The sequence below is a fragment of the Callorhinus ursinus genome, unplaced genomic scaffold (assembly GCF_003265705.2).
Source record: "Callorhinus ursinus isolate GAN/ISIS: 27379988/994484 unplaced genomic scaffold, GSC_fseal_2.0 scaffold13, whole genome shotgun sequence".
Classification (NCBI taxonomy): domain Eukaryota; kingdom Metazoa; phylum Chordata; class Mammalia; order Carnivora; family Otariidae; genus Callorhinus; species Callorhinus ursinus.
Genome location: NW_027397075.1, coordinates 15,160,479 through 15,301,258, shown reverse-complemented (window position 1 = coordinate 15,301,258; position 140,780 = coordinate 15,160,479). Strand labels below are relative to the sequence as shown.

The following is a 140,780-nucleotide window of genomic DNA, read 5'->3' as shown; positions in this document are numbered from 1 at the left end:
CCTTGAACAGTTCCTTGTACACCTGGGTTCATAGTAGGTCTATTCACAGTAGCCAAAAGGTAGAAACAACCGAAGTGTCTGTAGATGGATGGATAAGCAAAATGTGGTCTGTCCACACAGTGGAATTTCATTTGCCCATAAAAAGGAATGAAGCTCCAAGATGTGCTACAACATGGATGAACCCTGAGAACATTACGCTCAGTGAGATAATCCAAACTCAAAGGGCCGCATATTGTATGAGTCCACTTACAGGAGATGCTCGGAACAGGCAAATCCATGGAGAGAAAAGAAGATCAGTGGCTGCCAGGGTCTGGGGAGGGGGTCAGGGAGAGCCCACTGAAAGGCATGGGGTTTCATTTTGGGATGATGGGAAAGTCTGACGCTAGGTAGGGCGATGGTTGCACAGTGGGAAAGAGTAAAACTCATTGCCCTGACTGAGTAGGGGCGGGGAGGGGGACAGCATCAACGGGGGTGGGAGGGAGGATGTGGCTTTGAGAGGTGCAGCTGGGCACCTGCCTTTCTCCATTCCGCCCTTCTCGTGAGTTCTTACAGGCCAAAAGCTGCCAGCTGGAGGCTTGGAGGAGACACCCCGTCTCCCCAGGACAGGAGGAGGCTGGGAGGCGTAAACACGAGCCCATCTTTGTGTTCAGGGACACAGTGGTCCAGGAGCCACGTTACGGCCCAAAGCCTTCGCACGTGGCCTTTCTTAGGGCGGGTTGTGCTGGAGGGAGCTTCATGCAGCTGTTAGACCCCATCCCCGCAGAATCCCTGGAGAATTCCAAATTTCAGTCACACTACATTTTTATTAAGAGCTTTCACCCAGAGAAAATGATGGAATAGATTTTATTGTTGGAAAGAAGCCAGATAAAATTAGATGCCTCTTGTCGCCCCAACACCCACCCCTCACCCCTCTGTTCTTTTCTGAAACCTTTACTTTTATCTCTTGGTTCCTGGCCGGTAGGTACCCAGGAGTGTATATTCACGAAAATACAGATGCACTGTCGCTTCCGTGAGCCTCCCTGCTTTAATTTCAAGGGTGATTTTGCTTTAGCTCCAGCGGACTTCTGTTCTGGAACAGCTTTGGGCCTTGGGCTCTGTGTTGGGTGTGCGTGTGGTTTCTTTTTTCTTTTCAGTAAAGCTTGTAGGAATTTTATAGCTGCAAACTGGTAGAATATTTTGCCTCACAGAAGAAGTTGATCTGATTTCTCAGATCTTCTCTCCAAGTTCTTGTTCTTGGCAAAGCTAACCTGCTGTCTCATCCTCCTAAATAGAATTGGGTTTGCCTCCCAACAGCCACTTTTGAGCAAAACCAGGTTCTGATAGTCTGCTATCTTCTGTTACCAGTGCGTGGATAGTGAATTTTAAGAATAGCTGTTATTTCTTACCAGTGTAGGAAAGGAAAGAGTGTCCTGCGTGAAAACTAGGGCTTCCATCCGTCCAGGGGAGCTGATAGGTCATTACTGGAAAATGTCCAGGGACAGACCGCTGAGCTGGGCACGGGTTGCAGAGGGAGCCACGGGGATTGGTGCCATTCATGTGGGTGGTGATTTCTTTAAATTTAATTCTGTGTGGAATTCAGCAGAGACCTTGAGCAGATTTTGCGTGGCCTCAGCCTACACCTCCCAGATCTGCCGTGGACGGTGTGGGAGAAGGCATTACAGAGTGGGAGGCGCCGGTGGCGGCAGGTGCCTTCTCTGGGCACGCCTGGTGCCGATAGTCCCCTTGAGCGTGGAAAGAGCCTATGGTTGGGGGCACACCGGCGTCCGAGGGGCTGGTCACACACAAACTGGCTTTCACAGGATGAAAACCTCCTCTGTCTCTCTGGGCCTTTTCTTTCTGTGGTGCCAATCTCGGCATTACAGACACACGGACACCCCCTGGAAGGGTTTTCCTTCCACTCCTCCCCTGAGTTTTAGTGTTGTCCCACAGGTGCTCCCCGGGCAGTTTAAGCAGTTTAAGACAGTTTTAATGGTTTCTTGATGGCATCTCAAGGTGACTTTACCCAAATCCCTTGGAACACTTTTGGGACTGTGGATTCAGGGGACATTAGTGAAGAGCTAGAGGCGGAGGGGCCTGGACCACAGAACTCGGCAAGTGAGGTGTGATCCTCCGGCTGCCCCGTGGGCTTTGGACCAGACCTCAGAGCTAACGTCTGGTCACGGTGGCCATTGTAAGAGCCATTCTGTTGCCCACTGGGCCAGTGGTGGCTGTGGGTGGTTTTGTTCCGTTGTCTGTCACTTGCCATCTGCACTGGGTGCGGTTAGGAGCTGGGCTGCCCATCATGGTGCTGCTGGACACCGTAGCCACTGCGGCCCGGGCGAGTGGCTGGCCCGGAGTGAGGTGCTTCAAGTATGAAACACACCCAATGGGAAGACTTAGCACAGATGACAAGACGGCAGATTAATAACTTGCTATATGCAAAAAAAAAAAAAATAGCTTGCTATATGCATGACGTGGTGAAATGGCAGTGTTTTAGATAGACCTGTTTAAATAATTAATTTTATGTTTCCTTTTACCTTTCAAATATGGGCAGCTACTAGAAAACTTAAAAGTTGAAGGGTGCCCAGCCGGCTCAGTTGGAGGAGCTTGCGGTTCTTGATCTTGGGGTTGTGAGTTCCAGCCCCATGTTGGGCATAGAGATTACTTAAAAATAAAATCTTAAAAAAGAAAGTTGAATCTGTAGCTCACAGGGTAATTCTTCTGGATGGAGCCCTGCCACAGCCCACCTTCTTGGCACACACGTGCACACACACACCATCACACGGACTACACGTGCAGACACACACACACACGAGCACTCTGTCACCCACAAACACATGCACGTGTGTGTGCCTGCAGATACAAATGGAACACAGTGCACAGTTCATGAATGCACACGAGCGTGCACACACCTGTGCATCCCTCTCAGGACAGGATGGTTTCCAGCGGACACCTGGGCAGTGGGGGCCTCAAGGCTGCTGGATGGGCAGGGGAGTGACAGACTCGTGGTCACAACGGGGAGAATGGGGCTGTCCCCTGTCCTAAGAATGCTGTCCGGCATGGCGTTAAACGTGTGGGAGCTTCGGATAGTGACTGCCCAACGGACGTCAGACATACCAGGCCCTCTCCACCCCCAACTCTCCCTGCTTCCACTTCTCCAGGATTCAAAACGAATTGATTTTTTTTTTACAGTTCCTTTTCTTTTTTTTTTAAATGAGATGAAATGCACATAAAATTAACCACTTAAAATTCAACGATTCAGTGGCATTTAGCACATCCGCAGTGTTGTGCACCCACCACCTCCATCTAGTTCCAGAACATTCCCGTCACCCACCCCACAACCAACTCTGTACGCAGTAGTGGCCATTCCCTGTTCCCTGTGCTCTCTGTCTGTGGATTTGTCTGCTCTGGATGTTTCACGTGAGTGGAGTCCCACGTGTGGGTGGTGTACTTTATTCATCCGTCCATCTGTGGATGGATGTGTGGGTTGCCACCGCCTTTTCTGCTGTGCTGCTTCTGTGATGTGGGGCCGAGTCTGAGCACCTGCCTCCACTTTTGCAGGCTCTCTGCCCAGGGGTGGGGTGGGGCCACCCTTCGGGAAGGGCTCTGGCTCTTCTCCCATGGCCCCTTCAGTCCCTTGGAGGAATCCTTATGTGGCTGCCAGACCTGAAAGCACTGCATCCCGCCTGAGGCCTTTGCGGGCCCCACGAATGTCCAGTGGAGTGGCTGGTTGTGTTCATTGTGCTGAAATCCACACGTCAGGTCTCAGGGAACGGAGGCTGACCATTCATTTAAGCCTCTGCCGAAAGAGGCCTTTATATAGGTGCATCTAAACGCCATGATTTTTATGATAAAATGGGTCCAGAGTTCATTTCTCAGGCCCTTGGCTGAGAGTGGGGGTGGGGGCTTGTGGGGGCCTTGGGCCCTGAGGCCTGTGTTTCCACCTAAAGTGGCTGGTGTTCCATGTCCCAGGAGAAGGGCCTGGCCTGGCCTCCCAGGCTCACCTGAGGCAGGTGTAAGTGGGGGCCTGGTGGGCACATCTGCATTGGTCCGCCTGGGGCTCATCCTCTTGGCTTCTTCCGTGCATGGTGTCATGTTGGGGTGTGCTGTGGGGGAGCCCGAGGAAAGGAGGGACACCACAGGGCGGTGCCCAGCAATCTGAGATGAGGAAGGGCAGGAGTGCTTCAAGCAATCAGGTGAAGGAGTGCAGGTGCAGAACACTACCCGTCTGGTCGGATGGGGCCCAGTCCCCTGGGGGACAGGGGCTGCTCACCCTCAAGGCTTCTTTATCGAGGTAACATTCACACCCAAAATAACCATTTGAAGGTGAACAACTTCGTGGCATTTAGGGCATTCACAGGGTTGTGTGACGTCACCTCTAAGCCCCGAACATGTCGCCAGCCCCAAAGAAACCCCGTATGAGTTGGAACTCCCTCCCGCGCCTCTGGCGCCCACCGTCCACTTCCTGTGCCTGTGGATTTGACTCCTCCAGGGACCTCCCAACAGAAGCTACAGCATTTTCCCGTGGGGGCTACTTTCCCCAAGCATGACGTCCTCAGGGAGCATCCATGTTGGAGCACATGTCAGAATTCCTTTCGGAGGCTGGATGGTATTCTGTCCTGTGTTTGGGCCACGTCTTGTTCACCCCTCCTCTGTGGGTGGACATTTGTGCACAAGTTCTCATGTGGACCGGAGTGGACGCTGTGCGTGGGTGCCCTCCCGGGGGTGGGACTGCTGGCCACGGGGCGCTTTTGCCGTTAACTCTGTGAGGGCTGGTTGGGTGTGGGTGGTGCCCAGAGTCTCCTCCTGGGGCCCCTCTGGGATGGGGGTGGTCTGCCCTGCAGCATGCCAAGAGGCTGCAGGGAGCCTGCCCCCACTTTCCCTGAGCTGACGGCAGGGAGGGCCACAGGCTTTCAAATCAGCTGCAGGGTGTTTGTCAGAAGATGTTGTCCATGGGATAGTAAAAAATGAATATTTAGTCTTTGTCCCCAGATGCTGGGGGCGCTCCCGGGCAGGGCCTGGAAGCTCTGTGCCCCTTCCCCACCCCTCGCCCTGTGGGTCTCTTCCATCTGCTGTTCCTGAGTCGTATCCTTTGTTAAGAACCCCCCAAACTTTGCAGCCGGTTCGAGCACAAGTGTGGGTAGCCTGCAGACCTCGTACTATGGTGCCCGAAGTGGAGGGTGTCTCGAGGGTCCCCACAGCCTGTGGATCTTCACTAGCACCAATGGTGAGTGTCGGAACGGAGTTCAGCTGCAGGACCCGTGGTGGGCATCCAGAGAGCTGGAGAGTCGGTTGATGTCAGGAAAAAACCGCACGTGCAGCATTGGATGGATGTGCGGTGAGTAAAAGCAGCTCAGTGGCGCGGTGGCCTCCTTTCTGACGTGGGAGGTTCTGGGGTGGGAAGAGGTGGAGGTTCGGAGCCTCTTGGGGAACTGGCCAGTCCCAAGTCCGTGGCCCCACCACCCCTTACCTGCCTCCCACCCCTGAGTCGCCAGGGCCAGGGGCCAGACAGTGATGGACAGCCCTGTGCCCCAGCCTGCCCGAATCTCAAGCCTGTGGCCTGGTCGCCCCCAAGTCAGGCTCCTGCCCAGACCACGCTGGTGCTTCCTGTGCCCTGTGTGCGTGGCCCTATCTCTTTGCCCGTGGGTGTAATCAACTGTCTTCTCCCCGAGCCTCCCCTCTGTCGGCGTGAATATTTGGGGGTTGTTGCTGTTCAGCACACACTCCGTTGATGGTGTGCAGGCCTCAGCGAAATTCCCCTCGAACAGGAAGCTACTCGCGTACGTGCGTGCACCTGCGTGAGGCCAGCAGGTCTGGCTGTGCCCACTGCCCTTGGTGCACGCCAGGGCCCGGCGACGGTCACCTGCAGGCCTGGCCCCTGCCCCAAGGCTGAGGGCCCCCCACCGGGAGCCTCCGCCTGGGCTCTGAGGCGCTGCTGACTCTGCATATCAGATAAGCAGGAAGTTCCTGAGAGGAAAACCACAAGCTTTATGTTTATTTAATTCCAGCCATTCTGTGGTTTTTGGAGATGGCCTTTAAAGATTTGTTTTTGATTTTTATCTCAAAGAGAATGCAGAAAAGCCCATGGGTCGGGCTCCAGAGAAAATACACACAAGGAAGAGAAGTGAGTTTGGATCTCACCAGGCAGCTTTGGGGTGAGCAGCAGGATGGGGCTGGGCTGTGTCCCCTCTGAGCAGCAGGCTGCTTTGGCCTGCACACGTGGGCCACAGAGCCACGTTCCCTGGAATCCACATGGGACAACAGTTCAGGCCCACGGCAGCCTGTGCTGGAGGTCGGGCTGTGGGGCGGCCTCCCTTCATGGTCGCTGGTTCTTTGTCCACCCTTCTGGCCACAGGGAGGGGCCAGGCCTCAGGGGCCCTGTCCAGCACCCCCGGAACCAGTGGAGTATGAAGTGGCTCCTGGAAACACTGTGATAGGGGCCCGCACTGGCTGGGGGAGTGGGAGGGTGTGCTCCGGGCGAGGGAGAGTGTCCCGTTGGCCCAGAACCCCACCACGTGCCTGCCTCGGTCCCTCGCGGTCGTGTGTGCCCTGGGAGAGGTGGCCCCGCACAGGGTGACCCACCTGCTGATGCTCCACAGGCAGATCTGAGGGCAAGGCTGTTGCCTGGAGCAAGAAAGTCACTGGGGGGCCTTTCCTCTGGTGGGTCAGGACCCCCACCTGGAATCTCAGGTCGTTCTCTGTGTCAAAGGAGGGTCACTAAATTCTTAGGAAAACTCCAAAGCAGAGTCAACATAAAAGTTAATCTGTGCTGTAGGGTCCTTTTGGGAAGGGGATTAGCTAAGGAACACCCACGAGCCATGTGGGGACCCCGTGCGAACTGGGGTGCATGCATGGGGTGGGCTCTGGGGGAACAGGTGAACGTGTGTGCATCTCCTTGACAGCCTGGTGGGCCCCCCAGTTTGAGTCTGCATGACAGTGCCTCGCTGTAGGTGGCAGGTGTGTGTGGGTGTAGGTTCGGCATCTGACCCATCCCCTGAGCACGGCCTGCTTCCCCTGTGTGGCTCTGTCAGCAAGGAGTCTGCCAGGCCCCTTCCCCCCTCGCGGCCTGGGAACTGCCCTATTTCCCATCAAACTCTCTTCATTGACTCATGTGATTGCCTCTTATTTTCATGCTCCCGCTGCTAGGGCTGTGGCCGGTGGAAGCCTGTCTTGGGGGGCCCTTGCTTGGTGGCCTTCCTTGCTCTCTGGGACACATGGGCTGAGATCCTCTGCCCTTCCCCTCCACCCTGGTGCCCCTGGCAGACACAGGGTTGAGAAACTCCGGGTGCACACACTTACGCGGGCACCTCCATCCACAGCACTCACATCAGAGCCCTGAGTTTGCCGATGCCCCGGTTCCACTGTGTCCAAGCCTGCGGCCGCCATCTCCACACCACAAATCCACCCCGTGCTGCTGGGAGCACTGCTGCCCCAAGACCTGTGAGGTGCCAGTCCCTGGGGAGGAGCCAGTCTTGTCCCGTCCCTCCGTGGCTTTAGGGCTGCTCATTCTGGGAAGGGCAGAGGGGCTGTCCTGGCCTCCGCTCAGGGCCGGCAGGGAGGTGAAAGGGACCCAGCTCTGCCACCAGCTCTAGGTATGGTTGCATCCACCCCATGTCCCCTCACGGTGGCGGCTGATGATGTGGACTGTCCTGTTGGAGAGAGGTCACGGATGTGAAGACGCAGTGGTGCCTGGTGAGCCCTCGAGGCTGGGGTGCGCGTGTGCACGTGGGTGTGGCCTGTGCTCATGTCTAGGACGGCTGCCTGAGCACCTGCTCCTGCACCTGCAGCTGAGTGGTACCCACCCTCAGGCCACTCGCCTGTGCACCTGCGGGAAGCTCAGGCTCACACAGCTACTCCTGTTCCCCTGGGCTGGCAGCCACTGCGGCCACTGGAATGCCTGCCAGTGTGCTTGCCCTGTCCTCTCTGCTCTGTGGCCACTGGCCACCGGCCCCCGCCCTCGGTGCTGCTGCAGGTGGCAGACCCCCGTCTGTAGTGCCTCTGAGCTTTCCGGTACCTCCTGCGTGTTCTGATTAGCATTGGAAGGAATCCACACGTGCACCGAACGAGCCAGAGGTGGTTTCTAGCTACAGCAGGTGGGACCCATTCCACATCCTGTGACAGGGACGAAGACGGAAGACGGAGGAGGAGGCGTCCGTGGCCAGCGGAGTGTTCGTGGCTGCCGTGCCCACCTCGGACTCAGGTACTTCTGTGTGTTTTCAGGGTCTTACTACTTTCCTGAGGCTGCCCTAACAGCCACAAACTCAGGGCTCAAACTGCCCACACCCCTCTCAGGCTGCAGGCTGCAAGCCCCAAACTGAGGTGTCAAGGGGCCATGCTGCCTCTGGGGGGCACGTCCTGCCTCTTCTAGTCTCTGGTGATGCCGGCGATCCTTGGCGTCTCTTGGTTGGTAGATGCCTCCCCCATCTCTGCCTCCGGGGTCACATGGCATCTCTGGCTAAGGACACTGTCTTCTTGGGGTGGGACTCGCCGACTCCAGGTGACCGACCCCCTCTTTCTGATCACACCTGCAATGGCCCTATTTCCAGATAAGGCCCCATTTTGAGATCCTGGGGGTCAGGACCAAGGCCTGTCATTTTGTGGGACAGTTCAACCTATGGCAGGGTCCCAGCTATAGCCTCTTGTATTTGACAGTATTGAAAACCATTTACATTTTAAAAATTAATTTTTAGGGCGCCTGGGTGGCTCAGTCAGTTAAGCGACTGCCTTCGGCTCAGGTCATGATCCTGGAGTCCCGAGATCGAGTCCCACATCGGGCTCCCTGCTCAGCGGGGAGTCTGCTTCTCCCTCTGACCCTCTTCCCTCTCATGTCCTCTCTCTCATTCTCACTCTCTCAAAATAAATAAATCTTTAAAAAAAATAAAAATTAATTTTTAGAGAAATGCACAGAAACATGGCTTTTCCCAGCCTCAGGGCTGCCAGTTCCCGCCGAAAGGTGGCTGGTCGCGAGGCCGGGCATCCCGGGGACAGTGTGTGTGTGCAGAGGCCTGCGCACACAGGCGTGCTCTGTGTGTGCACCATCCGCTCTCCTCCCTCACCCCCATGATGTGTTGGGGATCGCTCAGCATTAGTGTGTCTGGAGTTGCCCGGTTCTTCTAGTGGGCGTGTGAGAAGCAGTCAGGAAGACTTTCAGGAGGTAATCGCCAAGGCCAGAATGAGCAGAGCTTAGCCTCACAGAAGCCGCACTCACAGACCAAGCGTGACGTGAGTTCCTGCCAGGGAAGCACCTGGTCCCAGAACGTGGGCTTTTGTAATGAAATTCTCTATTTTGAAATAACCTCACGTTTAGAGAAAAGTTGCAAAAATGGTATAACGAATCCCTGTGTTCCTTTCTGCTGGGTTGCCCAAACGTGAGCATTTTACCGTGTTTGCTTTTCTCTTCTCAGACCTGAAGCCGCAGAGTGGAGTATTTCAGGGCGCATTCCCTAAAACCAGGCTCTTGTGCTTCACCTGCGGGGGGTTAGTGCCGACACCGTGACGTATAGTCTCTCCTCTGCAGTCTGTAATCACGGTCCTTGACCTGTCCCAGCAACGGCGTTTGCACACCTCTAGCTAGGATCATTTCCACGTACTTTACTGTCTCAGTTTCCATTGTTGATGGAGCTCCTCTACCATTCCATCCTCCCACTGGTGATTTTGTGCGGATATGAAGGCTTTTGGTTTCAGTGTGTTAGTTTTAGCCTTACTGAGTTTATTATTTGAAAAGTCTGTTCTCTCTGTTGATGGTCTGGTGCTGTGTTTGCTGTGGGGTCGGGAGTCACGGGCGGCTAAGTTCGTGTGTACAGAAGATGAAATGGGACCAAACGCTTGCTATTCAACCACATGAGCCCCATTTCCATGCTTAATGGCCGCATGTGCTTGGCTGGTTGTGGATGCTGAGGACGTGGAATATCCCATCATCACGAAGAGTCTACTTGGACATTATTCAGGGTTTCCAGGTACATCAGTGTAGACTCTGTGAACCGAGAGAGCCCCCATGGGCTCCATTCTCATGGCCCTGAGGCACTCCCCTGTCAGACCGCAGTGGCTGAGGCCTCGGGTGCCCAGGCTCACAGGCAGTGGACGCAGCAGCACGGCCCTCATCTTGTCCCTAACTACGCCTGCATCTGCTTCTTCAGTGAGGTGATGGGTTTACAAAAAGGCTTATCTATGTCACTGTGATAAAGCAGCAATTGCTTCCTATTGTCCTTACTCATTCCATTTTCATCAGGAATGGGCCTTACATTCTGCCCAAGGCTTTTTCTGCACCTCTGGGGAGAAGCCTGTGATCTTTCTCCTTGGAACTGTCACTATAGTGACTTTCGCAACTGGATTTCCCCGGGCCAAGTAGCCGTGGTGTCTGGGAGCCGGTCTGCCGGGTCACGGTGTTGTCTTCCCACCACGGGTGGGGCTCTGCCGGGGGCCTCCTGGGGGCGGGACTGGGGGTCAGCACCCCCCCACTCCGCCTGGGGGCATCCCGGCACTGGGACTGGGGTTCAGCACCCCCACCCACCCCAATCTGGGGCATCCTGGCAGCGGGACTGGGGCTCAGCACCACCACCGCCCCCCCACTCCGCCTGGGGCATCCTATTAGTGGGACTGGGGGGGGTTCAGCATCACCCCCCCACTCCGCCCGGGGGATCCCGGGAGCGGGACTGGGGGTCAGCACCGCCTCGGGACTTGCCTGGGGCCTCCCGGGAGGGGGTCAGCGCCCCCTGCCCTGCACAGAGTCTGTTGTGTCCCCCGGCTTCAGTCCTGCGGAGTAGTTCGTACAGCTTTGCGACTATCTGGCCCTGAGGATGTGCAGTTTGCGAGATCATCAGGGCCTGTTGCTCCTGTTGGGGGACGCGGTTCCCGGGCAGCCTCCTTCCGTGGAACCCGTCCGTTCAGCCATCTCGTCTGGACGTTCACGTTTATGTCATTCGGGATGTGGCGGGGCCAGCGGGCAGCTGGATGCGCCGGGGCGGGGGAGGGACTATTTGGGGGGCTCACGCGGCTCAGTGAGGCCCTGGCTGGTGGTGTCTGGATCTGGCCGAGCGCGGGGTCCCTCTGTTGTGGAGCTCGGGGGACGTAATCCAGAGAGTAGCTGCTACGGGCATCTGCAGCAGTGGGACGGGGCGGTGGCTTGGCTCAGTCAGCCGAGGAGCCCCAGGTGGAGCACGGGCGGGTCCCCGCCGGGATGCCTGCAGAGTCCCACACTCCCTTCCTGAGCACCCCAAGGGAGCCTGCGTCTGCCCCTTCCCAGTGGAGGCCGCACATCGGTTGTTGGGCCGCTACCGGTCACCTTCCCATTTTGGAGCGGTCTTGACGGGACACAGACCCCGGGGGGTTCGGGTCTCTGTTGCCATGAGTGACGTGCTGGCACCGGGGGAGGGGAGGCTCTGCAAAGTCCTCGCTGCATGCATCCCCCTCCCACGGCGGGGTAGGGAGCGGCCTCAGGGGAGAAGATGTCTGGGTCACCATTGGAAAAGAGCCAAGAACCGGGACTGGTTCCTTCTCTCCATGGTGAGCCCCCCAGGAGATGCATTAGGAAGACTTACATCTATGTGATTTCGGTTGTTTTTGCTTTTTGTCTTTTCTCAGTGTTAGAAGCTAAGAGGCGCCTTGAAAATGCAGTTATACCGGGCACAAAAGGCAGGGCTGTCCCCACCCAGAACCCTGTGGTTCCAACCTGAGGACCAGGGCTGCTCTGGCCCAGTGATGATGTGGACTGGCCCCACAAACTGGAGGAGATGTCGGTGGATTTGGGTTCAGAGTCAGATGCAGTTCCTCTGCGTTCCCTGGGCTTCCCAAAATTCTTGTCCTAGCACGGACTGCCTTGATAATTAAAACAAAAAACCACGCCAAAAAACCCCAAACCAAACAAGCCTACTAGAAATAAGGAAATGAATAAATGTATTCAAAGGAAGGCCTGGGGAGATGGCTTAGAGTTTGCAGGTTTAAAGCACGTGGCTGCCTTTTTTGAAGCGACAGCCCCAAGGGGAGATGCCACCCCTGTGGTGTGCACCCTGGTATTTGAGCCCATGTCTGGAGGATTTCTGACAAGATGCTAACAGCTGTCGCTGCTGGCTCTGGTTGCATGACCCGGCCCTGGACACGACAGGTTACTTTCAGGGCAGAGGTGGGGATGTCTGTGGGGACTTGAATACACTCTTCCGAGACGCTGAACAGGTAGAGCAAAAGTAAGCAAAGGTATGGAAAATTAGAATACTGTTATTGATAAAGTGAATTTTACTTGTGTTTATAAATATTTATGATGTAGAAATAGGCATTTATAAGCATGTGTATCATTATTAGGTTGTTTTTTTTGGGATTCAGTAATGTAATTTCATATCCGAAAATTGATCAGTTGAGTTTATGAGTTAATGCTGGAAAAGTATTTAAATTTCAACACCAGTTTATGATAAAAAAACATGAGAAAATTAGGAACGGCACATAATTTCTTTAACTCGAAAGAGAGTATGCAGCAGAAATGCTCATCTAACGTGTGGAGGAGGACATCCTGATCGTTTGGCTGTAAGGTTAGGAATGAGGCCCGGCTGCCAGCTCTCATGGTTCCTGTGGGTCCCGGAGGCTGCTGGCCTTAAGTCACTGTTGATTTGGAGAAGGTCACAAGAGATATAGTTAAAGCCATATACGAACATGTTAATAGATAAAATGTATAAATTCCTAGAAAGACGTAAACTACCAAAACTGCTTGAAGAGAAGTAGACAATCTGAATAGATTTGTACAAAATAGAGAGATTAAATTTCATAATTTAAAAATTCCCACAGGGCAAAGCCCAAGCCCAGGTGGCTCCACTGTGATCCTACGAAGTGTTTAAGATTGTCAGCAGTGAGCTGGGAGCAGCCTGGGGACGCAACCCTGGGCCCAGTTGTGATCTCTGTGCTGCCTGCAGGCCTGGGTGCCAGTCCCTGGTGAGGCCAGGCCTGCAGCCTAGCAGTCCTATGAGGGAGAGGCAAAGCCTGGTAAATTCTCGCTTTTCTCAGAGCCCAGAATCACCACAAAGCAGCAGAGTGAATGGACTCGTGGGGAGGCAGCCTGGCCCAGACCCCTTCAGTCATAAATCAGCAAGGCAAGCAACAACCTCCCGCCTCCAACTGTCACTGATGGCAGTCCTCCCAAGTCATGCTGATGTGGGGTCATCCTTCGGGGGCCCCTCAAGCTGAGAGTTGCCAGGAGGACAGTGGACCAGGGCATTATCAAACCTGGGGTGGGGAGGCCCACCAGGGGATCTATGAGTACAGAGACAGATCAGAAGTCAGAGGCCCTTCCCCTCTAAGCATGTGTGAGCACCCACATGGGCTGTCACAGAAGGCTGTGATGGGGGAGCAGGATTGCCAGGGACTGGCCTGGGAGCTGCATCCCAGGCTATGTGAATGGGCTGAGACTGGTAGTGCCTCACTGCGGTAGGCTGGGTTCATAGTCCCCCAAAGATGTGTCCTTAGGACCTCTGAACATGACCTAGTTTGGAGATAGGGTCTTCGCGGATGTCATTAAGTTATGAGTGAGGGGCTGGGCTGTGGTGTGGGGATCCTCGGGGGCTTAGAGGTACCTGGGCCATGACTTATGTACTGATCAGGAGACTGAGGCCCACAGACACGCTGAGGTCCCCTACTCTTCTGTTTGTGAAACAAATTGTGATTGCTGGTCACGAAATGCACACATCTTGTTATAATTTGTGGGTTCTGACAAAGGGCCCATCAGTAACCCGTGCCCCACCCCACCGCCCTGCAAGCTCCTCATGCTCTTGCCAGTCTGTCCATCCACAGGGGACCCCACCTGTCCTGAAACTGCACATGAGTGGAATCAGCCTCATTGGTCTGGTTTCTTTGACTCACTGTAATGCCTCCTTTATCTTTTCCTTTATCTGCATGATGCTGAGGGGCAGCGGCAGAGGGGCGTCCTTGTCTTGTGCCTGACCTGCTAGGAGGCACCATCTCTCCCCACTGTGCGCTGGTAGGGCTCCTTCTCCTAATATGCTGAGAGTTAAAAAAAAATTTTAGCATGAATAGATACTGAATTTTGTCTAGTGTTTTTTTGCATGTATTGATAAGGTCATGTATTTTTTCTTACTTAGTCTTTTAATTGATCTTCCAATTTCAGACCAGCCTGGCATTTCTGTGGTGAACCCAACTTGGTCACAGTGTGTGATTCTTTTTTAAAAAATATTAATTTATTTGAGAGAATGAGTACATGCATGAAGGCAGGGGTGGGGAGGGGCAAGGAGGGGGAGAGAATCTCAAGCAGATTCCCTGCTGAGTGTGGAGCCCGACGCGGGGCTCAGTATCACAACCCAGAGATCAGACCTGAGCTGAAACCGAAAGTTGGGAGCTTAACTGACTGCCCCACCTGGGCGCCCCACAGTGTGTGATCCTGTGTATATGTGTATACAGCTGGTGCATTTGCTAGCATGTTGTTAAGGATTTTTCTATGTTCACGAGGGATGTTGGTCTGTAGTTTTCTTGTGTTGTCTTTCCTGGTTTTGGTCTCAGGGTAATGCTGGCCTGATAAAATGAATTGGGAAGTGTTCGCTCCTTTTGTGCTTTTTTTTGTTTTTGTTTTTTAGAAGAGATTGGGTAGATTTGGTGTTACTACTACTTTAAATGTTTGGCAGAATTCACCAGTTAAGCCACCTGGGCCTGGACATTTCTCCTTTATATTTCAGTTGCAAGTTGAATGCCTTTAATAGTTACAGGACTGTTCAATATCCATTAACATTTTGGGTGAGTTTGGTGTTTTGTGGATTTAAGGAATTGGTCTATTTCATCTAAGTTATCAAAGGGGAGGCATTTCTGCTTCTTAATTTGGGTGTGTCCGGTGTAGCCTGAGGTCAGGGGTGAGTCCTGATGAGGCTGAGGGGCAGCTGTACCCCCAGGGCTGACCAAAGAAGTCAGGAGAAGTGTGAGGTGATGGGGCTGCCCCTGTTACACCCACAACACCCACATCATGTCTGGGATGGTGGCTCTGTTATTATCCTGTGGCTGTTGTAACAATTTGCCACAAACTGAGTATCTGAAAACAATGGAAACTTAATTTCCCACAGTTCTGGAGGCCAAAAGTCTGAGATGAAGATGCTAGTGGGGCTGTGCTCTTCCCAGAGGCTCCAAGGGAGGCTCCTTTCTGCCTCTGGAGGCTCTGGGAGTCCCTTGGGTTGTGGCCACTTTCCTCCAATCTCTGTCTCCATCTTTTTGTGGCTTCTCTGTGTCTCTTACAAGGACATTTGTCATTGGAAAGCCAGGATGGCCTCATCTTGAGACCTTTCATTTCATTACAACAGCAAATATCTTTTTTCCAAGTAAGGTCACATCCCTAGGTTCTGGGGCTTAGGACGTGGATACATCGTTTTGGAGTCCACTACTCAGCCTACCGTGGTGAGTCCCCGGCCGTGTGGGCTGCTCCCTGGCACAGCCCCAGGTGTGGGGGCATGCTTGAGTGATGTCGGGGCAGGGGTGCATCCCCTCCCTGGCCCTGATCTGGACCCATGGACCCTGAGAAGGTGGAATGGGCAGTCCTCCAAGCCCACAGAGTGACCCACCAGTCCTTGGTTCAGAATCCGAGGCTGTGAGATCATCGAGGCAGGATTGTCATTCCGGTCTTCTCGGCTTCCGCCCGGACCTGTGCGGGTGTGGGTCCCTGCCCTGCAGGCAAGTGAGGACCACGGTGTGTGCCTGTGTGCATCAGCCTATCTCACATCTTCAGGGTTCTTTCCTCAGTTTTGTGGAGTGGCAGGGGCTATGCATGGCTCTCGGTGGTGGGGTCCCCAGGAATGTCTCAGGAAGAGACCCAGGCTCAGTGCTCCCACCTTGTGTGGGGACCTGTGGGCATCCTGGTGCCTGGGCCTGGGCTGGATGCTGTCCTGGGGGCCCAGCTTTGTGTCCTGCCAGAAGCCACAGAGCAGGTGTGGGCACTTTGTTCTCTGGGATCAGAGTCCAGCCTTGTGCGGTCAGCCCAGCGGGGGAACCTGTGCTCCGACAGGCAGCAGACTAGCTGTCCCCACCCCTGGGATGGGGTATCACTCCTCTATGTGGGGTTTGCCCCTCGCCCCCTGGGGCCGCGCTCACGCTGCACCTAGTGGAGTGGCAGCTGTGTGCTGGCTTTCTTCATTTCCTGCTTCTCTGCCAAACTGTTCCTGGGAGACCATTCCCATTTAAATCTTATTCCTGAGAGGAGCTGCTCTTGGAACCTGAGCCACGGACCCTAGCCCTAGAAGGGTGGGCCCCACTGAGTCCAGGATCCTGGCATCTTCCTGTGTTCCACATGGCTTCCCTCCTGCACTGGCAGTGCTCTTGCCCTGGGCCTTAGGGCATGGCTGGGTTGGGGGAGAGCCAATGCTGGGAAGTGTCCTCCACTGGTCCTGGGGACATGGGAAGGAAATACTACAGTGTGGTGTCTCTGTGGAGTCAGCACGCAGAGCTGCCTGGAGGCTTCCAGAGCTGCTGCCTCCACCTGGAGGCCCTCCGTGCTTTGCTGCTGTTCCCCACCCCCAGCACTCAGGGACGATAGGGGGTGTCCCCCTTGGTAACTGTATCCTCGCCAGCCAAGAATCCTGTGACCCCAGTGAATGTGGAATGAGCCAGTGGGCTGTGTGCAGTCGGGGTGATGGGCTCCTGTCTGGGCTCCTGGCTCACAGCTGCCCTGGCTGGGGCTGGTCAGGGAAGCTGCAGATTGGGCAGGGGGCCGGTGGCCCTGGACAGTCACTGTCCTCCTAGCACCTCCCGGGCTGCTGAGAGGCCATGACCACCACACTGCTGGGCATCCTGAGGGGGCACAGGGATGGGTCAGCAAGACAGTGGGTGTGGGCACCAGCTGGCCATGGATACCACCACCCCTGGGATGTTGGACCTTCCCTTAGAAGGGGCATCTGAACCCAGAGAGTTCCTCCCTCGACATTCTGAAGCTTGTGGGGAGCTTATTTCCTCCCTATAGGGGGAGAGGGCCGCCTCTGGCATGTGGTTCCAGCTTAGAGGCTGTCCCTTGGGGCACATACCCTCGGCCAGGGCGCTCTGTGAAGGCTGGGGCGTGGCCACCCCCATGCGGGCCCACAGGGCAGAAGGTCAGTCTGGGTGGGCATTCTAGCACCAGACTATTTAGCCATTCACACAGTTTATGAAACTGTGATGTTAGCATGCACAGTCCTGTGTGCTACTGCATACTTGTGGGTGTGTGCTTCCATGTACATGTCAGTATGTGCATGACTGTGCACGTGTGTGCACCTGGGCCCTCATCAGACCCCACCACCCTGATCTGCAGTTCCAAATCCCACACTTGGAAACCAGAGGCTTTCTCAGAGGTTTGGCAAGAATCTGCCGCCGGTCTTCCCTGTCCTTTGTGTGTCCCCTGTGAAAACCCCAAGTGCGGGTGACAGGCCGCCTCTAAACCCCCAAACTCACCTGGCCCCCAGTGGCAGGGAAGGGACCAGGTGAGTTGAACTCTTTTGCCCCTTGCAGGTTGGCCTTGCCTAACACCCTGGGTTGGGGGTAACAGATGGAAGCTGCAGAGTTTCAGAAAGTCAGGGACCCTGTGGGAATCAAGGGGTAGGAACGGTGTTGCAGGCGGGGTGGGCAGGTCCCCTCCCAGGCAGGTCAGTGTGCAGAGCCAGACTTGGGGCATGTTTCCCCTCTGACCAGGGCAGAGCCGGTCCTTGTGGTGTTCCATCTGGAGAAGGGGCATGTTACGTCAGTCTGACAATCCCAGTATCTCTTAGCCTGGACCCACCATGAAGGAGGGTGGGTGCTGCCTGTGACCATCTTTGTGCCAGGTGGGCAGGTCTGGGGGACCTAGCCATGCTGTCTGGGGAGGAATTTGAGGAAGAACTCTGAGGAAGAGTGACTTTCTCTAGACCTGCCCTTGGGTGGGGGGTGGGGAAAGCAGAATCCCACCAGTGTGACCGTAGGGCCTGGGACCCTCCCCCTCCCCAGGCCTCCACAGAGTGTCCCCCATGAACGCCCAGCTGAGGCCCCCAGGAAGTCAGTGATCCAGGCATTCGTGTGTATTGAGGGTGGTATGCCCTGCGTGGGGGTGAAGGGTCTCAGGTGGTTCCTGGCTGGGTGTGCAGGGCTTGGAGGGGGTCCAGGACTCACAGGGGCAGGTGGGGTCAAGGGGCCAGACGGGACTTGGGAGGGCAGTCCCCAGACAACCGTTGGCCCCACTTCCCTTCACCCCAACCTTGGTGGGGCTGCTGTCCCAGGAGGCAACTGGCCCCTGCCCCCCAGGTTGGAAACGAGGGGGGCTGTGAGGGGCCATCCTGGGTATGTGGGGTTCTTTTGGGCCCAGAGTCACTGACTCCACTTCTGTGGAGTGTGTAGATCTCTGGGGTCTGAGGGTCTGGGGTCACATGGTCTTGTCCCTGTGCCTCTGAAGTTCCTCTTACTACCAGGACACCAGACGTTGGATTCAGGGCCTACCCTCCTCCAGCATGACCTCCCCTCCTCCAGCATGACCTCCTCTTAGCTAATTACATCTGCAAAGACCCTTTTTCCAGAGGCAGTCATGTTCTGAGGTTCTGAGTGGACATGTGTTTTTAGGGGACACTATTCAAATCACTGCAACTGACACCTGCCCAGAGACCCCCAGTGGAGGCCTCTGAGGCAGACTTGTGAGCCAAGACCCTGCTCAGGGCGGTGGCTGGCATGGGGAGGACTCTCTGCCCTGGTGGCTGGGCAGGTGTCGGGGGACTGCAGTGGAGCCTGTGGCCCCCTGGGCTGGGCAGGGGTGCTGGCTGGCTCGACCCCCAGGGCAGTGCATGAGCTCTGAACATGCTGTCCACTTCCGTTCGACGGGGTAGTGACAGGCCATGCTGGACACGGTGCCCGGTGACAGCGGACAGACAGAGGGACAGAGCCCAGCCTGGCAGCTTGCTCCGCGCCAGCCCTGCAGCTGCACGATGGCCACAATGGACTGAGGGGCATTGATGGAGACACAGTCGGTCCCTGATAACTCGCTAATGGCGCTTCATATTTTTTCATGGAGAAGAATCGTGTGAGTGTGAAGACCCAGTGGGGAGATGAAGGCCACTTGATGAAGAGCCTTGAGCCCACCCCTTAAAGGAACAAGGCGTTTTTTTCCCCCCCCCTTTTCCATGTGGCACAGACAGCTGGCTCCTTAAATATTAATCAGGGGTTATTGAGATGCAAATGTGTGCCCACCACAGAAAGGCCTGCAGCTGCAGGGCTGGCGCCGAGTGCCCTCCATGGCCCAGGTGCAGCGCCCGCCAGAGCCAGCACACGGAGGAGGTGACTGGCCGGCGACCCTCCGTGAGGACAAAGGCATCGTTTGCCCCTCAACAGGGGGCATCATCTTGTCTCATTGGCTTTGCATGTAAGGTGTCCTCGCAGGTAGATGCAGGTGGGAGTGGGGTGGCCTGCCAGTCTTCTCTCTCGTGCAAAGCTTTGTTACGTTTGTACGTGTCCCTCTGGTTTCAGGCTGACTGGTGGCTGTTTGTGCTCCCAGGAGAACCAAGCCGTCAGCCTGGTGCCCTGCGTGGAGAGAGGGGGCATGCGAGGCTTCCCCGGGCCTTGCCTGGGCTGGAACTGGTCCCATGGCAGCTTAAAAAGAGGACAGAAAACACTTCGAAAGAGTGGAAGATGGGGGGTGGAGGGGGATGGCAACAAGCCAAGGAAAAGCACAGTCAAGACATGCGAGAAGGTGGGGACGTAAGTCCATCAGGACTCACGGTCGGCGCCGACTCTGCTTACGCTTTCTTACATGTGTTTGTGAAAAGACAAGCAGCTTAGTGCTCATCGTGATAAACATGCCGGAAACAAAGTAGGCTCTCATGCTTGGCCATGAAAACGTAGATTTTCCCATTTAAAATATTTTAATTGTGAACTGGAACTCATACAAAAAAGTCCACAAAATGTGTGCTCTCAAAAAACTTTACAAACTGGGCATCAGTGTAACAAGCATCAGGCCAAGAACTAGAGCACTGCCAGACCCCTCGTGGCCCCTGGTGTCCATCCCGAGCATAAGCCTGGCCCCGTGCAGTCCCAGTGTTGTCCCGCACATCTGTGAGAGTTAGCCACGCAGCCTGCGCCCTGGTGCGTCGGGCCCCTCTTGATCAGCAGCACACCTGTGACATTCACCCCATCTGCCTTGTGTTGTAGATTGTCAGTTCTCTTTGCCGCAAAGTCTCCCACAAACACTCATTGGTCCATTCTACTCTTGATGATGAATTGTTGGCAGTTTTTGTCTCTCGTGAACGGTGCTGCTGTGACCCTTAGCATAGGCCTCCTAGAGAGTGCATGTCCACGCATTTGTTGTGTACACACTGAGGGAGGGAGCTGCTGGGTCCAAAATGCATTTCGATTGCTCTGTGCCTTCGTCAACACATGGCATTGTCAATATTTTTTATTTTAGCCCGGTGTAGGGGATATTTCAGGGTTTCTTTATCTTTTGTTTTCACGATCAACTTGATCGAGGTCCAAGTGGTAGCATGCAGGTGCTGGCTTACACTACCCTGTAAGAGCTGACCGCGCATATCCTTTCTCAGCTCTGTGCTGAGTGATGACATGTTGGTCACTTGAAATCAGATGCAGTGGGTGTATTTAGATTGTGGAAGTTAAAAACACTACAAATCAGCTTGATTTGGAGACTCTGTTGCAGTTTACAGAAAATGCACCTACTTTAAGCATACAGCTTGATGGTTTTTGAGAATGTGTACACCATGTTACCTATGTGCAATTGAGACAGTGTTTCCAGCCCCCCAAATATTCCCTTGTTCTACTTCCCAGTCAGCCCCTCCCCAACATGGCCCTAGGTAACCACTGACCTGTTTTCTGTCACTGCAGTTGAGACTTTTTTCCTCCTTAGAGTTCCGTATAAATGGAATAATTTGGTGTACATTCTTTTGTCTCTGGATTCATTATTAGCTCAGCATGTTTTTGAGGTTCAAATGTGTTATGTGTATCAGTGATATCTATCTATTGCTAGTGGATACAACACAATAGATTCATCCACTCTTCTGCTGACGGACCCTTGGGCTATTTCCTAGTTTTTGGCTAATCTGAATAAATCTGCTAAAAGCATTCCTCACAGGTCTGTTTCTCTTGGTAGATACTTAGAATGGTATGGTAGAATATGTTTAGTATTTTCAGAAATGCCAGACTTTTCCTGAGCAGTTGCACTTTTTTATATTCTGACCAGCAGTGTTTGAGTGTTTGTATAGGATATTTCTCCATTAAATGTTGGGCTAGAACACACCAGTCAAGTCATCTCAGCCTGAAATTTTCTGTGAGGTTTTATTTCATGAATTCAATTCCTTTCATTGTTATGGGGCTACTTGGGTTTTCTCTTTCTTTGTAAGTCAGTTTTAGTAACTTACATCTTTAGGGAATTGTTTTCACTTCATCTAGTATGCCAAATCCATTAGAATAAAGTTGATAATATTCTCCTATTTCCCTTTCAGTGTCTGTAGCACCTGTAGTGATAACTCTGCTTTCCTTCTTGATATTGATAATCTGTATTTTCTCTCCTTTTCCCTTGATCACTGTAGCTAAAGGTTTATCCATTTCACTGGCATCTTCAAAGAACCAGACTGGGTTTCACTGGTTTTGTTCTCAAATGTTTTGGCCCTGAGAGAGTTCTGGTTTTATGCAAAAGTTTTGGTTTTATGCAAAGGCCTTTTTGGGAGTCCCCATGTCATCAGGACAAGGTGCCTCTTCCCTGCAGCCTGCTGCCCACCCAGGCAGGTCACTCCCAATGGAGCAAGGTGGCCACACACCTTGGAGAGATGGGGTGGAACTCCATCTTTGCTAGGTGTTGAGCTGATTCCAGGTAAGGGCAGGGCACGCAGTCTTGGCAGAAAGCCATCTAGATGGCAAAAGTTTTATGCATTGTGTAACCATGGCTGCCATTTATTTACTCAAAATGTCCATGGCCAATTGGTAGCTGCCGTAAGAGGGAGTTCATGTATGGTCATATGCTGGCTCTGGACACCCACTTTCTATCCCCCTGGCTAAGCACCACCTTATGTATTGGCCTTAAGAGAATCTAGCCCTATGCACTTAACACAAAAGGGATGAGTACTTTATCTGCTTGGCTCCCCCTGCATTCCCACTAGATCTTGGCAATGTGAGGTCTCCTGGCCTCTGAGACAGGGAGGTCCACGGTCTTGGGACACTTAGGAGGTTTCTCTTGGTTTTTGTTTGATATTTAAAAATTGAGGTTAAACTGACATTACCACAGAGTTAAGTGTTTTAAAGGGAACAGCTGGTGGCATTTAGTGTATCACCGTGTTGTGTAACCACCACCTCTATCTAGTTCTGAACTTTTCCATCCCCTCAGAAGGAACCCTCTATCCATTATTGTCACTCTTCATTCTCCCCTCACCCCAGCCTCTAGCAATCACCAATCTTTCTGGCTCTACAGACTTATCTGTTCAAGATATTTCATATAATTAGAACCATATAATAGGTGATCTTTTGTGTCTGGCTGATTTCACTGAGCATAATATTTTGAACGTTTATCTACATTTTAGTAGGTGTCAATACTGAAAACTATTCCATTGTATGGAGAGACCACATTTTGTTTGTGTATTCCTCTGTTGCTGGACATTTGGGTTGTTTTCGCCTTTTGGCTGTTGTGAATTGTGCTGCCATGAACATTCATGCACAAGTATCTGCCTGAGTCCCTGTTTTCAGTTCTCTTGGATATGTATACCCAGAAGTGGAATTGCTGGATCTTGTGGTTGTTCATCCATGTTTAACTTTTTGAGGAGCTGTCAGACTGTTTCCACAGCAGCTGCACCATTTACATTCCCACCTGCAATGTACAGAGTTTCCAATTTCTCCACATCCTTGCCAACGCTTGTTATTGTTTATTAAAAAAAATCACAGCCACCCAAGTGGGTGTGAAGTAGTATCTCATTGTGGTTTTCACATGACTAAAGATGTTGAGTATCTTTTTCTGTGCTTTTGGCCACGTCTTCTTTGGAGAAAGGGCTGATCAAGTCCTTTTGAATTGGGGTTTGTCTTTTTTGATGCTCAGCTGTACAAGGTCTCTATATATCCTGGATACTAGACTCTTATCAGTTATATAACTTGCAAGTATTTTCTCCCACTCTGTGGGTTGTCTTTCCCTTTCCTGATAATGTCCTCAGATGCATAAAAGTTTTAAATTTTGATATTGTCTAATCTATCTGGTTTTCCTTTTGTTGCTGCTGCTGGTGGTGTCCTAAGTATCCATTGTTAAATCCATGTTTTCTCTTGGGACTTTTAATAATTTCAGCTCTTTCATCCATTCTGAGTTAATTTTTTTTAAGAACTTTTTTTTTTTTAAGATTTTATTTATTTGACAGAGACACAGTAAGAGAGGGAACACAAGCAGGGGGAGTGGGAGAGGGAGAAGCAGGCTTCCTATGGAGCAGGGAGCCCGATGCGGGGCTCAATCCCAGGACCCTGGGATCATGACCTGAGCCAAAGGCAGACGCTTAATGATTAAGCCACCCGGGCGCTCCCTGAGTTAATTTTTGAATACAGTGTGAGGTAAGGACCCAACTTCATTCTTTAGTGCTTTTAAGGCCTGCTTTCCCAGCACCAACTGCCCTTTCCCTGTCTTGGCATCTTTGTCAAAAATAATTTGACCATATGTGTGAGGGTTTATTAGGTTTCCATTCTATTCCTCTTGTCCACGTGTCTCTTGTTATGCCAAGACCACACTGTTTTGATGACAACAACTTTGTAGTAAGTTTTCAAATTAGGAAATGTGAATCCTCCAATTCTTTCTAAAGATTGTTTTTGTTATTTGGGGCCCTTTGCAATTCCATGTGAATTTGAGCATTGGCTTTTCCATTTATATGAAAAAAAAAGCCATTGGAATTTCGGTAGAGATTTCATTGGCTCTGTAGACTGCTTTGGGTAGTACTGTCATCTTAATACTATTTGTCACGTGTTTACAGATGTGGGTGTCTCCACTGATTTAGGTCTTCTTTAGCATTTTTTTTCAGCAGTGTTACGTAGTTTTTGAGTGTACAAGTCTTTGGTCCTCCTTGGTTGTTTTTTGGTAGGTATTTTTTTGGATGCAATTGTAAATGAAATTGTTTCCTTAGTTTCTGTTTTAGATTGCTCATTGCTGGTGTATAGAAGCACATCTGATTTGTTGGTGTTGATTCTTTTCCCTGTAACTTTGCTGAGTTAGTTTATTAGCTCTAGTGTTAATTTCTTTTGGTGTTTTCTCTTTTGGTGGATCATTGGAATTTTCTATCTATAGGATCACGTCATCTGTGAATAGAGGTGGTTTTACTTCTTTCTTTTTAAAGCTTTTTGTTTTTTTGACTAATTGCTCTGGCTGGAACTTACGGTGTTAAGTGGCACTGACGACAATGGGCATTCTTGTCTCAGTTTGGATCTTCGGGGGAAAAGTTTTTACTCTTTCACTATTGGCTCTGGGTTTTTGCTAACTACCGTTTACTATGTTGAAGTTTCCTGAGAGGCTTTTCTCATGAAAGGGTATTGGATTTTGTCAAATGCTTTTCCTGCATCAGTTGAGAAGACCATGTACTGTCCCTCTCTGCCCCCCGCATTCTGTTGATGTGATGTACGGCAGTGATTGATTTTCTTAAGCAATGCCATTTGGTCATGGCATATAATCCTCTTATCATGCTGTTATTTTGCTAGTATTTTGTTGAGGATTTTTGCTTACAGATGCAAAGATTTTAAGGGATATTGGTGTCTTTGGCTTTGTTATCAGTGTTAAAATTGGCCTCATGAGCTAGGAAGTTTTCCCTTTTCTAATTTTTTGGAAGAGTTTGGGAAGGATTGGTGTTAATTCTTTTAAAATTCTTGGTAGAATTCAACAGCAAAGCCATCTTGTCCAGTATTTTTCTTTGTTGGGAGGTTTTTGATTACTGATGCAGTCTCTTTACTTGTTGTAGATCTTTTACAACTTTGTTTCTTCCTGAGTCACTTTTGGTAGTTCGTGTGTTTCTAGGATTTTGTCATTTCAATGATGTGATCTAATTTTTTGGCATACTGTTGCTCATAGCACTCTTGTAATCCTTTTTATTTCCATAAGGTCAGTAGTAATGTCTCCGCTTTACTTTGATTTTAGTTATTTGCATCTTCTTTGTCAGTCAAGTTAAAGTCTTATTAATTTCATTGATTACTATAGGAGTTTAAAGGTCTATTTGCTGATATGTCAGTTCCATTTTACTCAGTGGCTTTGAAACTGCATCCCTGAGGATGATGGCATCTTTGTACTGTGTAGATACAAGGCAGAGAGGTCAAGGGGGAAGTGGACCCAGGGAACAGGTGGTTGTTGTGCTGCTGAGCAGGGGACCTTCTCAGCAGATGGAGGCAAACAGCTGCCTCAGGATTCGAGAGGCTGTCCTTCCCAGGAGCCTGTTCACTTCTAAAAGGGATGTCAATCATAAGGGTGCTTGGGGGTGACAAATGCATGTGATAAAATTGAAGATAAAAGCTGCAAATCCATTCATCTGGAAATTAAAATCCTCCCCCTCTATTTTTTTTGACGAGTTAATCGGGAAATCAACATTTCTAGAATTCAGAGAAGGTTCACAGCGTCCAGCAGAGGCTGCAAGTGCAGCTGGGGGTCTTTAGCCGCATTTCCTAGAGATGAGGAGGAGGAATAGAAAGAAATGGCAGTTTTCAGTCCAAGACGGCAAAGAGTGAATGCCTGGACTGTGGAGGAAGGAGCTAGTGAACAGGAGAGCTGACGGGAAAACCCAGTGTTGGGGCTTTGAGACTGACAAGGAGATAAGAAGGGAAAGCCCAAAGTAAGCATCAGGAATGGAGAAGGGCCATCACCCCAGAGAGGGGGAGAGTTATGGAAGTTACAGGGACATGTGAACAGCGTGGGTAATTGCAAAAGAAACTGAGTGGAACAGTTATGAGTAAGAACTGCTCAGGTTCCCCAGGCCCCACTCGGGCCAATTTTAGTCATCTGTAACATTCTTGGATTCACCACTGCGTCCATCCTCCTGCAGAGCCCCTGGGCCTGAGGTGTGCGGACCGTGTGCAGCCAGCCCCCAGTGGCCTGGGACTGCAGAGCATAGACCGTCCCAGTGCAGATGGAGGAGACCCAGGGGGAGAGGGGGACACACCAGGAACTTGATGCCCCAGCGGGTCTCTGACCTGAGGACCCTCTCAGCAAGTGAGCAGATGCCTACGCCCCACGGTTGGACGAAGGCTTGTGCACACCCTGCCTCACATGTGGCGTGGGCTGCTGTCCCTGGCCCCTCCCTTGAACCTTGGCGCTTTCCCCCCGCCCCTTGGGTTTTGGAGGGTGAGGGCAGCATCTCTGGCACGTTGACCTAAGCCTGACGCCCTCGGTTTCTGCCACGTCTGTTTCTTACCAGCGGGGAGGAAAGAATGCACTCAGTCCACCTGGACACAGTTGTCCGGGGCCTCCTCAGACCTGGGTGGCTGGGGAGGAAGGGTGGGCTCACATCCCGTGTCCCCGAGCCCCCATCTCCTGAAGTTTCTCTTGTGTTGACCAAGAAACAGCAGATTCCGAGAGAGGGCAGTGTCGGGCAGAGCAGATGCAGAGTTTGGGCCTTTCTCCTTCGTGAGGTGGACGGTTTATCCAGGCCACGCCAAGCCCCCACCAGCCTGGTGTGTGACCGCGAGTGGCTTGGGCCCTGGAGGGGGTGTGGGCTGTGTGGGTGCTGGCACGGGGGCTGCCACAGCAAAGGCCCTGTGGCCTGGTAGGCTGGTGGGGTGACGTGCTGACCCCAGGCTTGTGCTCAGTGAGGTGGGGTAGCCATGGGAGGACTGCGAGTGGAGGAGGGGTGCAGCCTCAGGAGGCTGTGGGCCTCCGGCTAGGCTCTGCTGACTCATGGAGGCTGGGGGGCCCTTAGCCTCTGGAAGGGTGGAGGCTGGGGGAGGAGATCTAATGGGGTCCCTTTTGCCAGAGGCTCCAGTGCCTGGACCTGGAGTCCCCTGCAATGGCCCCCAAGGTGAGCAGATGTTTGTCTTGTCCCAGGACGGGTATGCAACCAAGGCCTAAGCATTGTGTGTCTCTTAGGGGTTCCTGGGAGACGGGGGGGGGGGGGGGGGGGGGGGGTGGACTGTCCGGTGACTGGGGCGGGGGCCTGTGCCACCCCGGTGCTTGGCTGGTGGTTCAGCAGGGAGACTGCCCCTCAGGTGGGACTTCAGTTTGCTCACAGCTCGCATTAGGCAGTAAAGAATTGGGGCCACATCCCACTTCAAATGGCAGAGGGCCCCAGAAGGATCGCCCCGCAAAGAATCATCTAGTCAGAACTGCTGCTGTGGGCACTCCCAGGGCCCAGGCCTGCAGGTCAGGGAGGGTGGGGCAGGGGGGAGGACGTGGTCACAGAGGAGGTGGCCCGCCCAAGGAACAACAAAGGGGTTCTGTCAGTGCCTCTGGATGCTAGACCTGGGGAGGCACGGAGGTTCTGAGCAGGACCGGGAGCCGTGGCTTCTCCCTTTCCCAGGCCTCTCCTGGACGTGGGGGGACGGATGTGGGGGGCTAAGAGCACAGGCAGGGAGTGGCAGCTTCCTTGTGGCCACACCAAGCGTGTGATGGGGTTCAGCTGCCCGGGTGTAGGGGCCATGACTGGGGACCAGCCCTCCCCTGTGCTTTGGAGGCGGGTGGACACCATGGGGTCATGCGCTTCATGGGGCTCTCTGTGATGAACTCAGGATGGAAGGAGGGGACATGCCGGCCCAGGGACCCCCCCTCTCAGCCTGCTTTCCAGGAGGTCTGGGTGCAGGGCAACGGTGCCCAGGCACACGACACTTCACTCCAGTGGCCGGGCCTTCCTGCTTTATTCCTCTGTGCACAGACCTGGGGCCGCTTCTACTCCAGTTCCGGGTACGGCCACTCCCGTGACCGAAAGTAGTCCTCTAGGTCGCGGAGGCTGAGTGGGGGGAAGTAGGGGCCGATTCTCTTGCGGACCCACCACTTGCCTGCAGCAGCGTGCTGGCCCCCAGGGCGGCTGAACTTGTACCTGTAGTGCTCGCCCCGGACCCACCTGCAAGGGGAGACCCCACGTTAGGCGGCCTGTCCCTCTGCCTGCCGGGCTGCCACTCCTTGGAGGGACAGAGCACCAGGCCCTGCATTGGGGATGTCTGGGAGAGGGCCAAACATGCAGCTTTGGATTCCGTTGGCGTTGAGGGGCTCGCTTTGCCTTCTGGAGGCCCCCACCCCTTGAGCAGGCCAGCATTGCGTGACAAAGGGGCTGGCCCAGAGCCTGGGGACCTTTACACCCAGACACGTTTTCTGGGGTCCCGAGCATGGCCGGGGGTCCATCTGTAGGAGGATCCCTGAGAGGCTGGTCCCGTTCAGGAGGGGAGTCCTACCTGGGGGGCGCCCTGTCCTCGAAAGGGTTGAGGGCCAGTAGGGACACAGCCATGGCGTCATTGGCCAGGAGCCTGCCTGCCAGGTGGATGATCCACTCGTTGTGCTCGTAGGTCTAGGGGTGAGAAAGGGAGGGGGTGCTGGCTACAGACACAGAGCCAGGGATGCAGGGAACCCTCGGCTCCCCGCCTGGCCACCCTCCCGTGTGGTGGGGGGTTAGCCTCTCCTGCCTGGTGGGCCCACCCTCCCTCCCTTCTCTGGCTCATTGGGCAGGTGTGTGTAGACGGCTCCTCTGTGGGGTGGGCTGGTGCAGCGCGGTCCTGTTCTTGGGGAGCAGGAGCTGGGCTCTCAGTGGTGGCGCCTGCCAGCCCTGGGGTCTCACATGAGTGACGGTCTTCACAGGCAGATGGGACAGGGGCAGCCCTACCAGGCCTGTCTTGTCATCGCTGGTGGGGACACCCTGGCCCTCTGCACCGATAGACCCTTGTGCGAGGGTGTCCAGGCAACGTGGAGACCCCCACCTGGGCTGTCCAGACGCAAAGCCTGTGTGCACAGAGAACACCAAGGGAAAGACCCGGGAGGAAGACGTGGCCCAGGGGGGCTGGGATTGTGTCCTGGGTGCTACATGCTGTGTGCCCAGCCCGCTGCCCTGCGGTGCGGTGCTGGAGGGGTGAAGATGTCCCTGTCCCATGTCAGCGAGGCCCGGCGGGGGTGTCACATGGGGGTGTCACATGAGGGAGTGACCTCACCCCCACCAGCCGCTTGGGTCATCCCCACCAAGGTGGCCGCAGCCTCGGGAACACACCCAGGAGGGGAAGGGAGGGGAGGCCCTTACCTGGAAGGCGGCGAACCACATGAGCCAGTCCAGGCGGTGGTGGTAGGGGGAGATGAGGCATGGCCGCCGCCCTGGGTCACCTGGCTTGCACTTGAACTCATAGTCCTCCCACACGGCATCCGGTGTGCTGGCATTGGGGCTGGCTGTGCCCTGCAGGATGACTTCCGTGCGCTCCCTGGTGATGCTGCGGGGAGACCGAGGCAGGGGCTCTGGGCGCACGAAGGCAGCTGCTATGCTTCTGCACCCTGGTTTCTTTCCGGAGCCGACCAGGGTGAGGGGCTGCCCCCTGGAGGGTCGGGGGGGGGCTCCCTCAGGGCCCTGGGTCCCATGTGTGCACACAGTGGATGGGGCGAGGAGCGGCTGCACCCATACCTCCCAAAGGCGCCGTATGTGTTGACGATCCTGAGAGGGTTGAAGGAGGTGTTCATGATCTGCGTGGGACTCAGCAGGTTGATGACCACGGGGACACTGAGCCAGGCCACCAGGATGCCCAGCGCCATGTGCACTGCCCGCCGCACCATGCAGCCTGGTGGGGGGCAGAGAGGGGGATGGTGGGGTGAGCTCTGCTCTTGGGCCTGGACCCTCGCCAGCCCCTTACTCCCAAGCCGGGTCTCTCTGTGAGGCTGATGTGGAAACTGTCTAGTGGGCTGGCTGTCCACTCACCATATCGCGGGGGGGGCCGGGCCCCTCGGGCAGCCTCCTCCTGCAGCTTCAGGACTCGGTCCTTAAGGCCACCGGGCCCGGAGGGAAACAAGAACCCCAAAGTGGCATCATCAAAGCAGGCCACGCTGGGCACCATGGTCAGCCAGTTCAGGAAGCTCAGGTTCCCGCTGATGATGAGGACCACCTGGAGGGGACGGGGCAGTGCCTGAGCCTGGGGAGTCGCCGAGGACCACACCCGCGGCAGACTCTGCAGGGCGCGGTGGCTGCGCTGCTGGTGTGGGGGGCAGTAACGCCTGCAGGGCCAGCCTTTTGAGAAGCAGACACGGTGCTCATGCCGATTCTTGAGGTGCCTGAGGGCCGGGCCCCTGTCTCCCCACAGGCTGCATGCCCGTCTCTCTGACCACCGGGCCCACGCGTGTCCATGCCTCAGCTGATCTCCGGGGAGGGTTCTAGCTAGAGCCCTGAGCAGGACCCAGCCTGCAGACACCCCGGTTCCAGCCTCGGAGGCTGCCCGATTCCTACCCACAGAACTGGGAGCTGGCCACTTTGTGCAGTTTGATGCTGTAGTCTGTGTTCGGGGCAAGTGCTCTGGTGACTGTCAGTGGGTACGGGTCTGGAGCAGCCCCCGGGGACCTGTGCCTGAGTCATGTGGGAGGTGGACGAGGCTCTTGCTGCTCACCTGGAAGTTAGGGGTGAGGGGGCACCTGTCTGGCTGCCCTGACCTGCACATCTAGCAGCCCACCAGACACGTCCACAGTGACCACACATGAGGCCGGCCTGGGCGTCTGCTGGGTTAGGTGTGGCTTCACGGAGTCCGACCTCCTGCACTCTCTAGGCTCCATAAGACGGAGCTGGCCGCTGTCCCTCCTCAGAGGCCTTGAGCAGCCCCGGCTGGCTCTGCCAGTGTCTGGGTTGACAGGAGGTCTAGGAAGTCCAAATGGGCCTGCCCTGTGTCCCAGTCCCACTGGGCTCATCTACAGACTTGGTACTAACTGCATGGTGGCAGTTTTCCCATAAGGCTCACCCTAAAAACGACTTAGCATCTTGGTCTTAAGAGTGACGGGCAGAGAGTCTCTGGGTGGACGGAGTGCTGACACCCTGGGGGTTCCCCACACCCCCAGCCTGTTTCCCAGCGAGCTGCTGGCCGTTGAAGGGCTGCAGCCTGGAGCCGCCTCTCAGGGGGGACTTCTGGAAAGTTCCTTCTAGCAGCTGCACATTGTGTACATTGTTTTAGTGACTTAGAAATAACATCTTTGGCCCGCTTATGACCTTGTCATTGGGCACCAGAGGGTGAGGAGGGGAGGCTGCTGTGCCCATGCCCTGCCCACAGGCAGCAGGCTCTCTGAATCCAGCCAGCCCTCAGAGACTGCGGGCAGCACGGCTCGCAGCCCAAATGTGCCCGATGGGGGGCCTCCTGTGCAGGAGGTCTCTGAGCAGGCCCTGATGCCCTGGGGTGCGGCTCCCCAGGTGTGAACAGACTCCCCTGGAGCAGCATGGACTCAGGAACCCGTCAGGAACAGGCAGTGAGGAAGCAGCCCGGACCACGCATTCCTGGCAGATCCTCATTCTTACTTTTTAAGTCAAGTTCATTGAAACACACAATAAAACGCACTCATCTTAAGCATATAGCTCAAAGGCTTTTGACAGATGTCGACTCTCATGTAAATCGTGTAAAATCCAGAAGGTTCCACCACAGTCCCCAACCCCCACCCTACGACCTGTGAACTGACCTCTGTCGCCTATCACTCTGCCTGTTCCTGAACTTGGTGGGCACCAAGCCCTGGTGTCCGCGGTGTCCCGGCTTGGGTCCGAGACCCGCCCAGTGGCGCGTGTGTGTGGAGCTGGGGCGCGCTGCCCTGTGCCTGGATGGAGCTCACGGGCTCACCTGGTGCGCCTGCGGGATGGGACGGGGCCTGTTGGAGGTGCCGAAGCCACCGTTCTTCTAAGGCAGCTGCTTTCATGACACGGTGGCATCTTTAGAAGGGGAGGGCTTAATTCATGGACTTACAAGTTCCCAATTTCTGAAAGCTTCACAACTTGCTGTGTGTCCTGAGAAAGGTTGGGACGTTGATGTCGCAGGTCCGGCAGTGATGTTTAGCTGTGAGTTAGCTTCTTGCGTGTGGTGGGAGGCTGAGGGCTCTTCCTCACCAGGACTCGGTTCTGGGGCAGCCGGCCCTCTGCTTGTGCCAGGAAGGGAGAAGGGGCCCCAGGATGGGGCAGGGGTGGAGGCCATTAAGGTGTTCACGAGCTGCCGCACGGCCCCAGGGAGAAGCGAAGATGGGCATGGGACCCGGTGAGCTGGGCAGCGGCCAGACAGACCTGCTTCCGGAGGGACTTTGAGAAAAAGATGAAACTAGAACACTGCAAAATCACCCCAGAGGTGAAAGGAGAAAAGCCAGAGTTTGTCCACACACATGACCAGACGGTCGTATTTCTGCAACAAGTACGAACTTCACAAGCCCACGGCTGTCCACCAAGCAGAGCAGGCTATCTCCTTGCGCAGGTGACTGGACTGGTGTGGCGACGTGGCCTCGCCGTGGGATGGCCCAGCGTGGGGTGTTGAGGTCAGACCTCCCAGTTGTCTGGGGTCCCACTCGTCGTCCCTGGACGGACCGTAGGTGCCAGGGGCCAGTCTGCCTCAGCTCTTCTCTGCAGCAGGCGAGACAGCTGATGCCCAGCCCTGTAACTCCTGAATTTTCATTACAGCCGGGTCCTGATCCTGGCGATCGGGGAGGAATGTGAGGTCACAGATGCCAACCTAATGAGGGTCTGGCAGGAGGAACTGTGCTTTCGATGGGTCGTCAGTTTTATGGATTACGACGGCTTTTTACGAGGTGTGACATGAGATATGTGGATTCATGGCTCTCCCAGGATTAATTTGGAAAACCAGTGTTCTTGGTTCTGAGCCCCCAAATAATGATTTCTCATTCTTCACTGTCTGCAACGTTAACAGCCCCTGGGCCGCAGTCTCTCCCACAGCTGTGGTCCCAGCTGGCGGGCTGCTCTGGGCACGCCAGGCTCCTCCCCGGAGTCTGCTGCACGCCGCATCCCTGTGCCTCCTCCCCCCCGGGGCGGGGGCTGACCTCCCAACTTGTCTCCCCAGGCTGGCGGGACCCTGACACTCCGCTCAGCTCCCCAGTCTCTCCCAGCGGTGTCAGCAATATCCCTGAAGCTCAGCTATGGCTCCTCCTCTCGGGAGTCTTGGCCATCTGGCAGCTCTGTGCACCTTCTCATGAAAATTCTCATGTTCTGCTTGGTGTCGATTCGTGGTCTGTTCTATCTGGACCCCTTTCAAGATGCTGAGGGACTGGCGGTCTTGGTTCAGCTCTCTGGGGCTTGGGGGGGGGCACAAGCTCCCTCCACTGCTCTGTACGACCCGACTGCAACAGAGACGGGGACCCTGCCGCCTTCCCCACAGCCCTTAGTGGGGTGCGTTCCCGAACTCCGTTCTCTTGTGCTGGGTGGGGCACCAGGCACGTGGGGAACCCTCATACCTGCCCCTCAGAGCCCTCTCGCACTGCTGACCACCAACACCCGCCTCTAGCCCTGCACCCCCACTCTGAGCCTCGTACCTCCCGGAGACACGGCCACCGTTACCAGTGAAAAACCCAGCAGCGGCGTGGCCGTGGGCCAACCTCTGCAGGTGCAATGAACCCAGCCTGCGCACATACAGAGACATAGTCTTGCCCCTGGCCCCTCACGGCCTGAGACCCCACAGAAACTCAGGCCCAAAACCGCTAATCTGAAAGGGCGCCCCTGTGTCAGGGAGCACAGCCATAAGTATCAGGTGAAAAGCAGACGGGAATCGCTGAAATGGGAATTGGTGCTTCAGAAGATGGGTTTGAGAAACCCTTGAGGGAGGACAGACTGAGCAGCGCCAAGGGCTTCCTGGTAGACCTTACAGAAGCTCCCCAAGGGGGTCCAGGACACCCCAGTGGAGCAACGTGCAGGCTCTGGCGGTCTCTCATGTCCCAGGATGAATTAGAAGTTAAGATGGTGTGAGCGTTTTGACTGAAAGATGGAAAACGCGGGGAAAGCGGTCCGTGGAGTGCCACGCCTCCAGTCTGAGAGTGGAAGGCACGGCACGTGAGGCATTTTTGTCATGTTCTGGGGCTGCTCAGATGTGGGGTCGCCCACTCACCTCTTCGGGAACAAAGTGAGGCTGCGGGAGCAGGGTGGTCACATGGTTTCTGCACAGCAGCTACCATATGGAGGAGGAGGGCCCAGCCACAAGGTCTGGCTCCTCCGTGAGAACTGGGCAGAACCACATGGCCCAGTGTCCACCCACGCACTGGGCCTCCTCAAGTTCCATCTGCAAACACCCAACAGTGAGGATAGGGTGAAAGGAGAGCCCCAGAGACCCTGTCCAAGGTGTCCTTTTCATTTCCTCCAGCATCTCCATCCTGTCTGCTTCCCTGGAATAATCTGATCACACATTCAAGCACATCCTTCCTTCCACTTCCACCAAGTAGAGCCCAGCAGGGATGAACTTGGGAGTTTCTCGACTCACGCAGAGCCCTCGGTAGCTGGAGTGCCACCACTGACCGTGCCCCTTCATCCCCGAAAAGTGCGGCCAGCCTCTGTTGCCCAAGGCCATGACTGTCCTGCCTCATCATCAGGGGCCCCAGGAACACTCCGACTTTGCATCCAGGGCAACTGGCTTCTCAAGGCTAAAGGGCCTGGAGGTAGCAGTGTTGTAGCTGGAGGGGGGACAGAGCAAGCAAAGCTTGACCCTGGGTGGCCACACAGACCCACGCCAGGCTCTGCTGTCCCTGGAGGCGTTTAGTGGACCTCGGCCCAGGGAAGGAACCCTTGGAGGGCAGAGCTTGATGCTGGGGAGGTTGAGGTGGCTGGCTGGCGCTGTGCCAGGAAGGAAGCGCACAGACCAGTAGTTGCAGGGATGGCCTGGGTGCCCTCGAGTCTGCCAGCCACGGAGTCATAGGCACGTGGAAGCTCCTACAGGATGTGGGTGGACACCGAGGGGAAAGCCAGGCACACAGCATAGACCCCGCGAGGCCCAGGCCTGAGGGTTGGGTCAGACCCGCCCGGCGTGATGAGACGGACTCGTGAGTAGGTGAGCTGCTTTGCAGGGGAGAATTCAGCACTGAGAAGGACACAGCGTCCACACCCTCACCAACAGCCCACGGCGGCCAGCGGCCCGTCAGGATCTGCAGACATGTGAGCCACAGCTGGGACAGAGAAAGGCTCACGAGAACAGAGCAGAGGCGGGAGAAAATCTGAAACTAGTAGATAAGAATGTCAAAACAGCTACTATGAATAAAGTAAAGGATTTACAAGAAGACATCATCACAAACAAGAGAAATATGAAAACTGTGATAAAGAACCACTCGCACATTGAGCTGAAAAGGGCACGTAAGAACTGGAGTGACGACCGCATGTGGGGACAGGAGAGTCCACGGAGGCGCAGGCACTTTCTGAACCGAAGCACAGAATGAAGCGGGACACGGCGCTTGACAGACACACTGTGCACCATGTCCCAGCAAGGGAGGGTGGCAGAAAAAACACCGAGAAATGTCCAAAAATTCTAATTTGATGAAAATGATAAACACACAGATCAGAGAAGCCTATGAAACCACACGTGACCCAGGCACATGTGACCAGATCGCTGAACACCAGTGAGAAGGAAGAATCTTCTGGGCGGGTGGAGGGGCAGAGTCACATGGCGAGCAAGGGTGAGCGCGGCGGGGGGACCCCTGCACAGAGCGAGGGCATAGCTTTGCCGAAAGAACACCGCCGGGCTCCAATACTATGGGGGCAAAAACACCCTGAGAGGCGCTGGTTGAGGTAAAGACACCTGCTGGCAGCCTCTCCAAATGCTGCACAGTCCCCGGGGAGGCCCTGGTCTGTACGCAGGGACACCGAGTCAGGAATGCCAAATCTGCGCGTGAGTAACTTTTGAACATCTTTTCGGTTTCCTTAAAGGATCACTGTGTAAGGGACAACCCCATACCATGGTGTGGGTGCAAGGCACAAATCCCCGTTCTCTTCCACTTACAACAAAAGCATACCAGGAAAAAACGCCATCAGGAGCCTCCACTGGCCACTCCCTCAGCTGCACCCTGGCTCCCAGTGGCTTCGGTGTGGGACCTTAACCTGAGCCTTCCTGGAGGAGCAGACGGCCCAGGCCACCCTCAGTGGGCCACCAGTCATAGTGGACTGGGGTTTGGCGGCCACGCCTGGGCAGATCCCCCCCGTTTTGTTGCAGAGTCTGCTCTGGGGCTCCATGATTCCCTAAGAGGGGGGCTTCTCCAGCCTTTGAAGAAAACAGCTGGCTGCCCCCGTTCCCCCTTGACTGCAATCACCAGACAGAGGGGCCCCAACCCCGAAGCCTTGCCAGATGCTGCAGGAGACACAGGCCTTCTTCCTGAGGGAGGCTCTGTCCTCCTGGATGTGGCAGGAAGAGGCCTGGGGTAGGCCAAGGCCCCTGATGCCTGGTCCACAAGTCCGTTACCCGGAATGTTCTGGCACAACAGGACTCTTGAGGTCTGACAGTTTTATGTGGGTGAGGGCATAGGAGCATGTGGTGAAAGGCTGCCCACAGGCCCTAGATGCCTCTCGCCTGCCCAGCTCTCCCTTGGTGGGTTTGAGGGGGACCCTGGCACAAACCTATTTCCTGCCCCCCACTTTGTCACATTCACATGGCGGGGCCTTGACCCAGGGAACTAGGGTTCCACAGAGCACAGTTTGAGGGATGGAGCCCTGGGGGTGCAGAGCCCTCATCAGGCACACACTGGCTGTGTACCTCCCCATCCATCTGGATGGTTGTTTTTAATAAGAAAAATGGAATTTGGTGTTGAGTGCATGGCCCCCCATGTGCTGAGGGATCCTGTCTTTCTTGTTCTTTCCTGGCATGGCTGCAGCCTCTGCCAAAGAGGACCAGACCCATGGTCTGTCTGTTCACACCGGCCCTGGAGCCTAAAATGCGCCTGCGGGTGGGCGCGGAGCAGGCTGCCGGAGACCAGGGCTAGTGGTAAGCAGGCAGGAAGCAGAGCTGTGAGGGTGGAATCCTGGGCCCAGGAGATGCTGAGCAGATGTCCTGGGTGATGCAACACCCCCCGCAAAGGAAGGGGATGGGTTTCTGGAACTCTTGAGCTGGGTTCTCAGTGCCCGTGCTCTCAGAGAGCACACACGTGCTCATGGGCAACTTTCTGTGGCCAGGAGCCCCGGGCATTTATCCCAGGACTCCCAACTCTGGGCATGTGGCTCAGGGACTGGGGAAGGCAGCTCTCTCTGCCTGTCGCCATGGTGATAGCCCTCACTGTGACCTGTTCCGGACTCTGGCCAAAGTCACAGAGGGTGGAAGGAGCAGGACATGGCAGGAGGTGGAGGTGAGTCTGGTCTGGGATATAAGACCAGTCTCTGCACTGACCGGGAGCCACTTGCCTAGTGAGCACTTGCTCCCATGCTAGGATGGGCGTCCGGTCCCACTGCTTGCAGAAGCTGACCACTGCCCCCTGCCAGGGTCTCCCCCTTAGCCTCAAGGCTTGACGTCAGAAGGCAGGGGCATCTCGGACCGGGCAGTTCAGCTCACCTATCAGTTCTCACGTGCACCTCTCCAAGTAGACAACAGACCCGTGGCCTTGCAGAACCCTCCGGAACAGCTGTGTAAACGGAGTGTAGGAGGAGAGGAGCATGTTCACATCCTCAACCCTCTCCCGAAGGAATGAACGGAAACAAACAGATCCAGAAATGTCCCTCGGGGTGTTGGGTGCAGAGACAGAAATGTAGCCCCTGTCAGGACAACGCATAAACCCCCCCACACTGCACTGTTCCCCACAGTGACCGGCCCCCCCCCAGCACAGCGCAGTGCTCCCTGAGAGCCAAGCTCCTGCCGTGAGACTGCCCTGCAGCCCCTGTGCTTGAGACCCCACACGGCCTGGGAGGAAGCTGGACCAGCTGTCCATTTGTCCTCTCTGTTCTGCAGAGCTGGCAGCAGACCGGGCCTCGGAGGGCCACAGCATTACCCCAGAGATGTGCCTGGACCCGGGGCTCCCAGGGCCTTTGGGGGATGAAAGGCCAGTGTGTGGCCGGTCTTCTGGAATAACGTCCAGAGCTGCAGGATGACGAGGTCCAGTTCGGGCCCTGCCCTACACTCCTGTGCCACCCACTGTCCACCATTACCCACCTAGGCAGCAGATCCCAGAGCCAGCTCGGGCCCACCCACACGGCTGCTGGGAGCCATCCACACTTGAGCTTTGAGCCCCTCCGTGTGCTGTGGAGACACTGGTGCCCTGGGCCGGGATTCCAACTTGCTGCCGAGCCGGGTCTAGTTAGCTAGTGGTTACCCTGAAGCAGGACCCCTGCCAAGTGCACTGTGGACGAGGGCACCTTTGAGAGCCCCGGTTCAAATTCTACTTTCCAGGAGCTGAACCCTCTACATCTGCTCTGGTGGCGCAAACTTCCTTCACTTACTCTCTCAAGCGACAGGACAGTTTGCTTCTTGTTGGCATTCATCAAAGCCTTCGGGTTTTGGGGAGAGAAAGCGATAGGTGGAAACCGGTCCCCACAGGCCCAGGCAGGTTTAGAGCCTGGCGAGGGTCCCAAGTGGTCCATAGCCTGGAAAAGCAACTAAGGTTGGCGGGGCTGGGGGGGCGGCTAACGAACGCCTCACAACCCGAGAGCAGTTCTCCGACACCATGTGAGCACAAAGCCACGCAGACCCACATTCCTGGCATGGCTGTGCAGGGCAGGATCCTCTGAGTTGCCTTGGAATTGGGACAGGAGGGAAGGGTCCAGCACGAGGTGGTGCCCACACTGGTGGACCCTGTCAGGGTTGCTCATGTCTCTGCCTGGAGTCGCCTCCTGCTGGCTCGGGACCATGGGAGCCCAGGGCTCCAGGCAGGCGGGCAGGCATGGAGCACCACGCCCCTGCCCGCCCAGGGTTGGGGCTCACTGGCCCAGTCATGGCTCTGCCCTCAAGTCAGGTCTGGTCGGTTTATGTGTAAACTGTGGTGCACCCAGACCACAGAAGAGTGAGTTCTTAGGCCAGAAAGATGAGGACCCTCACACGCACGTTACTAAGTGAGGGGCGCATCTGAAAAGCCTACCTCCCAGACGACTCCAGCCATGAGACATTCTGGAGGAGGCCGAGCTACAGAGACGGCGAAGGGTCAGTGGCTGCCCCAGGCTTGAGGGGAGGGGAGGATGAGTCTGGGAGCAAAGAGGGTTGTCAGGGCAGAAGGGACTCTGTGACACCTCGACGGACACCTGTCACTATACATTTGTCCAAGCCCAGAGGACGCACAATGCCTGCTTGGTGACCCTGAAGTAAACTCTGTGCTTCCACTGATGAGCAGGTGTCCATCTGGGCTCAAAAGTTGTAACTAGTGTGTCACATGACACACCGACGTGGGGACCGTCTACACCCTGTGCTCTGTCTTTCCGTAAATCTAAAACCATTCTCAACGAGAGTATTAATGAAACAACAGCTAAAGCACTGGAGCGGCAAGAGTAGCTGGCAGGACACGGCCGGAGCAAGGCCTTAGGGCAGCCGCAGCAGCCAGACGGGGGCGGGATTTGGACTTGGAGTCTGTGCACGGAGCATGCCTTCACCTGCAAGAAACTGTGTAACTGATGAATTAGAAAAAGTGGGACAGGGGAGCCTGGGTGGCTCAGTCAGTTAAGCGACTGCCTTGGGCTCAGGTCATGATCCTGGAGTCCCGGGATCGAGTCCCGCATGGGGCTCCCTGCTCGGCAGGGAGTCTGCTTCTCTCTCTGACTCTCCCCCTCTCATGCTATCACTCTCTCTCTCAATAAATAAATAAAAATCTTAAAAAAAAAAAAAAAAAAGAAAAAGTGGGACAGGGGCGCCTGGGTGGCTCAGTCGTTAAGTGTCTGCCTTTGGCTCAGGTCGTGCGAGCCCTGCATCGGGCTCCCTGCTCAGCGGGAAGCCTGCGTCTCCCTCTCCCGCTCCCCCTGCTTGTGTTCCCTCTCTTGTGCTGTCTCTGTCAAATAAATAAATAAAATCTTTAAAAAAAAAAAAAAAAAAAGAAAAAAAGTGGGACAGCGAGAACAGCTGAAAGGAATAAAAGGAAACACAAAGATGTGAAAATAAGTCCCAAACTGCCAGTTGAGTTGTGTGTACCTGCTAGTTAAGAGCTCACGTCGGCCTCCGTCGGGCAGAAGCCTCTCTGCTGCAACCCAGGCCCAGTACCCGGGAAAACAACATGCAAGCCTGGCCTGACTGACAGCCCCCGCGGGGCTGAGTTCCTGTCTGGCAGCAGCCCTGCCTCTGCCCTGCACTCTGCGCCCTGGGAGAAGCACCGTGAGCAGAACCGGGCGGACCGCTGCCACCGACGGACCTCATGCACCAGCAGCCACGCACCGTGCACAGGGCGGATCGCGTGCACAGTGTGACCAGAGTTTCTCCTGGGAGGGGAGCCGTGTCGCACCATGTCAGCGACTTATGGGCACAGAAAGTGATCTTCTCACAGCGGGTGCGGAAATCCACTTGTGACTGAAAATACCCAAAGTAAACTAGAAACAGACGCTGCACGCCGCACCCTTGGCCGGCCTCCCCTAGGCTGTGGGAGTTGAGAACACGGTGGGAGCTGTGGGGGCAGAGCCCGGACCGCCGGCGGCGACACGGTGAGCCCCACTAGCTGAGGCTGCCGCCGCTGCCCAGGAACTGCTGCGGGGTGAGCAGCTGGGTGACGACGGGCACTGATCAGCCCAGAGGTCGTCACATCTGACGACTGCAGGGATGTTCGTGCCATTTGCACACTCAGGCAGCGCAGAGGAAGATGTCTTACGTGAAAATCCCATTTACAGTATCAACAAAGACAAGGAGGCTGTGCGAACACACCCCAGTGTGGACAAAACCCCCCGGCCCGACTGCACACCCACCGCAGGGATCACCTTCGCTCGTGTCCCGCCGGGTCCCACATACCACCGCCCACCATCAGGCCCTCATCATGGCCGCCTGCTCACAGGCCTCCCCTCACACGCGCCCACAGCAGGTTTACCTGTAACGGCAAGAACCTGGAAACCCCCGGAGCGGCCACTGACAGAACAGGCTGTTTGTACGTGGGACACGGGAAGCGAGGGGGCGCAGCCCGACAACCCCTGACACCTCAGCCAAGCGCAGCGGGCACAGCGTGCCCCACAACGCTCCCGGTCCGTGCACTTCGCTGCTTGCTGTCCCCCCACTAAGACAGCAGATACGACAGAGGAGGTTAAAGTCCCCGTGGCTAGTGAATCCCCGGACGCTACGTCAGGAACTAATGATATACCAAATACTGGCTAAGTGACTTTAAATTAAAAAAAAAAAAAAAAAGGAATTTAAAGTCCCAACAGTGTTTTTCTTGGGGGTCAGGAAGTGGATGCCCCAGTTTAGGGAAAGGAGAGGCCAGAGACTGTCAAGGCCCCAGAGGAAGTCAGTGGTGGAGCCTCCGCTCACTGGGGAGCAGGACTGTTCCACAAGGACGGAGGCTGGGGGGCTTGCGGTGCAGGAATGGGGCAGAACGGCAGGCTGGGGCACCCCGGGGCTAAGGGCTCAGCACAGTTGTCCACTTGGAAATAAAACCCCGCCAGCCTCTTCCTCAGAGACTGCCTTATGACGGCTGGACGGCTAACCTGTGAGAGGGGTTAGCCGTGGGAGGAAACCCCTAGAACTCACCGCAGAGGGCTTCCCAGGCGCTTCCTCCGGACACGAGAGAGGGGCAGGTTCTGGGCCATCTGCCTCGTCCCCCCAGCAGAGACTCTGATCTCGGGGACACAGTTACGGGGGTGACTCTCAGATGTGGGCTCACCTGGAACAGGATCTGTAAGGCCCCGTGGAGGATGCACATCCGCCGTCCGAGGAAGATGAAGAAGGGCACCACAAGCTCCAGGAAGTGGTTGCTGAGCGTCTCAAAGCGGTGGACCCACCATGGGGACTGGTGCAGGAAGTAGGCCGCAGGGTTGGGCACTGGCTGCGTCTGGGGAACAGAAGAAGGCCCGTGAGCTGAGCCTGGAGCTCCACCCCACGGGGGACTTGTGCCACCCCGGCCCTGCCCACCCTGTGCCCACTGGCTGTCCGAGGAGAGCATCCTGGCCGGGAAAGGCTCAGGGGAGGCCAGTCCCATGGACCCTTCTCTGGCAGCTCAAACGCCTGTGGCCAAGATGCCAGACCTGGGGTTTTCGGGGAGGACGATGGAACCGAGCATCTCAGCCTTCTCGGGGTGCGCCCTCCCCCTGCCTGGTCTCCTGTAATTCTGATGCTGACCCCTGGGGGCACCTTGAGGGTCCTGGGGACCCAGGAGCAAAGGGATGGGCACTAGGGGAATCCAGGTTTCAGGCCAGCGCTCACATGGCAGAGATTTCCGCTCCGAGGCTGGTGGAAGCTGGGGGTTCCGGCCTTGTGTGTGTTCCTGGGAACAGCCTCCGAGCATGTGTGAGGGGGGCGGGGGCGGCTTGTCCCGGGGGCCTGCGTGTTGACTCAGCCGTGGTGCTGGCCGCCCTAGGGCCCAGCTGAGGGGCCCCGCGCCTCTGACCGCAGCGGCCCAGTCTTCCCCCAGACCCCTGGCAGCAGCCAAGGCTGGGAGCTGGCTACGCAGAAGGCTGTTGAGGGGGATGGGGTGCGCTCCCACCCAGAGGGGACGCCCGGGTGGGGACATGCAGCCATCGGTGAAGGGCAGGGGTGCTCCACAGATAAGAACGGCACCCAGAGTGCTCCGATTCCGGAACGGTGTGCGGCCCAGCACATTCACCACCCCACCCCCACTCGCACCAAGGTCTGGGATCCGGAATGTTCGAAAGCAGGTGTGGGGGGAGCCCAGCCCAGGTGAGCGGCCTTGCTCCTTTTCTCGCCGCCATGGGGTCTGAAGCCTCGTGCGCCGCCATTCTCCCTCCTGGGGACTTGAGCTCTCCACGCACACACCATCCGAGGGGAACGCTGGGGCCGAAGGGACAAACGGGCAATAGTCGCTGGGTTGGCCTGGTTCCAGCTTTGAAACTCAAACACGTTTCTGATACGAAACGACCTTTACTTGTCACAGACGGTTTAGCTCCTGCCGCTGCCCCTGGAGTCCTGCGCCCACCCCCCCCTGCCCCCCCCCCCCCCGCCTCCCAGCACGGCCTAGGTGCAGTCTCTCCTGCCCCCGGACACAAGCGCTCGTGGCACGGCGATCACAAGCAGGGACGCGGGCTGTTGTGCCCCACAGGCCTGACCGGGTGTGTTCAACAAAGGGTGACCCCAGGCCATGTTGCCTGCAGCCCCCACACCTCACCAGCCTCCCATCTGAGTTTTAGGAGACAGATGAGCGCATTTGCACCATGTCCCTCGGGGTGGGTCTGGGGAGGCCCGCAGAGGTGACAGGGTTGCGTCCCGGGGGGCCCAGGGTGGCCATGTGCCTTTGCGTGCTGGTGTCCACCTGGACTTCTCGGTTGAGGAGTGTCGGCCAGGCCCTGCCCTGCTCCTTGAGGCTGACAGGACTGGCCTCCTGCGTTCCAGCAGCCTGGGATGGTTCTCTCCAGAATCCATGGCTCCCTTGGCCTCTGAATGGTAACTTCTGGGTCCACTGTTCCTTCTGCATTAGCTGGCTTTCTACCACAAGGTCGTGTTCCTCCAGCCTGTTCATCAGCGCTGGTGTGGGCCACGTGGGCTCTAATTCTTGATGGCCACTCATTTTGATGTGTCCACAGCACTTTCAGAGACTCTCCCTACTTTCTGGCCCTCAAGATGTTCCAGGGTCATCTGAAACCCTTGCTGCTGCCGTCCCTCGGTGCACCGCTTTCCCCGGGGAGCCCTGGTCCCTCTGAGGGGAGGCTGGGAGTAAGGAACCCAGCCTGGGCATGAGGGCCACTCTCTCTGGGCCCCTCCGTGGGCAGAACTAGAAAATAGGCAAGTGACTGTGTCTCTGCTGTCCCTCACCCATGCCATCTCGCTCACAGGGCTATGTGTCTCCCTGTGTTCTGAGTGGATTTCTGCAGACGGGGGGGTCTCCCCATCTTTGCCCCAGGGGCTCTTGGCCACTGACACCTGTTCCCACCTGTGAGTGGGAAGGGCGCACCTGCCACGTGGTCTCTGGGCCATTTGCTCTCTCCTGAGGTTTCTGCCACACCGAGTCCCCCAGCTGTGCAACCCCGGGACCAACGTGTGGCCGAGACACTCGGTGGACGGGACATGTGGTGGCCGCTGCTGACGGAGTGCAGCGCATGTCCCATGTTGTGGCCTTCCTGTTCACTGTCTCACGGGGTCCCTGAGACAGGCAGCCCCGTGTCCTTTGCCCTCCAGCGCGGATGGTCCACAACGGGCCGACAAGCACAAAGGTCTTGGCGTCAGCTCTGCAGAAAGGTGTCTTGGGCTGGGTCCCTTCTGAAAAGCCACTTGGTGGAGCTCTGTCGGGGCTGGCTCGGTGACAGGATGCAGACATGAGAACGAGCAAGCACGCGGGGAGAGGATGCGCTTCCCTTTGGCCTTCGGAGCAGTCACTCCTTCAGAAGTCACTGCACCAGTGGGTCACATCTGCTTCTCGGTAGGTGTGCAGTCCTCCCGCATCTGGTGAGGACTTCTCAAGGACGGGCAGGCCCGGCTACTGGTAGGACACGTCTATGAAGAAAAACAAACAGAGCTTGCTGTGTTTGCTTGGAGCCTGGGGAGGGAAGCCAAACTCTTCACTGACTCAGGGAGAAGCTGCCTCCTGCGTCCATTCCTTCCCGCAGAGGGGCGCAAGGCCGAGGTGCGGGCAGCGGCAGTGAGCGCACGCTCGGCTCGGCCTCAGGGCTTTCCAGCAGAAATAACGCGTCCGTCCGGATCCGGGAGAAGCTGAGCCGCCCCCTGCGGCCTGGCAGAGGTCCAGCCTGCAGGCTCTCCAGCCGCCAGCCCCACCTTTGGGCAGCGATGCCCTGTCCACCTGGGGCTGGCTCACCGTGTCCTTTGCAGGCTGGCACCTGGGGCGAGGGGTGGGAAGGACATCCGGCTTGCAGGGCATCTGACGCCGCCCCCCAGGTCACGGCAGTGGGAGCCCGGACAGAAGAGCGCTGAGGGGGCGTATGAGGGTTCTGAGAAGGCTATGGCCCAAATTGATAATCTCTGTGGAGCAGCTGCTACGAACTCTTGTTGGTGTACGCCTGTGAAGCACTAGGACCTACTCAGTGGAAGCCCCCACCCGACAGCGCCAGGAAGCCCATGCAGCCAGGGGGCAGCCAGACAGCCGACTGGTCGGCAGGTGTGAGCCTAGAGCAGCCCATGTCCTCCGCATGCAGGCACCGTGGAATTCCTCCAAAGGATGGCTCTACTTTCCCAGGGTCCACACCACCCGCGGAGGGACCAGCCTCCTCCTGTGGGTTTACGACCTGCTGGGCGCGGGGGTGGGCTGAGGGCAGCTCTACCTGCACTGTCTGCACAGCTGGGGAGGGTCCCGGGGCCTCCCTTCTGCAAGCCCGGGACAGAGTTTTATTTTTGTTTGCACTGAAGCTGGAAAAAAACACTGTGTCATAAAATCTGGCCGTAAACCCTGGAAATGGCGTCTGGAACATCGCACCCCATAAAGCAGGGGAAGGAGTGCCCAGTGCTGCCTCTGGCAGGAAGCTCAGCCACGCTCACCCTTGCGGTCGCAGCTCGTTGGAGAACTGCGGCCAAGTGTCCGGAGTGCTGCTTAGTTTGGATGCCGGCGGCTGGCCAGCCCTGACCCCTGAACATTCTACAGCTGGTTCTCTTAAGAAGAGACACTTTTAAAGAAGAAAAACATGAGGAAAACATGAAGGGTGATAAAAACAGTTCCAGGATTTGGGGAAAGCAATGTTCCTTCATGTTGGCTCCAACGCTGTCCCTTCCAGGCCCTCAGTGCTAAGTCTGAGAGAGACAGAAATGGCTTTTTCAGCCATTTTCCCATTTTAGGGACTGTAAGTGAGGTTTTAATGAGAAAGGGAACACACATAATTCTTGTCTGAAAAACAAGTTTCTGCAAACCCTCAAGCTGCCCACATTGTTTCAGCAGGAGACTCTGTGAAGTTGCACCCCCTCCTTCAGCCCAGGACCCCTGCCCCTCGCAGAGCCAGGGGCTGAGGTGTCCACACAAAGGCCACTGGGAAGTCTGAGTTCCCCTCTGTCTTCGGGGTGGGGGTGCTTCCCCTGTACACCGGAGGCGTCTGCCTGCTGGCGGTTCCCTGACGGCAGGAGAGGGGAAATCGCTTGCACCTGTCTGGTGAGCGTCTTAGGATAAAACCTGAAGACTGACGGTGTTCGTGCATGGCTGGTGGCTGGCCTCCCATGGGTACCGGGAAGGGTAGGGCCCCAGATGTCGGGGCCGAGGGCTCCGTCCTGAGTGAGGCCACGGTGGGCCCAGCGGTGGCCACACAGGTGCTCATCTCAGGAGCTGGAGCCACCCGAAGGCTGCCTCCCCTTCCCACCCAGATGACAGGTGATGGGGAAGGAAGAGTGAGCTGTAAAGGTGGTGGCGCAAAGGATGGGGACAGGACTGGACACTGGGGTGGGCTGTGGCGGTGCCTCCCCAAGAGCTGTGCCCCAGCACTCCCCCTCGGGGGTGCGCTTCCCGCCTGACCATGGGGAGAGAGGCCATGTCCCAATGAGAGAGGCCACGTCCCAGCGCAGCCACATTTTTCAAGGACGGCCGTAAATCTGCCAACCTAACACTCTGTCCCTGTCAAGATTCTCCCAAGCAAGGGGGGCGGAGAGGCCTTCAGACCAAGAGCCCGCCGGCAGCAAACCCGCACACGAGCAAGGTGAGGGATGTCTGGTCGGCGGAGGGAAAACACATGGAGGCCAGGTCTGCGCGGAGGGGAGAGCCCTGGAAATGGTAAGTATGAGGATGAACGCAGGGGGCCGTCTGCCGAGTTTCATGAAGTGTCCTGAAAGGATAATTTGAACAAAAATAGTAACAACGTGGTACGTAACCGTGTGACCACAGCCGCAGGAGGACCAGAGGGAAAGTGAAAGAGTGTCATTGTCATGGTCCCATTCAGTCCCATACGGCTTACAGGATAAGCACAGTCCTCACTTGGAGGAAAGCTGTGACGTGTGTAAGAGTCTCCGTGAACCCTAACACTACCACGAAAACAAAACAGCTAATAAGCCAAGAGAAGTAAAGAGAAGGAGCTGTAGAAGACATCTAAGTAATTCAAAAGAAGCAGAAAAAGATAAAAAAAAGATCTAAACAGATGGGAGAAAGAGCAAACGAACAGCAGGATGGTGGTCTGAAACCATGTCAAAGCACACGCTTGGTGCAGACGGTCAAAACACGCCATTGAAAGGCAGATTTTAGGGGCGCCTGGGTGGCTCAGTCGTTAAGCGTCTGCCTTCGGCCCAGGTCATGATCCCCGGGTCCTGGGATGGAGCCCCGTGTCCGGCTCCCTGCTCAGCGGGAAGCCCGCTTCTCCCTCTGCCTGCCTGCCTACTTGTGCTCTCTTCCCCTCACACTCTCTCTCTTGCAAATAAAACCTTAAAAAAAAAAAAAGGCAGAATTGGTCAGACTGGATAAAACAACAAGACCCAAGTGCACACTGTGTGCGAGACACACACTCCAAAGGTGAGGGCGCATGGAGGGGAGCAGTCAGGACCTGGAGGACGGGGCCATGCCAACACGGGTGGCAGGCGAGCTGGAGCGTCTGTGTGGGCATCACACAAGCAGACCTCAGAAGGACTGCAACCAGGGATGGGAGGTTGCTGCTTCAGGCTGACGGGGATCACGAGGAGGCCCCAGCACTCAGACACTTAACACCCCTCGTACCAGAGCTTCTGAATACACCGAGCAGAACTGCAGACAACCACGGCTAGAGATCCACGAGTCCACAGTTCCTGCTGCACATTTCAGGCCCCTCTCTCAGCACTGGCTAGGACAAGGAGACAAAAACAGGGACGTGGGAGACCTGAAGGCACTTATCAAACACTTGACTTCACGAGCACTCACAAAACACAGGATATTCCTTTTTTTAGGCTCAGATGCAACATTCACTGAGGCCATATTCTGGGCCACAAAACGAGCCTGAATAGATTATAACGTGTCATCTCCAAAAATGAAGGAATTAAATTAGAAATCAGTAACAGAAGGATACCTGCAAAGTTCCCACCTATTTGGGAACTCGGTCACACTGACTGACTAGCCTTCACCGAGTACACACACTAGTATACGTGTCACTAATCTGACGACAGCCTCGGGGTTGTTACCAGTTTAAAGTCTGGGAAACAGTCGAGCCGTGAGATAAGTTCCTTAGGAGCATATAAGCCAGAGTGGCTGAGAGAGGGCAGGCAGCACGGGTCTGTATGAACAGCAGGGAGTGACACGGCCCTGGGCTCAAGTCTCAGTGCTAGCAGCAGTGACTGTCGCTGACCCTGAGGCTGTGCCCCTGCCTCTCATGGACTTGGCTTTGGTCTGATGAGGCTCGCCCTTCCCGGTGACCCCGGGGCATGGGCTGCACCAGAAGCGCCTGGCCAGACTGTCTTCCCCTCCTGGCCCCAGTGCTGACTCCTCCAGTCCCCAGTACATACAAAAAAACATTTTCTTCCCATAAAATCACTAAAACCGCCGGGGGACAAAGCATATAAGCCCCGACTCCCAACCCGCTGGAGGTTACTCAGTCACGGCTTCTATCAAGTTAACATTTGTAGTTTTCATGGTAATGTCAACCTTGATTCAAATTACTTCCAGACTAACCGACCCTCATCCAGTTACAGTACAAAAACAGCTGGTTTTTGTACTGTCCCGGGGCTGCAATTAAAGGTAGGACCCCCTGGCCTGAGACACACACAGAAGCCTCCTGAAAGTCTCCTGAGCTGGGGCTGGTCTGGGAATGCAGAAGGAAGGTTCTGCTGTGCTGGGTGGGGGCACTGGCGCAGCACCCAAGGCCATAGGCATACCTGGAAAGGACGTGCGGGCCGTGAAACATGGTGGTCAGTGCTCTGGCCCAGCACTGGCTGCCTGGGAGGGGCTGAAGGCTCCCGCCGCCACAGCTGTTCTGGGCGGCAGGGCCCGTCCCTGGGGCTCAGCCCACCTCAGTCACCCCTGTGAGCACACTGGCGTGGCTGCAGAGGTCGTGGGCATCCAGGAAGGAGAGCCTGGCCTGGGCCCTAGGGTCAGTGTGCCTAGAAGGACCACAGGTGGGGCAGGGCTGGCCGCAGCTGGTGACCATCCTCCTGCATGAGGTGGGTGTTCCAGAACCCTCGGTGGGGCCTCTGCAGCCCCCACTGGCAGGGCAGATCTGGCTGCTCTTCTTCTGGGGGTGTCGGGCACAGCCCAGGACACAGTCCGTGCCCAAGGCCAGCCCTGCCGGTCTGTCTGAAATAACCGGGCATGCCTGAGCTGGCTCTGCTTGTAGCCCTGATCAGAGGGACCATCTCATGCTTGGGACCAAAAGACTATTAAATTTCCCCGATTCTGCAGCAAAAGGATTACATTCTACGCCCCCCCGGCCCCACCCGCCCCAAGCACGTGTAGAATGGATTCCTTGAGACCCTTGTAAGCAGAGCACCTGGGGGAGGGAGGGGCGCAGCCGGGAAGGGGGAACCTGCCCTTGGCTGGGGGCTCCATGTGCAGCACAGCAGCCCCCTCTCTGCGACCCACCTGTTCACGTTATTAAAACAAACCACCCGGGGAAACCTGGCAAGCTCCTTCCTGATGACAACCGACTTCAGCAAATCAGATGGAACATTCCACAGCAAAGCGGCTCACGGCTTGTGCTGACATCCCTACCGCTGAAAGCAAGTCCGTGTCCACAGGCATTTTGACACCCGTGATCCCGTCTATGTTGGGGGACACCTCAAACATCAGGAAACTGGACACCGTATCCTCCCAGCCTGTGAGGGGGATGGATGGGCCGACGCGGAAACGGGTGCAGCGAGCCTCCCGCCAGTCACGGTGTGCCCGGCCCAGGGATGCTAGTGGGGAGCAACGGCGTCAGGGCCTGGCCTGTGTCCCGGACAGGGCCTAGCCAGGCCCGGGGACAACAGAGGGCTCTGGCCGCCTCTCCCAGTGACATGTGATGGGGCTAAGAGACGTGTGTGGACCGATGCCACATCTGTGCGGGATGACCTGGGTGTCGGTTTGTCACAATACTTGTCTACTGGCAAGTTTTCTGTCGTGAGAAAGAAAATCAGGAGAGCAGAAAGCTAGGTCTCAGCAGAGACATGCAGTCAAGTCCCAGGCTGCAGTTTACTCTCGGCTGTGGCTAAGCGACGCCTGAACACGGCTGAAGACATGCGGCCTTAGGCGGCCACCCGCCTGTGCCCTCCTCGATCTGCTTGCCCCTTGTCGTGCGGGGCTGGGATGCTCCCCCAGGCGGGCAGACGGCACATGTGTGGGTGCTGACGGGAGCGCCTGCCGTTAGAGATGGAGGCCATCAGCTGTCTGTCCGCCTCTGTCCCTCCAGCAGCTACGAGAGAGCAGATGTGAACCCAGGAGAAGAAACTAGGTGCGTGTTGTAAACCATGATAAGATACAAACCGCCCCCAGAATGGAAGAACACGGCCGAGGGTTTCCACCGGCTGGTGGTGTGTGCGTCGCCCGGCGGGGGAAGACGCAGGCCAGCTGGGTGAACGGTCACCAGACAGCAGGCAGGGGGACCACGCCCAGGGCTCCTGGGCTGCGACAGACGTTGGTGTCACCTGGGGCCAGCAGAGCCAGAGACGTGCGCCCCGTGCGGGCAGATTATGTCCAGGATTTCTGTCGGCGAGTGTGTGCGCCAGCGCATGGAGGCGGGACGTCCTACAGTGAATTGTAGATTTGTGTGTGGCCGCGAGGCGGGCCCCAGAGCCAGGGTGGCCCTCAAGGTGACATAGCCCATACCGCGGACATCCTGATCTTGGGGTGCACGCATGTTACTCTCTGTCAGGCGGAGCCCTGTGCTCCAAGATCCTATGGCTATGAAGGGGGACGGCCTCCTGACTGGAGCTGCATCAACTTTAGGAAAGAGAATCCCCAAGAGAGAACTTGGAATTGGGGGTTCTCCCAAGTGCCCAGGTCTCTACTGCTGCGCTTCCCAGCGGTAACGTTCTGGTTCAAAGGGCAAGTGTACTGGCTTTCTTGCAGAGGTGCGGCTCAGAGGGAGGGAGCCAAACGTGGGGCAGGGGCGCGTGCACTCACAGCCGGGTCTTCGGACGGCCTGTCTTCTCCCCCCTTGCAGATGAGCGGCCTGCCACTTTCAGAAGCACCTTATGTGCCTTATGTCTATGACAGACACGTTTTAGATGCTCCATTTTATAGAAGCAGTGCACGGTGTTGCCTCTTAAACCGTAAAGGAACCATGTGAGGGAATGGGGGCTGCTCAGCCTCTGTCATTAGAACCTTCTCAGTGGTGTCTGCCAGGACTCGCCCGCTCCAGGGCCTTGAAACCACGGACTTGTGACCCACTTCCCAAGTCCCCCACGGAGTGCACAGAGCTGCAAGGGGACTGTGGCCAGGGGGGTGGGACGTGCTTCGGGCGTGTGCCCCTCAGACTGCTGTTTGGGACTAAAGGAGAGGAGATCCCACTCAGTAGGGGAGGGTGGCCTACTCCAGGCCACCGTGGGAGCCAGCTCCCAGGGTCACTGTTCTGTTACCCTCCTGGACTGGGGCATTCGCCTTTGCAGCCTCCAGGCCCTCCGGGGCTGCACGGGGTGCTGCAGGGGTGTGGACGGCACACACCTGCTGCAGGGGTGTGGACAGCAAGGAGTTAAGGATGAAGGCTACTGTGCCCCCTCCCCTCCTCCTGCCTGCAGGGCTCTCGAAGACCGGAACTGCTGGGTGCCCTCCCAGCGGGCCCCAGAGCTGAGGGGCTTGTGGACGGGAGGAGCAACATCCAGGGACACGGAGCTACCGGTGGCCCACCTAGGAGCGCCAAGTGCTGAGAACTGTTACCACCGGGACAAGGAACCATTTTCCACCTCAACATAGCTGAACAGGTGTGTTCAAGACAGGTGGCAAGAGGCCTTCCTGACCGCACAAGACCTATGGGGAATCTTCAGTAAACTTGGCTGAAGCTGCCCTGACGCTCAGGCGGCTCCCAGTTAGAAAAACGGGCAGCAGGAAGTCAGTGCCGAGGGCCAGGCTGGTGCTCAGTGGACCCTTGGGGGTGAGCAGGACGAGGCACCATGTGTGTGGACAGCCTTGCAGGCACCCTACGACATGGACGCAGGGGAGCACATCAGTGACCGTAGGCATGCGGCCCCACGCGTGGCACAGACCCCAGCTCCTGAAGGGCCTGCTGCGGCGTCCGGGCTCCGCAAGCTAGCTGCCCCTGCACAGGCTTGAACCTTGTTGGGTTTCGAGGTGCAAAGGACATGACACAAAGTCCTCTCCGATGTGCCACAGGCCACGGACCTCACAGGTGATGGGAGCAGACAGTGACTGGTGACCCCAGATGGAAGGTCAGCTCTGCGTGCAGGACTTTGGAGCAAAACTACAGCATCCGTGTCGGTCAACTCTTGTACAGCCTGGGGTGGGGCACCGACCCGACCCCCCGAAGGGCTGCAGGTGGGACCTGCCAGGCTGCCAGCGAGGCGGGACTCCTGCGGCAGCTTAGCGACCGCACCACATGCTCCTCACAGTGCACCCCCCAGCCGCAGGCAGAGGCCCTTCCTGGCATGTGTACATCCAACATGCGCGAGTCACTGAGGTGTACGTTTGGTAACCAGAGCTTTCCAAAGTTAGTAAGTCGGCATCCCGACTAACTTGGACTGAACACAGAGGTGACCTGGGGACCTGAACACGGCTGACAGACGGCTCGCTGCCCTGCGCGGAAGGCTCGCGCACCTCACGGTGGCCTGGACCGAACGCACAGCCGCCGCCCAGCAGCAGCATTTTCCTTTCCTCCTTTGCCGAGTGCCTGGCAGCCAGGCGATCCTGCGGCCTTCCTCATGGTTGCTTTCACTGGGGTCACCGGCGGAACCCATGAGCCTGGGGACGAGGGTTCCTGGGACCTCCTGAGGGGAGACTGGCTTTGCCATGGTGGCTCAGGGCCACCGTGGCTCGGCCTGGGTATGTCTGTGGAGGTCTGCTGCCCTTTCTCCCATGGTGCCTGATGACCATACCCACTGGTACCGCCCTAGCCCCTCTTCTGCTCCGACCGAGTCCCCCAACGGCCATGTGTAGGTAAAGCGAGGACATAGATGGGGGACGTGGGGGTGAGCCTGTGGTGTCACATGAGGGCCTCTCTTGCTGGCCCCCTACTCCCTGCAGGATCTGGGGGCCTCACAGGGTTGGGGCGTCAGGGCTCACCACCTACGAGCTCCCTACAAGGCCTCGCCGTGGTAATACACCACGTGGACAGTATGCCTGTGAGCAGATCAGCTCAGGATGAAGTAGAAGCAGTGACGAGCAAAGCCTGGGCTCTCGTCTCGGCCGGAAGCCGCTCCCTCCTGCTCACCCATGTGCTGCGCCCCATCAGCCCCACCACTGTCCCCAGCGGGTCCCTCCTATGAGGCTCCTGCCAGTGGTGTCCTGACAGTGAATGAGGCAGGCCCTGCTGCCACCCGTCAAGGACTGGAGGGGTCCAGGTCACTGAGGACAGGCCGTGTGGCCCCCATCCTGGCCCCTGGCAGGCAGACAACAATGGGTTCTGCGGGCAGCTGACAGCACGGGGGGTCCCAGCCCCAACTCCTCACCTCACCCTAGTTTACAGAGTGTGTGGAAACAAGATCGACTGAGGGAAGGCCCCTGCTCCTTGACAGAGTCAGGGTGGTTCTGTTCCTCCAAGGGACCTGACCCGGAGGCCATACTCCCAACTTGATGACCAGGGCCCCACATGGTCATTGAGCCAAGACTCAGCCTGTCCTTGAAGACCAACTTAAGTGGCCTTGACCTCACACCATACCAACATCACAGGCACCTGGCCCCCTCCCCAGGATGTGGGTCACAGGCCCACCGTCTGCCCAAATCCTGCCCAGGGCTGTGTGAGGACACACAGGAACTCTGCCCTGGTGACCCCTGACTCAAGCCCTCTGAGGACGCACCCAGCTGGGGGAGGGGGGTGTCACCCAGCCTGTGTGGGCTCGCCTGGCCCTCTCCCTGCTGGCCAAGACTCCTTCTGTGGACCGAAAATCAGAGTTACAGGTCCTGTATCCACCCTGGTCAAGACCTGCAGGCAGAGAGGGCAGGTGTCGGCGCTAAGGGGATTCTAGCACGCACTCCGTCTGCACACGCTGGACACTCACAGGCCCTGCCCGCAGGTTGCTGGGGGCCACTGTGGGCTTGTGGTGGGGCCAGGACAGAATGGAGGGCCTCCTAGCTCAGCCCCTGGGGCCCCCCTCCATCCTGTAGAGCCAGAAACATTTCTTCTCTGGCCCTTTACAGGATATTAGCTCCAGGACCAAGGGAGGGTCTCATGGGCCCCTGGGCAGGAGGGGAGGGGAGTCTGGAGGGACGCAGGGAGAGGTCCAGTCTGATACCCTGCTAAGCACGGCACCCGTGGAATGTCCCTGCCCCCAGGCTGGTTAACAGATGACAAAGCCGCAGACACACCCAGGACTCCCCAGGTGGCATCTACTCGACACATTCAGGACTGAAAAGCCAGAAGAGGCGTGAGCCTGTCGCAAGCACCTTTTACACAAGAGCAGGTATAAGTCACTTTCCTGTACGGGAACCATAAGCCAGGGGTGGGAGACACGGAAGAATATGTCCCATCTGACAGGTGGCGCTCTAGGCGTGTCAATGTTTTTGCGGCCAACAAGAGTGAAAGGGCAGCTGGCAGGCATTCACCGTATACACGGACAAGTGGATGAGGTCGCTCTGACCGAGTGCCCTCTGTTAATTCGTTCACAGGGAGACCTGGTCCCAGCCCCCCACAAACATGTGAGCCGTCAGCAGGGACAGGAATGTCCAGAGGAGCTTGGACCTGGGTGGGGTCCCAGGGAAGGGGAGGGTAGAGGACGACTGCCTAAAGCTTGGGGCCAAGGTGGGGGAGGGGACCATGGCAATCTGAGGACAGTAGGACTCGCACCTCCCCCCATGTCTGTTTGCCATGATTTTGGGGGCAGGGCATGCGGCAGAGCGACTCCCACTGTGCACTCTCCTGGCAGCATGTGGGGCCAGCCCCGATGCCAGGAGGGAGGATGCCTAGGCAGGAAGGACCATGGACGGTGGTGGAGGGACCAACACCCAAGCAGAATGGACACCGGAACCCACAGCCATGGGGGCCAGAAGCCCCATCTGCCAGCCCAGCACATGGAATGCCCTGAAAACTACCTTGTGACCTGCCTGTGCTCTGACAAGCAAGCAAGCAGAAGAGGGCATCCCTGTGACCCCAGGCGTGGCCTCTAAGAGGCTGCAGCTATGGTACAGGGGCTGGTCCCCATGGACGGGGGGCGGTGGCGGGGCGGGACAGGGAGTTCGGCCTGCGGCCACCATGCAACCCAACCTACCTCATAGTGGAAGTCCATGCAGGTGAGGTCCCGCCAGCACCGGTCTCCCCGGATCTTGATCAGGCCCTGCCAAGGCAAGACAGACAGACAGGAACATGAGCCACTCTGGAGGCTGGCAGTGGTCCCTGGGGTGTGCAAACCGGCCACAGGTGGGAGGACCCAAAGGAAGCTTCAAGGGAGCGGAGGAGGGTATCTCCTGCCTGAAATATGTAAGAGGTAAGACGTAAATGAAGCTGTACTAGCAGCACATACGGGGCTTCCTGACAGCCGAGGTCAAAGCGTGTGCGTGACACGTCCAAACTACTGGCTTCCTTGGATAAAGACAATACCTTCTGTGCTTTCTCGAAAACTCAGGTTGTCTGAGCATCATTGCAGGAATGTACTTCTGAGGCTTTAGAAATGGATAGGCTGGCAAAGCTACGGACAGATGCCAGACTGAGGGAACCAGAAGGGGGCTGCGTCTCACCCACAATGGCAGCGAGCAACTCAAAAGCTCAGGTGCACTGGGCCAAGCCCTCCCCAGTGGCTCGAGCGCTCACTCCCCCCACGGGAAACCTGGGTGCCCGGGTCCACAAGCATCCAGGTTACGGCTTTGCTGCCAGGGGCACAGGGCCATGGCTGTGGAGGAAAGCTCCCCTGAATGGCCTGCGGCCAAGCTCCGGACACCTCCAGCACCATGCCCTGCCCCCCGCTTTCTCTTGGGAACTCATGGCTCCCTTCCTAAGTCAGAGGCTGTCCTCTGCCAACTCTGCAAGCTCCGCTCGGGTCCCAGAGATTGAGTTTTGAGTCTTACATAAGAGCTGAATTAGGAGGTGAGGAAGTACGTGGAGAGAAACAAGCGTGGGATGCAGCTCGGCTTTCTCTTGTGATGCTGGTTTTTACAGCTGCGACTGTTCTGGGCCGAGTCCCACCCGGTCAGCAGATACAACCGCACAGGCCCAGCCTGGCACAGAGGAGGAGGGCCTGCCCTGGTTGGGGTGGCGCAGGTGTGTGGAAGGTGCAGAGAAGGGGCGCTGGGTTCTGGAGGAGGAGGGTGGGCAGCCATGGAGAAGCGGGGACAAGCTGGAGGAGGAACGAGGAGCAAAATGCAGACGCCCCAGGCAGCAGGTGTGAGGGAAACTGAGGACTTGTGTGTCCAGAGCAGAGAAGACCAGGAAAGGTTGTGTTAGACGAAGCCCATGAGCCCCTGGGCCGCAGTGTCAGTCAGGTTTGGGGAGGGATGGAGCTGGCTGGTCAGGGCCAAGGCCGGGATGGCAGCCGTCAGGAGGGGTGGCACTGCCAGCAATGGTCCCAGGACCCTCGGCTCTACGTCCTCATGGGCGCCACGTGACCGTGGTCTTCAATCCCATCGGCAGAACTGCCTTGCAGCAACATTGAGCTGAGTGGATACATACCAGGGGTGGTGGCCCAGGCGTTGACACCTAAAACGGACTTTCAGGTGGGGAATGACCTTGGGGTGGTGAGGGCTCTGAGCGGGAGACAGGACGGTCCTGTGTCAGCAGGCCTCTGTGGCCATCCAGGCAGAAGGACCATCCAGGAGTTGGGACGTGTCGGGAACGTGGAACCCACAGGATGGGCTGAGAGGCAGCATGGGTGTGGAGTGGGGAATGGCATGGACACAGCAACACTCAAAGGAGCAGGGACGAGATGCGACAAGGAGGTCCCAGGGTCGTGTGGCAACCCTTCAGGCCTCCACAGACTGAGCGGTGGTGCTCCCGCCATGCACGTGGGCTCAGCAGGAGCTAAACGTGCAGCTGGACAGCCAGTTTACAAACCTATCCCCCAGAGCTCCTAGCACTCTGGCGTCCTGGGCCCTGACCCACCAGTGGCTCTGACAAGGGGCGTGCACACAGCACACCCTCCGCCAGCCCGGCCACCAGGCCTCCCGGGGCCATGTGCACCCCCACACAGAGCCACATGCCAGGCACCTGGGTGGTGCTATTTGAAAACTGGAGTCCCCGTCTTTCTGGAAAGTGGGTTTGCTTAGGTTACAACTGTGCCAGACACACAGCCCCTGGGTGCAACTCTGTGGTGCATTCGAAGAGCCACGTGCCCGCTGTCCAGACCTGAGTGTGTCTGTCCTGCGGCACAATCACATGACAGCCCTGTGAGCGACGCTCTGCTCCCCGCACCCCTCAGAATCCAAGAGTGGGTCTCTTTAGAGACTCAAACTAGGCAGAGAAGAAAAAAACAAAATAATTAAAATGTCATTCAAGTTCTAAGCTGATATGAGACACTTAAAGATCTGAGACATTCTTCCGGGAGCGGAGAGTAATTATATTCCTCCCCATCCACTGACTTCTCCCTATAGTGCAGATGTCAGATTTTCCACGGATTTTTCCTTCCTGAGTGAGCGTCAAAGGAACAAAGACTTCTGTCAGCCTTTTTCAGCCCAAAATTAATTCTGAAAAAATGGCTCAGACAAGCCAGTACCAGGCCAGACCCGAAGAGAGCCACGTGACCCACAGCTGTCCACCCCTGCTCTCTGGGGAAGGGAGGGTGTGAGGTGCTGGGACATTCCAGGCTGCCAGGGCAGGCTCAGGCCTTGCGGGGAGTCGGGGGCGGGGGGGCAGGAGCATGAAGGCCGCCACCCAGGGACGCAGACAGGCCTCTCCAGATGCTCGCGGGTCCTAGGACGTGCTTCTGACACTCCCATTCGGAGACAGGAGGCCCAAGGCCTTGCCGCAGGAAGGACATCTGTTTCTCCATGCTGCATACTTCACCCCGAGCTGAGGGTGAGGAGAGGCTGCCAGGCCTGCAGCTGCACCCAGGTGAGCAGCCTCCTCGTAGGAAGCCATCTGCAGCAAGCCCATCCTGAGTGCACCCTGCACCCCACTCTCACTGACCAGGCTGCCTCCTCCCTCTGCAAATGCGGGGACTGGGCTATGCTGGGGCCCCTTCCCTCAGAGTTCCAGAAGCCCCGATGACCCTGGGCTGTGCACAGTAACAGGCTCATGGGGTTGAGGAGGTTACTGTGGGCAGGCCTGGCAGTCTGGGACACCACTCAGGCTTCCTGCAATCAATCTCCTCTGGGGGCTGAGCAGGCAAGTGGAGGGAGCTCTACGTCTTGGGTGAGTTTGAGGTTCATGGTCACGTGCCCCCTATTTGGCACTGGGGTCACAGGCACATGTGGGCATCTCTCAGGAATGACCTGTCTCCATGCCACCCTGGCGCCTTCATTCTCGCGCTGTCTCGGGGTGCTGTTAAGCACTTGCCCGGCCCAAGAATAGCCGTATAGAAACCACCCCCTGAATCCAGCACGCACAGCGCAGTGAACGCTGCCAGGAGGTGCTGGAAACACAGGCTTGTTGGAGGGGTGGGGTGACTGATGGTTTTGCATCGTCTCTGAAGCTGGCGTCTCTGCCAGTCGCTGGCCGTGCAAGGGGCTGCAGGGAGCGGGGGCGGGGGGGTGCACCACAAGCGCTTGTGAGCCACGAGGACTCGATGCCATTTCGGCCCAGGCTGTTCCGAGCCAAGTGTCTGGAGATGGAGACAGGAGCTGAAGGGGTGAGTGTGGGGCTGTGAGCAGGGGCTGAAGCGGAGGCCAGAGTCCAGAGCACCACAGACCGTCCTTTCCAGAAGTACTGGAGTGTGTGGTCTGGCCCCCTGCGCGCTCACGGGAAAGCCCCTTGCTTCGCGCTCCATGTCTGTGCGATGAAGCGGCTTGGAGTAAGTGCTCTCCTGTCTGGAGACCCCAGGATGGGACAGCAAGGACCTGGTGACCCCCACTTGGGGTTGGCCTTCACGGGGGTGCACTGCACTCACCCCAACAGTTACTTCATTATGTGTGACACAATTTTACTGGCGGCATCTGACTCTGAGGAAGGGCCCTGACTTCTCTCCCTGGTCAGAAGCTGCTTGGTGAGGTGGCTAGCAGCGCCTTTCCTGACCCCCCGGTGCTGGCCACGATTCGACCTCCACAGGGCTGCAGCACCTCGGCGACCCGCTCACGAGAGGAGCACACGAACACGGAAACTGCTTCCGGGGCAATTCCAGTTCACTCACACGGCAGCCACCGGGCCTCCAAGGCAACAGGAATCTTCCCTCCCACGGAAGTGGTGTGAGTCTCACGAGGGAGAGGCCGGAGGCCGAGGAGTGGCTTGACACCGCGGCAGCAAACAGCTCTGCTGCAGAGCAGACCCGGGGGGCCCGCATGCTGCACGCACACAGCCACACCAGAGACTCCACGGCAGCAGCACAGACGGGCGCAGGTCAGGGTGTAGGGAGAGGCACGCCGCTCACTCCCAGCCCTGTGCCCACACACGGCTGCCGCCGGGCATCCATAGTCAGGAAGCTGCCTTCGCTCTCTGGGGCAGGGGGCCCCCAGGCCTGGGGTGGCTGCATTGTTATGCCTCGCTCATCACCCCCAGGTGTGCGGGGTTTACCAGGCTGCACCTCACAGCAAGGGCCGTGAGGAAAACGTAAACCCATGACACCCTCTTAATCAAAGGCTGAGCTACAACTAACGTGAAACAAAACAGACGCATCATAAGTGTTCAGTATGTCCTGACAATTGCACACAATCAGGTGCCTGTCATCCCAAATGGGATGCAGCCGTCCATCCCACAGAACGTTCTCTGGGACCCCTTCCCAGGCTATTCAGGCCCCACTCACCAGGAGGCAGCTGCGGCTAGTGCCAACTCTGCCTGCTCCCGGACGGCCCCTTGTACAGACGCGCCACCCTTTACACCGTGTTGATGGACCCTTGGTTGTTCCCAGTCCTGGCTGTTGTGAACAGGTCTGCGGGTGCGTGCAAGCCCCCGTGCAGACATAGGCTCTCCTTTCTGCTGGCAAACCTGCAGGAGTGGGAGGCTGGCTCGCAGGGCAGCCATGCCTGGTGGGGCCTGCCGGCCACTCTTCGCGAGGCTGCATCCCTCCCCAAACTAGCGCTGCGCCCCCACGGGGCACCCGCCAGCAGGACGTGCTCATCCCACAGCAGACTCCTCAGATTTCTGTTCTCCAAGTGTGTTTGAGCCTAATGCCTGCCTTTCTACTGCGGTTTCTGTGTTCTAGATGTTAATTTTTGGTTGGGCCACTGCACTGCAAATATTTTTCACAGTCTGTGGCTTGCCTAGTCATTTTCTTAGTGCTGTGTTTTGATAACAGAAATTTTAATATCAATGAAGTATGTTTAGCAAAAAAATTTTTTAACGGTTATGGCTTTTTTGTGCCTGGTCGAAGAATCTTTGCTTACCCCAACGTAAGTGTGTTATCTTCTGGAACCTTTATTCTCCTGGCATTTATGTTTGTAAAACAACTCCTGTGCCTGCACCAGTGTTTGACCTTGTGCCTCGGTTGGAAATGGGCCGACCGTACCTGTGTGGGTGTGCTTCCATAAGGTGTTCTCCCAAGTGTTCTTCTAGAACTTGACGGCGTTGCTTCTGCACTTCCGTCCACAGTGGTAGAGTTTGGTGCAGATGAAACAATACCCAAGTTCATTGTCCTCGCTCGCAGATTTCCCATCACTTCAGCACCGTTTGCTAAGAGGGGCTTTCCTTTTTCCACTGACTTGACTCGGGACTCTTGGTTGAGTATGAGCTGACAGGAGAGATGTAGTCCATTTCTCTAGCTTAGATCAATGCCACCCTTCAGTTTTAAATTAAGCTGTAAAATCAGGAGGTGTGTCTCCCAGCTTTGTTCTTTTTCAAAATTCTCTGTTTTTCCAGGAACACTTTACAGTCAGCTTGTTAACTTCTCCAAAAAGCCCACTGGGAGCAGGACAGGAATGGCCTCGAATCTGCATACGCACTTGGATGAAACAGATGTGGCAGAGACAGTGTTTTCCTACCTGTGACGCCTGGGGCGGGTCCAGGCTGAGGCCGCCGATGCTCTGCACTTGCTACACCCGCACCTTAGACGTCTGTAACCAGGCTCATTACCAGGCACTGGAGGTTCTCTTGGCCGCTGCAGATGGTATTTTCCAGATCTTCTCTTGTAATGATTCCTTCATCGTGCACAAAGTACAACGTGTGCTTCACAGTGACCTTGTGTCCCGCAACCTTGCGAAGTTCACGTATTCATTTCACTAGCTGCTTTTCTGATTCCACCAGGTTTTCTGCATCTCTAATCATGTGTGTGAACAACAGCGTCATTACTTTTCTGCCAAGCTTTATGTTTTCTCTTTTTCTGGTCTTCCTGCACCAAGACTTACAACACAGCGCTGAGGGTACTGGCAGGAACACACGCCGGTCTGGTCTGGCTGGGCGTGAGCACTCCAATCCCCACCAGCCAGGATGGGCTGGCCAGGGTTTCAGATGCTGTCCCCGGAAGAAGTCCCCCCACCGTCACAGGTGGGTGTCAAACTGTATCATGTGCTTGTCTTCCATCTGCTGCTTTCTTCTATTACTGTGGTGAGTTGCACTCATTGGTTTAAACATGTTAAACCAACCTTGCATTCCTGAGATAGACTGTGCCTTTTGATTTGTTGATGTTTGGCTAAGAGTTTCTGTGCCTTTGCTCCCAGGGGATGCTGGTCTCTTTCCTTTCTATAATGACCTCGTCAGGCTGGTTTCACAGTCACATAAAAGGAAACCTGCGAAGTGTTCCTGCCTCCACTGCTTTCCAACAGAGTCTGGGTAGGAGTACTACTGTTCCCTCCTTAAGCATCTGGTAGATTCCGCTGGTGAAGCCATCTGGGCCTATACCTTTCTCTCTGGAAGGGGTTTTAATTACAAATTCAATGTATTTAACAGACATGGAGCTATTTAGGTTTCCTTTTTCCTCCTCCGTTTTGGGAAGCTGCATTTGTGAAGGAATGTGTCCATTTTATCCAAGCTGTCGCGTTTCAGGCAGCTGACTCTTATAGCAAGGGCCTCAGACGCAACCGCCTGTGGTCTGAGGACAGCGTCTTCTCCTGGTGCTGATGATCGCAGCCCGGCCATGGCTCCTGGCCTGCTGAATACGGACCTGAAAAACGTAGGTTCACAGGCCTCGCTTTTCTACATCTCAGATATGGCCTTTTTCTCTTGTAACAGGACAGTCTGTACACGAGGAGCATCGGAAGGGCCCCACTGCGGGTACTACAGCCATGAGCATGAGTGGCATGGGTGCTCAGCAGTCACACCCCTGCTGATGAAGCCGTGTGGGAAACACACTGGCATCTCTTCACTGCAGTCACTTGGGGGTCACCTAGACGTATGGAACAGGAAAGTTCATGCCGTGTCAGCTTCTGAGAGGTGCCTGGGGGCTCTGGCGTATGCCCTCCCCTTTCTGTTGCATATTCCATTCACTATGCATGCAAGCGACCTGCTCTGGCCACAGCAAAATACACAGCTTAGGATGAAAATGGCTCATTGCAGCTGCAATTTGGTCAATAAGAATTTAGGGTATTAATTTTTTTTTTTTTGAGGTGTGGAGGGGCAAAGAGGGAGAGAGAGAGAATCTCAAGCCGACTCCCCGCTGAGTGCAGAGCTCGACGACATAGGGCTCGATCTCATGACCCTAAGATCATGACCTGAGCTGAAACCAAGAGTCAGACACTAACGGCCTAAGCCACTTGACTGCTCCCAGGGTATCAATTCTTAGCTCATATCATGTGAAGGAATAGTAAAAATAACTTACAGTCAGCAGAAGTGTAGTACACCACGGTGGAAGAACTGCAGAGAGTATATGCAGAAAAGTGAAAGCCATGCTAACAAACTAAGCACAAGCACACAAAAGCTGCTGCACCCCCAGAAGTGCAGCCTAACGGCGCTGACTCCCGACGGCCACCCTCCCTAGTCTGACCGAGCTGCAGCGCGGGCCTCCTCAACCACGTCCTGCCTCCCCTTGGTGCCGTCCAGCCCCGCAAATCCCCGGCAACACGGACACGGCCTCACTTCCCAGGATTTCAGCAACTGAGGTCTCAGCCCTCACCACAGCACAGGACAGCTGTGGCTCTAAAGCCACGTGGGAAGCCCACTGCCTGGTCCGACTTAGCATGCAGAGGCACCAGACGCAAAGGGTCGGGCTTCGGAGACCGGCTGCGGACACGCTCACCTGCTCCGGGACGAAACCGGCCAGTCCCAACAGAGCTACAAACACACGTACATATTTCTGTCTTAGACAAAAGCAGAGAGTTGAGAGCGAAGTGAAAACCTTTTTAAAGCATAATTAAGGGCAAACTATTATCTTAAATACAGTGACTCAGACACCCACGCTCTTTGCCATTTTCTGCAAATGAAAAAGATTCTCCACACTAATATGGTTGAAATCCATGCGTTTAAAAGAGAAAATTGAGCTGAAACATGCAAGAAACATTCCAGAGAAGCATCTGGTGCGCGTTTGCCCCATTCCAGTGGGAGGGCACAGGTGAACATGCTGAGCAAACCTGTATCTTTGCCCTGAGGAGGAAAGTCCAGTGGGATCATCTGCATCACCCGGCTGCTCGCCATCTCAGCAGTCTGAAGTGGGGAGCCCCGGTCACTGGAGAAGCCCCAGCAGGCTAGCTCACAGCTGCATGAGGGAGCTGCCAGAATCTAACACGTCAACAGTAGGGTGACGGCTCAGGTCATCATGTTAGCTCTGTCAGCGGGCGCCAAAGCTAGGAGACGAAGCGGGACGTCCCACCCCATACTGCCCATGCCTGCAGTTGGTGCAGAGAGTTGGCCAGGAAGCTGGATCCTGTGGTCCTGTCTCAAGCTGCAGCTTCCGGCTGGGCTGATGGTCTTTCCAGGGCTGGAAGGCACATGGTTTTTCGCTGGTGCTCAATGGAGGTACACCAAGGAAAACCTGCTGGTTTGTTGGTCTCCAGCCCTGCCCACAAAGACAGATGTCTCTGCTCTATGTGGGAGCTGACCAGCCATCTCCCCCTGAGGCTTCCCCCGGCTGTTCACCTCTTGTTAGGTTTCAAAAAATGATTTATGTCCTGCTGGGAAGCCTGGGGCTGAGGAGCTTTTGTGCACACGCATGCCTGCAGACCCTCAGCCCATCAGCACAGGAGACATTCCGGCGGCCCCAAAGTTTCTCTTTGCCTCCCAGTCAGTCCCCACGTTGAATCCTGGAGGGGAAAGCTTCTCCACGGTGGCTGTGTGCTGGCTCTGCTGTTCTGGAAGGCCCTGCACAAGGACCCGTACCGTACATCTGACTTCTCTTCCCCAGCACGACACCTGCGTGTCAGTCCTCATTCCTCTGCCCTGCTGAGTGCTTTCTATCCCGGGGAGTCAGCGTGGGTTGGTCCCCATCCTTCTGTGATGAGCCGTGGTTGGTTTCCAGTTCCTGGTGCCGGGGGAGGGCTTTTGTGAGCATATTTCCAGCTCTCCTGGGTCAGTCCTAAGGAGCGGAAACACCAACAGGGTGGAGGAGGCGACTTTGTAGGTTAAGTGCCTCAACTGCTCCCACACACTCAGGCCATTTCTCATGCCCACAGGAGAGCAGTGCAGGGCAGTTCCTCTTGCTCACAGCCCTGCTGCCAAGAGCCCAACATCTGCGTCCTCCCAAATCTATAGGTTGAAGCCCCGGGCCCAGTGTGGCTGTATTTAGACTGAGGAAATAGTTAAGCGTCAGTGAGGCCATAAGGATGGGGTCCTGACCTGACGGGATTGGCACACGCAGTTGAGACATGGGGGCTTTTCTCCACCAGCAGAGGACATGGCAGGAGGATGGGTGTCCATGAATCAGAAAAAGTGCCCGCCGGGGACGGAAGGCCCTGGAACATGGGTCTTCAACTGCCAGCCTCCAGAACCACGAGGAAGTCAGCACTGTTAAAGCCGCTCGGCCTGCAGTATTTTGTGTAGCCCGAGCCAGGACACTTGCCGTCTGTAAGTTCAGCTCTTCCTGTGGGCACATGCAGCACCGTGGCATCTAGTTTCCCTGATGGTCAGCGAAGCTGAGCAGTTTTTCAAGTGCTTGAAACAGCCATTTGCATGTCTTTCTTTGTGAAGTATCTGCTAAAACCTCTCCCTTTTCTTTGTTACTGGGCTTTATGTGTTCTTTACAGACCCACCCCAAACTCTCTGTCCGGGGCAGAGGCTGCAGCTCGCTCGCCCTCTGCAAAGAACCAGACGCCCGGCACCACGTCGAAGACGCTGGTCTTTCTCAGTTGGACGGACTTGGTCAATTGTCAAAACTAATGGGACGGTGATTTCAGTGTGGGACTATTTTCGGACACATGGACTATGCCGTTTCAGCTGTCGGTCCTCATGCCCCCACCGCCCAGTCTCACTGACCATGACCTCTGGGAGATCCTGGAACAAGGGATGAGTGTCCTACAACTTATTCTTATTTGAGATTTTTCTGGCTCTTCTAGGCCCATGGTGTTTCCATACAAATCTAAGTCAGTTCACCAGCTTCTAAAAAGAAAATCCTTCTAGGATTATGTCTGGGTTGCATGAAATCCTCTGAGGGTTTGGGGACAGCTGGGCAGTGAGCAGTTCTGGGACTTCTGACTCACACATGCATATCTGTCTCCTGAAGCCTGCCTAGTTTCTCTCAGCAATGTCTGGTAGCTTCCAGGGTACGGGGCATCAGACTTCTGTTAAAATTTCCTAATTATGGATGTTATTAATGATATAGTTAAAATTTTGTGAAAAAAAACCCCAATGTATGTATTTAATATATTCATCACAAGGGCTCAACTGAGACTTAAGAAACATAAACAAAACAAAAATGACCCCTCAGATTAAGATACAGAGTCTCAGAAATGAAGGAAAGGACAGATCATTGAAGGAGAAGATAAAAAGACAACACAAGGAGAGGGGCTCCCCAGTCAGGGTTCCTGGCTGGAGACCTGCTTTGAGGTTTCTTGCAGATACTTCTTAAAGGCTGTGGGTTTTTCCAGAGCTCGGCAGCATGTGTGTACAAAGGGCCTTCAGCGTTGGTTTCTCCTCGCAGGCTCTGGATGGACACCAGGATGGCCCTAACGTCACCCTGGCAGACCCCTTGTCCTTCAGGGTGCCTGGGCTGATGTTACCCCGGGAGTCTGTGCTGGGGTGGTAGCAGGGAGCCACTGGGGAGTCCCGGGGAAAGCTTCTACCTCAGATCTCCATGGTGGCCCCCACCTGTTTGGAAAGGTCTGACTGAGGGAAGGCAGAGATCCCTCTGTCGTTAGACAGCATGAGGGCACTGGCTCCTGCCGTAGACTCTTGTCCACCGGGCCCAGGTGGCACCCCCGCTGGGCCTGGTTCCTCTGCTGGTGGTGGCTGGGTCGCGGCATCTGGGTGGCGTGGCCAGGGACACAGGAACTTGGGAGAGCACGACTGCGACTGCCTAACATTTTGTTTTCTGACAGCTTTCGCTAGCGTATGGAAATAGCACGGATTTCTGTGCGTGGTCTGTGACTCCTGGCCCTGGGTAACTGCATGCCTTCCTCCTGAGGACCCTGTGACTCTCCACATGCGTGGTCTCCTCACCGCAAAGACAGGTGCTTTTACTTCTTCCCATGTTCAGGGCTTTTGTTACCTTTTCTTGCTTTTCTGCACAAGCCACGATCTCCAGCACAAAGTCAAGCAGATGTGATGAAGGTGGATGCCCCTGCGTGCTCCCCACCTCGTGGCAGAAATGTGCAGTCCCCCGCAGGTAAGACTTGTGTAGACGTGGGTGGTTTATGTATCAGCTTGAAGAAACCCGTTCCTTGTGTGCCAAGATGTTTCGTTAACTGTGAACCAGTTAACACATGCTTTCCCTCCGTTAGGATGATCGCAGCATTTTGGCTCTCTCCCGTATCTGGTAATTCACTGAACTACATCGGTTCACTTCTGTCCACTCAGTCCTGCATTCTGGGCAAAGCCCACTTGATTTAAATGCCTCATGCCGCTCAGGTGCTGTGGGCTTCATTTGCTAATAGTTCAAGAAGTTGTTGGTGCTCTTGAAGAACAGTGCTCTGGAACGTTCTTTTCTTGAAACGTCCTTGTCCTCCCTGGTCTCACAAACATGAGCTGGGAAGGCTTTCCTCTCTGTTTTTGGGATGCGCGTGTGCAGGGTTCACACTGTTCCTTCCGTAAATGTTTATAAAACTGTTCATCAGTGAGGACTTCTGGGACTGGGGTTTTCTTAGTTGGAAAGGTGCTCCATTCCTAAAACTTATCAGATTTTCTGTTTCTTCTGTCAGTGCTGGTAATTCGCATCTGAAAGAACTGAACCATCTCCTCTAACTGCCTCCTTTATACACGCCAAGTATGAAAGGTGTTTAACTTTGTAAAGACATCCTAGCACCCGGGAAAGCTGTACACACAGTGTGGAGCCCCCGTGCACCTGTCACACTCAGGCCCACGCCGTGAACCTACCTTACGTACCCCACCCGATCTCACCAGTTTTCCCATGGACGTCCTCCTCCTGTGCCAGGATGGCCCAGGGCTCCAAATCCTTGTGTTGTGGCTGTGTGTTGGCTGTGTTCTAATGGCTGTGTTCCCTGTGCGGACCGGGCCTCAGTCTTTAACTGCACTCCATGGCTTTGGTCCTGGAGAATGTTGGTGAGTAAATTTGAAGAATGTCCTTCAGTCAGGGTTTGTGTGGTGTTAGTTTCTCATGATTAGATCAGAGCTCTGTGTTGGTGCAAGTCTGCAACAGCAGGGGTGCCGTGTCGTCCTCGGGGCTCCTTCTGTGCCCAGGGCCCTCCTCTTGGTACCCTGCCCCCCGAATTCCAGCAGGATGCGAGGCACAGAGCAGACAGCCAGGCACCTGCCGTGTTTCCCTCTGAGCCCCACTGTCTGCTGTCCAGTGTGACGGGGGCTGCACAACGCACTGGGTCCAGTTTCCAGCTATTCACAGAGAGCAGGGTAGCCCACTGCCACCACTCCTTCACGGCCCAGTGCAGCATGACACGTAGGAGCCCCGGGGATGGGGAGGCCGCACTGACCCACTGCAGGAGCACAGTGGCCATGAGTGCACAGCTCCGGAAGAGCCCCCAGCCTCTCAGCACACTGGAGACGCTGCAGAAAACAGACACCGTGGCTTCTGAATCCGTGGTGCCAGTTCTGAGCCGGAGCGGGTCAGGGCCCGGGGCTTCTGGCTGCAGGCAGCTCCGTCCTCAGCGGAGGTGACCGGCGCCGTGTAGCTTCCACTCTCCTTGACCAAGCCCGCTCTGCCTTTCTGCTTTCCAGCGAAGGAGGGTGAGCAGCATCCAACACACAGAATCGAGTAATTACACCTTTTAGTGCACCCGATAATTTTTATCCAGCTGGTGCGAAGAGTCAATCAAAATGCCATGAAAGGTGCTCGAGAGTGCTGTCAGGCACCGTGGGGGCTGCTCACCTCCTGGCGTCATGAGCCTGACACATGGCAGCCCGACAGCGCCGCTGCCCAGAGCCCCTATGCTGGCTGCGCTCCATGGGGGCCCTCGCTTTCCACTCTACCTGACGAACCTGCTGTCTCAGGCGGGTCCCCAGGGAGCGGTGGGAACACTGCGCACGTTATGATTTCTAAAGGTAGCTGAGGAGAAAATCCAAAGTGAAGTCACAGACGGACATGGAACCACAGCCTGCTACTAACATCTGTGTGGTGACCAGACACAGCTAATAACTTCAGTGTTTGAGGAAAAGGAACGGCAAAGATCAGGACTCCTATCTTTTTCACTACATGGACGCGGAGTCAGGAGAATGCGCCCTCCAAGGTGAGGTCCAGACACGTGCTAAGCCCACACGGCTGCTCCAACCATCTGCACTTGCCCAGGGCTGGGCACGTTGCCGGCCACACCAGGGCCAGATGCGTGCTCCCGGGGCTTCCCGCGCTGGTGCCCACGTCCCAGGCAGAGCGCCCACCTTCTGTACTCCGGCCGCTCCCAGTGCGCCCGGAGCTCCCAGCCAGAGCGCCCCCAGATGCAGCATTAATCGAACCGCAGGCGGTCATCACACCAGGATGAAGCTGCTTCAGCGTTCAGAAGGGTGTCTGAAACGCGTAAGCACGGGCTCCTGGCAATATGAAAGGAGCTGGGGCAGTATGCGCCCATGGGACTCCTGTGCTACTCAAGGACCACCCATCGCCAGCTAAGAGCTGGCTCTGCTCAGGATCTGAGTGCAACACAGTGACAAGCCAGGCTCCCCCTGGCCAGACGGACATGGGGACCGAGGGCATCAGATGAATGGCAGCCACAGAGGGGTATACTGGCACTGGGCAGAGCAGAGGGGAAGGCGGGACACCCATGTACGAACATCTGACGAGGGCAGCCACATGATCCCACGGGAGTTCACCACACAGTACTCACTAATTACACAGCGGGGGAAGAGCGGCTTCCCGGAGAACTGCCTGGGGCTGCCGGGGACACAGGGCACACAGCCAGCCAGCGTCGGGTCGCGGGGGACAGGGGAGACCGCGGGCCGTGCGGACTGGAGGGGACCCGGGTGCGGCAGAAGCAAGCTCTCTGTGAGCTCGTGCCGGGCGCTGCCCCCCGGGGAGATTTCACGTACCTGAATGACGAGGTGTCCAGTACAAAAGAAGCTAGTGTCCAGGACAAAACCCTAGATCTTACTAACAAAAGGAGAGAAGTGGAAGAGACCGTGAACACAATTTGCCAAGCTCTGTGCCTAGTTAGTTGGGGGTCAAGAGGAAGCATGTCACTCCTGATTTTAAGATTCAGAGAGTGTCTCTGAAAACTCTGAAGATGATAGTAGGTGGCGATGGAAACAGATGCGTACCTGCAAGGGCCCCATGGAAGCTGGCGGTGGGGGAACCCTGGGCTCTAGGGCCCGGTGAGAGGGCGTGAGCCGGGAGAACACACGGCACCAAGCAGCCGTGCCGGGGTGCAGGGAGCCGCCGGCTCACCTGGCCTTTAGGAGACACTTCCTGAAGCCAGCGAGCGAGGCGTCTGCAGAAAGGACACAGCAGGCAGAGAAAAAGGAAGTTGGCGCAGCTTCTCTGGGGCGAGACTCACAGGGGACTGTGTGCCTTTCTGTTAGGAGTTAACTGGATGCTTACATAGTCAGGGCCAGGGTCCTCAACGAGAAAGCAAAAAAGCCGGGACAGCTAAAACAGAACCGCACTAGCATCCTGTTTTACAGCTCAGACAAGACCACGAAAGCATCCTGTCTAGCAGCCTCTGCAGGACATCTTGAAATAAAACAATTACCCATAAAACACTGGTCACTATCACTTCGCCTCCAAATGTCAGGTCATAAGACCACCACCATGTGAACAAAACCTGAGAGGGAGATGGGTGCATGATCAAAGGCCCGACTGGCACACCTTAGCGGCCAATCCACAGGGGCCCAATCTCAGGATGCTTAAGATAGTTCCTCGAAAGAGTTTATAAAAACCCCTTCATTAGAAGCTCAGAGGGCAACCCTCTCAGGCCCCAGTCCCCTCCCTCTCCGGCAGCTTTATACTTTTGCTCAATAACTTTGCTTTGCTGCCCACCACTCTTTGTCTGGTCTACCTCTTTGTTCTTCGAAGCAACATGACCAAGAACCACAGGCACTGAAGGGACAAAAATCCTGTAACACTTCTTGACCTGTTCCTGCCCTTGCTGATTTAAACCATGCAAAACGTTTCTGACGTTCCAGAAACCACCAGGAGGGCTGGCGGAGAAAGGTGCAGGTGCCGAGGGGCTCTTCCTGTGAGTCTCCTCGTGGAACGGGCTCAGAGTCATGACACGTCCCACAGAAAGTGCTTTTGCAAAGAGCTGGGGGGCCAGGGGCATTTCAAGGGCGCAAAAACAGGCCACAGAACTCGGAAAGTAGCAGGAGGGGCCCAGCAGGCACAGCCCAGCCAACAGGGCAGCAAGGGGTGGCTCCTTTGCAATGCATTTCCCTGAAACATAGCAAATAAAAGTTCTACTTACTGCTCCAAGCATGATTCTGAAAATCAGCCACCGAAAGCCCCACAGAACAATCTGGGACGGGGGGGTCCCCGTGGGCAATCGAGACAGAGTCCAAAGAGGGCACAGGAAGATCCCCAGGAATCCTGTTTCCAGAAGCTGGGACTCCCATCCTGGAACGATGACAGTAAGAACACAAAGGGCCGTGTTAGCAACAGCCGGACATTCTCCAAAGAAGCAATTCCACCAAACTCCGTTGAACTTAAATGGTCCCTAAACCAGGGCAGGTGGTGTGACGACCTGACACGAAAGCTGAACAAAGAGTGGACTCTGGCCCCAGTCTGCGCTAGGTGAGGAAGCCAGAGGGAGATGCAGGTCCAGGTATCAGGAGCTGCAGCTCCACTGCAGAACGTCAGGGTGCGCGCTGGGAGCCCCGCTGAGAAATGCGGTGAGCAGTATGTGCACGGCAGCGACAAGGGCTCCGTGTTCTCACAGACATTCCCGGAGCTGGGACCTGAAACAGGCTTCAGGCTACTGTCACTTGGCCTTTCCGCGTGCTGCACACATTCCCTTGAATCTCATTTTGATCAAAAACTTTATGCAGCATGAAAGATGCTTTACACAAGAGTCCACACACTATGGTTTCATTCACAGAAGGTTCTAGAATGAGCAAAACTGATAGAGAAGAAAGAAATGGGAACCCAGCTGCCAGGGATGCCAGGGTGACACCTGGTGGGGGTGAGGGGTAGGGGGTGCCTGGGCCGAGACTCATCAGAGGCACCTGAAGATCTGTGCATTGCACAGTTTGTGAATTTCTTCCTAAAACAAAACAAAACAACCAACAGACAAACCTGAGTTCTGAACCCAAGTGTTTAGGGCTGGACGGACAGCTCTTGGGGTCTGCAACTTGCTTTGAGATGCAGAGAAAGTTTGGATGAGGGATGGGGTGAACCTAGTGCAACCTTGGTGGTGGGTTTATGGGTTTCACTGTGCCCCTATTTGAAACTTTCCGTAGTTTGACATTTTTCATAATAAAATGGGGGGAACCCTCTCGTGTTCTGGGGATTTCTGAAGCCCCAGTTCCAATCAGCTCCTCTGTGGGAGAAGTCAGTTTGCTGTGAGGCAGTGCCCGGCACCAGGGTTGATGGGCACGGTGGCCAGTGGGGTGTCTCCGAGGCTCACTACCTCAGCTGAGCCACGTGCGCCTGTGCTGAGGATGCTGGGGCCACCAGCCTGCACCCTGCATCCATCCCGGGAGGATTCCAGAAGCAGAAAGAAGCTTGGACGGTGCTAGGGAGGGGTGCCCTCAGGAGAGGGGACGTGAGGTGGGGGCTAGTCGGGAAGGGGGCACTGGTACCACCCCTCTGCGGGGACTCAGTGTGTGGGATGCCCACATGGGCTCAGGCCAGCCCCCTGCGCCAGAGCTGGGAAGCCTGACTTCTGTGAGGACTCCCAGAAGGAAAAAAACAGGAGGTATCAGCAGTTAGTCTGTTTTTGGAGATTGCAGACGCAGACCAACCGCATACCTCGGGTCAAGGCTCTCTTCTCATTTGCATCGATGCAAGACCTTTGCTTTACAACTTACTTCAAACCCCCTTTCTTGTCTCAACCAGGAAAAAACAGACTTTGTTCCTTATATGACAGTTTCTCTAGTTTTATCTTGAGAATAAAGATATCTGTCATCAAATTTGGACTCATTTCACTTAGGGTGTGTTTTATAATATGTGCCTTCATGCCCCAGGGGTGCCACAGAGCATGGAAGTGACTGGTAACTGCGGCGTGCTTCTCTGTGGACGCCTCCACTTTTTGACAGAGAACCTCTCAGACTTAACCACCTGCTCCAGTCCCTCCGCCCACACGCTGAGAATGTGTCAGAGCCTGGAGGCCCTGGGCCACCGGGCAGCAGCACGGGTGGGCAGGCAGGCGCGGAGCATCCTGGGCAGAGCCAGGCAAGCCGCAGAGACAGGCAGGTGGGGCGTCCACCCCGAACACCACAGGCACGGGGACACTTGCTCAGCCCTAACGTGCAGAGCTGGCCCTGCCTGCACTCACTGGAAACCCCTCGTAGACTCTGAGACGCTCACGTGGGTGCAGAGCATTCCCCAGAGCTCAGGCCCGCCTTCTCTAATTGCCACATCACTTTGCACAGATGTGACGAGCGGAATTTTAACGTGCAGTTTGAGTGACACCAATCAAAGTGATATGCAAATGGCAGAGCCCAGAGACCCACCTAAGTGCCGGCAAGCAGGTGATGGGGCGGGCAAGGGACACAGCACCATCTCAGGGACTCACATGGACCCACAGAGGGTCAGCTGCCCTCCTGTGAACCTACTGGAACCTTCTTCACCCTGCTGGGGTGGCTCGGGGAGAGCGGAGCCACCTATGCCCCTCACCGACCCCCTGCCCATCTGGCTGGAGCCACCATGTCACTGGCTGCTGGCCCCTGGGCCGTGAGCACTTGCTGACACCGTCGGAACAGCTGTGCTGCGGCACCAGGACCACCCACCACTGTCCTCCAGCGCGGCAGGTGGGTGTCCCCAGAAGACAGATGCCCAGGATGCCACTGGCTGGCTTCCTGCGGCCCACAACTGCAAGTGCTGACCTGAACGCAACTGGCCCATCCCACCACGGCCTCCTACCAGTTAGAAGTCCCACTCGGGAGGGTGTCTGGGCCTTTTCAACCTGTGCTCAGATCCTTTTCTGGAGGGGAGATAGCAAACTGGCTCCTTCATGGGTGTGCAGACGCCTACTCAATTTCAGGGAGCGCCTGCGTGGCTCAGTTGGTTGAGCATCCGACTCTTGACTTCGGCTCAGGTTATGATCTCATGGTCGTGGGATTAAGCCCTGTGTTGGGCTCCGCAATTAGTGCTTCTGTCTCTTCCTCTGTTCCTCCCCCCACTCTCTAATAAATAAAATATATATATTTTAATTTATTAGAGAGAGAGAGAGAGAGCGCGCGCGCACAAGAACACAAGCAGGAGTGGGAGAGGGAGAAGCAGGCTCCCCGCTGAGCAGGGAGCCCGATGCGGGGCTTGATCCCAGGACCCTGGGATCATGACCTGAGCTGAAGGCAGATGCTTAACCATCTGAGCCACCCAGGTGCCCCACAAACAAAATCTTTAAAAACAAATGTTCACTTCCATGGTGGCCCTAGAAGGCTCCGCCCCATTGAATGTTTCTCAGGGATGCTGCTGATGTTCGGTCCCGCCAATGGCTTTGGGGTGATGGTTAGCTAACGTCTACTAGGAAGCCACGAAACCTGAGGTCCATGCAATTGCCTGTTTCTGGACTGTCACTTCTGTGGCCACCGGCTTATTTCCAATAATGTAGGCAAGTGGTGAACATGCCATGTTTGGGAAGCTTCCATGTGAAGTGAGGGAAGTCCTCTAGTTGAGGGATGTGGGGTCGGCACTCTTGACCCTGACGCTTGGACAGTGACTGCCAGAGCAGGTGTCAGGCAGCTCCCAAGAGACATTTGCCCTTCTGAGGAACTGCGTGCTCACTGCTTTCAGCAATGTCCCGACAGGCAGTGGGGCCGGGGACAGGCCGCACTTGGGGAGGCTGCAGGGTCACCCCAGCCGGTGCTGATGGGACAGCAACCTCGACACAGCACTGACCAGAGCTCAGGGCCAGCCACCACTGTCCAGGTCCTCCAGGTCGGCAGTGGCCACAGTCCAGAGCCCTGCAGCCTGTGGGCAGCTCGTGTGGTCAGAGGGGGGCCGCTCTCCTGGCTTGTGCTTTTGAACTAGCATTTAAAACGGCAGGGCATGTGACACATGGCCCATGTCTGCCAGGCCGCTGCAGGGGAAGCCTGAGGAAAGACCCCATAAAACGTGCTGAATTTGGACCCTCAGCACATTTAGAAGCACAGGACCCTCAGTCTCTCGGCCCCACTTGTTACACCTCTGGCTCAGCTCAGGGCACCTGCTCTCTAAATAAAACCAACGTACAGGTGGTGCTTACCTTTCTTCCCTACTTAGGGACACGTGGAGAATGAAGATGCTCTTCTGCTAAACAGCCAAAGAACCCAGTACCAAGAGGCCTGACATGTGCCTGGTGACGGGGGGTGGCCCAAGGGCATGACGCCTCGAGGCAAACAGTGCGGGGGTGGGGGGCCCCGGCTGCCTCTCTGGGGTCTGCTTGCCTGGGATGGGAAGCAGACATGCTCTGGCCAGCGAGGGTCCCGCTGGGCCAGGGCGGCTCAGAGGGGAGGCCTGCAGCAGGCCTCTGTGGAGGTCACCCCGAGTCAAGGTCCACATGGCACAAATGCAGCTGCTTCTGACCCAGGAGAAAAACATCATCGAAGGCAGAAGCTGCGCAAACGGCTGCTCTGGAAAGATGGTACCAACCAAGGGCTCGTCACCTTCAGGAAAATCACTACCGTTACTTAGAATAATGAAGTGTGGCACCTATGGATCCTTCAAGAATGACAGCCACCATCTAGAGGAGGAGCAGGAAACCCATTAGCTTCAGGTTAGAAACCAGGAAAAAGGAGACAGATGCCTCCCCTCTGACGGGCTGTCACTCCTGTGCGGGGCCGCCCCACCCGCGGCCACCCGGGGCTCCCGGCAGCAGCTGGAGAGCACTCGAAGCTCTTCAAAGTCGCTTTCTTCATCTTTCCAGGTTCCATGTCAGGGCGGGAAGTTATAAGCAGCCCGCCAGTCTGCTGTGCAGTTGCTGGTGCACCACAGAAACGCAAGGGGCCCTTTTTGTGCCGCAAGGGTGGGAGAGCGCCACAGACAGTTCTGAAGTGACGGCGCCCCTCACAGATGCCAATGCCTTTCACCCCTCTGCAAACCTTACAGCCCCTGCAAACACCCGCCACCACCCCCCCCCCTGCCGTGGCAATGAGCCACAGCCAGGATGTGTCACATGTGAGTCTGCGGGGAAGGACACTGAGGGGCCTGGCCTCAGCGACCACTTCTGGCCACCAGAATGGCTTGTAGAGCTGACTTGGCCCTGAGGGGACAGAATGGGGACAGTCCTTTGTCCTGAGGGGCTGGGCAGTACTGATGCCAGCCTCGCCCCAGAGATGGGGCCACACTCCTGCCTGACCCCCAGCCCTGGCCCCCAGGACCTGCCTGGAGCTGGATCTGCTCAGGAATCCTCCAGAACCAGCCTGAACTGGGTAGGGGAACGTGGCACGTGAGGCTCTGTTCTTGCCGTTAGTCCACAAGATGAAGCCTGATTTCTGAAGGGAGAGGCAAGCTGGGGGGACTCCAAATTTCAGAGGAAGAATTTAAGTCCGATCAGATCGTGAACAGGAGTGAATTTTCTAGCAAGTGGATACTTTTGGAAGAGTTGGTTAAAGATTTCATGCTTTAAATAAAATCATTTTAAACTGCATGCTCCCAATTATGAATCATTTAGAAAATTGTTACTCTGTGTTGTAAGGATGTCCTTGGGCGCTGCAGAGAACAGGAAGTGACCTGTGTAACCTGTACACCCACACAGCGACCCTCCATCCACTGCACTTTGTCACGGTGCTGGTTAATACTCAGTTACCATGGCAACCAGACTTCCTAGCCCCAGGTGTCCCCTGTTGCTCAGATCTGTGCAGGTGTCACCAGCTAGCCTGAAAACAAAACTCACAGCAATGACCTTAGCTAGCTTTACTAGTTTTGGATAAATATGAAAATGCTTCCTGTCAACGGAAATTAAATCTAGCAACAGAGATTTCTTAGGATTAATATATTCCAAATATTTAACATATATCAGGCTGAAGGGCATGATGCATTACCATTTCTTTGTTTTTTGTTTCCTGTGCATGAAAATTAACTGAAGCCCATCTCAAAGTACCTTGTCAGAAGGCTGAGACGTCCTGGTCAGTGCTGTCCACAGGGCCTTCTGCCACAGCAGGGATATTCTGGATCTCCTGTGCTGCTGAGTGCCCACTGGCTAGCTCAGGGTGCAAGGGGCAGGTCTGGACCCTGCTCCCCATCAACCCTGGGAGGCACGTCTGTTGAGAGACACCCTATGTCCATGGGCTCTGCATGGAGTGGGCCTCATTCCAGCACTGCAGCGGAGTGAGCTCCTGCATCCATGCACACTGGGTCCCTGTGCCCAAGGAAGTGGGGTCACCCTCACCCCACACAGTTCTGGAGGATGACCTGTTTTCACTCTGCTTTTCTACATCTTCCACACACTCAGTGAACATGGTTTCTGGGCATCACTGAAGCTGCTGATGGGCACGCCTTTGTCACCGAAGCAGGGCAGGGCCTGGCTGATGCGCAAGGCTGCCATGTCCAGTTATTGTATAAACATGCAAATCATGGGGAGGGTCAGCTCATCTGAAAAGTAGGAAGGAGTCACACACTTCTCCAACCGGCATGCGCCCAGGTCAGAGGTTGCGGCGGCACTGCAGCCTCACCCCCCGACAGACACAGTCTCCACAGGGGGTCACTACATGGGCACAGCAGCGTTCTTCCTCACCTGCCCATACAAGTCAGGACCAGCTTCACTCCCCTTCTAAAGGGAGTGTTTTCTGGCCCTCCAGTGAGGTGACAGGCAGCTCTGGGTCTGGAAGCCGGGATGGCCACCAAGGCACAGCACACCTCACAGACCCAACTCTGGGCAGCACGTACATTCCATGGGGCCACGGAGAGGACAGGCGGGCATTAGTCACAGAACGGGGACCCCGTGGGCACTGCCAGCAGCCAGTATTGCTCAGAAGTTGCATGCGCAAAGGAGCCTGGGGTGGTGGTCTGGTGAGGGGAAGGGCCAGTGATGTCCTCAGGCACCACATCCCTGATACCATCAGGGGAAGTTTCCAGAAACGTGTTTTTTTTTTTTTTTTTGAAGGATCAGTGCACAATGGAGGAGGGGTTTCAGCTAAGTCAGTTGACGTGAATCATCACAGAAAAACACCACACGGGTGACCCACAGAGGCCTGCAGGGAGAGGGTGAAGCTAACCAGCATACCACTAACGGCCTCACCTACCCCTTCACCCCACCCTGGGCTCTCCTCCCTTGCTGGAGGCCCAGGCCCACCTTGGGTCTCTGCCCCCAGTGCCCATTCCTGGGGCCCTCTGGTCAGGTCTCTGCTCAGATGCCACCTTCTCAGGGAGGCCTTCTCTGGACATGACATTTACACCTGGGCCTCAGTCCATCCCAGTATGACCTACCAAACAACACACTCACCGTGCCTCAGACTGCACATCTCACTTGCTTCCCTTCTCCATTCATGCCGCACCCAGAATGCAAGCTCAGGAAGACATGGTGAAGCATCCATAGTAAATGTCTTCAGGATGTAAAGGAAAACATGCCCATAAGGCATAAACAAATAGGAAAACTGGGCAGAGAAACAGAACTATAAGAGAAGAACCAAACAAATTCTAGAACTGAAAAAGAAAATATCTGAAATTAAAATTTTACTAGATGAATGTAGTAACAATTGGGAGGACAGAGAACAAAAAGGTAGTGAACTTGAAAATAGCTCAACTAAAGTTATTCAACCTGAAGAACAGACTTTTTTTAAAAAAAGATTTTAGAGAGAGCACGAGCTGGGAAGGGGCAGAGGGAGAGGGACAAGCAGACCTCACTGAGCACAGAGCCCGATGACCCTCAATCTCATGACCCTGAGATCGTCACCTGAGCTGAAACCAAGAGTCAGATGCTTAACTGACTAAGCCACCCAGGTGCCCCTAGATTTTTTTTTTAAAGATTGAGTAACAAAAGAACAGACCCTCAGGAACTCGTGGAACATCATCAAAAGGTCCAAATATACATAACTGGAATCCTAGGAGGAGAGAAATGGGCAGAAAAAAACCTGAAAATATACTGGCAAAAATTATTCAAATGTGGTAAAAGATGTAAGTTACAGATTCAAGAACCTCAGAGAATTGTAAGCAAGATAACATCCCAAAAATGCCACACAGAGAGACAACACAGTCAAAATGCTATAAACCAAAGACAAAACCTCCGAAGCAGTCAGAGAAAAGTAAGACATTACATTTGGAGAAACGACAGGATGAATGACAGCTGACTTCTTGTCAGAAACAATGAGGGTGAGGAAACAGTGAGCCAAATACAGATCCTTCCACCTCACGCAACTATCTGTTCAGAGAGCAGAACCAAGAACCCATATGCTTTCAAACAGCAAAGTACCAAATCCTTGCATAGAGAGAATGTTGAGACAATCAAAGATGTAAAGAGGAAACAGCATTCAAGCAATCCCTGCACAAGTGTGAAAGGAAAAAGCACTAACCTCAATCAGCAAGACAGATCAGGCTGCCCGCCTGAGCAGCACAGGACAGAACACTGTTCACCAAAGACTCTGCTTCAAAGGACCCAGAAATACAAGCCATTTTCTTTTGGACATAAATGCAAGTGGGAAGACTGTGACTTTAGTGCCTTCTATTAATAACAATAAAGAGGTAGAAAAACACTCCACGTGATTACAAATAACACCACAGCCTATGAGAAAGCAGAAGAAGGTTCCCCAATATTAACCATCTAAGACTTGCTTTCATTTGGGTCATTTTGATTTCATTTTTCAGACATGCTGAGTCCTCCAGCTGTCATTCAGAGTTAACAATGGCCCTTCCCCACAGGCCACCGAAATCAAGGATCCCTAGTGTGGAAATGGAAGGACACACTGTCTGCAGAGAGGCATCAACTGAGCAGGACTTCTGGAAAGTGAGCCAAGAAGCCAGGCATGAAGCAAACCTTCCCTCCTCACGGATAGTACGGGTGCAGACAGATCCAGCTTTAGAACAGAGTCCTAGCTTTGCATACATGGGAATGATGGGAATTTTCTACATCTTGATGGGAAGTTACACAGGTGTATGCATTTGTCAGACTCTAAAAGTATATACTGATGATCTGCATATCTCATTGTGTGTGAATTCTCTGTCAAGGGAAAAAAACCTGAGCACACACTAAGCTCTAGTTAACGACCTACGTGCTGAAAGTTAATATTCGGAGGCAAGTACGTGGATATGTGACATTGACTTTCAAATGCACCAAAGTAGATGATGGACTGACAGATGGACAGAGAGATGAGGAGATTAGCTATATAAAGGAAAAAAATCTAGTAAACTATAAACTGTAGAAGCTAGATGGTCCATATATGGGTTTTTACTATACAATCCTTTAAGCTTTTTTGGTATGTTTGAAATTTTTCATAATGATATGATTTAAAACGTCCTATGTAACACTTATTCTTAGCCATTGTAAAAATAAGAAAAAGAAAAGTTCTAAGACTTGACATAGAAAAAAATACGATTGCCTACACAGAAAGTTAAAAAAAAAATCTACAGAATATGAGCTCAACTATCAAGTGGCACTGGCAGCAATTGCAAATGACATTAGACGGAACCCTATAAGGAAGGTACTTAGGCACCAAGTGATTCTTCTGAAAGTTGACAAGACAAAGATTAAGTGTTCGATCTTGATTTTTCCAAGACTGCCGAGGACTGCTGCTCATCCCGCACACACCAGCTGGATTTTGCGCAACCAGATAGTTGATGAAGGAAAGTTGCTTCGATTAAAAAAAAAATCCCAGATAAATGCGAACAGAGTGACAGAATGAGAGTGTGTGCTCCGGGCGGGCCCTGGGGGGTGAGTCTAGGCACAAGGCCATGGCCAGGGCCTTGGTGCTGCTGACGGAGAACTTTCTAATGGATGGATCAGGCTGGTAACAGCTGGTCCCTCAGCAATCTCACCACTGCAGAGAGCAGGGAAAGGCAGCCTGTGCTTTCTGACCGACAGCAACAGAAGTCCCAGCACCCGTGACACATCCCTCCCAAACTCCAGGCCAACTCTGATGCCGCCTGGAGCCCGGTGGCTAGCCCACCATCGACAGGCAGGGGACACCAGGGCTGGAGGCGGTCAGCTCCATGTGGGATGAGCCGTTCTGCTACAGAACCCTGTCTGGGAGCACGGGGGGCAGCCGGGGAGGCTGCAAGCAGCCACAGGAACGTATCCCCGGCCTCATTCGGACACAGCAACTGTGGAGAAGCCTTTAACTTACGAGGCGAACCTGCTAGAACCCCCACGATGTTTTCCAAGTGCTGCTATAAAAGGCACCATCTTGCTCGGTGCACTGGGAAGCGGGTCTCCCGCACCCAGCAGGGCAGACATGGAGTCAGTCAGCCCAAGACCAGGCCCCTGCCTGTTAACGGGGACACCCTGAGACGGTGCATGCTGCAAAGTTCTTGTAGTCAAAAGTTAAAGAAAAATAAGCAAGGAATTCTCCCATCTGCTGGGACATCTAGAACTGACTGCCAGCATGTTCACAAATGCTAACAAACTGTGAAATGCAATGTTTTAAATTGCCATTTGTTCCAGAAGCCAATCTTACAGTATGGGAATAAGTCTTTTAAAAAGATATTTAAAATATTCTAAAAAATAGAGAGATATTTAAAAGCTTTGTAAAGGGGCGCCTGGGTGGCTCAGATGGTGAAGCGTCTGCCTTCGGCTCAGGTCATGATCCCAGGATCCTGGGATTGAGCCCCCCATCAGGCTCCTGGCTCTGGGAGGAGCCTGCATCTCCCTCTCCCTCTGCCTCTCTCCCTGCTCATGCTTTCTCTCTCTGTCTCAAATGAATAAATAAAATCTTTAAAAAATAAATAAAAGCTTTGTAAAGAAAACCATTAAACTTTATAAAGAAACACACAAGGTTTTTAAAAACGCCAGCAGAATGAGCGTGCATTTTCCAGAAGAGGAAACCAACAGAGCAGCTGAAAGTCAGGGTCTCTGGGAGCATGGTGAGTCTAGCCAAGCTATTCCAGTGTAACTCTAAAAACAATTTTTTCCCCCAAATAGGAGATCCACTTTCCGAATGACTGGCTTCCCTAAGGAGGTTAAGCATAGGAGGCAGAAATGGGACTGAGGAAAGGCCACCGGTGGTGAGCTGACTGAGAGCACCACTCGTGGCCCCCTGATGTGGAAGCCAGAACCGAGCCGAGCCACGTGCTCCGCACTCATCACTGCCGGGGACTGCTGCCCATCCCGCACTGTGCCAGGCATGCAGGGCCTGAGGGAAGGGGAGGGAGGACCCAGGGTCCCGGTGCACGGCAGCCATGTTCTCTAAGAAGACTGATGGTTCTGCTCCCGTTCAGTGACCACATAAGAGGGGGCATCCTGCTCCCAAACCACAGAGCTCACATGTGCACATGCAAAGCCCCCCGCTGCTCACACCCACCCCAGGCTCTGCCCCTGTTACTATTTTCTTTGGGGATTATGACTGTAATTGCTGATTTTGGCACCATCAAAAGGGAAAAAAGGGAAGAGAACTGTCCATTTACGGACACTGAGCCAACTGTCTTGATCCGGATCTTGAAGCCAAGTGACTGAATGGCAGGGGAGAGCCTTCCCCAGTGAGAGCTGCATGAGGATGTCTGTTCTAAATGGCCGGAGCTTACCTTGCCGCCCTATATGAATGGGCACCGTGCTGAGGCAGGCTGGGCCCAGACACCAAGTGAGAGCCTGGCACCGCACCGAGGCAGGACCTTCACATGAGTCAACAGAACTACATACATGCTTAGAATTTAGGAAGGGGCCGAGCCGTGGGGCGTCCAGAAGCTTCTGAGGCTTGGAGAGCCACTTGGCGTGGCAAGAATCACAGCTTCCTGTTTCCTGAGTCACTGCTTTCATCCCCCTGCCCTGGGCCTTTCTTGAGGCAGATCACACAGCTCTTACTCAGATGGAAGGTGGTTTCTGGCCATCAAAAAACACAAAATCTGAGACATAGCACAGAGTGAGCGGGCAGGAGGGTGGTAAACTCACCAGGCCTGACAAAGCGCCAAGGGCCACGCCGTGCATGGCCCCTGTTCTGTGGACTGCCTCTGTAGACCCCACGGCATCAAATAACCTTGATTACAAAGTACTTTGTGTGCCCTCCTTTCCTCAGGCTCACGCCCCCGCCCACGCCCACAGCTGGGCTTCATCAGGGGCTCCAGGAGACCATCTCCCTGCCTTATGAGCCCCTCCCTCCCTAACCCAGATGCCGCTTCCTAGATGACCGCTCTTCCATCCCTCAGCTCTCTCCCCGCACCACCTGGGGGGGGGGGGGGCTCTCTCCACACACCACCTGGGGGGAGGCTGGGAGAGGGGGTTCTCTCCATGTACAACCTGGGGGGGCACTCTCTCCACGTACCATCAGGGGTGGGGGGAGGGCTTAGGCAGCAAGGCAGAGCACAGGTCAACCTTGGACTGGACCGGCCAACAGGAGAGACAAATCCCAGAGTCCGTTCCCAGTCTCGACACCCTGCCATCCTCTGAAGACCTCCGCTCCTCCCAAACCCCCAGCACGCACAGGCCCCCACACTCAGAACAGGCCCCTGAACGCCATCCATATCCCACCTATAGCCATAAACACCATGAAGCCCCTAGTCCCAGAAAAGGAAGTGACTTTTCACCAAGCCAAAGGCACCTGGCTGGCAATGGGCCTCACAACGCCCCTCAGCCAAAGCACAGCTGGCTCCCCTCTCCTGCCCTCCCTGTCCCCACCTGGGCTCCTCAAAGCCTTTTGGGAGCATGGTCTCCTATGCTGTGCCCAGCTCACATCTGTTCACCTTTGATCTAATACTGATTTCATTTTATTAGAACCCATTTATTAAAACTAATGTTATTAAAACAAATTAATCCTAAATTGAGAGCAAAAATACTCAGTAAAAATAAATTGGAACTAAGAAGAAAAGTTATCTGATCACCTAGAGATAAATCTAACTCCTTGATCATATACTTCAAAATAATTTTTTCAGAAGCAAAAATGGAATACAGTACACATAATTTAAAACCCATTTTAGGTGGTGCCTGGGTGGCTCAGCCGGTTCCAAGTGTCTGCCTTCAACTCAGGTCATGATCTCAGGGTTCTGGGATCGAGCCCCGCATCAGGCTCCCGGCTCCCTCTCCCACTACCCCTGCTTGTGTTCCCTCTCTCGCTGTGTCTCTCTCTGTCAAATAAACAAACAAAATCTTTAAAAAAAATTTTTTTAATATATCTTAAGTATATTTTTGCATCATTAAATCATATTGTTTAGTAATCCACAGAGACGTAATTTTAGCTAATTCTCCACGGCTGAACCTTTAAGTCTATTTCCGTTTTCTCCTGCCATAAACACAGTGATGCCCCCCTCACAGTCTTTCTGCACACTCCTAACCCTGCTGTAGGAAACCGTGACGTGCGACTGGCGACCCACAGGTACCCAGACTTTGAAGATGCCAAACCATAACCATGTGGCCATACTGTCCTCCAGAGAGGTCACGCTAACTCGTGTGCTCCCAGTGGGGCCTGGCTGCCCGGCCACCCCAGGGCTGCTGCAGACCATCCTCCCCAATGCCAGGTACGCCACTCTCATGTAGGTTTAACGACTGTCTTCCATAACTACTGGATGAATTACCTTACATGCTTTAACCTAAAACTGTCCAACGTATCACTCGCTGTTTGCGGCGGGTTTGCAGTGCTTTATAAAGGCCTCTATGGATGGTAACAGCCCTTGAACATCAAGGTCGTCTCATGCAGTGTGTGGTTACTTGTAGGGCACATGGTGAACACGGCTTCTTCAACCCTCAGTGCGCTTACCAAGCAGATACATATGCAGGTAGGTCATACACAGAATGTAGACATAACACAAATACAACACGTCACACATAATGCGTATTATATAGAACATGTACGTGTGTGTAAATGCTGCATGTTTATAAACAGGTTTATTTGTTAGTCTCTATTTGCCTTCCCCACACATCCTGCTTGGTTTTTTAAAGATTTACATGTGCTGAAATCTACTCTTTGTGCTGTATACTTCTCAGTGTTTATTTTTTAGAGCAGTCACAGGTTCACAGTGCACTGATGAGCAGTGCAGAGTCCCACAGACTCCTTGCCTCGGTTTCCACGATGTCGACACAGGTGCAGATTTGAGAAGCCCCATCACAGTCAGCATGCAGGCAGCTGGCTCCCCAGTCCCGGCCCAAGATCACGCCGCGGGCGGCACCTGAGAGGGCTCCTCTCCTGCAGCGAGAGGCCTCTAAGGTTCATCCGGGTCCGAGGAGTGGCTCACGGCTTGTCAGTGGTGTGCTCTAAGTGTTCACACACTTCCTGGCTCTGTCTACCTTGGGGCAGAAAAGCAGTGCCACCCCACCAGTGACGAGCACACTCAGCACCCGGGCCGTGGTATCTAACACTGTTCTCTGCCACAAGAACCAGGGCCCTGGGGAAAGAACTGAATCGAGAGCTGCAGAAGGGACAGTCACAAGATAGTCACACACCTTCACCAGGTGACCCAGGTCGGCATCGCCTGCAGTGAGTCATGTGGACTCGGGCACCCAATCTGGTAACAAGGGCACCTCATCTCTGTGACCCATCTCATCCCGAGAAACACCAGACAAACCCAGTGTGAGGGGCATCGGACCAAATATGGGACCAGAACTGCTCAAAACGACCAAGGTCATGAAAAGCCGGGAAAGGCCTCCAGACTGCCACAGACCAGAGGGGATGAAGGAGACGAGGCGGCAAAGTGCACTGTGGCCCCGGGAGGGGCCCTGGAGTGGGAAGGGGCACTGGTGGGAAAGCTGGAGAAACCCAACCACAGTCTGGTTTGGCTGACAGCCCTGACCACAGTTATGTGCCACCTACAGGGATGCACGGTGAAGGCTTGATGAGGCCTCTGCACTTCTCTCTGCAACATTTCTGTGATTCAGAAACTATGTACAGATCATTTTTTAAAAAGTCCTGTTCACACCATTCCACCAGGTACAAGCCAGAGCCTCTGGTCAGCACCTGGCTTGAGAGGCCTTGCCCCACCGACAGGCACGCACCTCACCATCTCGAAGCAGACGGGGTCTCAGGCTTGGACAAGAGCCATGTCTCGCCCTGACAACCTGGAAACAAAGCGTGGCCGTGCCACTGTTAATCCTGAGTTCACCCTGGTTGATGCCAAGGAGCACAGACCCCCACGTGGGACCTCAGGTAATGCCTCTTACTCCATGGTTGGTTTTCCATTTTGCGCTTTGCCTCTGGTCGGGTTGTTTTTTTTTTTTTTTTTTTTTTTTTTTTTTAAGATTTTATTTATTTATTTGACAGAGACACAGCAAGAGAGGGGACACAAGCAGGGGGAGTGGGAGAGAGAGAAGCAGGGCTCCCGCAGAGCAGGGAGCCCGATGCGGGGCTCGATCCCAGGACCCTGGGACCATGACCCGAGCCGAAGGCAGACGCCGAACCATCTGAGCCACCCAGGCGCCCCTGCCACTGGTTGGGTTTAATCGATGCACTGTGGACATTTTGCTCAGTGCATCTCCTGTGTACAGTGTTCCCACACCTGAGGCTGCCATGCCATGGGGGCCAACAAAGTCCGTGGGAATGGCTATATGTGCATCAACGCAACCATCTCTCAGAAACACCAGAACACATGCTGCAATCGTGCTAGTGGTCTGAGGTCAGGAGATCTGTCCTTGGGGGAAAAAAAAAAAACCTGATCAAAGTTTTCTCCATACAACATGTCATGCACCACACCAAGCATGGGCTCCTGAGCTGCCGGCGGTGTCAAGACGAGTGTGTGGCAACTTATACAAAACCCAGACCACTTGCCTCCTTGTGGCATCTGAGTGTAAACCCATGCGCAGGCTCACCATGGACCAGCCACGTTGTGATCGACCTCCCCCAACCTATGTGCTGTGGTGATGCTAGGGAACCCACGAAGCCCCAGCCCTCATGGGCTGACTCTCTCGTGGGAGGAGGGCAGGCAGATCAATGATACACCGACATACATATAAAAACCCACGTCAGATGGTGGTGAGTTGGAGAAAAACAAAGCTGGGCCCCACAGTGGGAGCCGCCAGTATGGAGGCCAGTAAGTGTGAATGGACGTGGCACAAAAATGTATCACAATCCTGTCTGCAGGTAAGTCTCCTAAATGCTCAAAAGACATTCACTGAGGCTAAAGACAAATGGAAAACCAGCAATGCTCTACTTTGTCAAAGTTACTTAAATCTGAGACCAACCAACATGCCCATAACAAGTACAGGGATCTAAACATTTTATTTTATTTTTTAAAGATTTTATTTATTCATGAGAGACAGAGAGAGAGAGAGAGAGAGAGGGGCAGAGGGAGAAGCAGGCTCCCAAGGAGCAGGGAGCCTGATATGGGACTCGATCCCAGGACTCTGGGATCATGACCTGAGCTGAAGGCAGATGCTTAACCATCTGAGCCACCCAGGCGCCCCAAGTACAGGGATCTAAAAGAGCTATAAAGTTCTCAGTAAGAAAAGGACACAACCATTAAGAAGAGATGTGTTCTATGCACTTAGGAACTATTAACAGTACTAAAACTGCTCCGGTATCAGTCTCTCCATTCAATGAGTCCACACAGACAAGAGCTGCTATTGTAACAACAACAAAGCATGGCTTCCTTGCTTAAAATTTCTGTTTTAAAATATCAAAGCATTTACAAAAGAAGCTGGCACACAGCTGCTACTCCAGGCTAACCTAACAATGCCTCTCCCTGTTACTGCCGTTGGCAAAGGTCAGGCTCGCCGACGCTGTGTTCCTCTTGCATCCAACAATGGGGCATTGGAGCCAGGAAGCTCCAGGGACACACACCAGATTCTGGAGGTTCCAGGCCAGCCAGTGGCTGCAATGGTGTCTGAGAAGACCAAAACCCATCTCTGGCCTCTCAGCTGTTCACTGTGATTCAGGACACATCAGTGTTTACCTGGCAGGGAAAGAGCATGGGGGCGATGGTTCATCTTGCCTCAGACAGGCAACTGCTAATGCTGGAGAAGTAAAGGGTAGGACTCATCTCACCAGTTGCTTTTAGCTGTCTTTATATAAATGTGATCAAGACAAGGGCACAGGGGCGCCTTGGTGGCTCAGTCGTTAGGCGTCTGCTTTCAGCTCAGGTCATGATCCCAGGGGCCTGGGATCGAGCCCCGCATTGGGCTCCCTGCTCAGCGGGAAGCCTGCTTCTCCCTCTCCCACTCCCCCTGCTTGTGTCCCTGCTCTATCTGTCTCTGTCAAATAAATCAAATCTTAAAAACAAAACAAACAAACAATAACAAAAAAAAAAGACAAGGGCTTAAAAATGACCCTTCCCAAGAATAATGCTCTAGAATATACATGGGGAAGAAGGCAGTGGAAAAGTGGCTGTGTCTTTGAGCCTTACCCCTAGCACAACTGGGACCACCCTCTGTGAACCATAGGATCTCTAGGATGGGAGGAAGGACAAATAAGTCAGTGGTACCCAATCTGGCAAAGAGCTAACCTGCCCCACAATCTCCAAATCCAGAGACCTATAAAACATCCACTCCAGGTGGCCACAGTTCCCAAGCAGAAATCTCTGTGAAGGGGTGAAAAGGAACTGATAGATTATCTAACATGTTTGATTAAGTAAAAATAGTATTGGGAGGAGTCAAGAGGTTGTGTTGGTCAATCTGCAATGGAATGGTAAAGTATGATCAGAGATGAAAAACAAAGCAAACCAAAAAAGAAGAGGAAACTATTAACTCCAGGAAAAGCAAAGAGTTATTAGAAACTAGTAAGCACAATTCACTGTTGGCTCAGCAGCTGACATTTACACAATAAAGATTAAACATGAGTTTCATAAATTATATTTGTGACATAACTATACTGAGATGGTGAGGGAAAGAGAATTAGAGATATGGGAGAGTAATCCTTATCATTCATAATAGGAAGGATATAAAGTCTAAAAGTGTATACCAAGAATAATCTACATAAATGTATTATTCAGAAATACACAGGTAAATACCAGCAGTGGTAGAAGGAGTAAAAGAATTGCTCTGGGAAACAGAATGGGGTGGGCAGAGGTAAAAGATACTTTTTGTTTTTTTTGTTGTTGTTGTTAGAAGCTGTGTAATACAATTTCTAATCTCTGCACATCTATTTTTTTTAATAATTAAAAGAACAACATGCAGGCCCACTTATCTGCTCACAACGTACTAAAATCAGAAACTGATCAACAAAAGGTCACCTATAAAACCCCGAGGGCTTAGGATTTTTGAAGCTCTTCTCTAAACAGCACTTGGACCAAAGAAACATCAGCGCTAATGATTACAAAACTACACTATGTGGGACTCCTGGGTTGCTCAGCCGGTTAAACGTCTGCCTTTGGCTCAGGTCATGATCCCGGGGTCCTGGGATAGAGTCCCATATCTGGCTCCTTGCTCAGCGGGGAGCCTGCTTCTCCTTCCCCCTGCTTATGCTCCCTGTCTCCCAGACAAATAAATACATAAAATCTTAAAACAAAAAAACTACACTATGTGCCATTGTCAGAAAGACACTAGAATCTCAGCTGCCAAGGTGAGTAGGCCAGGAACACAGTCAGATCAGAGTGGTGACCTGCCTCCATGATTTCATTAGCAGCCAAGAGAAGATGGAAAATTAATAAGTTAAACAATCAACTCAAAATCTTAGGAAATAAACCCCTTCCTCCCAGAAAGAGGAAACATATAAAGAGTACAAATTAATGAGCTAGAACACATTTTTTTAAAAAATCAGATAAAACCACTTACTTGAAAAGACCCATGATAGTTTCAACCACAGGAATAAAGGAGGGAACAGACAAGCACTCAGCACTGCCCAGGAGCTGAGCTAGAACTACAGCTGGGGGTGGGGGTGGAAATGCCACTCCTAACAGCAGGTAGCCATGATGGCAACAGTGGCACGGTGGAAGGGAGAGCATGTGGCAGACAGACCTGGCCACGGGGACTTGCAGCAAGTCTCCAGAAAACGGGGTGGTAACAAAACCGTGTTTTTCAACCCCTAGGGCACCAGCACCCAGGAGACAGCAGTTCATCAACCGTTGTTACCGTGACTAATGGGGAATGACAAGAAATGCTATCTATATTAATTCCAAAGCACATTCTTTGCCACATTTAGTCTGTAGTGACTTTCCTGTTCGAAAGTAGTATTAAGTTGGATACAAATCATTTTTCACATTTATGTTTCAAATTACTGGAAATAAATCCAAAAGCCAAAAAAGCAAATGTCTAAGATCCACATCTATACAATTTAATAAAAGGTAATTTAGAAGCAGTTCAGACAAAAGCCACCCAAATAGATTCAGAACTAGAAGTATGAATTAAAACAACAAAATGCTTCTTCACTATTCTAGAATTCTGCATACTAAAGAGATAAGCAAGTTTTAGAAATGGAAACGGGTAGCTAGATGTGATGGGAGAAATCGAGAATAAGCAAAATGTTACTGATCGTGTAAGAAAAAAAGGTCTTTAAAATATATTTTCTTGTAGGTCCAACCAAAGAATTTTCACCAGAGTCCTGAGTGAAAACAGACTGGCAGATATGCAGGTAGCACAGCCCCATTCAAGTGTACGGTGACCTTAACCTGAGTGCGTGTGCGCGCGTCCACGTTTGCACACAGCTCTGAGGAAGCATGAGGGTAAGAGACGGTATAAGGTAGGGGGTTAACAGGGGAGGGAGGAGCAAACGTTAGATGAAAAAAGGCAGCATGTTCAGCGTGCGCACACACGAGAAGGAGAAGCCAGTACCGTGAGAGACCCCTATGGGCCCCCAGCACCCCAGACCTGACTTCTCCCCCTCCACATGCTAGTCCCCTGGGGACGACTGTGCCAAGTGGGTCACAGCCAGGAGTGCTGGCTGCTCCTTGTGGGGAGGGTGCCTTGGGTGACCCCCAGGCCCCAGACCCTCACTGATTGCTCCTTTTCTCCAGCAGCAGGAAGTCTCCCTGCACTGGTGTTCCCAGTGAGCAGAGGAGGGAACGGTGGTATGCAGACAGAGATAGCAGGGCAAAGAGAGGATGGCGCGGGGTGGGGGTGGGGAGAAGGAGGCAAGAATACTCCCCGCAGATCAGGACCGACCCCAAGACCCTGGTTGAGAAAGCACTAGAAATTTCAGACACAACAGACGCTGATGGCTGTCGGGCTCTGGGCCCCTCTCTCAGGCTGTCACAGCCAACCAGGACTGCTCACACTGAACGTGTGGCAGAAGCCATTCAAGATTGTTTTTCTCACTTTGGAAATGAGATCTCTGCTAGTGGAGATGGTTTACAGCCCATGCATGTCACACGGCAGCTCTGGAAATCACTGGATACAGGCTTCTCTGTCCTTCCTAAGGACATGAGCAGACAAGAGACCAAATCCCAACAGTGCCGAGGGGCCCCTCTCATTCCCAGGCAGCAGGGAGGAAGGGTGCCAGGTGAGACCTGCGCGGGGGCCGTGCTAGGAGAGTGGCTGCTCAAGCCCGAGCACCCAGGAAGCAGTAGGGAAAGACTCCCCTGAAAGGGTGCACAGCTGAGCAAGCTCCCAAGACAGGGCAGGCCAGGCTGCCTCTGATTATGGGAATAATTTGATTAAAAGAAACTGCTTTCTTGGACATGGGGGCTGGGAAGGGAATTAGACGAACCATAAATTAAAGCAGAGGATATGAGAACCAGGCAAAGTGCAGGGCTGGGGCCACAAGGGTCTGGAAACGGTTTGGTGGGACCTGCTGCAGCTGAGTCTGCCTGGAACTCCGGGGCTGCATAATCGCTTCCTGTAGGCAGGCTCCACTCCAGCACTAATAGGTTTTAATAAAAACTTCCAATTGGACCAGTAAACCCCTCATTAAGCTGTTTTTAAAGCATGAATTTAAGAGCAGCAAGGGTAAGGGGTCACAGGCAGCATTTAATTCACAACGGCTGGCGGGAGGTGCTGCTGGGACAGACCCCGGGGTTCAAGAGTCCAGGCCCCATTAACAACGATGCCAGCACTGGACCTGCCTGAAAATCAGACTTAATAAGGCAGCAGCAAAAGCATCCCTCTGGACAAGAGAGTGCCGAACACCCAAAGGGGCTGCTTCTCCCCTGTCTCTCCCGAGTACAAGCACAGCCAGCTTCTATGAGGCCCTGCAGCAAAGGACCTGCCCTCCATGCCCTCTGCACAGCAGGTGTGCGCCCCCCCTGCACCCCCGCTCCCTGCCAGACACCGACTGCGCAGGACCAGCACCTGCCTGCCTATCCCCGCACCTCACCCACAGAGCTGCTGCTGCTATCCAGCCCTCCTAGCCTGAGATCTCGGTCAGCCCCCAATCTCCTCCAGGGTCCTGCTCCCTAACTCAGCAGTTCGCAGCTGGGCCTACTGACACCTGCCGGCCCGAGGACTAGCTGACACTCAGCATTGAGCACAGCAGGGTCAATCAATAGTTCCCGGAGCTTCTTACTGAAACCAGGGGTCCCTAAAGCCTCCAATTCTCTGCCAGATGGGCCCGCAGTGAAAGCAGAATGCTCTTTTCCCACAAAGGAATGTCCCCAGGGATGGAGCCCCCCCCGGAATCCTTCCGTCAGACCCCTCACGCCCCAGGGACCAGGAAGGGGTGCCCAGGCTCCCTGTCTAACCAAGGAGGATCCGTGCTTCGTTGCTTCCCGCGTTCAAACACCCTCTGAGATTTCAATCTGTCATCCTGTATTTGAAAAAAAGCAAAGCATACGTGGCCCTGAAGCTCCCTCCAGCCCGTCGATGCAAACTTCTGAGGCTCCTGCAGGGGGCAGGGCTTATATTGGTGTTTACCTCAGTTCCCCGCCCTCAGCTGGGCTGCGGGACCTCGGAAGGGTCCAGATTTCCATGACCCCTCAACAAAGGACCTTCTGAGCCATGATAGCACCGAAAAACAAACCCCACGCAGCAGCAGGAGTGATGAAAACCTATGGAAATATCATCCCTTGAAGGAAAATTTGAGTGTAAACCAAACGCACTCATGTAGCACGTTGCGCCCTTCTGAACGGCAAAGTTCCAGAAGCTCCTGACAGAAGATCAGTGTTGGGGGAGGTGGAGACCCGGGACTTGCCTGGGAGACCACATGGAAGCCAACACCTGCACACACTGAGGTCCCTTGAGCTAAGATCACAATTGAAGTTACGTGATACTTTTCAGGACTGGAAACACTCCAGAAGCCTCAGGGGCCTTGAAGCACAGGAGGGGCCTCAGCAAAGCACCCATCCTCCTCGTATGTGGAAGGGGGCACAAGGACCTCTGCGATGGCTCAGTTCCTGGCCGCAGGGACCGTCCCCCTGCAGCCACCAGCCAGCCTCGCCTGGAGCTCTCAGCCACACCAGGCCGGGGGGCGGGGGGGCTGCCTCTGCCGAAACATCTGGGATTAAGTTCCAGGACTCAGCCCCAATAAAGGACTGTGGGGCTCTCTGTGGGTCCCAACCTCACTGAACACAGGTGGCCATCAGCACTCAGGCAATGTTGGGAGGCCAGGGGCTAAGAGCAGCCCCTTCCGGGCAAAAAGGACTAGAAGCAGCAGCTGGGTGGGGCCTGTTGGTTCCTCCGCTGCTTTCAAGGACAGAGTGAAGTTGGATCAAGTCCCCCACCCTGAGCTCATGAGTATCAAAGAGCACACCTTCTGCAGGGGAGCAGGAAACGGTCAGCACTCAGCAGGGACTTGAATTAATTACATTTAGACCCATCTTTGAAGTAGAAGTTACCAAACCAGTGGCCTTTAAAGCGCAGCCACACTGAACGCTTCAGCAGAGACACCGCCCACAGGGCAACTTCGTAACGCGCCCCGTGCTTGTCCTGCGTCCCGGAGCAAACAGCCCCATTCACGTGGCCGTCACCTTACCCGGCAGTCCCACCTGGCGGCAAATGGGCCCTCGAGACCCCAGGGCACAGGTGCCACTCACACTGTAGAGGGGACCCCTTGTGACAGCAGGAAATGTTCTAGAAACCCAGATACCGAGAAACGCATGGTCATTCTGAACAAAGGGAAGGTGCCTGGAAAGGGGGCTTGGCAGTGCAGCCCTCTTTCCAAACTGAGGGGAGTTATACTTCACCCACCATGTCCTTCGAGGGTCAGAGAAGCAGCTGCTTGAGTCCCCAGAAGAAAAGAGACATGCCCCCTGGAGTCCCAGCTATGAGTCCACAGAAGTTTCTACAGCAGCAGAAGGGGGCTGTGACACGTGGGTCCAACAGGGCTACTAAGCACCTGCCACGGCACAGGTGTAGCTATGGGGCTGCACGTGGACTCACCTGGCTCTCATGAATCCGCCCCCGCCATGGCGGGAGCTGCGTCAGCGGCCGCTAGCTGGGGCCCAACTGCTCCGAGAACGTGCTCCCGGCGCAGTTCAGCGCTCGGCAGGCAATCCACAGAGTAGCTCATCTTCACCAAAGTCCATTGTGCAAAACACAGACACGATAAATAGAATTAAAACAAGCACAGAAGGGGCGCCTGGGTGGCTCAGTCGTTAAGCATCTGCCTTCGGCTCAGGTCATGATCCCGGAGTCCTGGGATCAAGTCCCACATCGAGCTCCCTGCTCGGTGGGAAGCCTGCTTCTCCCTCTGCCACTCTCCCTGCTTGTGTTCCTGCTCTCGCAGTCTCTCTCTCAAATAAATAAAATCTTAAAAAAAAAAAAAAAACGAGCACAGAAGAGCATGTACACTCAGGCCCAGACGACTTGCTTGTGGCAAGAAACGAGTTCTCTTAAGCAGCCCAGGCCAGGCCGCCCGCAGGTCTCAGTCCTTCTCGTTTGGTGGTTCGGGGGCCTGGCACGCGAGCCACACCTCAGCAGCTGGCTGCTTGTCCTCTGACATTAGTGAGGGCGAGGCATCTAGAGCCGTGTGGTAGTCTGAAGGAGGCGAGCCAGCAGCGGCTGTCAGCTCCGGATTCGGGATGGTCGGCGGTCCGAGCGGCTGCACCGAGCAGCCTCACGTGACGCCGTCTTCCTCAAGGCCTCCTTCCACGGAACACGTGTCAGCAAGTCAGCTGCTTGCTAGCAAGCACCCACGGGCGTCACGGGCTCCCAGTGACACAGCTGCGGCTCGTGAGCGCCAGGTTAACACCCACGACGCACAGATGGAGGCAGATTTGTTTGAACTCAGAGCAAAACGGTGACTGTTTGCTGGGTCTCCCGACAGCAACTCTCCCACCATGGACGCTGCCCTGGCCTCACAGCCACCCACAAGGCCCATGTGCCACTAACCGCGGGGACCCGAGGGGCTGGGGCTCTGGACTCAGCCTCGCATTTCCCACGGGAGGCTTCGAGCAGCCACTTCCCCACCAGGGTTTCCTAAATGCCAGAGCGCAGCAGAAGCGGCCAGATGGCTCTGCGCTCGCGACTGGCCTGGGAGCCTCTGCGGCCACTGATCTCCCGCAGCCGTATCGCCTCGGCTCAGACAGCCCTGCGAACTCCTGCCCCAAAGGTGTCTCCTGAGTTAGGTCTCCCTGCTGCGTCTGCCACCACATCTGTCCCCTTACAGCCAGAGGTCAGCGCTTCCGCTGGCTTCACAGAGGCTGATCTGGTGCTAATTTATGCTAACTGCCCCGGATGCAGTGCATCAGAGCACAGGGGTGTCTGCCACCCAGAAGGGAGTGAGGGAGTGACGGTTTCTCGGTCCTAACAACTGGAGAAACACAATAGATTTTAGCAAGAGAGGGAGAAGGCAGGTTTCTTGGAGGAGGATCTTGAGGTCACACGAACCCTAGAGGGGTGGCATGCTCTCACCACGAACCTCACTCCAGAACTCACAGGTGGTCCTTTCCTTGTCGCAGCCGCTCGGAGCTGACTGCTTAGACGCGCTACTGCACTGGCAAGTGGGAAGAGAGAACAGATCCTGAGATCACTGAATTGCTTGCTTCTGGCTTCAGACAAAAGCACAAACCCGAGCTGGAAGACCACGCGTGGGCACGGCTGACCAGGAAGGCGCCAGCTGCTCGGGATGCTGAGGGTGGCCCTGCTGCGGGGCGGCTGCATTCAGCCGGCTAAGAAGTTGGTGAGGGACACGGGCCCACGACAAATGAATAGCTTCACTTGCAATTTCAAATTGAGCTTGCATTCTCACTACATTTTCAGGTAACCAGGAATCAGGGAAAATTTTGTATTTACCCTCCTCTTAATAAACTGCGATGTTCTTCCTTTCGTTGAGTTGATGCAACCTCCGACATGGGGCCCCTCTTGCCTGAAGACCCCATCAGCACTCCGGGAAGACCATCGAGGAGAGCCTGTGTGCCTTCTCGGGGAAGGCGTTGTGCTGGCTGACCGAGGAGTCTTCCCTCTGCTCTGGTGCCGAGGGGCTGCCGGCTGCAGGGAAGATTTTCTCATCCTGCTGGTTTTCACCCCTTTGACATATACAGGAGGGTGTGGGATGGTCTCTAAAATTCCTGGATCCGTGGCATGTACCTTTCATTTTTTAGAAAGTTCTTGGCTTTTATTCCTTTAAACGTTCTTCTGCATGTCGTCTGTCTCTCCTCCAGTCTCCAATGCTCCCCTCTTTCCTTCCCCGACTCCATGTCACGGTGGGCACCTCCAGGCTGAGTCTGCTTGCCCGGCTGCAGGCCCAGCAAGGATGCCCTGTTCGCAGTGCCTCCTTCTGGCCCGTCTTTCTAGCTCCTCTGTGGGCTGGGACCCCTGACAGACCCCTTCCTGTATTTCAGAGCCCTTACCTGATGGTTCCAACATCGGGGTCACCCCCGTTGACTGCTGCACCTCTTGACAATCCACTGTCAGCAGGTACATTTTTTTTCTTGGGTGTAGGTCTAGAAATTTTTATGTCAAACATTGTGTACAAAAACAGTAGCTCATGAAGGGACATAACCACCCAGAAACGAGCAATTGCAGTGAGGCTGCAGTCAGGTGGGATGGGGTGCTGGGGATGGGGCCATCGAGGTCAAAACAGGTTGTGCTTGGGTTTGTGGCTGCCATCAGTGCCCTCTGTGACCGTGACCACAGGCTGCTGCTGCCTCCAGCACAGGGCCTGGGAGCAGACTCTCTTACCGTCGCACCCCTGCCTGCCTGCCTGCCCGCCCGCCTGCCCTCCTGCCTGTGGGCCGCCGTGTCAGCACAGGGTGGGCGAAGGCGCTCTCAGCCCCTAGCCCAGCTTCACCCGCAGCCTTGGGGTGGCCCTTCCTAGCACTCCTGCCGACCCCCTCCACCCCACTCGGCAACACACCAAGCTGTGTGGACACACGATCGGGGGCCCCTGTCTGGGACACAGCCTCTGCTTCTTCCCGAGTGGCTCCCGGCTTCTTCTCCTTGTACAAGCAGGGAGCGGGGTCTGTGGGCAGTCACTCCCCTCCTGCCCGTGCCCCCAGGGAGACCCTTCTGGCCTCCTGCCCTGCCCTAGGCCTTCTCACACAGGGAGACCAGCAGACCAGAGGCGGAGCTGCCGCATCTGGGACAGTTGTTGGGGGGCCTCTCCTTACCCTCTTGCCCCCAGGGCTTGGCCCAAGGTGAAAGGTGAAACCAGTCACAGCCCCACCCTCCTGAGCCAGTGCTGGTGTCCACAGACTCACCGGTGGTCCTGACATCACCCTGCCCCTGCTCTCAGACGGGAGAGCAGCCCCACATGATGGGATCCCTTCTCAGTGTCAGCCTTGCTGATGGCCAGGATGTGGCCGCTGGGCCTGTGTCCCCCGTGCACGTGACAGGACGAGTTACCGGTTATCTGGGTGAGCTGCTCGTTACCACCTCCTGTGCCAGGGGCCAGGCGGTGCTGCTCAGGCCATCCTCGCCTGTCCCCCTTCTCCGTCCTGCTGCTTTACCCCCAGGGGTCAGTGCTCCTATCCCCACTGGGAACTGACGGTCCCCTCTAATTCCTCCACTCTCTCCCATCATGGGCTCTCAGCTTGGAGTGTCTTCCTGACACAAGCCTCTGGACACGTCCCAGTGGTGCTGGGTCCTCAGCTCCGTCTGCTGGCAGACACTCTTCTAGTGATTGCTCGAGGGACTACAGTGCATGTCCTCAGCCTTCCATAACTCTCCTTCAAGTTGTGCAGCCTTGCGGGAAGCCTGGGTGGCCTCGGTTTCAGCTCAGGCCCCAATCTCAGGGTTGTGGGATCAAGCCCTGTCTCGGGCTCTGCACTCAGTCCCAAGTCTGCTAAGTATCTCTCTCCCTCTGCCCCTCCCTGCCTGCACGTGCAATCTCTCAAATAATAAATAAATCTTAAAAAAAAAAAAAGGCAGGGGGAGCCTGGGTGGTGCAGTCGGTTGGCCATCCGACTCTTGATCTTGGCTCAAGTTGTGATCTCAGGGTCCTGGGGTTGAGTCCTGTATCAGGCTCCATGCTAGAGGGGAGTCTGCTTCAGGATTCCCTCTCTCCCACTGCCCCTCCCCGCCCTGCACTCGTGCACACACACTCTCTCTCTCTCATATAAATAATATATTTTTTAAAAAGTTGTGCAGCTTCACCTAAGGCATGGAAACCCGCAACCATGTGGGCCCACCTGCTGTGCTCCCTCAGCCTGTCAGGTGTGTCTGCTCTGGGAGCACCGTGAATCTCAGAGGGCAAACAACCTATTTTGCTTTAAATGATCAGGTGTGCTGTCAAGAAAGTAAAGAGGAGCAATGGAGGCCTCCACGCCGACCCGCAGATTCCCGCTCTCCGAGCTCGGCACTCCTGCTGGATGCCCGGCTTTCCCTCCCATCCCTCCCATCCTTCCCGCGTGGCCTGGAGCCCGGTGCTGGTGCCCGAAGTGCGCCTCCGGACACTGAGTTCTCTCACTCCCCTAGATCTGAAGCCTCCATCCCCACACAGGGTCCAGGTTCCCATGTCAGCACCGAAGCACACAGGCCCACTGCTCCTGAGCACTCAGGGCCATGTCCCTGTTCGCTCCTACTGCTTTCAAAATGCTCCCTTTCCCCTGGGTTTTCAGCAGCATGTGGACGACCTGGGAGGCACAGCCTCTTCCTGTTCATGCTGTGCGAGGTTCACTGGGCTATCTGGGTCTGATATCTGTGTCTTGTACCACATCTGGAAACTTCAGCCACCTGTCCCCTCTCTCCAGGGTTCCATACACATGCCACCAACCTCTGAGCTCTCCCCACAGGCGCCTGAACTCTGCATGGCCTGGGTGGCCTCTAAGACCCCCTCCATCACCCACTGTCACCCCCACCCTGCCAGCCAGCCCATCCAGGGAGTCTTTCATTTCAAATACTGTATTTTCCACTTGGTTCTTTTCTCATCTCATCAGTTTCTCTCATGAGAGCTCTTGTCTTCATTCATTAGGGCCTCATGCCCAGTCACATAAGCTGTGCTAGACCCTGGGGACTCCTCGTGTGGTCGGGGAGTCTGCCTGGATACCAGGGGTGTTGGGTTGTGGGGCATGTGGGTTGTCATGACACCGGGAGCGAGCAGATGTCTCTGGTATCAGCACGTAAGGTGGTTTGACCCAAAGGGAAGCTGTGCCGTGCCCAGCCGTGTCCACTTGGGGGCTGTCCTCTGCTCACCCCCACCACAGCCTCATGCCTACTGCCCACTCGTTTCTGAACAAACCCTACTCCACATGCTCATTCTGGGTGCACCATTCCCCACAGGGCACGGGCTGGGGGAAGCTGAAGTCCTCCCCTTACCAAACCAACCAGGAACCTGACTGCCTCTGGGCTGTCCGCCAGTGTTAGCCCCGGGTGAGCCCCTCCACAGCGTGTGGAACTTGGCACGGCCTAGAGTGGGGAGGGGCTGGCCTGCAGGATGGCCTGCCCTTCACCCAAGGCACAGAACTGGTCCATGACAACACTCTGTGGTCACTGCTGTGGGACTATTCATTGCAGCTGTGTGGAGACTACCATCTACACAAACACACCTGAACATCACCAGTCCCCCTGTCTGCACTGGTCCACCACTCTGGGCAAGGAAGCCACTGTGGGCCACAATTCCAGGTTAAATAACAGACATCACACAACACGGTCACACCTGCTAAGCTGATGACAGCAGCTCAGGCAAGGAGAAAAGCAGAAAAAGCGCATGAATACATACCCCACATACAATGCTAAACTCCCACGGAGTATGTTTCTGATTTTCACTTACCAAATGAATACCTAAAAAACAAAAGGAGAAAAATGTATTAAAATTTTGCCTTGCTGGGGCGCCTGGGTGGCTCAGTCAGTGAAGCGTCTGCCTTCGGTCATGATCTCAGGGTTCTGGGATCGAGCCCCACGTCGGGCTCCCTGCTCAGTGGTGAGTCTGCTTCTCCCTCTGCCTCTGCCCCTCCCCCGATCGTGCTTGCAGTCTCTCTCTCTCTAATAAATAAATAAAATCTTAAAAAAAATTTTTTCCTCTTGCTTTGTCAAAAAATTTACAAGATTAAAGTATCATGCTACCCAACTAGGTAAAGCCCAACTCAGTGACTCCAGGACACTGTGGGTCAGGTCACAGACCCCATGGACGTTAAATACGGTGGGAGAAGGCGAGGCGGGGGAGACCTGCCCTCAGGTGCTCTGTGCGGGGCCCAGCCGCTGCCCAGGCCCCATCCTACACAGCGGCCCAGCCGCTGCCCAGGCCCCATCCTACACATGTCTAAGGCCATGCCCACAACAGGCCAATCAAGAAATCTTTTATAGAAAAAAGCAAACATAACAGTGGATATTTGGTGGTAAATCATTTCTGCAAGTAATCGAACACCATGAAAATGTCCTACCCTAGAATTTGAAAGTTTCAAGGATGCCCAGTACCCCGAGCACAGATTATCACAAAGGGGACCCTAAATGGAAGGCGTTTGGTCTCCACAGCAGGGGCAGGAAGGGCTGCCTTCACTGTGGAGTGCAATGGGAGCAAGGGGTCCTCAGCAGCACACAGGTACCTGGTGCGCACCCACAGAACCGAAACGGCCCCACTCTGCTCCCTGAACCTCGTGGAACCACAGCAGGAGTTATTTCTTTTTTTTTTTTAATTTTTTATTGTTATGTTAATCACCATATATTACATCATTAGTTTTTGATGCAGTGTTCCATGATTCATTGTTTGTTCATAACACCCAGTGCTCCATGCAGAACGTGCCCTCCTCAATACCCATCACCAGGCTAACCCATCCCCCCACCCCCCAGCAGGAGTTATTTCTATGCATCAACTCCACCGTCAGTTGATACTCAGTGGACACAACATCTGGGCTCTGGGCAAGGTCCAAGGCAGAGCTCTGGGTGGCAGGACTGCGGGCCGGGGCCGGGCAGTGGCGCGGGGCCTCACAGAGCACTGTTGAGTTTAAGACCAAATGAGGTTTTCACAGTCAGAGGGACCAGCCATGCAGCTTGTACCCTGTGGCACTGACCCTGACCCCTGCGCCCCCCATGGCCCTCTGGCATCTGCTCTTGACGCTCTTTGAAGTGCAGGCTCCGTCCTCTCTCTCAGAGGGACGTAGCAAAGGCGGCTTCCTTCACAGGAAGGGACCCCCTGAGCCTCCCCGACCTCGGTCCAAGTTTCTGGAGATAATCCTTTCTTCTTTTGGGGGGCCAGGAAGGTGGGGAAGAGAAAAGACGGTCACACAGCCGTCCTAGCTAGCAACAAAGGAGCCCTTTAGGAGCACTGCCAAAGTAAAGCTCAGATAAAAGGATCAGAAAGCCAACGTTTTGGAAAACTGATGCTAAGTGGGGCAGTTGGAGCAAAGTCACAGAGGTTCCAGTATTCGACCAGGTTCCCCCGTCGGAGATGGACAGAGCTGGTGCACAAGACTCTTCTGTAAACTCACTCAAACTTCCTGCGGCCATGGCTACTGAACTCTGCCTCTCTCTTCCAAAGTCACGGGTACTCAGGGCAGTTAGGCCCTAGAGCAAGAGGACAGATGCCCGAAGCCCCACAGTGACACGATCAGTGACTGAATGGATAAACACACAGGGCCAGGAGACCCGACTCCCCTGCAGAAGAGTCCCAGTTCCCAGCGCCCCACCCCGACATGTGGCAGCCGGGACCTTGGCCAGGAGAAGGGCAGCTGCAGCACAGATGAGTCACGTCGACGGCACCAACCCCGACGTGCCGTACCACATGGAGGAGGGCGCGTGGTCTCCGTGGCCTTCTCCCCAAACCCACAGCCCAGTCCAGTCATGAGAAGAGCATCAACCAAGGCCCAGTGGAGGGACGTTCCACAGCATCCCTGACCAGTCCTCAAAGCTGGGGAGCCAGAGACACTGTCCCAGCCCAGAGGAGCCTCAGGGGACGTGATGCCCAAATGTCCTGTGGCTCCTGGATAGGATCCAGGGACAGAAGAGGTCAATGTTAACTCTTTAAACCTGACAAGGAGGAGGCTGACAATACACGAAGCTGGGTGGGGGTACACGGGAATTCTCTGCACTGTCTCTGCAATAATTCTGTAAGCCTACAACTATTCCAAAAATGAACTGCATTCAATTAAAAGGAAAAGGGGAAGTGGCTACACAGCAACAGAATCTGTGCCTGTGGAGAGAAGTGCCTCCAACCCTGCTGGGTCCTCACCAGCAGTGTTTGGCGCCTGTGCAGGCCGGGCCACCGGAGGGACTTGCTAGCCCCAGCAGGACCGCACAGCTTCCTTCCACTGAACGAAACCTCTGGGCTCTGGGCAACGTGCACAGCAGACAAACTCAAGTTCTCAGCAAGAACAGCACGTGCGCACGGTGCACTCAGATGTGCCTAGCACGGCCCACTGCGTCTGAGGACCAGGACACATCAGCTGGGCAGTGGGGGGCTGCCTGCCAGCCGTTTGCCCCGGCTGCCTCATCCAGGGCCCCTTCTTGCTCCATGCAGTCCCAAGGCGCCTCCTCCCCGTCTCCACCTGACAGATGATGCTGCGCCCCTTTCCAATAAGGCTTCTCTTGTTAAGCAAGTGGAACCACTGGTGGTCATCTCTCTGCCCCTCACTGCACAGCCTCAGGGATGGGACACCCTTGTGCCGCTCCTGTCCCCCCATAGCACCAGGAAATGAAAACCTGTTCTAACCATACTTGACAGCTGATGATGCAAAGGGGGCAACTGTGAAGTGGAAACCCCCAAGGTATTCAGCAGCCCCGCACAGGCTTGCCGTGCATTGGCGCCCTGACTGCTGGCTTGCAGCGGCCTCCAGGAAGAAGCCCTGCAGGGACGTGGAGCGTCCGGTGCCAAGCCTCGTTCATATTTCCTGTCCACTCAGCTTTCGTGCATGAGCAAGGCCTGCCTGGCATCTGCTGTGTCCCTCCCTCTACGCAGCCAAGGCAGAGCAAAGCCTGAGCCTAAGACGATGCCACAAAGGAAATGACCCTGCTCCTGCCTCACCCTCCTGCGCAGCAGCACAGCCCCAAGGTGGTCCCGGGACTTGCGCCCCTGCCCCTAGCTACTTCCTGCAGCCCCCGGGACGCTGTCCCGGGGGCTGCTCTCCTGGGGTGTGGGGTTCCTGTTCCCTAACAGGGGCCACAAGTCCCAGCCTCCAGGGCCTGAGAGACCAATATTGTGCCTGCCCTGGTCTTCAACACAAAGCTGGCGAGGAGGGCGGCAGCCAGAGTACACGGAGAAATCATGATTCATCACCTTAGATTTGCCCAGCATATGAAAACAATATGTCTTAACTGTCCGTAACTGGAACGGCAGAAACCCAAAATGAAGTTGGCACGTGCCCTTGATAAAACACAATGCCGTGTGGGAAGCAGAGCTGAAAGCTGTCATGAACATGGGGCCACACCGGGTGCTGACAGCAGAGGAAGGTTCTGGAAACACTTTGTGGGTAAAATCAGGAGGATGTGAAGTCTGGTGAAACATGGGAGAAGTGGGGAGAGTTGGCGTCCCAGGTTCCCCTGGATCCCACTGATGACCGTGGAACTGTGGCACAGGGGTTCGTGGGGCAAAAGGGGGTGGCCTCGGGGTGGCTGAGCATGCAGCGTGGCAGCTCTCCCTCACAGCCCACGGCTGCCCCACGCCCAGCCACAGGCCACACTGCTGCCGGCCCTGCAGCTCTGGGACAGGGCCCACCGGGGTGCAGCTGCCTGGGGCACGGCCCCCCAGCTCGCCCCCGGCCTGCTGTGCCTCCTGCAGCCACAAGGACTTCATAAAATCAGCACACACACCCCCCTCCCCGATTCTGAGGGCTTGCATCATCACTCTACAGAGCGCTCACGGCCCGGAGGGGAGCCACTTTCCCACGGCCACCATGAAGTGGATTCATGAGCTCCCGCCTGCCATGCAGTGTCAGGAATGAGTCAGGAGAGCAGGCAAAGGGGGTCATGGTTCCAGAAGGTGCAGGGTGCGGTGTAAGGCTACCTGGCTCTGCCACACAACATCTGCCTTGGAGACTCACGGTGCCACTGAGCGTGAGGTTCACCTGCCTCCCTTGGCAGCAACGTAGGCTTTCCATGTGCCCTGGAGCATGCATGTGAGATGCCGGGACGGGGGTAGGGGCACCAGTCTGAGCCTGGAGGAAGCTGAGAGGATGCCCACCAGAGGGACAGGGCAGACAGAGGGCCTAGTGAAGCAACAGCCACCACGCACACATGGCAAAGGCGGGCAGATACAGGGCCGGCAGCACGGGACCCCAAAGCAAGGCTGCAGTGCCTCGGAGAAGCGCCATGTGTGCCTGCCCGGTGCCTCCTTGCCCCATGGGGGCTTCCTGTCCCCGCCACGGGATGCCAGCTGGACAACACCTGAAAGACATTTCTGTCAACAGTGTCCATTATCTGAGCATCTCACCCCAAACAAATATTTTCTCTCAACTTTAAATAAATGGGACATGCAAGGAACAGTCTGTGTCTAACTCTCATTTTGGGTGCCAGGAAAAAGAAAGCCTGTTGTCCACGTGAGGGGTCCTCACTTGGTAAGTTTGCAATGTCACTCAGACGCCAAAACTCTCATCCGTCAGGGAAACCTGCATCAAGGGCAGGGCTGGAAAGACCGTAGAGGCAGAGGGCACCGGAGCCCCCCCCCCCCCCACAGCCCCACATCTGCGCCAAACCAGCAGCGAGTGGCCCGACTATGAATGCAGACATCTGCCTCATGAGCATGGTAAAGAAACCGCTGGTCTCCAATGACAGATTTTGTTTTCTTTTTCATTTTTCACCTAAACCATCTCATGCATCATTTCTGAGAAGATGTACTTTTATTTTATTTTGCTTTAGTGAACTTAAATTAATTTGAATCACATTTTTCTTTTTTACATATCCAAGGGAAGGGGAGCAGAATATCTCTTCCAGTGAAAACAATATAAGACTATTTTTGGCCATCTGTACCCAAACTCGTTTTCAGAAATTTAAACATGGGGTTAATCTTTCTTGACCATACTCTACACATGACTAGGAAATACTTTTTACAGTAAACTTAAAATCAGAATGATTTCTCTGGTTGCTAGACACGGGAAGGCGTGACCCAAGACACATGCCACACATGAAGCGTGCCACCCCGCCTGTCCATGGAGTCGGGTGTGCTCGCTGTGTGTGCCTAGAACTCTTCCTCCTCTGGCATAGATTAAAATCACACACCTCAAAAAGCAGCAGCCTCTTAAGACATCACAGAAAAACCCAGCCAGAGTCCTTCTGTGTTGGTACACACCTACTGACTGAGAGACTGGAGGCAGAAGGGACTGCACCTCGGGCGTCTGACCCCTGGGAATCCCACAAGGGAAGGAGCAGATGGGGGTGAAGGAGGCATCACACCTCACAGCTGCTTTGCAGCTGCTTGACGAACAGAAGGCACACGGGACAGTCACCCAGACCCCACCCAAGGCACCCCAGCCCCTATTTCCACCCCCACGGTCAAGAGTAACACGACAGAAGGGCCCTGGGAGTGGACGGAGCAGAGGGGTTTTCAGGGTGACGGAGATGCCCAGACTTCCTTGCCGCGGACTGGATCTGCAGGATAGGCCTCCTGCACGCATGCCGAGTGTCCTCCACAACTGTTCTATCCAGTGAACGCTGACCGGCACTTCCCACAGCCAGGAAGAGGACCAGGCAAGAGTCCAGCCCAGACTCCTCTCCAAGTGGCGCACACCTGCACACAGGGACCAGGGCGCAACTGCACTCGGGGGAGCTGAGGGGGGCTTCAGACAGCCTCCAGCCCATGGCCACAGCCCTGAGGGACCATTCAAAATAGACCTGCAAGATGGGACTGAAGGTCAGCTCCATGTACCCAGGCGGGGACAGTCTGGGTTACAGCCCCCATTCTGGGGAGACTGCGTGAGCCTCTCCATCCCGGACCAGCGCTGGAAGGACTATCAGGACACCGGACTTACATTTTTCGCCCAGAGGACAGACGACCTGTTGGTCAGTGCTTAACCTTCTCCATGTCTGCGCAGATGCAGACGCCCACATCTACTTCCTACACGTCTGCACAGACACCAATCCCCTGTCCCAGAGCTTCTCTCAAAACTTTGCCTTTTCTTACAGAGTCCCCCGTGCTTCCTCTGGAGCCCAGAACTGGAAAGAAAAGTGGCATCCCTCTGCTCAAACACACCACAGCAGCCCGTGGCCATTGGACTTTTATCGGGCCCCCCTGGACTGGCACACGCCCCTCGGTTCCCGCAGGACTTCTCCAGCCTCCCCGGCTCTGTGGAGCTCTACCACCACCTCTGGATACTTGTCACAGGAGCTCACCCGCCCCCGGAACAGGGCCAGCCTGATCTGTGACTCCTGGCACTAGCTGGACTCCCAGAAATAGGGAGGAGCTGGAGCAGGGAGTAGCAGAAGAAACAAGCCTCCAAATCAAGCCCCCCCCACCACAACACTCCCAGAAGCCCACAGAGGGACTCCACGTCCACCTCACAGGTTCCCGGCCCTAGGAGGCTGACTATATGCTCTCTCGGGGGTGGCCATGCCACACCCTACAGAATCGTTATTCTTCCCAAAGGACAAAGTCCCTTGGATTTTGGTCGACTGGCAACTAGCAGACTCTACTACAGCCTAATTGAAATGGTGATGTTCTTCTGAACTAATGTAAGAGGCAAGCTTGCTCCATCTCCCCAGCTGCCCGGAGGCTATGGCTTGTTCTGAGGCCTGTGACGTTCCCAGGCCATGGAATCACAGCACACCTGGACTCCAGGACTTCACTTCTTCCTGCTTACCAGATCTGTCCCACGTTGACCAGGGACATGTAGAGAACCCAGAGAGTGGCCATGAGCACCATATTGGCACAGCCGGTGACCAGGACGAAAGAGGAGACACCCAACCCAAGAAGTGCGAGGGCGTCCAGGTTGGAGTCCATGTGTGACCAGTCCAGCAGCCAGAGCACGGTGGGTGCGTAGCTCACGGCATCCCAGCCGACCGGGCCCCGGAAATACTGCTGTACGCTCTTTAGGTACGTGCGGCAGGGCAGCAGGCCCCGGTCTCCAATCAGCTGCTTGTTCTGATGGAAAGCCACCAGGAATGCCACAACTGGAAGAAAAAGACCAAAGGACCATGAGCAGGAGCACAGCCATCTGTGGACATCTGCAGGAGGGGGCTTGGCTGGGCGAGAAGATGAGGGGGCGTCTGACCCATGGTTTGGAATCAAAGCAGGGACACAAGAGGTCCAACTTCCAAAATCTCGGGGGAAATACTGGAAGACCCAAGCTGGAGAAGCTAGGCTGTGTGTGCACACGTATACAAACCTACATGGGTGTGTCTACTTACATGTGTTGTGTATGTGTGCGTGAGACAGATGCTGGTGTCACACGTATGTGCGGTTACAGGTGAACGGCCAGGTAAGGACCCCCGACTGCACTCAGCCTTTGTCATGATAACACATGTCTGGACGGCTCATGGGGCTGGTCCGTGGTGCCCCTCCCAGATGGGCTGCAGCTCACGTGCAAGTCATGACCGCCCGCTCTCAAACCACTGGTTTCCTTCAAGTCCCCCCCCCACCGGAAGAGCACGCTAGCATTCTCTAGACTCGAGAGTTTGCACAGAAGTGTCTGCACGGGGATGCTACAGGAGAGGAGAGAGGGCACAACATTCCCATCTGCAAACGTGAAGAGCAGGGAAACTCAAGGCCCACCAAGGGGAAAGAGCCAGGCAAGAGGCCGTCTCGGGACCCAGGGACGCCCGCCGGATGCCCGACGGGAGCACACGCACTGACGGACCCAGCTGCACACCTGTAGTCAGCTGCATCACGGGGCAGGGATGGGGCGGAGGTAGAGGAGGGAGCATGGCGGTGGTTCAGTTTCTAGTTCCACATACACTGGTTTAGGCTCCTGGTGTAATGTTCACTGTTGGAAATGTGTGTGACTCCTCATCTAAAGCAAAACAGGCCAGAATCAGCTAAAGTATATGAAGGAAAGTATAGGAGAAAGCAGCACCGAGGCCAGATGGAGATGTTGGAACACACTCTTAGAAGGACCGGACGCCACACAGGAAGTGGGATATTATTACACGGAGGGAGGCACACATTAATTTAAAATGTTTATTGCAAGTCCTATGGGAGAGCAAATAAAAATTTAAACAATTCTAAGTAATTAATAGAGATACAAGAATGGAATTATAGAAGATGCTAAACTAACCAAAGAGAAGGCAGGAAAAGAGAAAAAAAAGAACAGAAAGAACAAATAGAAAACAACTAGCAATATGATAGATTTTAATCTGTTGCTTGAAATGAGATTGTTCTAAACCCACCAATAAAGACAGAAATTGTCAGACTGGATAAAAAAGCAGGACTCAGGGGCGCCTGGGTGGCTCAGTCGATTCAGCGTCTGCCTTTGGCTCAGGTCATGATCCCAGAGTTCTGGGATGGAGTCCCACGTCGGGCTCCCTGCTCAGCCGACAGTCTGCTTCTCCCTCTCCTTCTGCCCCTGCTCATGCGCTCTCTCTCTCTCTCTCTTGCTCACTCTCTCTCAAATTAGAAAAAAAAGGACTCAAATCTATGCTGTCTACAAGAAACGCGTTTAAAATATAAACACATAGGTAAATTAAAAGCATGGAAAAAGATATATCATACAAATGTTAATCAAAAGAAGGCTGATGGCTATATGAATATCAGACAAGAGACATAAAAACAAGGAACAGTATGAGGGATAAAAAAAGGATATTGCATAACGATAAAGAATTAACAAACACGTAATAATATGAAATGCCCATGAATCTAGCAACAAAACTTATGTACATTTAAATTACCTCACCAATACATATATGTATATATCCTATATGTATGTTAATTGACTTGACCCAATGCTTCTAGATTGCCATCTAGCATAAGAGAGCAAGATACAACAATGTGACATCCTTAGAACACTCTACCAAACAGCAAATAGGTACGATTTTCAACTATATGTGGGACATTCGCCAGGACGCTCCATGCTGTGAGCCATACAGCAAACATCAACATATAGAAAAGAACTGGAATCTAAAAAACGTGTGACCCGAACAAAGAGAATTAACCTAGTATCAGTCACAGGACGTTATCTGGAAACACCCAAATCTTCGGAGATTACACCACACACTCCTAAATAAACCATAGTTTTTTTGTTTTTGTTTTTTTTAAAGCACAACAAGGGGCACCTGGGTGGCTCAGTCAGTTAAGCGTCTGCCTTCAGCTCAGGTCATGATCCCAGGATTCTGGGATCTAGCCCCGCATCGGGCTCCCCGCTCAGCGGGAAGCCTGCTTCTCCCTCTCCCACTCCCTCTACTTGTGTTTCCTCTCTCGCTGTGTCTCTCTCTGTCAAATAAATAAATAAAATCTCAAAAAAAAAAACCAAACACAGTGTGGTTCTGGCAGAAGAAGGGACCCAGACGTCATGGAACAGGACTCAGAGCCCAGGAATAGACCCACACAAATACAGCCCACTGATTTCCGACAAAGGGCAAAGACAGTTTAGTGGAGAAAGATGGTCTTTTCAACCAGTGGCATGGAGCAAGTGGATGACCATATGCAAAGAGATGAGCCCAGACACATGTCTTACACCTTACACCAAAATTTCCTCACAAAGGACCGTAGACCTCATGGTGAAGTGTAAAAGTTGAGAACTTCTACAAGAAAACCTGTGGCTTGGGGGTGGCGATGAGTTTTCAGACACAACACCAGAAGCGTGACCCAAGAAAGAAAAAAAACGGATAAACTACTTTATCAGATGAAAAGCTCCCACTCTATAAATGAGACTTGTAAGAGAATGAAAGGACAAGCCACAGATTGGGAGAAAACATTTACAAACCACACAAAGGACCTGATAAAGGACTTGTATCCAGAATATTTAAAGTACCACAATATCCTGTATCCAGAATATTAAAGTACTTTTAATAAACTCAAGAATAAGGAAACAAACAACCCAATGTTTAAAATGGACAAAATATCTGGACACTGAAGTCATCTGTTTCACACAAATAAGATACACAGATGGTAAATAAACACAGAAAAGATGCTCAATATCATTTATTGGGGAAATGCCAATTAAAGCCCCAGTGCAATATCACCACACACCTATCACAACAGACAAAATCCAAAAAACTGAAAATACCAAATGTCCCAGAGGATTCAGAACCCCAGACGTTCATGACTGGTGGGAAGGCAAACTGCCATGGCCACTGTGGACGACGCGGTGGCAGTTTCTTCTAAAGTTGAACACGGATCTACCATATATGACCCAGGAATTATACGCTTAGGTATTTGCCCATGTGAACTGAAAAGTTTCATTTCCACAAAAGTCTGCATGCAAATGGAGCAAACGGGCTTGGTTCACAACTGCTAACGTGGGAAACAACACAGAGGTCCCCCAGTGTGGGAGTAAACATAAACACAGGTGGTACATGCCTACAATGGATAACAGTCGAGGGAAAATACACAAGCCACTGATTCATACAATAGCACAGAAAGAACATAAATGCCCTTTTCTAACAGAAGCCAGACCCAAAGGCTACATACTCTAGGATTCCATTTATATTAGAAAAGGCAAAGCCACAGGGGCAGAGCATGGTTGACAGCAGACGTGCGGGGGCGCGGGGCGGGGGGAGCAGTAGGTGACTACATGCACAGGGGAATTTGGGGGGGATACAACTACTCTGTATAGTACCAGAGTGATGGATAAGCATGCATTTGTCAAAACCCATAGAACTGTATGTCACAAAAAATGAACTTAAATGTTTACAAACTATCAAAAAAGCCAGCCTGGAGGTCAGAGGATGCCAGGATGGAATGTAGACTGTGACATATGAATGGCACTCTATGGCAGATGTCTAACATGACCACACTGCGCGGAAGGGGGATGGGAGGGCTGGCCTAAGTAACTCCGGAAAATGCTTTGAGTGAAAACTGTAAGGACAAAGACCAAAGGAATGGTTGATAAATGCTGGAGTCTGGTTGGTCTTTCTCTTGGCGTGTGCGGACGATTCTGAAACTGCTTTGCAAACAAAGCATGGTGGACAGTGGGGCAAGATTCCCACCAGGAGACACGGACGTTCCAGAGAAGCAAGGAAGGAAGGAGCGCACCTACCTTGTGTCCTGGGTTAGGACTGGAGAAGCCGGTGCGAATTCATGTTACCCTGGCAAACATTCAGATGGATGTGCGGGGAAACAACCGGATGTGAATGACCACACGCGACATCGGGCACTCCCGGCACGCAGATCTGGGTTCTGAACACCACTCCCCAGTAAAGAAACCACAGCCAGAGAAACAGCTAGTCTTAGGGCTGGGACACAAGGGCGAGGCAAGCGGCCCGTGGCAGGGGCACCAGCGAAGCAGGCGGAAAGCACCAGAGCCGACCCGAGCTGGACGGTCTGAAGCCACAGCAAGGGAAAGCGTGGGACACAACCCAGAGCCCAACTCAGTGCGAGGACTGGCGAAGACGTGGAGCCAAGACACGAACCTTCCTCACAGAGGAATTCCCAAAGATATGTGGAGATGCCCCTCCGGGGGTGGCGCTGAGTCCTCCCTCTCCTGGGGCGCGGGCCGGGCCCGGTGACGGGCTTCCAGAGGACAGGGAACGCACGGGAGGAGACACCTGGAAACACACCTTCACCAGGTGACCCAGGTCGGCATCGCCCACGGCGAGTCATGTGGACTCGGGCACCCGATCTGGTAACAAGGGCACCTCACCTCTGTGACCCATCTCATCCCGAGAAACACCAGACAAACCCAGTGTGAGCGGCATCGGACCAAATATGGGACCAGAACTGCTCAAAACGACCAAGGTCATGAAAAGCCGGGAAAGGCCTCTAGACTGCCACAGACCAGAGGGGACAAAGGAGACACGAGCAAAGCAGCGAAGTGCAGTGTGGCCCTGGGAGGGGCCCCAGGGTGGGAAATCCCAATAAAGTCTGTGGAGTTTCCTTAATAGGTTGGTTTTTTTCTTCCAAGTTTCTTGAAAGCCCACTATATGTAGCTCACAGCAGTGGAGAAAGAGAAGTGAGGCCTGACCCTTACATGACCACTGGAGGCCAAGGGAAGGGGGACCGGGTGGGAGTCACCTGAGGACAAAAGCCCACCACCCAACCACAGAGGGTCAGTGGGAGGGCAGTGGAGTGCACAATGCCGCTCTTCTCCCTCACCCGTCCCCACCTGGGGCAGAAGCTGACCAAGGCCACAGGCCGCTGACCTCGGAGGCCACCTCCACAGCGGTGTTCCCCCAGGTGGAGCCCAGCTGGTCTATCCCCTGACTTAGGCTGCCGTGGCCCATTCCAGAACCCTGGGGCTCACCCACACAGGCACCTAATTAGCGATGACGGAACAGAGGCATGTCCTTCCTCCCTGCAACCACAATTCACACTCCATTGCCATGGAAGGAAAACAAGATTTGGTCTAACCAATTAGTTTTAGGACTTCTCTTTTTTTTTTTTTTTAAGTAATCTTTATGCTCAAAGTGGGGCTTGAGCTCACAACCCCAAGATCAAGAGTCGGATGCTCTACCGACTGAGCCACCAGGTATCCCTGGTCTCACCAATTAGTTCTTTTTAAGAGATTTTATTTAATTGAGAGAGGAAGAGCATAGAGAGCACACACGAGTGGGGAGGGGCAGAGAGAGGGGGAGCAGACTCCCCGCTGAGCAGGGAGCCCCAAATAGGGCTTGATCCCAGGACCCTGGGATCACAACCAGAGCCAAAGACGTCTAGACACTCAGCTGACTGAGCCACCCAGATGCCCCTCACCAATTAGTTTTAAAAAGCAATTCTAGGGCGCCTGGGTGGCTCAGTTGGTTAAGTGACTGCCTTCGGCTCAGGTCATGATCCTGGAGTCCTGGGATCAAGTCCCGCATCAGGCTCCCTGCTCAGCAGGGAGTCTGCTTCTCCCTCTGACCCTCTTCCCTCTCGTGCTCTCTCTCATTCTCTCTCTCTCAAATAAATAAATAAAATCTTTAAAAAAAAAATAGAAAAAAAAAAGCAATTCTAAGGGGGCGCCTGGGTAGCTCAGTTGTTAAGCATCTCTGCCTTCGGCTCAGGTCCCGCATCAGGCTCCCTGCTCAGTGGGAAGACTGCTTCTCCCTCTCCCACTCCCCTGCTCCTGTTCCTTCTCTCGCTGTGTCTCTGTCAAATAAATAAATAAAATATTTTTTTAAAAAAAGGCAATTCTAAGGCAAGAGCATAGGAAACTTTCTATCTTATCAGGAAACAATGAACATGGCTGGGATTAAAATTTCAGAAAAGAAAACCTATTTCAATTTCCACTCCTCTTACAGAAATGGCTAAGTAGAAAGAAGTAAAATGTCAAAATATCACAGCATCTCAAAAGCTAAACCAACCAATTGAACCTACAAAGCCTTAGTCAGCCCCCACCCCCCACCCTAGGAAGGCAGAAGTCAGCCCCACCCCCACCCCAGCCCAGGAAGGCAGGAGTCTGCCTCCCACCCTCACCATAGGAAGGCCGGAGTCAGCCCCACCCCCAGCCCAGGAAGGCAGGCGACAGACCCCCACCCCAGGAAGACAAGAGACAGAACCCCACCCCAGCCCAGGAAGGAGGCAGGAGACAGACCCCTCTCCCAGTCCAGGAAGGCAAGAGACAGGGCCTAGGCTTGGAGGTGCTCAGCCACTCACTGGGGGTGGGGGTGTGGGGGTAACCCAGACACTGATCTAGGAGAGGTGAGATTACCTAAATATGCATTATCAAGGATGTCTGCAAATATTTTCTTTAGAAAACAAAAATTTAGTTTTCTCTCTCACTCAGATGAATTGCTATAAAATTAAAACAGAATCATCCCCAAATGCCATTCTCGGCTGGCTGGTTTTTATTGAGTGTGGTTAAACTCTGGGCCTTGGCACAGTAAGGCGCAGTGCCATTTCTTCAGAGGCATGTGCTGCAGAAAGCTCACAAGTAGGCAGTGTTACTTGTCTTTTAAACAACCTGGAAGCGTTTTACAGAGAACCTTGTAAAACCAAGCAGAGCATTTCATTAGAATCTAAGGGCCTGGAGCACAGAACAAGAGCTAATTTCCATGAACTCCCAGAACCAGTGAAATCTCACAACTACATACAATGAAACAGGATTTTTTTTGGTCCCATTTTTTTCCTCAAAATTTCTGCAAGTACGATGCCCGCAGCACTGCGGCCTCCACACCGCACTCCATGCCCACACTTGGGCGCTATCTGAGCTGCAAGAGCCCAAGAGCCCAAGAAGGGGAAGACGTCATGCGTCCTGACAGGGAGGGCAACAAGCTTCTGCTTCTAGAAAGTGCAGTTTAGACTCACCTCAAAGAGCAACCGCTGGTCGGGGGCGAGAAGTAATAAAACTCTACCATGTATAACAGAAATAAGGAAAGCCAACAGAGCAACTGCACAAAACATGTGTAAAGCAAAAGCAAGAATCAGAGTTGGACCAAAACTAGCCTTGAGACCCTTTAGAACTAGGATTTTCAAAGAAATGTTATTCCAAGGACTCCACGGTAACAGTGGGAAACTGAGATGTGCAATCCGCTTACGTGTCAACTTCCTCTGTGATGTGGGAAACACAGGCAGAAGAGAAATTATTAAATTTCCTTACTCCCTGCAGCCCACTGACAAGACCTTGAAACAGGCAGAGTGACATTCCTCTAGGGGCTCAACTGCCTCGATGTTGACACTTTGCTAAGGGCAAAAGGCAATCCCAGCCTGATCCCACCCCCACCCCCAACCAGGACCCTGTAAGCCTACTTTAACATGTAAGAATTCCTTTGGAAACTTCCTTTATCTCTACCCCCCAAGATACATGTTGGCAGCATCCCCCAAGCATATGGCCCACCGATACACATCTGAAGGGTCTCATGACTGAGTTTTTACTAAATGGTAATAAATGACCTTTTCCTAGTAATAGCTAGTGCCCTCATGATCCTAGAAACCTTGTTTCCAAAATTCCTGGGAGACTTACACTGTCCCTAACTCCCTCCCAACTTTAAAGTATATAATGGGCCATTCCTCATGACCCCAGCGCAGCTCTTTCTGCCCACGGGTCCTGTCCCCGAGCTTTAATAAAACGACTTTTTTGCACCAAAGACATCTCAAGAATTCCTTACTGGCCGTCGGCTTTGAACCCTAGCGTCTTTCCTACACCACTCTGCTCCCACAGTACTCAGCACCCCTCTGGAGACCCTACATCGCCACTTGTGGACACTCAGCGGACCAGGGCAGTCACAGCAGCACAGTCCACAGGGCCTGGGAGGGGCCCATCTTCTCTAACAGACCCTTGTTTAGCTTCTTGAAGTGGCTTCTCTGGCAGGCTCCAGCGAAGCTGGGGAGGCTTGATGGGGCAGGCGTCCCTGAATGGAGCACATTTGGGACCCACTTGGGGTGTTCAGACACACAGGAACCCAGAGGCAGCAGACTGGGCAGGGTCAGAGAAGCTGTCCAGAACTAGGGCAGGAATCCTGAGAATTAATGAGCCCAGAGTCCCCCGAGAATGAGGAAGGGCCTCTCACGTAGACACGCCATTAAATAACAAGAACCCAGAGTAAGATGGCAAGGCAGCAAGGATTCCGAAAGTTTCCAGAGGAAAACACAGGTCACTGTGATACCGCCACATAAGAAACATTTATGTGCTCCTTGTCCCAGCTCCTGGGAATTTCCTGAGTTTCGGGGCTGAGGAGGAGCATCTGCTGTGGTTCATAACAAGCCCCTTTCAGCCTTACCTGGGTTCACACCAACTAGGTGACTCTTGGAGCTCGGGGGTTGGAAGCCAGGGGACCCGACGTGTGATTAGGGGACCCGACGTGTGATTAGAAGGCTGGAGACCAAGCCCATCACCAATGATGAATGATCTCATCAACCACGCCTGTGTAACAGGGCCTCCCTAAAAACCCCAAATGAAGGGGTTCTGGAGCCTGTGGGCACATGGAGGTGCCAGGAGGGGGAGGGTGGCGCTCCCGGGCAGGAGGCAGGGCCTGGAAGCTCCATGCTCCTTCCCCACCCTCACACCCCCCCACCCGCCCTGTGGGTGACTTCCATCTGCTGTTCCTGAGTTATACCCTTGATGATGAACCAGTAACTGAAGTAAGGTGTTTCCCTGAGTTCTGTGAGCCGTTCTAACAAATTATGGCGCTTGAGAAGGGGGTCGTGAGAACCCTGACTTACAGCTGGTGACAGCCTGGATATGTGAGTGGCATCTGAAGAGGAGGCGGTCTTGTGGGACGGGGCCCTCAGCCTGGTGGGGCGTGGTCTGCACTCATGCCAGGCAGATACTGTCAGAACTGCTTGTGAGGAAAACCCCCCCACATGTGGTGTCAGAGTGTGTCAGTAGAAAAACGAAAGCGTTGGGGCACCTGGGTGGCTCAGTCGGCTAAGCGTCTGCCTTTGGTTCACATCATGATTCTGGGATGAGCCCCTCATCGGGCTCCCTGCTCAGCGGGGAGTGTGCTTCTCCCTCTGCCCCTCACCCCACTCGTGCTTTCACTCTCAAATAAATAAATGAAATCTTAAAAAAAGAAAAAGGAAAAAAAATGAAAGTGTTTCTGTTTAGGCATCTGGGGAAGAGCAGGGATCAGGCTGTGTGAAGACTTCTCATCATCAACCCAAAAAGTTCTGAGAAAACCTGCTTTGAAAAAAAAAAAACAAAAAAAAAAACCTGCTTTGAATGAGAATGGAAGACCCAGGCAATTCAATAATTCCCATGAGGGCAAGAAAAACACAGAAAGTTCACCTCCAAATTCTTTCTTGAAAAGTTGTTTGGGGATTAACCCCAGCAAAAAGAGAGAATAAAAAAATAAAAGAAAAAAGGACAGCAATGTGAGATCTGAAGAACTGTGAATACAACCCAGAGAGAGTCAGGGGGCCTCTCAGGTGGGCCGTCTGTATCCTGAGTGTCCACACCAAGAAGCTGGGAGTGGGGAGTGAGGAGGGAAGGGGGACACAGGTGGAAAAGTATCCCATGGGGACAAAGAGTAATGATAAAGACTGCAACAAGTCAAGGAAATTTTATGAAGCAGGCGATGCCCCTAGAAGATGGAGAATAGAAGTATAAATAGAACACTGTCAGGCTGCAAGCTCATAGGTGGATGAACAGGCACACTAAAGACAGTGTTGTAAGAACTCTCTTAAATGTGCAGAGAATGAAGCACAGGGCAGGGGTTCCTTATTCAGCCTTGTGGTGGGGTCAGGAGTCCACAAGGGCAACTATAAAATTCAACATCAAGTGAAACGTGTGTACAGCCCCTATGGCATCCTGAAAAACCCTGGGACTTCAGAAAGAAACTCTGAGGTAGCTCATGCTACCAGAAAGCTCCAGAACCTTCTAGAAAGAGACCAATGCAAAATAGGCGCCCACTTGCCCGGGGCCAGCTGTCAGAGAACCTTGTCCCTGGAAGATGGGAAACCAGTTCCCTCATAAGCTGAAAAACACTGATTCTACCCCAAATATAAAGATAGGAAAAAAATGTCTCAAAGCAACTGGTTCCGTACTCAACACAGGGCTCAAAATGTCCGCTTGACCCAGCAGCTCAGAACTGTCTCCTTGGGACTGGAACAGGGAATCCCCGCGGAGGGAGATCAGGGGCATGCGGGATCACCAGAAAGCCTGGGGCGGGTGTTAGCGAGCTGACAGCGCTACAGGTTCTCCTGGTAGCAGTCTACCAAAGCCCCCTCCTTGGGGAACCCTGTCTGCGCTCCATCTTTTGCTAAGTGACAGCTCAAACATTCAGAATGACTATTTAAAACTGTGGAGGATAGAGCAGCGCTGGCAAGAATTACCGTAACAAAAGAGAGGGCAGCATTGCGGAAAGCCCACGCTGGGGACCCCACGGTCCACCGAATCGCTCCAGAAAGCCTGGTCTCCACTGTGCGCCAGAAGACGCCCAAGCCAGCCTCGCCCTCCTAGGGTGCACCCCACTGTTCAGGGTTTCTGGAAGGACACTGCTGCTTCCTCGTGGGAGGAAGAGCTGTAGAACGGAAGCTGAGATGTTCAGTGACCCCGGCACAGTCGAGACCGGCAACGCCAGGGACCAGCACCCTCTGGATCCCTCTAGCAGAGACCACAGGCTTGTCTCAGCCTGGTCCCCAGGTTGGTTTGAGAATCTGAGTTTGTGCTCCACTGCCGCAGACTTCCCCCACTGGCTCTTGCACCCTTGTGGGTGCAGGGGCTGGGGCGGGGAGGTGGGTTCGGGGCCTGCAGGCCTTAACCTCTGTGGCCCAGGGCTGCTGCGGGCTCTGCACGGCTGAGGGCCTAGTGGCTCCCGGCCTGGTCAGGTGAAGGCTGAGGTTCAAGCTTCACCTGCTCCTGAAGTCTCCACGGTGCCAAGAAGGCTGCTCTGAAGCCTCCGGAGCAAAAGTGAGGCCTGGGGCTCAGCTCCGCCTCTACTCACAGGCTCCCTGGCTGCGCAAGGGGCTGCCCGTGGCCTAGGTGCAGCATGTGAGTGGGGGGCGCAGGTGGCTAACGGACAGGGCTCTGTGGACAGGGACTCTGCAGCGGCGTCCCCTGGTCGGTCGATCTCCTGGGAGATGAGCCCCCCGCCACCCCCTCCCAGTTTCCCAGCCCTGGCCAACTGGGGAACCTGGCTCTGGAAAGTACAGAAGTCAGGGTAGGGGGCAGGTGAAGTCACCTTCGAGCACCTTCAGCCCCCCCAACCCCACCGGTCCAGACCCCACCCCACCCAGGGGGAGGAGGGGCAGGGAAGGGGGCTCTATTGTACATCCCTCTGAGGGGGGGGGGCCTGTGGGAGGGGTATTGGGGGAAAAACATCCCGGGGGAAGGGGCATCTAGCAACTGTGAGGAGGGGGGAAGCGTTGGGGGGGGCGCCCAGGGGCAAGGGAGCGTAGGGGGTGGGAAGTGTCCCAGACGGAGGGACCTCCGGTGGAGCGTGGGGGTGTGTGCCGGGGGGAGGGGTGTCCTGGAGGGGAGGGAGGGGCACGTCCCGGGGAGAGGGGCGGGCGGGGGGGGGTGAGAAGCGTCCTGTGGGACGGGACGTCCTTGGGAGAGCATCGCGGGGTCGGGGAGCGGGACGCCCCACGGAGAGGCGGGTCCCGGGGTGAGGGGCGCCCTGGAGGGGAGAGGCACGTCCCGGGTGGGAGGGGCGTCGAAGGGGAGGGCCCTGGAGGGAAGGGACGCCCCACGGGGAGGTGCGCCCTGAGGGGAGGGACGTCCGGGGGGGGTTGGGGAGCGTCCCGGGGGAAGAGGAGAGGGGGGGGGGGGGGGGGGGGCAGGGGGTCGGGGGGGGGGGGGGGGGGGGCTGTCCCGGGGTGGGGAACGGTCTGAGGGACGAGGGCGCGTGCGAAGGGGCAACAGTGACGGGAGCCCCGGCCCCGCGGACTCACAGTAAATGAAAGCGAGGGCCCTCAGGAGCACGATCCTGGTCAGCCAGAAAGTGCCCGCTCGGAGACGGGCCGAACAGCCCGTGGGGTCGCACCCCGGCCCAGGGCCCGGCGGAGACCCAGGTTCGGCGCCCGCATTCCCGACCTTCCGCCTCCTCAGTGACTCCTCGGGCGCCGCCATCGCGGGGCCACCAGTGCGCATGCGCATGGAGCGCCACGCGCTCGGGCGCCCCGCCCAGAACAAGAGGCCTCTCCCGCCCGGGCTGGCCACGCCCATGGGCGGGGAGCGCGCGCGCGCGCCCTCCGCAGGCCGCGGGGCGTGCTGCAGCAGTGAGGGAAGGGGTGGGTACCTGGAAGGAAGGACCCGCGTGTACTCCACCTGGAAAGGGGCTGACCCATGCGGTCATTCGCTCGTTCTTTCTTTTTTTTTTTTTTTATATTTTATTTATTTGACAGCACAGGCAGGGGGAGTGGGAGAGGGAGAAGCCGACTCCACTGAGCAGGGAGCCCGATGCGGGACTCGATCTGGGTCCCTGGGATCATGACGCCAGCCAAAGGCAGCCGCCCAACTGACTGAGCCACCCAGCTGTCCCTCATTCGCTCTTTCATCAGCCAATGTTGCAGAAGCTCCTGGTGCACTTGCCCACCTGGGAAGCTGCCCTCCTGGCCTCTCTAGGGCTGTTGGAAAGCTCGTGTCTGGCCAGAACGGGGTGGGCCTGCCCGGTCAATGTCCGTGTGGGCAGCAAAGGAACCCTCCGTGTGCCCCTAAGGTATATGGAGTTGCCCTGCAGCAGAGAAAAGGTTGGAGCGGAGGCTTCGCCCCAGGGCTCCAGGCGGCCACTACCTGCTCTGAGCGTGTGACCACGTGTCTACGGGTGTCCCCTCCCATGCCCTCATCTCTGCTGTCCCGGGAGGATGTTGGGGTGACAATTACACAGCTGGCGAGGGAAAGCACAGTCAGCGGCCGGGTCTTGAAATTCAGCCAGATCCTTCAGCTTGGGTCAGCAAAGCCCCCTTAGGCTGCACTCCTACCGGCTCTCAAGACTGCACCCCAGCCCCCTGCCTGGGGAAAGTGAGGTGCTGAGGATTCAGAGCAAAGAAGAACCCTGGTGAGAACACCAGCAACTCTACATTATGAGGATAGAGCAGCCCAGGCACAGCTCAGGACAGGTGGTGCTGAGTGGGTGGGCTCATAGGCACTTATTAGAAGAGCGCAGGGTGTGCAGGACAGAGTAGGCTTCGGACCCTTAGTGGTTAGTGGGCAAACCGTGAGGTACCTGGAAGCACATCACTGAGGTAGGCATGGGTTTTTCTTATTCTTCACAGCTCTTTACATATTAAAGATCCTCTTCTCGTGTGTATATTGCAAATGTTTGTCCTGGGTGTTTTCTTTTGACATCTTGTTCTGAGTGTTGTTCTTTTAAGATTTTATTTATTTATTTGACAGAGAGAGACACAGCAAGAGAGAGAACACAAGCAGGGGGAATGGGCGAGGGAGAAGCAGGCTTCCCGCTGAGCAGGGAGCCTGATAAGGGCCTGAGCCGAAGGCAGACGCTTAATGACTGAGCCACCCAGGCGCCCCCTGAGTGTTTTGACGTATAAATTATTGATACTTGTGTGGCCAAATGATCATTCTTGTTTAATTATATCTTTACCACCTGCAATGTGAGCTCTGTGAGGGTAGGGAGTGGCTCTGGACATAGGCTCCCCCAAATCTAGGCCAGACCAGCAACTTCTGGAACCCTTCTTCAGCCTCCAGCTGTCCCCCACCTGCATTGTTGGGGTAATAGCACACATGCATCTTATAGTGTGAGTTTTTAAAAAGTGCCCCCCCATTTTTTTGTGGTGAAAATCTCTCCTTTCAGAGCCCAACTGTAAAGTGGGACATGTAAAAGATTGGCTGGGGGGGGTGGTGGCACAAACATCTTCTGCATCCTGGTAAGCCCCCAGCAGGAAAGCATGTGCCCGAGGCTCCCAGCCTTGGGGACCAGCGGGACAGTTACCCTGTTCCATGCTTCCAGGTCCTTCCAGCAAAGCTACAATCTGTACCTCCTCTCCAGGATCCAAGTGCCGCATTTGGGATGGGCTAGCACAGCTGTCTGGGGAGAGCAGGGAGAATCCGGCGCCCCTCAGCCCAAGCCCACTCGAGCTTCCATACATCCCCCGGATGTAGGAGTTGCTCAGGGGACAGAAGGCAAGGAAGGACAGCTCTGCCATCAGGTGTGACCCAGGGTGCTGCTTTTCAGGTGGGGACAGTCCTCACAAAGGGCCCTTTGTCCTCGGCTTCCCCTGGCCCGAGTTGTATTGTTCTCCCTAGAGAAGGGCACAATGGGGCATTGTGTAGAGTAGAAAAGGGCCCTTGTCCAGCATCCAGCTCGCTGGACTCCAGGCTCCCTCTCCGGGTTTACCCAGGGTGGGCGAGGCCATCAGAGAGGTCTGCTGGGAGCTCATGTTCTTCTATTTCCTCCAGGCCCTGCCTTCCTGGGAGCTGACTGCAGAGGACCAGTGAGTCTGAGGGTCTAGAACCCACACGAGAGTGGACCTCACAGAGCAGGCCTTGGGCCGAAGAAAGGCTGGCCAGTGGCTCGGTGCCTGTCTGTTTCCACCTGAATTTAATCAAAAGTGCGCTGGTCTATTACTTGGCCATAAAAAGGAGTGAAATGTTGACACCTGCTACAATATAGATGAACCTCAAACACATCATGCTGAGTGGGAGAACCAGACACACAGGCCACATGTTGTCTGATTCCATGTATATGACATGTCCAGGATAAGCAAATCCACAGACACCAAAAGCAGATTGGTGGTTATCTAGGGCTGGGGGCAGGGAGGAACGAAAGTATTCTGGAGCCACATAGAGGTGATGGCTGCACAAAGTCGGGATGCACTAAACGGCACCCAGATGTACACTTTGAAATGCTTAAATGTTATGCCATGTGAATTTCACCTAACCCCCCCAACCTTAAAAATACCCTATGTTGTTCCAGAATGTCCTAGAAGGCACCATTTTTACCTGTTGGAATAGATTACTTTATACCAAACTTACCTCTTCATCTAGATTAGGGAGCATCTCACAGCTTGTGAATAATATTTAGATATGGGTACATCCTATGCTCCAAGAAGTCACTCCACTTAAAAACAAAACCTTTTTTGTAAACCCTGAGCAGCTGCAGGGCCGGGAGGCTGGTGCTTGGGAGGCGGCACCAAGCTGGCTTCCTCACCCTGTGGGCTCAGTGCCTGCAAGCCCCAGGTACATGGGGGTCTCTCCCTGGAGAGGCCTTTCCCCCACCCCAGGAGCCTGGGCGGCAGGACTCCTAAACCTACATTTTCAAGCCAAAAACTGTTGGAGAAAAAGTCAGGCTGGTTACAGAGGGACTGGTGCCGAGCCCCGCCCAGACAGAGTGAGAGAGAAAGAGCCCAGGAAAGGACAAGAAGGGAGAAAGGGAGGCTTCCCAGGGACGATCGGTCAGCTCAAGCTTGGGGCTGGTGTCTCACACGGACCCACAGACAAGCCAGAACCCCTGGGCCCGTCCTGCGGCGCCCATCCACAGCTCCCCCGGTGCCTTCCCAGAGCAGAGGCACACACAGGCCTACAGGCTGGCGGTACTCCCAGCAGCTGCGGTACGGCTTCACGGAGGAATGAGCCCCATGTCGGCACCTCGTCCAGCTGTCCCCAGGCACCCTGGCTTGGCAGCCCCCACTGCCTCAGGGCAATTGTCCCTGACGTGCATTTGCAGCTGTCTCTGGCACCCACAAGAACCCAGCTTGGGCCCGACCTAATCGCCCACCCTTCATTTACCCCAATTTTTCATGTCTTGACATCTGTTGATGGGGGGACAGAACCCAGGGGCACTAACATCTGTCGCTTTCTTCTGGGGGGGGTGGTCAGTTTGGGCTGGTCCCACCCTGACTGTCCAGTGGCCAAGACCCCGGGTAAGGCTGGCAGGTGCAGGTGGGGGTGGGTGAGCAGGTGCTGGGCCATTTGCTGGTTTTCGGGAACTGTGACTCACGGACGGCTGTTCTGCTTGGCTCACCCGTCTCCTCTCCTGGCACCCTCGCCTCCCATGCCTGCACCCCAGAGGGAGATGTGGCTCTGTGTGGCCCGGCAAGCCAGTGAGCCACGATTGCAAGGCAGAGAGGAAAGCAAAAAATCACATTGCTGTTACATTTCATGGCTGTAGAGCCTGATGGGGGAAGAGAATGGGCAGTGAAGTTTTTTCTCCTAGAGTCAGATTCTGTCCTGGAAGAAGTTTTGGAAGCGCCCAGGCCAGGGGTCACAAACAGGAGGCTTGCAGGCTGAATTCTGCTCACAGAGCTGCGTCAGTGACCAGTCACCACAATAATGCTGCGTAACAAACAGCCTTAAAACCAAAAACCATGGTGTTGGCCACACTGCTACCCCCGGAGCTGGGCTCAGGCATGCATCTGCAGTCACCTGAGGTCTGGGGGCAGCAGGACGTAGGCTGGCCGTCAGGATGATGGGGCCTCTCTCCAGCGGCCCGGAGGCCCCAGCCCTCCTTACAGCCTCTCCCACAGTAGTTCCACGCTCCCCTCCCAACCGGGCTCCAGAAGGCACCAGCATGCAAGACCCCTGATTTCACCCAAACTGCTTATTTCATAGGCTGGGGGAGCTCGTGCCCACCACCATCCAGCATTGTGTCTTACCTTCCTAAGACTCCTGTCCAGTGATCCAAGCAGACATCTCATTTCTGAAAAGAACAGGTAGCATTCCTGATGCTCTCCCTGAAGATGGAGATGGACCCCAGCAGTGCAGATGGGCCCCGGAAGTTGCTAGCTTGGACTGACAAGGAGTCGCAGAGAAGCAATAAACATCAGGTCTGGGCTACTGCACACCCAGCACCCTGCATACATCGGCTCACACAAGCCCCACCGTGAGCCCACAGAACAGAGAGGCATTCCAGACCCCTCGACTGCCCAGAGGAACCCCATAACTCACCCAAAGTCAAGGGGCCGCAGGGGACAGATGGCATCAGGTCCCATGACCTCAACGCCCTCCTCTTCAGAACTTCGGCACCTTCTTGGGGGATCCCTACAACTCCCTCCAACCCCTTTCCACACCCTGAGGGTGGCAGTCAGGGGCCGGCGGCCAGCATGCACGCAGCCCAACCCACAAACCACTCCGAGGCACCTCTTCTCACGCTTTATTAGAATGATTAGCCGCTGAAGCTCCTTGAGAGCTTGCAGCCAAGGAAGCTGGATGTGAAGCCCCAGGAGCTGCCTGCACCTTCGGCCCCTGACCTGAGCCTCTGGTGGGGGTTGGGGGGGGTGGGGGGTCAAATCTCTGCCACTCTTGCTCTGAGCCTTCCTGACGGACTCCCAAGAACCATCAGATTTCTTCCACTTTGTACAAGGCTCCCGCCTGAGGGTGTCTTAATTAAACCCTCCTTCGCCAAGTTCCAAAAAATAAATACTTGGGAGACAGCGGAAATCTTTTGACGGGGTATATTTTAATTTGCCTTTCGCACTGCCGTGTCTCTGGAACCTTCCATGGTGGCAGAGCCAGCCAGGGCCCCTCACTCTGAAAGAGGATTTTTCTCTCTGATGTTTTTATTTCAAGCTAGCATTTGCCTTTCTCCGTCATAACTGTTGCGGGGCTCCACTTCCGAGGGGTTCCCACTTGGATCTCTTGAACAAGAAGCCTCATTAAATCTGAAAGTTAAGTTAAGCGCAGCTCATGCACCCTATTTGGGCCTGAAAGCTGGTTTGCTGGAGAGTCATCATTCAACATCCTGGCTCCCCTCCTGCAAGGGGGTTGAGAAAGCCTCCCCTGGTCCTGTTGCCTCTCAGAGGAGCCCAGTGAACAGAACACAGGGGAGCTTGGTGCACGGGGATGGGGCCCCAGGTGATGGTGAAGGGCAGGAGTCCCGGGGACTGGGGTACAGGGAGCAAGAGCCCAGAGTAGCCAGAAAGTCCAGAATGAGGATGGGGTCTGGGTCCCAGGGATCTAGAAGCCTGGTATTACACAACGCCCATCTGCACAGACAAGGAAGGGAACGAATTGGCTTACGGGATGGAAGTGTCCAGAGGAAGGCAGGGGCAGATCCCAAGTCTCTAACACCTCAGCGGACTCGGTTTCCCCCATAGATGATATTGCTGGCGCCTGGCCTGGATGCCTGGTGCTCACCTCTACCCAAGGAAGACTGTATTTGGAGACCCCAGGGACCCTGCCTGAGGACAGTTTCTGGCTACAGAAGCAGCCTCTGCCTGCTGTCAAACATACACACCAAGGCCTGAATGTCGCTGGTGGAGTCAGGCCCCCAGGCCCAGGCCGGGGAGAGGAGAGATGGATAGGCACAGCCGGAGGCCGGGGGATCACGACCAGCAGGGGGTGAGCGGAGGCCAGAGCAGACACCACAGCTGTTCTCCACACATCTGCGTAGCACATGTCACTGGACAGACCGTGTTCACTGGGGCTCAGCCCTCTGGGTTAAGCATTGCCCTCTCCCCAGACTTTTTCAAGGAACGGCCACAGCCGGGGGTCCCACTGGGCTGTCAGCAGTCATCCTCCGGGCAGTGTGGGTTTACTTCTCAGGAGGCTTCAGAGCTCCCAAGAAGGTGCAGAGATGTAGCCTGGAGCACATACCTGGAGGCTGGGCAGCGTCCTGAAGATGCACTAGCTTGGAGCAGCTTTCCCCTCTCTGGAGCAAGCCACTCAGGACCAGCACCTTCCGCGGGCTGGCCCATGACACCCCGGTCCTGCTGGCAGAGGGGGAGGAATCTGGGCGTGATCTTCCTGCCAGTGTCCTCCGCACGCATAGCATAGAAGGCCGAGGAACAGACAGAGCCAGCTCCCAAGTGGACATCAGCCCAAGCAAGGGGAGGGCTTTGACCCAAACCAGAACCTCCACGCCAGCTGGCAAACTAAGTCGGGGAGGGGTGTTTCAACAGAAAGCTTGGCCCGGAGCCCTGATAGTCTGTTACTGAGGGACACTGGACTCCTGGCGTCCCGTAAGCCCCCTCGCCTCTCTCTCTGGAGACCCAGCGGGGCAGGACGAGGCTGTCTTTACGGAGCCACTACTCAGAGCTGATTGCTCATCTTTGTCTCGGACTTTCGGTTTCTGCGGGCCAGCCAGTAATTAAAAGCACCAATTAATCTCTGAGACTGAGCCGGGGTTCCCAGGATGTGATGCCAACTGCCTCGGGCTGGCTCACGGAGAGGCCCAGGTCACGGCTGCAGACACACAGGGGACATGCTGTCCCTGGGGCTCAAGGGCCCATGGGGCCCGCCCCCAGTGCCTTTCTCTGAAAGACCATACAAACTGCGGACATGGCCTCCCTTGCTGTCCAAATGAGGGCCAGGCAGGGGGCGGGCAGAGAGACTGGCAGGGCAGTGCAGGGAGTGAGAGCACGATGCCCTCCTCCAAGGCGGCTTGCAGCCCTCAGCAGCCCTTCCTCCCAACTCAGCCTCTCCAGCGCTCACCACACACGTGTGCACATGCACACATACATGCATACACATGGATGCGCACACACGCAGACACGGGCTTCCTGAGCTTCCCTAGGAGCCAAGGGGTGGGAGGGTTGCAGCTCTTCTGCCTAGAAAAGGTTTCCTGGGAACCCTCCGGGCCTGGACCAGCCAGGACTCGAAGGCACATGGGGTGCTTGCCAGCCTATACTTCCTTCTTCATAGGTGCCCTTGGAGCCTCTGCCAGGGGCATAGGTCTAGAATCCTCATTTCCTTCGGCTTTCTGACTCCCCGGGGGCAGGGATATGGTCCACACTTGGCCCATTGGATCACCTCCCTGAGACTGCAAGGGCCACTAGGTGAAGGTAAGGTCATGTGGATTGGGGTGGGTGGGGGTGGGAAGGAAGAGCTAAGCAGGGGAAGCCACGAGGTGGACTGAGAGGAGGTTCAAAGAGCTGTCCCTCAAGTTTTAAATCACTGTAGCTTCACTCTTAGATACCTGTGCTCTCTGCTGCCTCAGGGCCTTTGCACATGTTGCCCCCCAACACCCTCAACCATTGAGGGAATGATCTTTCCTCTTTCTTTTTCTTTTTAAGATTTTATTTATTTATTTGAGAGAGAGAATGAGATAGAGAGAGAGCATGAGAGGGGAGAGGGTCAGAGGGAGAAGCAGACTCCCCGCTGAGCAGGGACCCCCGATGCGGGACTCGATCCCGGGACTCCAGGATCATGACCTGAGCCGAAGGCAGTCGCTTAACCAACTGAGCCACCCAGGCACCCGGTCTTTCCTCTTTCTTCAAGCAGTTGGAAGCTTCAGGTCTCAGCTTAATTTCACCTCCTCAAAACACCCCTTCCCAGACATCCAGACAGACAGACACACACACACACACACACACACACACACACACACACCCTCTGCCGCAGTGAGTGTCTGGACCAAGGTCAGCACTAAGGGAGGAGGAGGCTGGACGGCATGCTGGCAAGTATACAGGCCTTCCAGAAGGCCAGGAGGCTGTGGATCACTTCTGGGTGCCACCCATGTGTCCACAGCCTGCCCTGGGCCAATGAGCTTGCACCTGGATGCTGCCTTGTGGGGAAATGCACACACATGCTCTCAGCCAGCCTGAGTCCAGGCCTGGCAGGATTTGCCCCTTCCTACCCATCCCGTAGGAGTTATGGGCTGCAAATGACAGGCACGGCCCACCAGCACCCCTCCTGATCCCCAGGGCGCTCACTGCAGCCCTGTGGAGCTGAGGGTGGGGCCTAGGACCACACATGCCACACCACTGTGTGACCTGGGTTTGGCACGGGACACCCCCAGCCTGGCAGTCACCTGCCCATGACCCACCATGGGCCAGGGGGGAGCAGGGAGAGGCTGCCTTACCTGATGCCCCCCATGCAGTCTGTACTTCATGTTCCTGGCACAGCAGAGTCCTTCATGCAAAGCCAGACCTGGTGCCCAATGGTACACTGGGTGCAGGGAGGGGTGGGGCCTGTTTTCTGGGTGGGTCCGGGTCTGCCAACCTCAACCCTCCTCCTGCTTGCACTTGCATGGGTCCTCAGGGACCAGTAAAATCGATGGGTGCCCTCAGGAAACCCCCGCTTGGGCCCTCCCTGAGTCCTCCAACTGCCTAGTGGGGACCCCAAGTGGAAGGTGCCACAGACCAGCAGGTAAGGACATTCCCTGGCAGGTGACAGAACCAAGGGAGACCAGCCATAGGACAGGAGACGAGCACAGGCCACTCCCAGAGGCTACACCTCTGCCACCCTGTGCCCCCCCCCCCCAGGGCTGTTCACCTTAGACAGCAACACCTCCCCGCTCCCCCTGGGGACTTTCCCATAAGGCAGAATATCAGGTTCCCTGATGTGGGGCAAGCAGCAGAGCCCCTCTTGTGCCTTGGGGTCCCCTGCAGGTGACAGGAAATCTGGGCTCCTCCCTCTTAGGCCCCGAGGTGTCCCCACAGAGGGGCCGCCATGTTTCGGATGCAAGGCTGCAGGATCCCTGGTCAGCCCCCAGAGCCGCTGAGGTGAAGGCTTCATCCCTACATGGGCAGCCGGGATGGACAGGGCTCCAAGGCCCAAGTGCGAACTAAAGAATCCGCAACCCCAGCGCGGGGGCGGGCCGGGGTGGAGCCAGGAGGCCTGTCCTGGGCAGCGAGGGGCACGGTGGTGGATCCGGGGTTGGTATATGAGCACCCGGGACACGCTTCGGCCGGACCCACCGATTTTGGAGTTTTCTGGTAACAGACCAGCTCCTTCTGCGGCACCGCTCCTTCGCTGTGGCGGCCACTGGCCCAGGTGTCCATGACTCTGAGGAGGGCGCGCGGCTGGGGAATTGGGCGCCCTTGCCTAGGGTCACCCAGGGCGCGCGGGCCACAGCTCCCACTCGGCCACCCGAGGGCCTGTGGCGAAGCTCTGGGCGGCCGGTTCGTCGCCTCCCGGCGGGTTTGGCAAAGAATCTGAGCCGCCCTCGGGGACTGCTAGGCCCAAGGCCAACTCGCGGGGGCGTCCTTGGGCGGGGACTCGGAGCCGCGGTTCGGCCCTAGCCTCCGGAGAAATGTCCCCTCTCCGACCCCGCCGCCCCAAGCCGGGCGGCACAGCCCGCCCCCTTCCCTCCAGGCTGGCGCGCCCACCTCCTCCACTGAGAGCGCCCGGGGCGGCCATCACCTTCGCCGGACCACCCAGGGCTGCCCAGCCGGACGGTCTCAGCGCTCCTAACCCCTCCCCCCAGGTCAGGCCCGGAAGGCCCTAGGCCCCCGCGTCCGGCCACGCCATCCGCCGGGCGGCCCTAGAGACTCCGCAACTAGGGTCAGCCCAGTCCCTGCCCGGCGCTCCCGCCTCCCTCGGTTGCCCGGCTCCTGGGGCCGCTCCCCCGCCTGCGCTCTCCCAGCTCATACCCGGACTGGGCGGGGGACCTGGGATAGCCCAGCTCCGAGCGGCGGCCCTTGGGCGCGCTTTACCTGGACGTGCTCGGCGCGCAAACTCAGGGTGCGCTGGAGGGTCTTGCCCGGCGCGCTGGCCCTGCGGGCGGGGAGCCCGGGTTATGAGGCTACACGGCCGAGCCAACCCTCCCCTGGGCTGCAAGCTGACAGCAGTTGACCCCGGCGCCTCTGGGTTGCGGGCGAGACGTCGGGGCTCAGGACCCGCTGTGGGGGGAGGCTCTGGAGGACCCGTCTCCACGCGGAGCGGGCTTCCCTGGGCTGGGCGACCGGGCCAAAGGCGGGACCCACAGGAGCCGCGACGCACCCCGCAGAGACACCCCGGAGCGCCCCGCCGTCCCGAGTCCCCGACCCCCTTCCCTCCCCGCCCCGACTGGAAAAGCGGCCCCCGGCGCGATACGGCGCCGGGCGGGGCGCGCGGGGGCGCAGAGAGAACCGCTGCACTTTCTTCGGGTGGGGGAGGGGCGGGCGGCCAAGCTCCGCCCCCGGGAGCAGCGGGGCGCGCGCAGGCCAATGGGGAGCCGGGCAGGGGGCGGGGCCTAGAGGCTGCAGCTTAAAGAAACTTGTTGCGGGTTCTCCGCCGGGAGGGAGCTTCGGCGGCGGCAGCGGAGCGGGAGGCCCTGGGTCGGGCTGCGGCGGCGGCGGCGGCGGCGGCGGCGGGGACGCAGGTCGGGCTACAGCGCAGCGACCTCGGGTCCCAGAGCGGCCGCGGCGCAGCTGAGCAGCGGCCCCGCGGGTCCCGGTGCGCGCCCCTCCGCGCGCGGCCCCGATGCTGGACATGAGCGAGGCCCGCGCCCAGCCGCCCTGCAGCCCGTCCGGCACCGCCAGCTCCATGTCGCACGTGGAGGACTCGGACTCGGACGCGCCGCCGTCGCCTGCCGGTTCCGAGGGTCTGGGCCGCGCGGCGGGCGCGGGGGGCGGCGGCCGGGGCGACGCGGCCGAGGCGGCGGACGAACGCTTCCCGGCCTGCATCCGCGACGCCGTGTCGCAGGTGCTCAAGGGCTATGACTGGAGCCTGGTGCCCATGCCGGTGCGCGGGGGCGGCGGCGGCGCGCTGAAGGCCAAGCCTCACGTGAAGCGGCCCATGAACGCCTTCATGGTGTGGGCGCAGGCGGCACGCCGCAAGCTAGCCGATCAGTACCCGCACCTGCACAACGCTGAGCTCAGCAAGACGCTGGGCAAGTTGTGGCGGTGAGTGCGCTGTCCCCGGGCCAGGGGCAGGGACGGGGCCCCAGCGCGGGCGGGCTTCGAGTGGTTCTCGGGGGTACGCGGGGGCCTGGGAGGTGGCCCCGCGCCCGGCCTCGGCTCTGCTCCCAGTGGTTATTCCCAGGGCGAGTCCTAGTGGAAAGCCCCCCCCGCTTTGACCCGGGAGACTGCACCCGGGATGTTCAGGTGGTCTGGGCCACAGAGGGCTGCGCAGGGAGTATGCAACTCCGAGCACACTCCCTCAGTCGCCAACAGCCCGCTGAAGGCTGTGGCTGGCATGCTGAGGACGGGGACCTGTGAGTGGCCCCAGAGTCTGGAGGCCTGTCCCTCCCCGAGGAAAGGTGGCTTCTGTCTGGAAGCAGGACACAGTATCAGGCAATGTGGTGCTCTCTGGAGGTGCCCCTCTTTGGAAAGGACTCCCCTCCACTCTGACCATGTGGGGGAAGTCAGGGCAGATGGAGGGGGTGCGTGTCTGTTCAGCTGGCACATTCCCCACAACTTCTGCCACCTCTGCGCCCCTCTGCAGAGGACGAGGGATGCAGGAGGGGTCCAGTACAGGCATGCTTTGTGCATACTTGGACATAGAGAAACTGGACGTTTTTGCAGAAAGTAGGACTGCTAAGAACTGCCCATCCCCACCAAATGTGTTCTACTTGGGTTTAAGATGGACGGCTTTGGGTTTGGGGCACTGGCTCCCATTTCCTGCTCCTCTCCCCATGAGTGGGCACTGGGAGTTTGCACGTCTGTCCTCTGTGTTCCTGTCTCTGTCTGCTCTGGGCACAGTGGACTCCGGCAGCCCTGTGCTCTATGTCCTAGGCAGTTGGAGGTGAGTTTCTGGAAGGGTTTGAGAGGCCGGTGTGTGTTCTGAGGCTCAGTGAGGGCCACACGGGTTTTGCCAGCGTTCCTGGAGGTCTGGGAAGCCCAGATATCCATGGAATACCTGCTCGTCCCCAGGAAGCCTCGCTTTGTCCCCAGTGTGTTCTCTGCTGGGTTCTGCCTCCTCCCCCACCTGCCTTAGAAAGCCCCAAAGGGAGGGGATTTACACAGGCTCTGGGAGAAGGAAAGTAAGAGGATGATGGAGATGGAAAGGTTTGGGTCTTGTTCTAGCATGTTCCTTTGACCCTAATGAGAACAGACCTCACCAGAAGTCCTTGCTGGCCTGAGCGCCCCCGTCCCCAGAGAGGGGAGCGCTTGCCTGGTGCCCGCTGAGTTGTGGGAGCACATGCAGGCCTCCCTGTGAGTGTCAGGGTCAGTGAGGCCCTCCTCCAGGGGCGGCACGGGGGCCCTGGCCATCCTGCTTCTGCCCTTGGTGCTGCAGCTTGCTGAGCGAGAGTGAGAAGCGCCCCTTCGTGGAGGAGGCTGAGCGGCTGCGGGTCCAGCACAAGAAGGACCACCCGGATTACAAGTACCAGCCACGTCGCAGGAAGAGCGTGAAAACAGGCCAAGGCGACTCTGACTCCGGAGCCGAGCTGGGCCCCCACCCCGGCAGTGCCGTGTACAAGGCCGATGCGGGCCTTGGTGACCCTCACCACCACAGCGACCACACAGGTGGGCTCCTGGGGCCCCACAGCACGTGCCTGCCCCAGCAGGAGAAGTGGGGGTTCCGGCGCCCGCTGAGATGAGTAGTGGGGGTGGGGAGTGGGGGCTCATGCCCAGGGCAGGTGGCTTTGAGACAATCACGTGTTCCCTGGTGCACATGGGAAGGGAGGGGTTCTGCTTAGCCCCCTCTGAGCACTGAGGGTCTCTCAGCTTTGCCTCGGTCCGGTGCTAGGTGACGTGGGTGTGTTCTGCCCTGCCTGAGGGCGTTTCTGCTTCCCCTGGTCCTTCTGCTGGTGCTGACCCAGCACTCCTGCCCCTGGCATGGTGGTCAGCAGCCCAGCTTTAGGATCAGACGGATTGGGGGAGAATCCCGGCCAGCCGAGCAGTCTCAGTCAAGCTGGCGAAAGCTGTGAGCCTTGGAGAGAATACGTTTTGTGTGGGTCGCGCTGTGGTCATGTGCAGGGGGCTGGGCACTTCCTCTCCTTTCCCCCACCTTGGTCTTCACGGTGGGGCCTCCATGGCCCCAGCTCTTCCTGTAGAACAGCGCTTAATGGAATTCCCTCGGCCAAGGAGTGAGGTCTGGGTCTGGCTCTGCTGGAATTTCTGGGAAACGTACAGAAACAAAAAGCCGTTGATTTCTACCTGCGGCAGTTAGCGGGCTGGTGTTCCTCCTGGGTGCACGTCGCCAGCCTGGCTGGCCCCCCACAGAAGGGGCATTCATTCCTGAAATGTGCTCTGTCCCCAGGGCAGACCCACGGGCCACCCACCCCACCCACCACCCCCAAGACAGACCTGCACCATGGGGGCAAGCCGGAGCTGAAGCTGGAAGGCCGCCGCCTGGCGGACAGTGGGCGCCAAAACATCGACTTCAGCAACGTGGACATCTCAGAGCTGAGCAGTGAGGTCATCGGAAACATGGACACCTTCGATGTACACGAGTTCGACCAGTACCTGCCCCTCAACGGCCACTCGGCCCTGCCCGCGGAGCCGGGCCAGCCCGCCGCCGGCTCCTATGGGGCTGCCTCCTACTCACACTCGGGGGCGGCCAGCATCGGGGCGTCCCCCGTGTGGGCCCACAAGGGAGCCCCGTCGGCCTCCGCGTCGCCCACCGAGGCGGGCCCCCCGCGGCCGCACATCAAGACGGAGCAGCTGAGCCCCAGCCACTACGGCGACCAGTCACACGGTTCTCCGGGCCGTGCCGACTACGGCTCCTACGGCGGCCAGGCCAGCGTCACCACGGCCGCCCCCGCCGCGGCGGCCAGCTCCCTCACCAGCTCGCAGTGCGACTACACCGACCTGCAGGCCCCCGGCTACTACAGCCCATACCCGGGCTTCCCGTCCAGCCTTTACCAGTGTTCCTACTTCCACCCTTCTCGTCGGCCCTACGCCTCGCCCCTGCTCAGCGGCCTCTCCGTGCCGCCTGCCCACAGCCCACCCGGCAACTGGGACCAGCCCGTGTACACTACCCTGACCAGGCCCTGAGGGCACCGTGGCCTGGGGAGGGGGCCGGCGTAAGCCAGGGAGAACCTTGATCTCGGCCAAGACAGACGGAGCCTCAGGTCTTGCAGAAGGGGTGCGCTAGTGGAAGGAGAGGAGGCGGCGGCTCTGGCAGGTGCCTGCTGACCTGTGCAGGGGGAATCACTCTTGGTACCCGACGCACCGTGGCTTCCAGATCTCCACACTCCCTGCGGCCAGCAAAGCCCGCTTCCCGCACCCTCTTAGCGGCAACTGGCAACTCTGGAACCGAGGACAGCCTTCCGGCCCCTTCCCTGCAGACACCTTGGTTTTGCACCTCAGTGGACACAAAGCAGCCCCAGCACAAAACAGAAAGGAGGGAAGAGGCATGGGGTGTCCGGCCGCCTGTGCTCCGAGGTCCCTGCTGGCCTTGTCGTGCGCGGAGAACTCTGGGGGACCCACGGGGGTTGTTCCCGCGGTTCAGCGGTATCCACACCCTGGCGGGAGCTCGTCTGCAGGAGCCCCTCTGGGGACCAGCCCATCCGCTCCGAGGTGCTCCCCGCTGTTTAAGGCTCTTCCTAGCAAGGTTTGGCTGCGACTAACCCTTCTCTCTTTTTATTTTATTATTTTTTTTAATTTTTATTTTTGAAGCTTAAACACGTTCGATTTGTTTGGGAAGCTGTTGAAATGTATTTATGTTCTGTATTATTTTATCTTTAATTAATGAAGTAATTTGTGCAGAGAGTAGAATTTAAGACAAAACGGAGGCCAGGTTGCTGAGCGCCAGGGCTGGGAGGACAGGTGGTGGGGTGGGACCCCCCCCTCCCCTCCCCTCCCCTCCCCTCCCCTCCCCTCGCCTCCCCCGGAGCTCCAGGCCCCTGGGGAGGTGGCCAGGACGGGAGGGAGGAGAAGAGATTTGCCTTGTAGTGTCTCTGACCAGCGTTTGGGGCGAGGTTTGGAAGGCAGGGGTGTTGCTGGAGGCCGTCCCCGCCCACAGCTGTGCCAAGCAGTGGACGGGGATTTCCTGGGACGGGGTGGCTGCAGCAGCACGTTAATCTCGGCTCTTAGGAACCAGACGCCACCTACAAGCTGTGAAACTAAAACCTTCTCCACTACAGTGTCTAGAGTCTTAGTTTTAGATGAATAATCCTGATCGACGCGTACCTGCTTCCGCTGTGTGCTGAGCACTGATAACTCCAACTTCATGGAAACTTGTGCCTTTAAACTTTGTACATTTAAAGACGTCCGAGAAGTTGCTTCTTTTTACTTTTTCTACTTTTTTCCTACCTTTTTCTAGAAAAGAAAAAAATTTTTTTTTGGCATATCTTTTTCTGGGGGTGGGGACAGGGAATACAGCAAACTCATTTTTACGCCAACTCTGTTGTTCTGCGTGGGGTCTGGTCTTCCGCCGTCACTACCTGCTGTGTTCTGCTCCTTTCTGACCAAGCAACGCTAACTTTTGTACAGACCAGTTTGATAAAATTAAAAAAAAAAGTGCTTTTTATCTACTTGGGCTGTGTTTTGTGTGTTGCTTTCTGTACGCCTGGGGTCTCATTTGGGAAGGTGTCGGCCGAGGCAGGAGTGGGGTTCACCCCGGGCTCTCCTCAGAGGATGTGGGCACCCGGAGCCCACGAGGACAGAGCTGGCGCCCCAGCCTTACAGGGACTGGGTCTGCATTTGAGCAAATCTCAGAGGCCCCAAGACACCAGACTCTTCTTTCCCCCCAGGGCCTATTCAGTAGGCAAAATGGGTCCAAATCCCGGGACATGGTTTCCTCCCAGGCAAATCCCGGAGCCGATTTCTGGGTGACTGGCGGCATTTTTCGGGCGCTGGCGCAGAGCCAAGCTGGGAACCGGGTGAATGCCGCCCTCCAGGCACCAGGCGGGGTTGTCTGGTCGGCGGACTGTTTCTAGGGAGAAATGCTTGCGAGGAGCACCAGCAAGCAAGGGGCAGCCTCACGCCCTGGTGGGGCCTCCCCGGCACACGCAGCTGGCTTAGGGGCCTCACCCGGCTGGGCGCACCCACCACTGAGCCCTGGAGATGCATCTGGGGCATCTGTGTCTGGGGCCGAGAGGAAGATCGGGCTTCTCATGAGAACCCAGATCCTCGAAGCAACTGGCTCTGTGATTCTAATGGGGTGGCCCGGGTAGGGGGGCACCCGCCCCGTCCCCTTGTCTGCCAGCCGCCTGCGTGGCTGCGATCCAGGGCGCGTACCTCACCCCGCGCTGGAGAGCCGTGTCCTGGGCTTGCCAAGAGTAGTGTTGGGGAAGAGCGGCCCGGATTTACGAGGGTTCGTGAGGTCTGGGGCGTGCCAAGCCTCCCGGGTGAGGCCGGTTCTGGGAGGGGGCTGCAAGCCAGGCTCAGGGAGGCCTGTGTGGAGCCAGTCCAGCATGTCCTGTGTCCAGCCAAGGGCTGTCCAGGTCCATATGGCCCTCCAGGCTCTCACACTGACACCCCAAAGCAAGGAAACCCCCTGCATCCGGCTCCCTGACAGAGGGAGCGAGGCCGCCCCTTTGCGGCTCCGGGATCGATCAGGCCTTGCCAGGTTCCCCGGGGGCGGGAGGCTCTGCCAGTTTTGTTTGCACTTGGAGGGGCTCCTGCGTGTTAACTCCCAGGGGCCCAGCCATTCTTCCCGCCAAGCTGACTCGTCCGAAGGCCCCGACGGCCCTGGGTCCCAGCCCCGGCAAGCCTCGGGTGGGTTTCCTCCCTCTGAGCTCATGGGGAGGGCAAGGACAGCCACCACCGTTTTGGCAAGTCCAGGCCTCTGCTGGGGCCAAGGCCACGGAGATGCGATGCCCCCCGACCCCTGCTCTCGGGGGACCAGGCTGCTGGCCTCCCTGTCGGAACATTCTCAGGCTTTGGAGTCATGAGGTCTCTGCTTCCCAAATGCAGGGTCCCCAGTGATGTTGTGAGGAGGTGGCCGAGGCAGGTCCCTGGGTGGGGGGGGGGGGGTCAGGGCAGCTGGGAGGGGTCTCAGGGGCTGCCCTGGGCCTCAGGCTTATGAGGGCTCTTCCACTGAGCTCCCAGCAGACGTTATTCACAAGGCTGGCCTCTCCCCACTTTGCCTGAGTCCAAGGGGGCAATTGCCCCAGCTTGTCCAGAGCTCCATTCTCCCGAGAGCGTTCCAACGGCCCGTCCTGGGGACGAGCGGGTGGGAAAAGTTCCTCATTTTTCATTTCCTTCCCCAGAGCAGAGTGCACTGCCTCTGATCTCTGCTGAACAGAACGCCCTATTCAGAGACAAAGGGGAAACAGCGTTGATGACCCAGACCCTGCTCTGGCAGATTGGGAAAGCCCCTCCTGGTCCTTCCGGGGATGATATCCGCTTTCAGGAGCGCATTTTGTTTGGATGTGAGTTCACGGGTGGTGTGGTTGCCGTCAGCTCCGGGGAGGGACCGTGTCCTCCGAGCAGTGCAGAGAGGGTGGGAGGCCTGTGCCCAGCTCATCAGGCCTGTCCTGGGGGCAGACCCCACCCCCACCCTGCCTGTTTCGACTTTTGGCCGCATTTGGGGGACAGCACCCAGGGCCGGTGTCCTAGACCCAGGGACGTGGCCTGCTGTGTGGACACCAATGCATCCTCCCCCATGTCTGGCCCAGGGCCTCCAGGCCGGCCCTGGACAGAGGATCTTCAGGACCTCACCTCCGGCTGACCAGGTCTGCAGGGGCTGTGGGCCACACATCGGGGCTGGTGTGACATGTTTGTGGGTGGTGACTGACAGCCCCTGGACACTAGACAAGTCCTCACCACCCTGTGTGGACAGCCTCCTGGAACACATTCCACCAGGCGTCCGGGAAAACCCATGTAGGCCAGGACCCGGTCTCAGGGTCATGGAGCCAGTGGGGCGAGACCCCTACTCCTACCTCCACGGCCAGTGTAGACCCCAAGGCAAGGGAGATGGAGCTGCTGCCACCAGGCCCGCGGGGCCCAGGATCGTTCCCAAGGGGAGGAGACATGTAACTGCAACCCTGGGCCTGGGCGTCTTCTCCTCCCTGCTGGCCTCAGCCCTGCTGTCCTTCAGGCCCCTGCTCCCCCCAGCCTGCCCTGCAGCCCCAGCCCAGTCCTGAGGACACTTTGGTGGCCGAGCTGACCACTGCAGGCAAGGGGGATGGCATGCCTGGGAGCTGCAGGGACCCACCCCGGTCCCTGTACTACCTCCCCAGGAAGAGGAAGTCGGGAAGAAGAAGAGCATCATGGTTCTGTCAGTGTTTCAGAGACCTCACGTCCTAACACCTCCTGCTTTTGTGTCTGACTCCGGGCCAGAGCCTGCCTGCTTGTGGGATCCCTGTATCCTGGAGGGAGCAGATGTGCAGACCCCCTGCCCCGTCAATGGGCTGTGGAGGCCCGGGGCTCCCCGGGGGCCACGGGAGCCTTCCAAGGAGACAAGCTGAGAAGGGAAGGAGCTAAAGGGGGAGACACACGGGGGATGTGGCCCTGCCCTCCTGTGAGGACCCTCCTGGTGCTGAGAGTCCCTCATGGCCACCCCCAGGAGGAGTGGAAGCTGGACTCCGAGGGGCTCTCCACCTCCTGCCTTCCCTGTGGGCTCCCCATGCAGCCTCAGCTTTCCCAACAGTAAGATGGGAATGAGCACGCCCCCGGGGTGCTGGGGGCCTCAGTGAGATTAGGGCCCCGCTGCGACCCGGCGCCCTGCTCCGATCCCCGAGAGCAACTGTTGGCACACTACCACCTCTGATCACATGACACTTCTTTCTGCTCATCTGCACAGTAAGGTGGGTTTGTCAGTAAGAAAATTAAAAGTAGACCAGGCAGAGAATGTGCATTCCGAAGCCTGGGGGAATGAGGGGGCACCTCTCCTGGCCTCTGCCTCTGGGACCCCTCTTACCCCTGTAAGACACCATGGGGGTGTCTTACAACCCCTGCCCACCCCCCACCCCACCCACCCCCCGTAGGAAGGCGGGTCGGGCCAGGGGTCCGAAGCTATGCCCCTTGCCAGGGATCTCTGTGTGCCTGTTTCCTCCCATGACCGTGGGGCAGTGACGGCCTCACTGAGGTGCTCTGAGGAGTGACCTGGCTTGGCACACGTGACAGACACACGTGACAGGTACCTTCCCACCCTGTCCCGCCGACAGACTCGTCCCCAGAGCATCCCTAGAGCCCCGGGGCCTCCACTCCCTTCCCTAGTCCGCCCCAGCCTTGCAGTGCTTAGCTCAGCCTCCCTGCCTCCCGCACCTTCTCTGGGCTGCCCAGGAAGGGGCGGGGGGGGGGGGTGTCCCGTGTGTGGCAGAGGGACCCCCCACCAGCCCCAGCCTTCCCCCAGGGGCCGGGGCCAGAATTCGGTCCCACTGAGTCTGCGGCGGGCAAGTGCAGGACACTTCGCGGGGCTCGCCACGAAGTCAGGTCCGGATTCTCCCCGGAGCCGCGTGGGCACCTGCGGGAGCCCCACTCACCAGCTCCCCTGAGGCTGAGGTGGGGCTGCAAAGGGTTAAGGGGCGCGCGGCCCGCGGGAGTGCAGGCGGGCGGCAATGTGCCTTCGGGGGGCTGGTGCGGGGCCAAGAGCTGTGGCGAAGGCGCTGCATTTTAATGAATCATTATTGCCGGGGAGGCCTTTGTCTTTCTTTATCCGGTGCACAATAAAAGAATTAATTAGACAGAAAATGGCAGGGCAAGGAACTGACAAGTCATTAAGGGCTGCTGAATGACCGATGAGATGCGCGCCGGGGTGGATTTCGGCTCCAGAATGATAATGGCCGGGCCGGGTGCTTTGTATGCGCGACCAGCCGGCCTCTGTGCGGGCTTTGTGGGCGCTGGCATTGTGGCCCGCCGGGGCGGCCGGGCCTGGCCTGATCCCCAAAGGCAAAGTGGGCAGTGGGAACCGCACACAAAATTGGTGTATTAATTTTTGTGTGCAGACACAGCAGTAAATATTTGGATGCAAAGGAACTTTGGGGTGGGTGTTCTGGCCCCCGGAATCTACTTCCTGGCTCGGTGGGGGAGGGGGAGACTGAGGTTGGCATGGGGGACGCAGAAGGCAGTGGTGGGGGGAGGAGAGGAGGGGAGAGGAAAGAGGGGGAGACCCAGAAGCTCTTCCCAGAGCGGGGCTCCGCCTCCCCCCCAGCTGCTGCCATGGTTATTCAGACGTCACCAGGGAGGGAGTGCCACCCACAGATCCGGCTCTCCCACCCAGAAAATCTGAGCTCCTTGGCGGTTGGGAGGGGGGGCGAGAGTGGAGAGCCTGTGAAGTAGGAGCTCCATCGGGGCTCCCACTGCTCACGGCTCCTGGTCCATGGGGTGGGGGCTCAGCACCTCCTGTCCCTGTGACCCGCGGCCCCTGAGGGCTGGATTTGAAAACTGGCTGGATCGGAACCTTTGCAGCAGGTCCGATCCCCCGCTGGGTGTCGTCCCTGGGTGCCTTGTGGGACGGAGGGGGAGAAATCCCAGACAGCTGGGGAGAGGTGTCCCCTGCCCCAGGGTTGATGAGAACTTTGGAGAAAAAGCGATGTTGGTCAATCAGTCAGTCAACAACCCTTCCCTTGCTGGATGTTCAGGGACAGGGGATACAACTGGGACCACCCGCAGAGCCCTGGCACGTCACTGGCGGGGCCGTGCTAGTACCCTCTCCTTTGGGCCACTTGAGATTCTGGAGGGAGCCCCAACTGACAGATGATGAGGGTGCGAGGGAGACCACAGATGGAGGGCGAGTGCTGGTTGCCTCTGGGTGGAGGGGCTCCACTCCAGTCAGGCAGCATTGGGCAGAGGCCACACCTGTGTCCAGGTGACAAGTGTCCATCAGGTGGCAGGGCGTCCAGACACTGCTTGGGAGCACTATCATTGCAAGTCACTGTCCGATGGTTGTGTGTGAGAGTAAGGCGGGCCATGACACCCTGGGCATCACCCCCGAAGAAGGGGAGCCTCCCCTTCTCCCCACTTCCTGAGGTCACTCAAGTCCCTTGAGGAACTCAGTCACTAATGGGGGAGGGAGGGATGAAGGTGGCCAGAGGATCTGGGGGACTCTGGCTCTAGGAACCGGAGTAGTGGACCTTTTCCTGAACAGGGAGAGGATGTCAAGGCAGGGTCAGAGTCTGCTCTGAAGCATGGTGCCTGGTGTCTGGAGCTTGGGCTTCCCAGGGTGCGTGGCCTCTCTGGCCTCAGTGGTCCATCTGTAAAATGAGAAGAACAATGCCCACCTCCCCAGAGTCGGTTCTCAGGGATGTGGGAGATGCATGTGGGCATGTGCTTAGTAGAGGATTTGGTTAGAAGCAGCCACTCAATACACACCACCCAACATTGTTGTTGAGCTAAAGTGACAGGGCTCACACCTCATCAGGGAGTTAGCCTGCCAGCCAG

General features: G+C 55.7%; 2 protein-coding genes and 1 pseudogene across 3 annotated transcripts; 1 reads left to right on the top strand and 2 right to left on the bottom strand.

Annotated features, from left to right (window-relative positions):
• Positions 1-27,706: 27,706 nt before the first annotated feature.
• LMF1 (lipase maturation factor 1) lies at positions 27,707-119,126 on the bottom strand. 2 transcript variants are annotated; one of them, XM_073899754.1, is made up of 10 exons: positions 118,917-119,126; positions 106,356-106,684; positions 70,733-70,873; positions 55,045-55,110; positions 41,525-41,692; positions 29,754-29,937; positions 29,463-29,616; positions 29,091-29,274; positions 28,258-28,370; positions 27,707-27,929 (listed from the first exon to the last, which is right to left on the bottom strand). In XM_073899754.1, the coding sequence occupies exons 3-10, from the start codon at positions 70,742-70,744 to the stop codon at positions 27,755-27,757; spliced, it is 1,056 nt and encodes a 351-aa protein (XP_073755855.1). In that variant the 5' UTR covers positions 70,745-70,873; positions 106,356-106,684; positions 118,917-119,126; the 3' UTR covers positions 27,707-27,754. The 2 variants fall into 2 exon arrangements, with proteins under 2 accessions (XP_073755855.1, XP_073755854.1); XM_073899753.1 differs by lacking the exons at positions 106,356-106,684; positions 118,917-119,126 and adding an exon at positions 99,372-99,393 and having other exon boundaries at positions 70,733-70,881.
• Positions 65,729-66,500, bottom strand: LOC141374053 (ubiquitin-conjugating enzyme E2 C pseudogene; annotated as a pseudogene).
• A 10,767-nt stretch (positions 119,127-129,893) lies between the features above and the next one.
• Positions 129,894-134,986, top strand: SOX8 (SRY-box transcription factor 8). The gene is made up of 3 exons (XM_025877467.2): positions 129,894-130,469; positions 131,803-132,032; positions 132,769-134,986. Exons 1-3 carry the CDS (start codon positions 130,048-130,050, stop codon positions 133,503-133,505), a joined length of 1,389 nt encoding a protein of 462 aa, XP_025733252.1. The 5' UTR covers positions 129,894-130,047; the 3' UTR covers positions 133,506-134,986.
• Positions 134,987-140,780: the final 5,794 nt, after the last annotated feature.

Excerpts from the sequence above, each read along its gene's own strand:
- LMF1 (XM_073899753.1), bottom strand. Across the intron at positions 29,938-41,524 it reads CCTTACAGATCCTGTTCCAG|GTGGTCCTCATCATCAGCGG; the intron begins GTGAGCCCACAT and ends CGTCCCCTCCAG. Across the intron at positions 29,275-29,462 it reads ACATACGGCGCCTTTGGGAG|CATCACCAGGGAGCGCACGG; the intron begins GTATGGGTGCAG and ends GTCTCCCCGCAG.
- SOX8 (XM_025877467.2), top strand. The coding sequence starts at position 130,048 with ATGCTGGACATGAGCGAGGCCCGCGCCCAGCCGCCCTGCAGCCCGTCC. Across the intron at positions 130,470-131,802 it reads ACGCTGGGCAAGTTGTGGCG|CTTGCTGAGCGAGAGTGAGA; the intron begins GTGAGTGCGCTG and ends TTGGTGCTGCAG. Across the intron at positions 132,033-132,768 it reads CCACCACAGCGACCACACAG|GGCAGACCCACGGGCCACCC; the intron begins GTGGGCTCCTGG and ends CTCTGTCCCCAG.